Source organism: Equus przewalskii, chromosome 7 (assembly GCF_037783145.1).
Source record: "Equus przewalskii isolate Varuska chromosome 7, EquPr2, whole genome shotgun sequence".
NCBI classification, from domain to species: Eukaryota; Metazoa; Chordata; class Mammalia; order Perissodactyla; family Equidae; genus Equus; species Equus przewalskii.
Genome location: NC_091837.1, coordinates 68,287,463 through 68,418,962, shown reverse-complemented (window position 1 = coordinate 68,418,962; position 131,500 = coordinate 68,287,463). Strand labels below are relative to the sequence as shown.

The 131,500-nt window shown below is 39.5% G+C and overlaps 1 protein-coding gene and 1 long non-coding RNA gene across 13 annotated transcripts; one reads left to right on the top strand and one right to left on the bottom strand.

Annotated features, from left to right (window-relative positions):
- Positions 1 to 15,362: 15,362 nt before the first annotated feature.
- Positions 15,363 to 16,514, bottom strand: LOC139084866 (uncharacterized). The gene is made up of 2 exons (XR_011542712.1): positions 16,329 to 16,514; positions 15,363 to 15,671 (listed from the first exon to the last, which is right to left on the bottom strand). It is a non-coding gene; the product is annotated as an uncharacterized lncRNA (long non-coding RNA).
- A 2,099-nt stretch (positions 16,515 to 18,613) lies between these two features.
- SMAD2 (SMAD family member 2) lies at positions 18,614 to 105,853 on the top strand. Of its 12 annotated transcripts, none has more exons than XM_070630116.1 (12): positions 18,976 to 19,038; positions 19,306 to 19,389; positions 43,399 to 43,687; positions 71,693 to 71,782; positions 72,829 to 73,022; positions 74,115 to 74,249; positions 77,142 to 77,216; positions 89,304 to 89,357; positions 90,619 to 90,783; positions 92,958 to 93,095; positions 93,267 to 93,411; positions 97,404 to 105,853. In XM_070630116.1, exons 3-12 carry the CDS (start codon positions 43,452 to 43,454, stop codon positions 97,525 to 97,527), a joined length of 1,356 nt encoding a protein of 451 aa, XP_070486217.1. In that variant the 5' UTR covers positions 18,976 to 19,038; positions 19,306 to 19,389; positions 43,399 to 43,451; the 3' UTR covers positions 97,528 to 105,853. The 12 variants fall into 12 exon arrangements, with proteins under 12 accessions (XP_070486213.1, XP_070486216.1, XP_070486221.1 ...); XM_070630114.1 differs by having other exon boundaries at positions 18,980 to 19,038; positions 90,571 to 90,783; XM_070630112.1 differs by lacking the exon at positions 19,306 to 19,389 and having other exon boundaries at positions 18,614 to 18,983; positions 90,571 to 90,783.
- The last annotated feature ends 25,647 nt before the right edge of the window (positions 105,854 to 131,500 follow it).

The window sequence follows — 131,500 nt, the reverse complement described above, 5'->3', positions numbered from 1 at the left end:
CACAGCCGAGTTGGGCTAAGCCTCGAGAGAATTACCATATCCTGTTTTCTATCGGAGTCTCAGACTCTACCGGGTTCCAGTGAATCACCAAATCTCTGTCCCGCGCTGCTCTAGGCACAGCTCACTGCACAGATGGTGCTGGGAGCCAAGCAAGCCTCGTTAGGCGGTAAATCTCTTCTCCAGCACTAATCTCAGTAAGCATATGCTTAATTAGGCAAGGGTGTGTTGGCCTTCCACAAGACAGATGATTGAAAATCAGGGCAGGAGATGGCTCATTTTCATCTTAAAAAATAACCCCCCAAAACAAAATGAAAGAGACAAGTACGGGTAAGTTGTGACTAAATTAAGGAGGCCAATTTTGTTAATCTTTGAATTTTTATTGTATGCTTAATTTTACAGAAACTAATTTTAACTGAAACACTACCCTAGATTCTCTTTTGATCTTATTTAATATACAAATATATCTTTAAAGATTTTTGTTGTATTTTTTTATGTCAAAGGGAATGCATGCTTTTATAGAATGCTAATTTTATTTCAAAGGTAATACGTGATTTTTGCAGGAAAAATTTGGAAAATAAGAAATATATAACAGAAAAATAAAACTTGAGAAAGAAAAAAAAAAAGGTACCATGTTATCAGGGTGGCAAACTACTCAAGTTACATTTAGCTGTGTTAAGAAACTGTATGTAGTTTCATTGTGCTTTAAAAATGCTCTGGTATTCCTCATGAGCACCTCACCCCCAGATGGTGGGAGCCCTAAGACTTGCCAATGAATAGTATTCCCATGTCCTCTGGTTAAACGTATACTTTCAATTTACAAATTCAGACTTCTCAGAGACCAGTTCCCCATAAGGCGTCAGCTGCTTGGGCATTGGAGTGATCCGCCACCGGAACCTGCTACTGCCGAAGGGCTCCTGCCTGCACATGGCCTCTTGGGATTATGTGCTAGCATCCATTGGCAGGGTCTCTGAGCCCAGCAATTTAGCCCCATTTGCTTCTGTCGTCCCTGACCCTGTCAGCACTGTTGCATTCCCTACCAAGACACTTGGCTTCATGTGCATCCTTTGCTTGCCACAAGCAGGCCATGGAGAACCAGGAGCATGCCATTTGTCTAACTGCCCATCTCCTGTCCATCCTGCCTTCGCCTCTATCTGTGTTTGAAATAGCCACAGGTAGGGTTTCTCCTACATTGCGTTGGGAGAAGTGAGCTGTTAGCCCCAAAGTCGTTGGGCTTCCTCAGACTTATATGTTTAAGTGCCTGCTTGGCGTAAGTGGGGAGGAAAACAATGTCTTTCTCCCGCGATCTTCCCACTTGAGCGGGAAAGGTCTATCTTTGGACTTTCCGCTGTCTCTGTATTATACCCTCGTTGTCCTGAAGTCAGCTGACCTCGGAGTTTAGCCATCACAGACAGAAGTGGAAGTTCCTTCCACAGTGGGAGACGCTACATGCTCTGAGCCCTCCTGGATTCATCCCTAATCTGGTTAAACAGGAGCTACAGGAATTTAGAAATCCTGCTTCTCCTACAAAGACTGTCTTTCAAGACGTTTTCCATGGTATAAAACACTATTTTGGGGGCCGGCCTGGTAGCATAGTGATTAAGTTGGCATATTCTGCTTCAGAGGCCAGGGTTGGTGGGTTCAGATCCCAGGGGTCCAACGCACCACTCATCAAGCCATGCTGTGGTGGCGTCCCACGTACAGAATAGAGGAAGATTGCCACAGATGTTAGCTCAGCAAAGTCTTCCTCAAGCAAAAAGAGGAAGATTGGCGACAGATGTTAGCTCAGGGCCAGTCTTCCTCAAGCAGAAAGAGGAAGATTGGCGACAGATGTTAGCTCGGGGCCAGTCTTCCTCAAGCAGAAAGAGGAAGATTGGCGACAGATGTTAGCTCGGGGCCAGTCTTCCTCAAGCAGAAAGAGGAAGATTGGCGACAGATGTTAGCTCGGGGCCAGTCTTCCTCAAGCAAAAGAGGAAGATTGGCGACAGATGTTAGCTCGGGGCCAGTCTTCCTCAAGCAGAAAGAGGAAGATTGGCGACAGATGTTAGCTCGGGGCCAGTCTTCCTCAAGCAGAAAGAGGAAGATTGGCGACAGATGTTAGCTCGGGGCCAGTCTTCCTCAAGCAAAGAGGAAGATTGGCGACAGATGTTAGCTCGGGGCCAGTCTTCCTCAAGCAGAAAGAGGAAGATTGGCGACAGATGTTAGCTCAGGGCCAGTCTTCCTCAAGCAAAAAGAGGAAGAGGCAACAGATGTTAGCTCAGGGCTGGTCTTCCTCACCAAAAAAAATCAACTACTCTATTTTGGATATTAAAAGCAAATTGTTAGTTCTTCCTTTTTCTTACAGTAAGAACTCTATTGGCCCCTCCTGCCCCCTGTCCTCCCCAGCTCCTCTCCTTCCTTCTCATCCAACATAGATGGATTTCATAGGCTGATTAAGTCAAATGCATAGAACCATTAAGCAAAAAGACCATGTTAATACACTTAGAAATATTACTCCAGTTACAAAATTTTTAACGTGCAATTTTTTTTTGGTGAGTAGTAAGATTGAACATTTTAAAAAACATATCTCGTGATTATAAATATAAAATTTTTCTTATTGCTTTAGAATAGCTCTGTATATAGTAAGGGTATTAACTCTTTGCTTTATTTAATGTACTGTTTTTCTATAAAATGTTTTTTGGTCTTACAAGATGTTTTATATAGACAGATAAATCCTTCTTTCCTTTCTAGTTCTTTCATAATTTTACGCTTAGAAAATCTGTCTAAAGATTGTTTAAAATATTCACTTACATTTCTTTCACATTTTTTAAATCACTAAAATTTTTACGATTTTATTTTTTCCCTTTAATATATTGGGAATTTATTTTAGGATATAGTGTAAAGTGAAGATCTAACTTGACTACTTCTAAACTGCTACTTTTTCCAGAATCATTTGGTGGATATTCTACAAACATAAATATTTATATTGCTGTATTTGATGGCGATGCATTAGTTTCTGCTTTTCATTGCTTAACTTCTCATGAATGGCAAGTATATACAATCTCTTATATCCAAATACGCAGTTCCCCTCTGAGTAATCTCTTTAGAAGACTACATAATCATTTTATGGATGCTTCCATTGCTGGAAAGTTCTTTGTTGATTTCCTTTGGAAATTGCTTTTGGAAGCAGCTTTTGAGCCACACATAGAAAACCAGTCTTATAACTTAATGTAATACTTTTTTTCGGACCCAAAATTGCATACTGCAGCTTGATTACCCACCTTATTTGCCAGATAATGTGTTTTCATATGAGTTCTTATTTCCAAAGAAAAAATACAGTTTTGAAACACATTGAAGATGGGGAAAAGGATAGACTTCAGTTCTGCTAAGTTTGTTTTAAAATAGGTCTTATGACTCTATAGTTGCATTTGATCAGATCTGTGTGTGCATGTACACAAATAATGCTCAGTCTTCTTGGTCTACATATTTGGCTGTAAGTATAAATTAAAGTCCAATCTGACAAAGAGAAACATAAGAAAGAGTCAGGTGTTCTTGGGAGTAAGATGGCCTCCTAAAGATATTGGCCTCTAAACAAACTCAGTGGTCCTTCTCTCTCCCTCCAGAAACAGACTCATTGGATCCTTATCCTCCTAGAGTTGGATTCACCAATTGGGGATAGTGAGTGATTCTTAGAATGGGATGGGCTCTATCTGCCAGTAGTAAAGCCCATGTTTCCATTTAATTTTTTCTAGGACCCTATACGTTTCTAACAACAACATTGACTAGAGGAAAGAAATGCCAGAATTGATATCCCTCTGGATTTTTTTCATTTCCCAATTTTCTAATTGCTACAGCTACTGCCAACAGAACACACTGAAAGAATGCCCCATGAGGAGAGGTCTCAGAACACACCACAGGATAGGATTGCAAATTTCAGTGATTACAAACAATTAAAGCGGGCAGCCAACATGTAATTTTCTTTTTAGGCATGGACATAGAATGGGGAACTACTTACTGGGTTGGAATAGATAGAAACAGAGCTGTTTCCCTTTGTGTAAAAATCGTACTTGATCAAGTTGAGATTAAAGCTAATGTGCTCTCCCCCCATTTGCTTTTAAAATTGAGGGATGTGGAAATTAGTGAAATTAAATTCACAGCTGCATTAGTTGCAAGTAACAAAAAATTCTATTTGATCTTGCGTAAGCGAAAAAGAGGAATGTTTTGGCTTGTGGGAAAAAAAGAGAGTTGAACATCCAAACAATGGGAGAGGCAGAGATGCACTGGAGCGTCCGGGAACAAATGGAATCATGGCCCCAAATATGACTAGAGCCATCTCCCTCTGGCATGCATTTTGGCTTCTTTCCATACATTGACTTTATTCTGTCTCACTGCACGCCAGCCTTCTCCATATGTCAGAGTGGATGTCTCTCCTAAGCTCCCGAATGTTATTATCTCTGCTACTGGAGGGACACTGCCTGTCTTACTGTTTTTAGTCTGAAGCTCAAAAATCCTTGCTGTACTCCTTGCGTAAAACCCAGGGGCACTGTTCATACCATAAATGTTGTAGATTTCAACAATTTCCTCACAGAAGAGCATACATTGTTGTAAGGAAGGGGTATCTTTTCTAATGTCCACAAACGTGCCATATGGGCTGGTAGTGGCTCTGGGTAGGGTTCTGATTGGCACAGTTTGGGTCAGATGCCCACCCCTGGGCCAATCTACTATGGACATAAGTTTGAGGTCCTCTAAGAATATGGCAGCCTCTATGGGATCCTTATAAGTGGAAGAGAAGCAGTTTGTAGAGAAGGGAGGCACACTTCCCTAAAGAAAGAGATGTGCTGAGCAGGTAATATATTAATTATCCACTCTACCGCTATAGCAGTTTTGTGAACCTATTGTATATTTTCTCTCTCCTTTGAAAAGATTTCTTACTTCTATTCTCCTTCTTTGCTAAACTTAAACTCTGATAGGACAAGGACTGAGGCTCCCTATATTTCCAGAGCCAGGGCAAATACTATTTGTTAAACGAATACATCAATTCATTTGTTAAATCATTAGTCTGAGTAGGGAACATCTTCACTGAATTGATTGACCTGTGTTGTTTGGCTTCTATGCCATCCATATAAGATCTTTTGACCCATGTTGTTTCTCTTGGGAAGAGACTTAGTTTAATGGATTTGGGCAGGCAGTTGGATCCCAGTCCTAGCTCTACCACTAATTAGATAGCTACCTGAGGGTGGCTGCTTCAACTCTCTAGATCTGTCTACTCTTTCAAAAAATGGGGAAAATCATATGTGCCAGACCTATCTCAGAAAGATGTTGTAAAACCTGAAGAGCAAAATTAATTAATGTGAAAGTGTTGGTAACATAGAAAATGTAATCATCTGTGTTAGAAAATTAAGATTAATCTTCAGTCATTATTTGGTAACACAACTCCTTGCATCAGAAAATGACAGGTTCTCCCTATTGATTTTGCAATCCAAGTGAGATCCCTAATTATAGACTTTTCTGCTTCCATCAGTTGGCTCTTGTCAGAGAACTGTGATGCGGTCATCGTTATGGGGGAATTAAAAACCAGGAGCGGTTGAATTTGATAATCCTACATTACATCACAGAGGTTAGCTTAAGGGGAGAGAAATACTTTTCTAGTACCAAGTCACATTTTTCCTGCTATCATTCTGGAGTTGGATACATTGAGAGGCATTTTCCAGCCAAATTCTTTGGTCTTTTCTTCATCCTCATTTACCCTAACTCTGTATGATTTTCCACCATTTAATCTTTTTTTTTTTTTTCAGATTGGCACCTGAGCTAACAACTGTTGCCAATCTTCTTTTCCTTCTATTTTTCCGCTTTTTCTCCCCACGTCCCCTCAGTACATAGTTGCATATTTTAGTTGTAGGTCCTCCTAGTTGTGGCATGTGGGATGCCGCCTACAGCATGGCTTGATGAGCGATGCCATGTCTGTGACCAGGATCCGAACCGGTGAAACCCTGGGCCACCTAAGCGGAGAGCGCAAACTTAACCACTCGGCCACGGGGCCAGCCCCCTAATCTTATTAATATTATTAGTGACAATAGTTATCATTTACTGATCTTACAGATAACATTAGTAGCCACTTAATGAATATTTTTAATATATCCAACACTATGCTTAATGTATTATCTCAATTATTCCTCCCAACAACTTCATTTGATAAGCATTATTAGTATCTCAGTTTAACAAAGTAGAAAAAAGGCACATAGACAGAAAATGCTGGAGCTGGGATTGAAAACCATATGCGTCTGATTCCCAAGCCTATTCGTGTCTGGCTAAGAGATGAAGAAATCCCTGGTAGATTGTTGCTGGACCAAAGCTATCATTTAGCCGCTTAAAGGTAGGTTCTATGTCATTGTCTTTGTAATTTTTACACCTATCAGCAGGCATTCAATATGTGCCACGCACTCTGCTAAGGTCATTATAGGCATTAACTGACTACTTGATTCTCAAAACAAAACCCAGAGATGTATATCTTGTTATTATTTATATGTTGTAGAAGAAGAAACTGAAGTTTAGAAAGATCGAAGCTATTTGCCCAAAGTGGCCCAGTCAAGTCAGGAACCCATGTCTTGAGCTTTCCTCCATCTACTAAGTTCCTGTCCCATGATAAGCACCTCTGGGACCCCACCCTTGCATTCAGAATCTGTGATCCCTCAGCTTGCTTGCTCAGGATGCTCCCAAGTCCCAAAGCTCAAGCCTGTGAGTTTTTGCTCTAATCTTCTCCCAGAGAATCTGTTAACCAACTTCCCAAACAGCAGGGTTTTCTAAAGGATTTACTGGAGCATATTTCTTATCACTGTTATTAAAATCTATATCCTTTCTAATTTTTTATCTGCTTGATCAGGCGGTTTCTAAAAGAGGCAGGTTAATGTTTCACACTATGATGGTTGATTTGTCAATTTCTCCTTGTAAATGTATCAGTTTTTATCTTGTATATTTAAAGGCTGTGTGGTTAGATGAACATAAATTCATGCTTATTATATGTTCTAATTAGATTGTTACTTTTGTTATTATGTGGCGTACCCCTTATCCTTGTATGGGCTTTATGCCTTAAATTTTATTTTGTTTGATAGCGTTCCTGTTGTCCCCACTTTCTTTTGAATGGTATTTGCATAGCATATCTTTTCCATCCTTTTATTATCTTTTCTGTATGATTTTGTTTAGGTGTATCTTACAAGCAACATATAGATGGATTTTTAAATCGAATCTGATAATCTCTGTCTTTTAATATGTTAACAATATTTTTCTATATATTAAAATTGTTGATATATTTGAACTTGTTTCTAACATCTTATTTAGCGTTTTCTATTTACCATATTCTTCTTTGTCTCCGTTCCAGACTTCTGTGCATAGATAAAATTTTCTATACCCCCATTTTTAAACCCCCCTTTTGGGAAGCTATAGATACTATTTTTATTCTTTAAGTGGTTACTCTAAATGGTTAATTTCTACCTATTTAACTTTAAAATTTAAAACGAATTATTCAATATTTCTATCCTTCTTTAAAAATAAGAACATAGTACACTTTACCTATTGAACACTTTGCCCTCAAACTTCTCATTGTTTTTTAGAGTATGAAGTTACCCTCCCTTTTGTAAACATATATCATCAGTTATTTTTATTTTTGTTACCATCAATATTAATTAAATTTATGGAAACATTTTCTCATTCTGTGCTCACCATTTTCTTATCTTGTATTCCATGTCTTCCCTTCTCTTTCTTTCAGTTTTTTCTTTCTCTTCTTCATTTCTTACTTCCTTAAATTAAAACGTTTAAGTATTCTCTTTTTGTAAGGATTTGTGGGTGGTAAACTCTCTCAGGTTATGTGTCTATATTTTGCCATCTCTTAAATGACAGTTTAGCTGGGTGTAAAATTCTAGCTTTCAAATCTATTTTCTTACATTTTGAGGATAATATTCTATTTTTTTTGGCTTATATTGTTGCCAATAAGAAGCCAGCTATTAGTCTAATTGTCATTTTTTTAGATGACTTTTTCTCTAATTAGTCTTAAAGGTTTTTAATTTCATTTTGATATTCTGCAGTTTTACTATAAAATATCTAAGAGTGCATTTAGTTTTTTCTTGCTTTGTACTTGGTACTTCCAAACCTAGGACAGGATTATCCCCTAATTCTGGTAAATTTTCAGCTACTCCCTCTTCAATTGTTGTTTCTCCTTCATTCCCTCTATTCTTTTCTTTGGGAAGTGTTAATAGATGTATTGTGCAGTGTCTCAATTTATTCTCCATGTCTCTTCACTATTCTTTAAAACTCTATATGTGTTTTGTGCTGCATTCTGAGTAAATTTTGTGATACTGTCATCTAATTCACTAATTTGCTCTTTGAAAGTGCCTGATGGCTTATTAAGTTCTTAATTTCAAGAATCTTGGGGCCAGCCCCATGGCCGAGTGGTTACGTCCGTGCACTCAGCTTTGGCAGCCCAGGGTTTCACTGGTTCAGATTGTGGCCACAGACATGGCACCACTCATCAAGCCATGCTGAGGCAGTGTCCCATATAACACAGCCAGGGGCACTCACAACTAGAATACACAACTATGTACTGGGGGCTTTAGGGAGAAGAAGAAGAAGGAAAAAAAAAAAGAAGATTGGCAACAGATGTTAGCTCAGGTGCCAATCTTTAAAAAAAAAAAAATGTCCTTAATAAAAAAAAGAATCTATATTTTCCTTTAAAAATTTCTAATCAATTTCATTGTATAAAGCTGTTTTATTTGTTTTCTTTTTTATTTTTCTTTCTTTTTATGGATGTGATTTTAGTGTATAAATATACTCATGTTTGTCTTTTTTCAGAATAACCTCTGAAGTTTATTTCTAATGGAGCAAATTCGTATTTTAATTACTGAATTTGATTGTGGTCTTTCTTAGCCTTAGATTTCTTCAAATGCCTTGCAGTAATTTTAGTTTGTAAACTCATTTTGAGAGGGGGATTTATTTCTATCTCTCTTCTCTATTTAGCAGATTTGTGATTGCTTCTGATTAGTCCCCCCCACCCCACCCTAGTATCTCAGTCTAGAATCAGATCTTATATATATGGTTGGGGGTTCCTGCCTGATGATGATACTGAGGATGCTTCATATCCAGTCACCAGGCCAGTGGGCTGCTTACTCAAGTTTCTGGTTGTGCAACTGTGTTTCTATCTCCTACCTCCCTAGACTTTTCTCCTGGCTTTATAAACTCTGTGAGCTCATACAGTAGTCAACAACAGTTTTCCTTTTCAGCTTCCCTTCACGGTCAGGTAAGTGCTCCTGGCTGTAATACTCCACCTCATGTGGAGCACACTGGGTCCCCATTATTCTGCAGGAGCTGAACTCTTAGCCATGGCTGCTGCCTCTAGACCAGAAGCCCAGCAAGCCATGGCTTCAGCCCTATTTACTTCTTGATGTTTCTATTTTGTTTCTGGGTCATGGGGATTCATATCTTATTTTTGAAGCCAGTTGTGTTATTTCAATTTTGTTTTTCATAGCCATCTATTACTGCTATATTTTGGAGTTAAGGGGATGCTTCAGAATTTTCCCTGTCCACTGGAAATTTTAACTCCATCATTTTACAGTAAAGAGGTGAAAGACAGTTCTCCAGTTGAATACTAGTATGTGTACTTATTTATTTATACTTTGCTTTACTCCAGTAATGGTTAGAGGAACTTTTGTATGACACTTATAATGAAATAGTAAAATGTAAACAACGTTTAAGGAAAATATAAATTAGAATAGAATATTAAGATTAGGAGGAAAATATAAAATTCACATAGTCACATTTGCAGATTATAAAGTCCCTGATGTTGGGCTGCACTTTTGACTCTGAGCTTCCAGATAGTCAAAGTAAATAAATACAATTGATTATTTAGTTCTCTCTTTCCACAAAGAAAACTCTTGATAGTTCTTTAAGAGAAGTAAAGTTTTTCTGGTAACAAATTCTAGAATAAATTTCTCCTGTGTGCATCACAGAAAAGACACTGAGAGGTGAGGGAGAGGATGCAGTCAGCAGCTTTACAGCAACATAATTTAGCAAGGCTGCCTCTTAGAGTGTCTCCCAGCGAAACCTCAAGGCATAATGCTCACTCAGCTAGCAAATGGCAGAGCTGAGACAAACTCAGTATGAGTCTTAGTCATACCTTCTTTAAACCTCTCCATATATCCTCTTTCCTAGAGCTCAAAAAGATCTCCATGTACATCCCTTGCATTAGATCACTTTGGTCAGTATGAGGCAAGAGGTAAATTCCCTTATTAGTTACTTTTTTGTTTCTTTATTGTTTCAAATGATAGGAACTCCACTCAAACTAGCTTAAGCAAAACAAAATTAAAGTTTTTACAAACGTTGTATTGAACTCGAATACTAACTGTAGAGAAGGCAGAGTAGATCTGGCTGTAGAGATGACTGACTCTTGGGAATCCAGTACTGCCAGGATCCTCTCTCCATCTTCTCTCTGCTTCTGTCTTTGTGTTGCCCTAGCTCCTTCTTTCTCTCTGTGGGGCAGTGTAGGTAGCCATAGGCAGCTGCAGCCTTCCAGCCTCACAACCAAAGAGGAAAGAGAGCCCTTCTTCAGTGGATCAAGTTATAATAAGCCTCAGGATGAGTTGACTGGTGTGGTTTGGATCATGTGTCTGTCTGTGGACCTCTACTAACATTGATGAGGTACTTAATATGTACCAAGTTCTGTACTAGCAACTTTATGTGGATTATATAATTTAACCTGCAGAATAACCCTATGGGAGAGCTAGAAGGCAAATAAAAAATAATCATTCTTCATAGGTGATTTTGCCCTTGGCCTTGGCCTCTCAGTTCCCTGGTCCTTTACCTGTAATAATCTTATCCTCCAGGCAAACAAGTCATAAATTCCCATGGTCATACTATAAACTTCGTCTTCATCAATAACTGCATAATCCCAATTTCGTGTGTCCCACTCTCTAATCACTACTTCCAGTACCCTGACTCTAACATTCTTTGACCTCATTGGGTCCTCCAATCGATTGATCTGTCACCTTTCACTGTCTATCAACCCTCCCTTTCCCCCACCCCCATCATCATGTCCCTAATTTTCTCCTTACTGGCTTAAAAACTATGGTTCATCACTGTCCTAGTTTGGTTCCCTCAGAAGTTGACCCTGAGACAAGGATTTGAGTGCAAGTAGTTAATTTGGAAGGTGATTCCAGGGAGTGTTGGTAGGGGTGTGGGGAAGTCAGACAGGGAAGAGAAGGAAGTGGATAAAGGGCATTTATGGAGCAGGCGTGCAGAACACTCTTCAGGTTATTCACCCCTCAGAGGCAAGGAAACTGGGGTACCCATCCATCATTGGCTGAAGATTACTCCTGGGGGTACTGACTTCGCAGCACATCTGGCCTGCCCAGAACTATAGGCCAACAGGAAGCCCTCAGACGGAGAGCTGCAGGTACTTTGCTTAAAAGGCCAATATTTGCATACAGAAGTCAAAAACCGTCAGCTCCTTACTTTCCCAGCCCTGTCTGCAACTAGAGGAAGGAACACACGCTAAACTTAGTAAACCTGATGGATCTGCCCCAGGCTTCAAAGAGGGAGCTCTAGTAATGCAAAGTAAGTTTGACGGGGAATCCATTCTGGTGGCAATAACAGGCTCTGCAGTGACATCTGGTTTCCAGGAGCAACAGTACTGGTAGTGCTGGTGGTAGGTGGTACTAGTGTCCAGCATCACTGAACTGGGAGTGTAAGCTCAGGTATCGTGTGTTGAATGATTGTGGCAGCAATGGTCACCTCCCTCAACATGCTGTGCTGTGATCTTGGCTAAGATCCTAGCTGCTGCCCAGGCTTCCTTGTTCTTGCTTATCATCTGAGCCTATTTCTTCACCTTCCTGTCAATTGAGTTAGCCACCCAATATGCTTTCACAAATTCCCTTTCTTCTTAAGTCAGCAATGTCAGTTTCTTCTGTTGCCTGCAATTAAGAAAACTGAGTGTTATAATGAATACTGGATGGGTGGGTGGCTAGCTGGAAGGATCAGTGAATGAATGGGGCCACGTGGAAACACAGTTTCCAAGTATGAGTAGAGGTTCACCAGACACAAATACATTCTCAGCAGAACAGAATGCACAACACAGGCACTGAGGAATGAGAAAGCATGGTGCACTGGGAAAACTGTGAGGAATTTAGTCTGGCTGGGGTATAATGAGCAAGGTGAGGAGTGGTGAGGTGTTAAGCTAAACAGACTAGCCTGGGACAGATTTTGAAGGATGAAGGTTATGCTAAAGAGTCCTTATTCTATCCTGAAAAAGGAAGAAAAAGGAAAACTATCAATTTAATCAAGATAGTGATATTAGCGTATTTGCATTTAGAAAATATGCTAAAGAAAAAGAAAAGTCTGGGACTGGCCCTGCGGAGTAGCAGTTAAGTTCGGCATGCTTTGCTTTAGCGGCCTGGGTTTGCAGGTTTGGATCCCAGGCACAGACCCACACCACTTGTCAGCCATGCTGTGGCAGTAACCCACATACAAAAGAGAGGAAGATTGGCACAGACGTTAGCTCAGAGATAATCTCCGTCAAGCAAAAAAAAAAGAGGAAGACTGGCGACCAATGTTAGCTCAGGGCGAATCTTCCTTAGTGAAAAAAAAAAAAGGAAAAGAAAAAAAAAGGAAAATTCTGGCAGCAGGGAGAAGAATGGATTGGAGGGGAGCAAGACCAGAGACAGGAAGACCAGTTAAGGAGCTATAGCAATAATTCCAATGAAAGATGATGAAGGTCTGAATCAAGGCAGTGAGCTTGGAGAGGAGGCATTGGATCTGAGCTATATTAAGGAGGTAGAGCTAAGAGGAATTTCGTCTGAATTTTGATATATAGGCATCAAGGAAGATCACAGATGACTCCAAGGTTTCAGCTTAAATAAGTCAATAGATGATGATGCTATTTATGCACGCATTCACGCATTCAACAAAAGTTTAATTAGCACTTATTGTATGAGGTCCTGGGTACAATGCAGTGAGTAAACAAACCTGGTCCTACTGTTGTGGTGGTAACAATTACCCTTATCAGGCTCTGTTACGTGTCTTCTCAGATTTTCTGGGCCTCTTGCTCTGCATCAGCTGCCACCATGAGCAACTTAGTTAATTAAGTCCCTTATGGTTTGATTGTCCGAGGCTGACCAGCCACATACCCACAGTTTCCCCCCACCACTTCTCCAGGGCAGGGTACCTGGCTTCCGAATGGCTATTACAGAACATGGATAATACAACTGGGAAGTATGGGAAAGTTAGCTCCCTGTAGGATGAGCTTTGACCAACAGGAGACAGGAAACTTGAAGATAAAACTCCTCCCTCCCTCAGATTGTTCCAAGGCATGATTTCTCCATAATGTCTGTCTGGAGATGTCCTGTATGGCCAAATGTTCGCACCTGTCCAGAGACTGGCTGTCTCTCTTCAAGGTTATCCTGAAGTAGTGTTTAGCACAGAAATCCATCAGTATGCATTGCTCCCCATTCTTCCTTGCCTTTTCCCTCACTGTTGCTGTCCTGGGATAATACCTCCTAAATAAAGCATCAGCACTTAATCTTGTATCAGGCTCTGTTTTCTGGGGAACCGGGCTAAGACACATCCAGGTAAGAAAATAGAAAGAGATGATGAATTTGAGTGAACTTGAGTAAAACTTATCCATCCATTCAAAAATATTGAGTGCCTCATGTAGGTATGAACTAGGGATACCATGGTGAACAAAACAGACCTGTTTCCTGCCTTGTAGAACTTACATTCAGCGGGGAGAGGTGACAAATGGTAAATCAGTAAAGAAATAAATGGGCATGGTGATTCCATATAGTGCTAAGAGTTTTGAAGAAAAATTTTAAAAGGTGATATGATAGTGTGACTGGTGTGTGGGGGGCGGCTAATCTAGACTGAGTGGTCAAAAGAACAGAGAATAGGTACAAGAAAAAGCTTTCTCCCGAAGGAGGAGGAGATCTTTCCCAGGAAGAGGCTGGAAGGACAGATCTGGAGACAGACATGTTTGTGTAGTGTTGGGGGTTTAGGTGTTGATAGGAAATTTGCCCCATTTTCACTGTGAAATAGTTGGTCAGGACACATGCGTACAAAATAACAGAACAGGGAGATTGACGAGAGTACCAAAGGCAGGGGTGAGGGTGCAAACTAGGGACAGGTGGAAGAGCAGTGGGCAGTCAGAGCAGAAAAGGTAGACACTAGGTTTATAATCCCTGGCACTAAGTGGCCATAGGACTTTGGAGAAACCTGGGCCTCGGTTTCCTTAGCTACAAAATAAGAGCACTGATCAGGATCCAGGATTGTATGCAGGGAAGGAGGAGCAGATATGAAATTTCTACATAGCTATATAATTTATTTCTTGAAATCCACCATTAAGGGCTTTAGGACCCAATAGGAATTGGCTCTCACCCACCATTCATTACATTCTGGCCACTCGTCAGCTAACACAATTGACAGACTCCTTCAGCAAAATGTCTTTTTCATAGCTGAGGACTGTTTATGGTAAGGACAAACAATTGGGGCTCATTAATTCAATCATTAGGACACTGATTATGCATCTATTGTCTACTCTAGTCAGTTATGTTAAATAAGCTCTTCAGTCTTCATCAGAGCAATTATGCTAATACGCTTGAAATGTTCCCAGAGTATTATACCTTCATACACTTACCCTGCCTAGGAGCACCCTGGTCCAGTCAATATTGTCACACACAGACAATTACAATCAAGGCATAAGGCCCTATTGTTGACAGATGACTAACAAATTATCTCCCCTTACATGAGAACTTTAAACAACTTCTACGTTGTTCTTTCAGGGTTTAGACATTGGCCCCTGTTTAGTTCTTTTGCAAAATATGTAGATGTCAGATAATGTTTAAATGGCTTTATGGGAGTACTCTGAAATTGTCTTGCAATTTTCCAAGTAATATTTGAACAATCATTGGATTAGCTATCTAATAATCAATTGATCCACTGATTATTTATGTCTTTAAATGTATGGACAAGCAATATAATATTAATTATCAGATGCCTGGAGAATCATGAGAAATATAACTTGTTTTCACCAAATATTTTTCTCTCAACCACAGCCCACTTCTCTCTCAATCTCCTTCTCTCTTTAAATCTAAAAAACCCTACTTGTATGTCTTGTTTTCCTAAGTAATTTTGGCCATAAGAATTTTCCACCATGATCAACTAATGCTTTTATGACAGGCACATAACAGATACCTGATAAACACCTGGACACTTCTTTTTTCTTGTGCATACTTTATTCTTGTCTCCAGTATTTCCCATCAGATGTTAAATGATTTTTAATAAAAACCAGCCTGTGAATAAGGACTTTGTGCGTGTGTAGATGCAAGGTGTACACATCTTCAATGTAAAGTTCCTTTAAAACGTGAAATTTCATTGTAGTGAGATAAAAACCCAGCAGGTGTTGGATTTCTTCATTATCATTTACAACAAAAATAACCCCACACATTTGTTCTTTACAATTTTTACCTAGGTTATCTCATTTAAACAGTATCTTTTCAGTTGCAAATAACTGGATTTTTCAGATGTAGTAATGCTCACGGCAACTTAGTTCCACCAGGATGAGCAACTATAGAGACTGGATGTTGACAAGATGCTCCACAGCTGTACTGAGGGCAAACACAAACTGGAAGGATGGGGCAGAGCAGGGTAGAATGCTTGCAGACCTAAGATACACATATTTTTCTGCTATACAAATGCTCTATTTCACCTTTCTTCAATTACTTAGTATTTTTTATCTTAGGGTGTGGGGAGACGACTGAGAACAAGATGCTGTCCTTGTCCTTCAGGAATTTACAATCTCAATGAGGAGACAAAACATGTACACATGAAAAGTTAAAAAAAAAATGCTGAAGACTAAACTAACAGATCAAGACACTAATCAAAGTGAAGTCATGGTATGTAAATCACTCTGACCATGAGAGAAAATTCATAGGTGAGTGATATCCTTTGGGCTGGGGTAACTGGGAAGGGCTTTACAGATTTATCAGAAAGGAGAGGGAACATGAGTTGCAACTTTTGAAAAATTAATACATGGATATATTTTTAAAAAAAATTAAAACTACATAAGAATTAATGATGAAATTTAAGTTTTCCACTCATGACTCCAGGGTTCTTTGTCCAGAAGCAACCTCTGTTATCATCTTTCGTACGCTTTCCAGTACATTTCACTACTTTTAAATGGGTTCTGAATTGGCTTTGATTTAATTGATTTTGCAGTGTTACACGTAATGCAGGGTTAAACTTGGTGTCTCTCCACATAAAAATAAGACTCACTCAATATAATTTATACAATAGGGACTGACTGATAGGTCTTGAGGTACCTTAGTGGATTTCCAAGTTGATTGTTGCCACGGCAATCCATGCTCCATCTGCCGTCAGTTTCTGTCTTGACCCACTTTGGTTCAGATGCATTTCCACGGTAGGCACGCTCTGGTTCCTAAGCCCTTTGGGGACGGCACTGGGAGCCCTCCTCCCCTTTCCTCAATCCTACAGATCCCGGAAGGCTTCTAAATGGAAGGGTTAGGGACTCAAAGTCTGACACTTTGGAGAGATGGTCTAACTTAGACTTAAGCATATTATCCACCACATTAGTGTATCCCTCAAAGCACCTAACTCCCATACTGGGGAGCAGATTCTTCTGGAATTCCAGCTAGCTCTGCTTCAGTTTCTATTCCCACTCACCCACATGGACACCCAACTGCACACCCTGGTCACGTAGGAGAAAATATTTTTGTGACCCAGGGTAGTTTTTTATAGGCCATTTCATATTAAAACTGTTGACTTGTGTTAGCAGGAAGAAGGAGCAAAAACCAAAAACAGCCTTCCTACTTCTAAATCAAACAGCCTTTGCCTTAGACCATCCTCCTGGTGACTCTGGGAAGTGGAAACAGAAGCCTTGGGAGGTGTAACAGCTCCACCAATTGGCTTCCTGGGTCTCCTTCACAAGCTATTTTTAAAAAGCGGTGAGTGGAGCTGCCTCTAAGCTGACAATGGAAGAAATTACCTTGGAGGTCAACTCTTGAAGGAAGAATTTCTGCCCAGTAGGTTCATGTTAGCGTAAATGTACACAGGCAACAGAAGGCAAGAAAGGATCACGATTATTGATTTTAACTTCAAAGCCCTGTGCTATTCACTTATTTATTACTTAATCATCACACAACTGTATTTAAGCGGCTATCATTACAGGTGAGTTCCATTTGCCAATGCCCACAGATTCGGAACAGAGCTGCACTCAAAACTACACAATCTGCCTAACTGCAGGGTTCACGCTTCATCACCACCTTTCGATGAGAAACGTACTTCCATGTTTGAGAGACGGCTGGAAATGAGAGATGTTGAAAGGAAATCTGGAAAACCCGTAAGACTCAGAGGATGGCTAAATCCGTCTCTCTCCAGGTCCATCTGAAGGCACCGTTCTCGGGGAGGCCTTCCTTTCTGAAAAGAAAGAGGATATTTCAAGAACTCTTACTGTTCGAAATGGTCATTTGGTACTTCCTGCTCACTGGTTTGTATTGCTAGTGCAGCCTTCTCACTTGTTCATCTTGAGTCCCCAAATAAATCCATGCAGTAAGGAGTACACGAGAGTGAGTGCTGGCCAGGGAGCCAAGGAAACTGTGTTCTAGTCTTGCCTCTGCCACCAACTACCTGGGTGCGACCTAAGTTTCTTTTCCACTTCAGTTCTATGATGCTCCTTGAATAACATAGGAGGTGCTTAATAAATACGTGATGTGATCACTTGAGTTCAATATTTCAGCAGAGGCTTGGGTGCCGGTAAGGTAAAAGCGACAAGGTTACCCGAGTGTAATCACGCCCCCACCAACTTCGGGCAGCCAGCAGATTAGGGCCTTGGAGCGCAGACGTGGGACGCCGGGGCCTAAGAACACCGCCAGAACAGTGGAGAAATGAAGGGGAAGGGAAGATAACCCAGCAATCACGGGGCATCGTGCCAGGCGCTTATCTTTTAGACTTCGCAAGGACCATCAGAGCATGCATTATTAACACCATTTGATAGAACCAAGATTCCGCTTAAACAAAAATACCTGGCATCCCCTCCCCTGGCCCTAATACCCGTAAGAGATCCCCGCCCTGGGCTTATTTACTTCTCGGACCTCGCCCCCATTTACCACCACCAAGGCCCCGCCCACTCATTCGCAGACGGGCGCGCCCAGGGTGGGTCGGGTACCCCGGCTCGTCCAGTCCTCCGGGCGGCCCCCGGGCCTCCCCAGGGGATGAGCACGTGTTCACGCCGGGCTGGACTGCGGAAGGTGGACCAGGCGGCGGCCCCCAACAGGCCCCACCCAACGGCGCTGACCGGGGAGGGGGCCCGGGGCCGAGGCAACGAGGGACGGCCGGTCGCCAGCGCGGCAGGTTACGTGCCTTCCCCTCCCTTCCCAGAGCCTCTGGTGGAGCGCGCCGGAGACGAAGTCAACCGAAACCGCGGGCGTCCCACCCCGCCTCGTCTTCGGCCGCCGGGCCGCCCGCCCGGCAGCGCCTCGCCTCACGCTCTACGGGGGAGGCGGGACCAATCAGCGAGCGACGTCTCCCTTCCGATTCGAGGCCCTCGACGCGCGGCTCACACCCCGAGCACCCCGCGCGCTGATTGGCTGCGCGCGCCGCCGGTCCGGCGGGAGGGCGGGGCGGGCCGAAGGGAAAGGAGGTGGGGAGGTACTGGCCCGCCACTCTCCTAGCCTCGCTCGCGCCCTGGCCCTTCCCGGGCGCTCGGCCTCTTTCCTTCCCTCCTCCGCTCGCCCCGTCTTCCGTGAGTGCCGAGCGCTGCGCTCGGCCGGCGTGCCTCGCGCCCTAACGGGCGGCCGGGGGCGCCAATCAGCAGGCGGCAGGGTGCCAGCCCCGGGGCTGCGCCGGCGAATCGGCTGGGCTCGCGGCCCGGGGTGGGAGGCGGGTCTACCGCGCGGCCGCGGCGGCGGAGGAGCAGCTCCCAGCCAGCAGCCAGCGAGCGCCGAGCGAGGCGCCCGGAGGTGGGTGCGCCGCGCCGCTGTGGCGGGCGGCGGAGGGCGCAGGGCGGAAGCGGAGGTGGGCCGGCGGGCGCGGCGGGGGCGGCCCGGCGTCCGGGCGGCCCGGGAGGTGGGGGTGCGGGCGCGCGCCCGAGGGGAGGAGGGGCGGCGGCGGCGGGACGCGCGTCCCCACCCCCTCCTTCCCGCGGGCGGCGGCCGGGCCCGCGCCCCCTCCCCGCGCGCCGGGGCGGCCGGCCGGGCCCTGGCTGGGGGGCGGGGCGGCCGGGCGGCCGCGAGAGTGTTTTCAGTTCCGCCTCCCATCGCCCATTCCCCTGTCCCCTCCCAGCCCCTCATCCCATTCGGAAGAGGAAGGAACAAAAGGTCCCGGACCCCCGGCTCTGACGGGGCGGGCCCCGGAGCCGCGGTCCAGGTAAAGCCGGGCGCCCGGCGGGCCCCGGGGCGTGTTTGTGTTGGGCTCGGTCGCCGCGTCACATGGCCCCGGGCTGGGGGCTGGGGTGTGGCGAGGTCGGGGCAGCGGGAGCCCGGCCCCGGGGCGCGGAGCGGCGGGTCGGAGGAAGGGGTCGGCGGCCAGAGCTGCCCGGCCGGCCGGCCCGGGGCGGGGGCCCTTTCCCTCCGCGGCCGACGCGCTTGGTAGTTGGTGGTTGTGATTTCCAGAGCCGGAGGGACGGAGCTCTTGTTTCAGGAGTTGTTGGGGAGCCGTGTTAGCCCCGTGCGATACTTTGCTTCCACTTTTGTTTTTTTTTCCTGGTCGTGTAACCTTTGTTAACCGTGTAGTCTCGGGGTCCCGATTGCTCGTGTGTGCTCTGCACAGACACGCACAACGGCTGGTGCTCGGTCGGGAGTCTTCTCTGCTCACTTGTGAAAGTTGCTCCGTGAGTGGAGCCTATTAGTTTTTATCACACGCCTTTGGAAAGCACGCTAATGGATTTCACGTATCTCAGACTTGCTTTTCAAATTTGCAACTTTAATAGTTCTCTCCTGGGGGATGCTGTCCTGGGGTTGGGTATTTTTGTGTTTTACTTACTTAACCCGTATGCGGTTGTGGTTTCCTTTTGATCCTAAACAAAAGAAAAACATACCTAGGTTGGTTTGGTTATTCCTTCCTCTTGACCCTGTAAAAGCGAAATACTACCGGTTTGTTGTGAACCAAGCCTTTATTTAAGAAAACATCTTCAGGTGAAACGCATTTGGGAGTAGTGTTTTCTGTCAGCCGTGTCTTATTTGTTACAGTTTGGAGTATGCTAAATTTTGGTGTTGTAAACTTTTAAAACCACACATGTCAAGTAATTGTTAATGAATAAAGAAATGATCTCGCAAACTTATTTGGAGTGATTCCATCTTTCTAAAAATGGTCCCTGAAATTTGAATTAATTTCCAGAATTCTGAGTGGTTGTGTAATCTTAGTTCCTTTTCAGTTTCTCTCTTCTGATTTCATATGCGTTGAACCTGTACTACAGATTGTAAGGATATTTTTCTTGAGACTAAAAAGATGATAAATTTGCTGTTAGTACCCTGAAAGTACATTTGCTATTATTCTAGTTTTGACCCCCTTTTAAAAAAATTTTCTTTACGTAGAAGTTTAAGTCAAATAGTTGGATGAAATTTGAGGATTTTTAGCGGGAATAAATAAGTGAAGCAGATATAACAGAGCTGGGAGAAATAACGTAAAATAGATTTCATAAATGTATCGTAGTTTGAGGATTTTTTTCACTTGCTTTAAAAAAAAAAAACCATACAGGATATTGATAGAATTTTCTCCACCAAAAGGTCATTTAGCAGACATTTATATTAAACTCAGTAACGCTGATTTTATTTTTAAAGTTCTTTAATTTTTGCCATAAAGTTAGTTGTGGTGGTAAATAAGAATAGTTCAAGTCTGTGGGCATTTGTAAGGTAAGTGCCCCCTTATACTCTTAATGTCAAAATTAATTGAGTTTAAAGTAGGTCATTGACCAATGTTAATTAATGTAATATGATTGGAAACATCTATTTCTGGGCTTTAGTAAGGAATTGCTCTTAGAGCTTGGTTTTTATACTTTGTAGCTATGTCTTCCAAAGTGATTTCGGGTTATAGGTGTTAAACAAAAGTTTGGTTTTTCAGGGTTGTAACTTACCTGTACTTACTCTAAGTGGTTAAATCTCGACACAATCTGTAAGGTTCATGAAATAATAGTCTTGTAAGAAACTGTACAGGGCAATTTCCTGTTGTTTGTGGCTTGTCAGGCTTGGTATGTGTTTTAACTCTTAAGAATTTGGGGATGGTTTTGTATATTTCAGCAGAAATTCCCTTTAATAGGAACAAAGGTTGTTTCTGCTTCAAGATGGCAAAAGGTCCCCTTTTCATTTTCATATTGTAAATACTGGAATCGTGTTGCTATAATCTTGTTACTTCACAATGGGGAAAAACACATGAGTGAAGAACACTCTAGCTGCATAACCTGCTGATGAAAGACCTATTGAATTTTTACATTTTGCAAATATTTTCAGTTTTGGCTTTGTAAAGGTCTGAAAGCTCTCCTTATTCTTGTTTGGTTTTGATTCTGTTGGTTTTGTGCTTTGGGATTCCAAAGGCCTCATTTTGTAGCAGCTTTTTTATACAGGTGTTTTTGTAATGCATATAAAAGCTGTATTTAGTGCAGTCTGGCAGATGGAGGTTTATTCATATTCTTGGGACAAGAGTCATTTTTAGAGGATGGAGAAGGGCATGTCTTTTAGATTCCTTGTCTTTTGATGGGAGTAGAGGAGCCATTTTTAAGCTCTTAGTTTCTGTAAGAGGAAAGATGTTTTCCACTAAGTATTGCAAGGGTATGTTAGAAAATGTGAAATGTAAAGATTTCAAAACCAATTCAGGAGAGGGTATGCATTTAGTCAACAAATAACTTCTATTTATTGAATAAGTTGCATTTATTCATCCAAAAAGCCTTTGCTGTGAGAGGCCCTGGACTAGGCAATAAAATATGTGACAGGGAACAAGTATACCCCCGTTCCTTAATAGAATTAGAAAAGTGGAGACTCCTCGTTTCTCCTGCCCTGTCTTCCAATGTTTAGAGTAAGAAAATCATGTTAGTGTGTATCTTGAGGGAGCTGGTAATACATTACTGAGCCAGTTCCTAAAGTGTGCTTCCATTGCTTTCTGTCAGATGTAGAGGACAGTGTCACTGGGAACGATCACTGTATTTTGGGAGGGACCTTGTCACCATTTTTGCACACTCTCTACAGATTAAAGATGTGGCCAGTCTTTCAGAAATGCGTTTCTTGCCGAACAGATGAACACTTGTAGAGCTAAGCTTAATTTGGCCTTAGTTTGATTATTCATTGTCCTTTAACTAGAGAAACTGATTAGGGAAAGAAAGCAAATCTGAGTCAGGTTCCAATGAAAGAATCAGAAATAAAGTGTGAAAACAGTTAGCTAAACCGGGATTAAGAATTGGGCCGTAATCTCGTGTAGCGGAAAGGCCATGCGTTTTGGAGTCAGAGACTAGGTTAATAGTCGGTTTCTCAGTTACTGTATTGGGCAAATTACTGAACTCCTGAGCCTTGGTGTTCTAAGTGAAAATGGAGGTATTCGTACCTACCTCTTAAGGTTGTTGCAAGGATTAAGTGACCATAATTCAAGTACCTAGAACGTTGCCTCAGACATAAGGGTCCTCCCAGATGATCTCTTCTCTTCCTCTCTCCTAGTTTTGGCTTTCAGTTTTCTTTCTAATCTGGGTGATTTGCCTACACTCTTATCCTTGGCATATTATTAAATGCATTTGAGAACCAGACACTAAGCGCAAAAGGCTGAGGGTAGCCAAATTGTCCAAGTCCATACCTTAAAGCTCTCGTAGTCATGGGAGAGCCGTGGAGACTCTCAATCAGAAGCTGTTGGTGTTTATTTCAAATATTTCCAACAAGCAAAATTATCTGGCTTCTAAACCCAGAGTAGATTAGAAACAAGTAGATTGTGGGTAATGTGGGAGGTTAAGGGGAGTGTAGTGGGGGATGGGGTAAGAGGATGGGGAACTGTTAGCCTACTGTCTATTGTAAGAAAAAACAGATAACAGCCTGGTGAGGATAATAGAGATAATCTACAAGACACAAAAACAAATCAGAGCCCAGCTAGCATGTCTGGGACCATTCAGTGCAGGACCAGACCTGAAAGCATAGTAATGAATGTTCATCAATTAATTTAAATCGTGTTTGGGAAAAATCTTTTTAAGAGTGCTGTAATCTACGTAATATACTCTTAGTTTGTCATTCAGGATGATTAACAAGTGTTCTTAAAGGGGTAGAGCATTGTGCATATCAGATGACTTATTTCATGAAAGATCCACAGTACCTATTATGACCAAGATGTTTTTCATTGGTTTTGCCATTCAGAGAGCCACAATTCCAGACCGAAAAGCCTTTTGTGCTAGGCCAGTAGTAAAGAAAGGTGATCTAAATGGTGTGGCACCTCATACCACACCTTTCCTTCAGAGTAAGTCATTCTTTTTGTCACTCTCTGAGAGTGTCATGTAAAACTTCACTCAGGCTTTGACATAGAGTGTGCTAGAGATTTCTAGGACCGAACCAGTGTGGACAGCTAGTCTGTCTGTTAAGGGCTTCTTGCCTCTTATGTGTGACTTCTACCCAATATTAGCCTGAATGATTTTTGGGGGATCCTCTTTCTTCCTCCCTCAGAGTTACTTTCTCAACTGTCTACTCCATCAAATATTAATTGGTGACCCTGTAATATATAACCTTGGTTATTAAAAAAAAAAGGATTTTTTTTTTTCTTTTTACCAATAGTACAAAAGTAATCCTTTTTTGTTTAAAAATCCACAGAGACCTATCGCTTGTCTCTCGTCAATTTTGATCATTTCTCTGGATTGACGTAATTGTGATGTATTCAGTAAGGAGATATTTGAATGCTGATTCTAGATATACATCTCAGGGGTAGCTCTCAGCTTCAATTTCTGTAATTTCATGTAGGGAGAATGTAATTTTGCCAAGCCAGGCTTTGGTTTGTCCAGATAGCCAGAAATATTAGGGTAATTCTGTGACTTACATACTTGTGTATTCTAGAGTGCGTGGGTCTCCTTTAGTTCAGTGGGTTCCTCTTAGATGTAACTGAGCCACGCTGATAGGACAGGTGCCTGGTGATTTACATCTGTTTTTAGGTTTGTACTCTTAAAACAGAAATCCTAAAGTGATTCATTCTTACTGAAATTTGTGAGTTTACTATGCAATTGTCACTAATTCTTCCAAGTAGTTCTGTAATTTTTCAAAATCTGGAATTACTTTGGCCTCAAGACCTAGAGCAGTGGAAAGTGAGTGTAGACTTTAGTTGCAGTCTGTTCAGTACACATGTCCAGTTTGCATCTGAAAAGCTGTATTTCCTTGAATAATCTACACTGCCCTCTCTCTCCCTCCTTTTCCTTCTAGGGGGAAGGGCGTAGTTTCAGGTTTAATGTATTTAGTTAGTAAGGAAGAATAATCTTGGGGGAGCCGCTGGAAGTTCATCAAGTTCATTACCTTGAGTCTTTTAATTCAAAAAAGACTCTTGATCTGAGGAAGTAGCACCGTAAACGTGTGATTTTGTTATTTGCCTGTGTTTAAAGTATGTTTTCATACGCTGGTTCACCTTCTTCCAGAAATTCTATAAAGAGGTGATGGTTAAAGTCTTGTCAATATTAAGGAAATGTTCGCTCTTGGTCACATCTTTCATTGCAAGATGTGGAGTGGTGAATCTGATTTGCAAAGTTCGCAGAATAAACTTCTGTTAAATGGTGCAGTGCAAGCTGGGCCCATGAGCTTTCTCCCTTGATTTGAATAAACTATGGAAACTTTTTTGTAGGCTAGAGATGCTTTATCTGTGGCAGTGAATGCAAATTTGCCATGTTTAGACCAACCTTTTACTTCATAGACAGGTGGTTAGACTGTAGTTCATGTCAGCTGGCCAATTAAACTTTTCTTTATAAAATGTTTTAAGTATCAGAAGGGTCTAACTTTGTCCTTAGGTTTGTGTGTTGGCCGTTTCTACTCTAAACCAGTAGTTTTCAAACTTAAAGCATGCACACACACACCTGTGCACACAACAGCAACCAGAAGGCTCTCAGAAAAAAAAGACAACATCATGCAGAATCTCAAAATATAAGGGGAATGAGCAGTTGCTGAAGCCCTGCCTGCTCAGTTTTCCTCTCATTCTTACCTCCAGGAAGCCTTGGATGCTCCACACGGGAATAACAGATCTTAGAGAAAAATCTTTGCTGTAGACCTGTGCTCTTCAATATAGTAGATGCTAGCCACATATGGCCACTTAGCACTTAAAATATGGCCACTGTGACTGGGGAAATGAATGTTAAATTTAATTTTAATCTAATAGAAAGTTCTGTTGGACACTGCTACTCTAGACTTGGCTTTGATTGCCCTTCTACACTCTGATGACTCTGCTGTGTGGGTGTAAGTTGCTGCTTCAGCAGAGGGTCAGGGCAGACTCTAGGAATCTGAAGGGCAGTTGGAGTACTGAATATTTGTGCTGATTTGAGCCTGGGCCTGTGAAGTCTCCTGATAGATGGATGCTTTTTTATAATCTGGGAATCATAAGCCTCCAGTATGTAAGTTTATGTTTACAAGCTGATTATGGAACTGTAGATTCCACACAACTCGTTAAAGGTGAAAGGAATATAACTCAAGTAAGGAACAGATCATGTCAGGGCCAGCCAATGTGGTGTAGTGGCTAAGTTTGCGTGCTCTACTTCGGTGGCTGAGGGTTTGCCAGTCTGCATCCTGGGCACGGACCTACACACTGCTCCTCAAGCCATGCTGTGACAGCATCCCACATAGAGGAACTGGAAGGACTTAAAACGAGGATATACAACTATGTCCTGGGGCTTTGGGGAGAAAAAAAAAAAAGAGGAAGATTGGCAACAGATGTTAACTCTGAGCCGATCTTCCTGACAAAAAAAGAGCAGATAGTGTCTTTACACACCAGTCCCTATATAATGTGGACTTTCACTGAACTAATGACCTACTTTTAGGGTTAAATTCAAGCTCTAGCATTAGGTTTTAACGGTCCATAAAATTGAACACATGAATGTTTCGTATTTGCTTTTGTTTAAAAGGGATGTTACCCATCGTTCTCCATGGGGCTAACTTAGTTTCTAATTGGCAGTGTCTTTTACTAGCTTACAACTTTGGAAAAAAGCATGGTTACAGTGAGAATTGAGAAATCTGTTTTTTTAAAAAATGTTTTTGTGTATTTTTATTCTTTTTAATGTTTTCTATTGTCCTGATTTTTTTTTTTTTTACTTAAAACACTTGTAAAAATCCAGGTTATAAGTAATCTGCTTTTTTCTCTACCTTTTGTGATACTTGTTTGAACACAGATTGCCAAAAATCTAAGTGCTATAAAATCTAGTGATTTTATACTATTTCCAGTGAGACCCTAGGTGTTCTTATCAGGCAGCACCATCACATTTCAAGTATTTTATGTTGAAATATCTAACTTGATTTTATTGTGAAATAAAAATTCATATAAGTATTTGGGGAATATTTTGTACTTGCATTTTGAGGATATTGAAATCTACATTTGCTTTCTATATTTAATCACTTCCGTTGTTCTAGACATGAACATTGTGAAGTGTTATTTGCCACTCTTTTTCATATTCCCCTTCCCACTGTCCTCTCAGAAATCATAGGTGAATTCTGAACTGCCAAGTTCAGCAGTTTTTTCCCCCCTCACTTTATGTTACTACTTTATTCAGCATTTGCCATTATTGACTATGCTTTATATAGATTTCTCGAAATCACACAAACAGACCTGCTATTACAGACACAGATTAGGTCCATTCCTTCTGCTACAAATGTTTGATAAAATGTAAGACTTGTTTTTTCTTATGTATATTGTTGATTTAGAGAGGAAGGGAGAGAGGGAGAGAAAAGTCCCTGGGTGCCAGAAACAGAAAAATCAGTCACTGTTAAGGAAAAGCTAACCTTGGGGAATTTATTAGATAAGAATCTAGTAGCTGGGGATGGGGTTGTAAAGCCATTCAGGGTAGGGAGCTATAACTCTGGGGACTGTATGCTAAAAAAAATTTAATAATATGAAAACTTTCTTGATATCATTGAAACATCTGTGGCCTCTGGGAAAAACAAGCCTCAAACCTCTCTGTGGAGGAACTAGAAGAAGACTAGTCTTTACAGATGGACTTAAGTATCTCCTGAAGGCCAAGCAGGGTAAATGAAAAGCAGACACCAGCTAGATGTAGTTGGTGTTTTTTTTTTTTTAATGGGTAATGCATTATTGTAATTTTAAATTCAAAAGGTACAGGAGGATATGTGGTGAAAAGTCTCTTTGTCAGCTTCTACTTTGCCACCCAGTTGCCTTTCCAAAGGCAAGTAGCATTACTTAAGGTTTTTGTATATCATTCCAGAGATTTTACGCATATATGAGCAACTTTGTGCTTTTAGTGCAAATGATCACATATGTTACTTAATAATGCATCTTGTAGGTTATTCCACGTCAGTACATAATGAGTGCCTTTTTACTTTTTCTTTTGGTTGCACAATATTCTTTTCTTTGGATGTAAATAATGTAGTTCATCAGTCCTCTATTGATGGACATTTAGGTTGTTTCTAGTCTTGTGTTAACAGTGCTGTGACAGATAACTTTGTTCATACATCATTATACGCATGTGTAAGAGATTTCTAGAAGTAGGTCAAAGGATATCTACATTTGCTTATTTATTTTAGGGAATGTACTTTATTCATTTTTTTAACTAGGTAAATACATGGACATGGTACAAAATTCAAAAGGAACAAAGTGGTAAATAATGAAAAGTCTCCTGCAGATCTCCTGCCTCCTGCTATCCAGTTCGTCTTTCCAGAAATGTAACCACTGTCCGTAGCTTCTTGTGTCTTCTAGAGCTGTTCTGTACAATACATACATATGAGAATTCCTCTCAGACAGGTTTTTTTTTCTTCTGCATTGTAATCTGTAGGATCAGAAATCTCTTGCTAAGATGTTGGTTAAAAAGAGAGGTAGCAGGCTGTTCTTTATTATCTCATTCACTCTCAACCATGTACCACGTACGGTGATCATTGTGGGTCTCATCATTGAAAGTCTTGCTTCTGTTGACTTTTATGATGTTTGTTCACTTTGGAGAGAAGCCTTGGCTACGTGTTTTTGAACCTGCTCCAGTTTGCACTGGTTGCCCCTTCTCCTAATACACAGCAGTCATCCTGGCATCCCGTTTTACTATCAGCTTAGGAGGTTCCTTCATCTTTCTTGCTCTCCCTCCTTTTGATGAAACGTATCCTTTAGGACTTGAGAGAGAGCGTGTGGGATAAATATTTGGAGATGTTACCTTTATTCTGTCCTGGTTGGGTAATAGAATTCTAGGTTGGAAGTAATTTTCTTTTCAGAATTATGAAGGCATTGCTCTCTTGACTTCGTTTACAGTGTTACTGTTGAGAAAACCAAAGCCATTCTGATTCTTTCCTATATGATCTGTTTTTTTCTCCCTGGAGATTTCAGGCTCTTTCTTTGTCTTCCACATTCTCAAGTTTCACAGCTACAGGCCTTGATGTGTGTGTGTTTTCATCCATTGTCCTGGGATCTTGATGGGCCCTTTCAACCTGGAAACTCCCCATCTTTCTGTTCAGAGGATATTTCTTGATTTCTTTCATCACCCCCCCGGACATCAGACATCATCTGATGTCTTTCTGAAAGTCCTGTTTGGACGTTGGACTTCCTGAACTGGTCCTCCAATTTTCTTCACTTTTCTCTACTATTTTCCATCTTTCTTTTCTGTTTTCTGGAAGATTTCCTCTACTTTATCTTCCAGCTCTTCTATTGATTTTCTCTCCCCCATTTCTGCGATCAGGAGCTATCAAGCCGTCTAAGAGCCCTTCTTTTATTCTTTGAATGTTCGCTTTGTAAAGCATGCTGCTCTTGCTCCAGGGTTGCTAGATCTTCTCTTATTTCTCTGGCTATATTGATAATGTTTACAATGTTTCCTTTCTCGGTATAGTCACACATTTCTTGAAGTTGCATTTCTCTCTTTTTTGCTTGCCATTTTTCCTCAGATAATCAAAGTAATCTTTGGTTACGAAGGTTGGGGTCTAAAAAGCTGATCGGAAACGAAGCCTGTGGGTGAGCCTTGTCTCCTTTCAGTTTCACTGTAGAGTGATCTGAGTGGGCTATTTGTTGGTAAACTCTCAATATTAGTGTCTGTGGGTCTTTCCTCCTGGGTTGGTCAGGTACCCCAGAGAGGACTCTTGATCTGACTAACTGGGTAAAGGTCTGGCTGCTTGTGTATTGGGAGCCGCGACCCAAAGGAGGAAGGGGGTTGGGGAGTCTGTGTTTAGTGTGCAGCATGCTCGTGTTCATTTACTCCCTCTCGTCTCCTAGTGGTACTCAGGCCACCTCCTAGTCCAGGGAGACTGTTTTACTCTCTGCTGAGAAGAAACATTTAGTCTTCTGGAGGGAGAGAGGAGCAGTTACCAGTGCTACAGAGTCGGGGAGCGGATCTGGGGATTGACTGCTTTCAGATGGCTCTTCACTCAGTCCTGCCTGTTTGTCTCCTTTGCCCTCCTGGCCTTCAGTTCCAGGTGGGGGAAATGACTGGTGCTGTCTGTTACTTAACTTTTTGAGGACTCTGCTGTGTAAATCAGGACGTTTCCCCACAGCTAGCCTAGACTTAGTCTCTGATCTGTTCACAGTTACTCCTCATTCATCCGTTTTCCAGTTATCAAAATTTTCCTTGTTTTCTCCTGACTCTTCTCCCTATCCTCAAGAGATTGTCTTTTCTTTTTTAATTCCTTTATTATGGTTTTTAATAGGCTGTTCTCTTCACCTGCAACCCACTGATTAAAGTTTCCATTGAAACAATTTTAAGGATAACCCTCTGAAAGAATTGTAATAGAATGTGTAACTCCAGGTCAGTAGGGATGAGGAGGTGGAAATTGAGAAAATTTGCTTGGGGCTGGCCTGGTGGCATAGTGGTTAAATTCACCGTGCTCTGTTTCATGACCCGGCTTTGGTTCCCAGGCATGGACCTACACCACTTGTCATTGGCCATGCTGTGATAGCAACCCACATACAAAATAGAGGAAGATTGGCAAGAGGTATCTTCCTCAGCAAAAAAAAAAAAAAAAAAAAGATCATTCTAGTAGAAGTCAGGAAAAAAGAAGCAAAGAAAATGCATAGGAATTAGAAAACATGAAATAAGATGATAGAAAATAATCTTAAACATTTCCATAAATCCAATACATAATTTTACGTTAAGCTTGCTGGTTAAAGGAGAATGAAAACTTAAAAAAAAAAATCCAACTAAATGCTTTTTATTAGTAGACATATCTAAAAGTATGACGTCATGGTTTCAAAGTAAAGGATGAAAAAAGATATACTAGATATAATCTATGTTTTAGTCCATTCTGGCTGCTGTAACAATTCCATAGACTAGGTGGCTTGTAAACAGAAATTTATTTCTCACAGTTCTCTAGGCTGGCAGGGCCAGGTTCAAGGTGCCAGCAGATTTGGTGTCTGGTGAGGGCTTGCTTCCTACTTCATGGACAGCTGTCTTTTTGCTCTAACCTTACCTGGCAGAAGGGGTCAAGGGACTTCCCTGGGGTCTCTTTTATAAGGGCACTAATCCTGTTCATGAGGGCTTCACTCTCATGGCCTCATCACCTCCCAAAGGCCCCACCTCCACATACCATTACATTGGGGATTAGGTTTTGCCCTATGAATTTCAGTGGGCGGGAGGGGGCACATGTGGGGACACAAATATTCAGTCTATAGTAATCTGTATGGTAAAATTGGCAGAATTACAAGGATAAATAAAAAAATGTATAATCATAGGAGATTTTGATACACCTCAGTAATTTAAGAAAAGATAGATAAAAATATTATAAGGCTATACAGGATTGGGAAGGTGCAATTAGCAAGTGTGCAGCAATTACGGAGGATGTATTTTCAAGTGCCCATTGAATTTTGCAAAAATTGGTTATGTACTAGACCTCGAAGCAAGTGTTGACAAATTTCTAAGAATTTTTACCTTACAAATCACATCCTTGGACCCTAGTGCAATTAAGTTAGAAACATAACAAGAGGATAGCAACTCCCAAATCCATGGTTGTATACTGAAGAACATATTTGTAAATTCATGGGATGAAGAACAACTCATAAAAATTAGAAAATGTTTACAGAATAGTGAAAAAAACACTGCCTATCAAAACAGATAGAACAAAAGGTCATTTGTCTATCTGGGAAACTTAGAACCTTAGATGTTTATTAGTAAGGAACTGAAAATTAATGAGTTAACTATACAAGGTAATGAGTTAGAAAAAAATCAATGTAATGAGTTAGAAAAAGGAAGGAAATAAAGTTGAGAAACGTTAATTAAAAAAAAAAATAGAATGGATCAACTAAACCAAAGGTGCTAAGTTGAAAAGACTAAGTTTGCCAAGATTGATAGAGGAGAAGAAAAAAGGCACAAATGTTAGAAATGAAAAAGGGATACAACTGCAGACAAACTGAGGTTTTAAAACTAAGAACACTGTGACCAGCTTTTTGCCTTTAAATTTGAAAACAGGTAGAATGGACAATTTCTAGCAAAATTAATTGGTTCAAGGATAAGAAACTTGATTAGATTATAATTTAAAGATTTAAATTCATAGAAATCTACCTCACCAAAATCAAATTAAATAAAAATCCTAAAACAAAAAACCCCAAGTGAAAACCCCACATGGGCAAGTTCTACAAAACATATGAAGAATCAGTAATTCCAGTCTTATACAAGATATCATAGAAAACAGAAAAAATTATTTTGCTAGGCTGCTGTAATCTTGAGACCCCGGAAGTGTAGGATGAGAAGGGAAACACATAGGCCACCTCTCATTAATGAACATGGCAGTAAACATTTTTGGTAAAATGTTAGTATTTGCTCAAAACCAAAATATCATGACTAATTAGGGTTTGTCTCAGGAATGTAAAGATGATTAAACAGAAAACCCATGAATGAGATTCATCACATTAACACCGAAGGAGAAAGCCATATGATAATCTCGATGGGTAAAGGGAAAAAAGCATATGATAAAATTCAGTACTCATTCTTGACAAAAATTCTTAGAAAACTGGGAATATTAGAGAACTTAGTTAATTTGAATAAAGGGTGCTGTTAAAAAAACAGACACAGAAGTGTACTTAAGGCATGATTCCAATTATGTGAATTTCTAGAACAAGTAAAATTACTTTGATAGAAATGAGATTAGTAATTGCCTGGGGTGAAGAGGATAGATTGACTGAAAAAGACACAGGGAAACTTTCTGGGGTGATGGAAATGTTCTATATCTTGGTTGAGATGATGTTTACATGGACATACATTGGTGAGAACTCATTGAACTGTATGTTTGACATCTGTGCATTTTATTGTATGTAATCTATGCTCAGTAAAGTTGCTTTTAAAAAGTCAATATATAAAAACCAATGCATTTCTATGTACCAGCAGCAGACAAAATTTACGTTTAAAAAAGCCATCGTTTAAAACAGCCACTACAAAATACGTAGGAAAAAATAAAACAAAAACATGTGGGACCTTAATAGAGAAAATTATGAGACCTGTATAATTCAAATTAAAAGAAGATATGCTTGTGTTTATGAATGGAAGACAGTATCATAAATGTCAGGGTTTTTTCTTCACTTATTTATAAATTCAGTGTCATTCCAGTTAAAATCCCAGGAGGTAAAAGAGAATTCACTTTATCAGATACCAAGACATATTCTGTAGCTTTGATGGTTAAGGCATGATGGTATTTGCTTCAGATATAGACTAATGGAGGAAAAACAAAGCCCAGAAAGACAAGTAGCATTGTAGTCACTAAAGAGAAGATTCAATATATGGCACTGGTGTACTTGGTTATCTCTGTTGGGGAGGAGAAGGTACCTACCTCACACCATACACAGGAATAAATTACAAGTATGAAAAGCAAAACTTTATACTTTGACTTTTAAAAGATGACAGCGTATGGAAGGATTTTTAAGAAAGTACAAATGGGACCGGCCTGGTGGTGCAGCGGTTAAGTGCCCACATTCTGCTTTGACCGCCCGGGGTTTGCCCGTTCGGATCCTGGGTGCGGACATGGCACCGCTTGGCACACCATTCTGTGGTAGGTGTCCCACATATAAAGTGGAGGAAGATGGGCACAGATGTTAGCTCAGGGCCAGTCTTCCTTGGAAAAAAGAGGAGGGTTGGCAGGAGTTAGCTCAGGGCTAATCTTCCTCAAAAAAAAAGAGGACAAGTGTATGTATTATATAAGCATAATATAAGATTTAAAATATTGATAAATTTCAGCACATTAAAGTGACATACTTAAGTATAAAAAGGGCCATCAGAAGTCAGTTGCTGGGTGAAGATATTTGTGGCATATGTAATTAACAAAAGATTATTATCCAGACTATATAAATAATTCCTGTGAATTAAGAAGAAGATGGTGAATGTGAACGAATGATTCAGAGAAATAGAATCCTGAAAGTCAATAAGCATGAAAATATTCTCAAACTGCTTAGAGGTCAGGCAAGTGCAGACCATCACCGACCCTCTGTGTTGCACCCATCCTTTCGGCAAAAGTTCGAGGGACCAAAAAAGTCAAGTGTTGGTGATATTTGGTGAAATAGGAACTCATACTTCGCTGGTGGGAGTGACAGTTGGTACATCGATGTTGACAGTACTTGGTAAAGTTGTATATGTGCGTGTCCTACGCAGCATTTCCATTCCTTGCTGTATGTCCTCAGGAGGTGACTTTCATGTGTTTTTAACAGACCCATGGTGGGAAATATATTTTACGTGTGACAAACACTGACTTAAAATTTTTGAAATAATTAAATGTACACTGTTTTCTACTATAATTTGTTTATTTTTCTCTATTAGTTTTATTATCTATTAATTTTTTGTCGCTCCTTTTTTTTTTTTTTAAAGATATTTCTCACTGTCAGCTACATTGATTTCATGTTCACTAATGATTCATGAGCCTCAATTTAGAGAAATAGAGAGTAACATGGTAAAATGTCTTAGTTAGTGTGTGTATTGTATTACGTTGCAGTGTAAAATGTGTTTCTCGTTTCGGGGCTTCCTTTTTGATCAAGAAGTTTGAAAGTTTCTCCCCTTGAAGAACTCTCACATACATATAAGAAGATAGGCACCAGACTACTCCTGGCAGTTTGTGAGAGTGGAAGATTGGAAACAACCTAGATAGTCATGAAAAGGAGAATGTGAACTGTGATAGAGTCACATGCTGGAATGCTATATGACAGCTAAAATGAATGAGCTAGAGTTGAGGATTATATATGTATCAGCATGGATAGTTATAATACGAAGTGAAAAAAGCAAAGTGACAAGAACAGTATTAAAGTTTCATATAAATTTTGGGTTTTTTTGAGGAAGATTATCCCTGAGCTAATATCTGCTGCCAATCCTCCTCTTTTTGCTGAGGAAGACTGGCCCTGAGCTAACATCCATGCCCATCTTCCTCTACTTTGTATGTAGGATGCCTGCCACAGCATGGCTTGACAAGCCGTGCATAGGTCTGCACCCAGGGTCCGAACCAGCGAACCCTGGGCTGCTGAAGCAGAACTTGCACACTTAACCATTGCACCACCAGGCTGGCCCCCATATAAATTTTTTAAATGTGTGAAACTTTATTGTGTGGATACAACATATAGCAAAATCGTTAAATGACCATGGGGGAAAGTCTTCATCGTGGTTATCTCCGAGAAGCAAGAGGGAGGGGAATGGGGGATTAGAAAGGTGAGGTATACATGGGGAATTCAGCTGTATCCATCTGTCATGTCTTAAATCTTGTCAAATACTGCAGAATGCTAAGAGTTGGCAGAGCTGGATGGGGGGGCCCAAGGGTGTTTTAATATATTTTTTGTATGACTGAAATACTTAATTTTTTAAAACATCTCATTCACAATAAAACCCAGTATAGCTGGAGGAATGAGTAAGTTTAGCAAACTGTGAGACCTTTATGGAGAAAATTATGTAACTTATTGATGGTTAAAAGTCTAAAGTGAAACAACTCCTTTTCATAAACAGGAATACTCAGTGTTATAAATATGTCAGTTCTTCACAAATTAATATAAATTCATTGCATTTCCAATCAAAATTCTACAGGGTTTTGGTGGAACGTGACAAACTACACTTAAAATAACTGACATAAATTGGAAAAATAAGGAGGGAGTCTCACTGTGCAGATATCAAGACTTACTAGAAAACAGTAATTAAAATTCTGTGATATTGGTGTAGGTAGGAATAAGTACCTTTTGATGAACAGCTGCTGTGTGCGGGTGTGAGAGCTGGACCGGGAAGAAAGTGGGCAGGAAGGAACTTGGTTAGTTTGAAATATGGTGTTGGAGGACAGCTCTGCAGATCCTCTGGACCGCCAGAGAGATGAGGTGGGTCCCAGAGCAAATTAAGCCTGAACTGTCGCTGGAGGCACAAATGGTAAAACTGGGGCCTTCTTCCTTTGAGCACGTCATGAGACGGCAGGATTTTTGAGAAAAGATGATAATGCTGGGAAAAGGAGAAGGCAACAGGAAGAAGGAAGACCAAGTATGAGATGAGTTGACTAAAAAGGAAGCCATGGACATGAGTCTACGGAAGCCCGGTAGGGCTGTTGAGGACAGGACGCTGTGCATCGCTCTCTGGGGTCGCCGGGAGGCAGAGCCGACTTGACAGCATGTAACAATGAGCAAGTACACCAATGAACAGAATGTCAAACCCACAGTCAGACGTTTATTTATAAGGACTTGTATGTGATGGGAGTGGCATTATGAATTATTAAAAGAATAAACAAATGGTACTGATAAAATAGGCTATCCTTACATGAGATGTTTAGATCACTCTCACTGCTTAAAAACAAATTCCTAATGTATTAGGTACATAAATGTGAAAAGCAAAAAAACTAAAATGTCTACAGGAATATTTAGGGGGAATATCTTTCACATCAGAGTATTCGTGCCTCAGATTCCTCATTTGTGAATAGTGGTACCTGCCCCTCTTGATTAAATGAGTGAGTGCTTACCTGACTCTTGGACAGGTGTGTTGTGTCATAGAGTAAGCACTGGATAAAATGTTTCCTCCTGTATTTTGGGGCAGAGAGGGATTCTTTTAAAAAGAGCAAAGTTATGTCGTAAAAGACTTTAAGTATAAATTTGTATATTCTAAAGGATAACATAAGAAAAGCATTCTAAGGATTTGGAGATTTTTTGTAATATTCAGTGATAAGGTTTATATCAGAATAAAAACAGTAAGAAAAGAACAGCACAGTGGAAGACTGCACAAAGAATATGAACTGTAGTTTAATCAAACATGCAGAGAATGCTATTTGTAAAACTGTGTTATACAGTTATTAATAACTTGAAGGCTTTATTTGCTAGTTCAGGGTAATCAGACTCTTACTGAAACTTTCCAGTGAGTAATCTTAGAATCCCAGTTTTACTGAGGGCTCACTTGATAAGCTTTCTTATGAGCTGTAAACATAAAGCCTTCCTATTCTGTTGAAACCTGCATTATGTAAGTTGTGCTTATTGCTGGAATTAGGAACAGAATTAGTATCTGAACTTATTTTTCAATTCTTGAAGATGTTGAAAAAAGTTCTAACTTCAGCACAGAGCCTGCTGCTACACTGTTGAAAGAAATCTGTATATTCTGTAAATGACTCATTCACATTTTGATAACAACTTGATCATAAATCTATGATTTACTTATTCCATTTTGTGTTCAACTTGGGACGTATTGACTGATTCCTGTAAAAAGCTAAATTCAGTCTGTTTACATTTCAAAACTATTGGCTAAATACTGTATTTTTAAAAAGTTCTCAACTGGTTGAAATGTGTTCTCAGCATTACTGAAAAATATTTTGTTGCATAATTTAAAAATTCTCCAGAGATAATTGGACAGATGTCAGCCAGCTGTGGTTACTAAGACCATGACAAGTTAAAGCCAGTAACTTTAAGTGATTACGTAGTTCTGGAGTAGTCATGATTGCTGTTCTAAGACTTGGGACACTGAAATCATGTGACAGGACTAGGTCATGAGGTCATTCAGATGACCCGGAATAGGCTTACACTTTTCATGTTTTCATTTCAATGAAGGAAAAAAGGGTTTTATAGAAAACGTTTAGATCCTCAAGAATGCTTCTCAACTCATAAGAAACGTTTCTTCTAACAAAGGTGTTAACAGAGAAGCTGTTTACTCACATTCTTCCTAACGCTAGAAATCCCTTTCATTTTTGCTGATTATACAAAAGTTTAATTTTTATTCCTTTTCTTAGGCTGAATTCTAATGAATGGATTAATTGAACCAAATATAGAGAGACACTTTTAGATAGGTTCTTGTTATATTTTTCTGTCAGTTTTTCACAGGGAACAGGGATCACTCCTGTAACTCACAGAAGTGTTTTATTCTAAGGATTAAATTTGTGTGGGGCGGAAACAAGACCAGGGGAGCCCTCAGACCCCAAGCCTGAGGGTCCGCTGCTCTGCTTTTCTGCAGAACTGTGTCTGCCTGGCTTGAGCACACTCTTTGTGTGCTGCCTGCCTTCCCTCCTGAGCCTCTGCTCTGTTCTCTCCTGACTCCTGATCTTGTGATGAACACAGTTGCTTATTAAAGGCACATGTAATTGTGACCCTGTAACCTTAGCCTTCAGATTTCCTTCTGTTTCTGTGTTCCAGATAGTGATTAGTGTGTCGTTACATGCTGCTCAGTTACGTTAGCAGCAGGTATCTTTGAATCCTCCTCTCCCCGAAACTGTCCACATCCAGTTGGTCAATAACATGTGAGTTGTCTCTAAAATAACTGAAGTAATACTCCTATCATTAGCAGTAACTTCTGTCAGCAGCTTTCTAATCTGAGCTGGCCTTAAGACTCCATATTCTAGAAATACCTACATGTTTTTGTAACTCCAAAAATGTTTCCTGTCTCTGGAAATCATGCTGAACTTTCTGCCTGGTGTACTCTGTCTCTGTCTCTTCAGACTTTTGCTCTGATGTGGTTTTTGTGATACCTCTCCCTTCCAAAGGTTGAATTAATAAGCATGTTCTCTGTGCTCGGATCAGACTGTGTCACATGGTGTTGAGCTTTATATAGCTGGCTCCCCTATGGCATGCTTTGTGGCACAGAGTATGAATTCAGCAGAAGCCAAAAGTAGCCAGCTGGGTATACGTTTTGCTGTCTGGCAGTCCCAAGCTTCTACTTTGGTAGATTATCACGTGTGTTTGATGGAGTTTTGGTGTTTGCTTTATTTTCTCAAGTTCTAGTTTTATGTACTACAGTGCTCATTTATGTGTATTATTATAGAGTCTGCCACTGTAGGTAGTTTTAACAGTGCTGCTGTCAAGTTCTCGTTGTTGTTTTTTACTTACCTTAGAGTTCCCTAAGTGAGCAAATGCTCCTTTCCCACCTTTTCTGCTGTATTGCTAAAGAAAGTCACATGGTCCTGCTTATTGGCACCTTTTGAATTTTTAGTGTCTAAACCACAGCTGGGCTATCAAGGATGCTATGGCAGTATTTTTAAGTGGAGTTCCGTGAGATGTCCCTGAAAAGGGGTTTCCATGGCCAAATAAATTTATGAAATTTGGCAGACTATATTGCCTTTTCTTGGGACAGTCTCCTGAATTGAAGTTGGGGACCCATTGTTTTTTCTCTTTTGAGGGAAGTGAGTATGATTGTTAATTAGGTTGTGACCATTATTTTCTAGCAAACTCTACCAAGGCCTAAGTATCTTCAGTTGGAAGACCATTTTTGAGAATGGTCTCTTTGGATTTCAAAGTCCTTTCTTGAGAATTATACTTAGATTCCTTCCTTCCTTTTTTTTTTTTTTTTTTTTTGGTGAGGAAGATTGGCCCTGAGCTAACATCTGTTGCTAATCTTCCCCTTTTTGCTTGAGGAGGATTGTCCCTCAGCTAACGTCTGTGCCAGTCCTCCTCTATTTTTGTATGTGAGATGCCACTGCAGCATGGCTTGATTAGCAGTGTGTAGATCTATGCCGGGCATCCAAACCTGTGAACCCTGGGCCACTGAAGTGGAGCATGCAAACCCAACCACTGCACCATTGAGCCAGCCCCTTACATTTCTTTTTTTTAGCGAATGTATAGCTTTAGTACAGCAACCTTACTGTTAGTACCCCCAAATAAGTTTGTGATAGTTTGTCATTGGGTTCTCACTTTTTGTTCTCAAAACAATAAGAAAAATTTTCCAACCCCCCTCCCCGCCCCCCGCCCTCTTCCCCAGCATTTGCCCAGAAGTGCTTGCCAAGGCTACCTGCAGGTTGTGGACGGACACTGTTAGACTTATGTCTTTGGTCAATTACAACCTTTCCCCGCTTCTAAAATTCACAGTGTGCTTTGGCATATTGAGGGGTTGAGAAGCTCTTAAAGAACTTCATTTAACTTTATTTATCTAGGAAGTTCTTAATGTATTTATCCAGATACCTTTTTAATTGTTTTTGAATTGTAATTTACATTTGATAAATGCTGTGAGTTTTGATAACTATGTACTCATGTGTAACTACTTCTCAAAACAAGATAGAAAATAATTATATCACCTCAAAAAAGTGCTTTGTGCATCTGACCAACTGTTTCTCTGTGTGTCGCCTCCCCTTTTCTGAAAGTCATTTTGACTTCTATCACTTGATTAGTTTCACTTGTTATTAGAAGTCATAAATGAAATCAGTATATCTTTTTGTGTATCTTTTGCCCCATGTGATATTTTTGAGATTCACCCATATTGTGAAGTATATAAGTGGCTCACTCATTTTTGTTCCTGAGCAGTATTCTTTGTATGAATATACCATATTTTGTCTTGTTTTGCTTTTCTTCCAGGTTTCTCTTGATATTTGGGCTATTATGAATATGGCTGTTATGAACTTTCTTGTACAAATATCTTTCTGTAGACACTATGTTTTCATTTTTCTTGAATATATATCTAGGAGTGGAATTATTGTGATATAGGGTAGATGTAGTTTCAACTTTTTATGAACTTGCCAGTTTTCCAAAGGTGCTATACCATTTTACACTCACATTAGTGTGTGTGTTCCAGTTACTCCACGTGGTAGGCTGAATAATGATCCCCAAAGACATCCAAGTCTTAATCCCCAGAACCAGTGAAAGTTATTTTATATGGCAAAAGGAACTTTCGAGATGTGATTAAGGGTCTTGAGATGGAGAGATTCTTGTGGATTATCTGGGCAGGCACTAAGTGTAATTACAAGTGTCCTTATAAGAGGAGGGTAGAGGGAGATTTGGCTATAGAATGAGAAGGCAGTGTGACAACCCAGTTTTTCCTCTACTCTTCCCCAAGAGACAGGAGATCAGGCCCTAGGTGTGGGAAACTTACCCCTTCCCTTGGAAAGCTTTTGCTTCATATGAGGTACCACCAAGTGGAGGAACTCTCTCCCGTCTCTTACCCCATGCCAGTCTTTTTCAAGCGCACTCAGTTGAGGCCCTTGGAGAAGAGCTTGTGAATGAGTGCAGATTCCCCTTCTACTGAGTCTTCCAGGGATTCTTAACTGTCGTCCCAGCTAACACTCAGCCTTTACCTTTACTTTTATCTTTAATATTCAGGAGGTTGACTATGGACTGTGTTTCCTTTGCATCTGTGGGTTGATGTCTGCCATCACTTCTGAAAAGTTCTTGGCCATTATCTCTTTGTGTTTTTCCTGTCCCCGTTCTCTTTTTCAACTTTTTCTGGTGCTCCAATTAAACTTTAGTTAAACCCAGTTGATGTTTGGTTTTGGATGTTCTGGGGTTTTTTACACACTGTTTTTTCCTCATTTTGTGTTTTAATTTGAGTATTTTAATTTGGCCTGTCTTCAAGTTCAGTACTCATTTCTGTCTGTTATTAAGTCCATCTAAAGAAAAAAAACCTTTAATTTCAGATACTGTATTTTTCTGATACTCTGTTTCTGAAATTTCCCTCTGATCCTTTTATAGCTTCACTGTCTTTGGTGAAGTTCTCCATTTCATTATGCACATTGTCTTTTCCTTCAGTGTTTTTTTAAATCATAGTTATTTTTAAATCTGTGTCTGATAATTCCAGCATCTCGGCCCTTTCTGATCTGATTAGATTAATAATTTCATCTTTTGATTATAGTTTGCTACTCCCTGTGTTTTGTAATTTTTAATTGAATGCTGAACGTTTGTTTAATAACAGTACAGTTTGAAGTAGTATTTACCTCCTTGTGTTAGTCTGTTGGATAGTGGGGCTAAGCCAGTAAGATGTGTAGTTGAGCTCGTTCTGGGCTTTGAACTTTAGTTTGATTAAAGTTCAGTTGTTTTGAGAGCAAGATTAAGACTTTACTTTCTGCAAGATTTGTTGTCTGAGTGTAATTTCAGTTATCTCTTTGCACTTCATATCTGAGCCATCAGCTTTCTGATCTGTGGGCCGGTTCTCTCTACTTTACAACCAGCTGTTGATTTCCTTGCCTTGTGGCGTTCTTTTTACTCTCCCATCCTGCCCCAGGCTTTTGTGCCTAGTGAGATATCACTCTACTAGTAGTACCTTCCAGGGATTTCTCCTAGCACTCTTTCCCTACCCTAGCCTTGGTAGTTCAATGTCCAGAGTATCTGGGAGGAAGTTTTTCTCTCAACTCTCCTGTCCTACCTCATTCTTACCACTGCTGAATGTCTAGAGTCTATTGGATTGATTTCTCTCACTTCTCCTGCTCATCCCTCCCTGCCCCCATCAGAGGATAGATTTTTTGCATTTGAGGGAGACCGTAAGCTTCTTGGGGTATCTCAGCTTTCTAGCCCTGTCCTCCAGCCTTTGGCATATTTTCGCAAGCTCTTGGTGAAGACCTGTGGAAATGAGTGGTTGGGTAGTGCAGGTTTGCTCTGTGAAATCCTTGGAATTCTAATAGGTCTTGTCGGCGTACGTGTTTCTGTTAAAATATATTAAAGTTTAGGCTGGTTCCCCTTACCCTCATCTATGGTAGAATTATTCCTCCTTAGCCACTCCACCAGGAAAGAGACCATCTGTGGGCCTCTCTTCTATCAAGGGTCAATACTTGCTGGAATTTAGCTCTTCTTAGGTTACTTTGCATCCTTTAACTCTAATAGATTCAGAAAACCAGGATTTTGTAGCTGATCTGGCTTGTTCTGATTGTAAGGATGAAAGGGATGGTCTCTTGTGACTTTCTACATCCCAGTTAGAAGTGCAGCTCTTCTCTTGGAATACTTTTTAATGTATAGTTTGGCAAATACGTGATAAAATTTATTTCACTCTAGTTGATTTTCTTTAGTATTTTTCAGAGCTAGTTTTCTAAATCTTTTCCATTCTTCTCAAATATAACTCTCCAGTTCTGTCCTCAGGTGGTAAATGAACTTGTCTCTTATTTTGAGATTAAAGTCATCAAACTAAAAAATTTAATTGATGGGCTTGTGGAGAGTATGAGAAGAATATGTGGTAGGAGCATAGAAAACTAAGCAAATGAAGAACTGAGATAATTAACTCTGGGGAAAAAGAAAGAGTTGTACAAAAAGGGAAACGTGATTATATAGATGCTTACTACTAATCTTATCAGGTACAAAATTATATATGTGATTATTTAACTACAATTGGGAGATAGTTATTTTTAAGGTTGGAGGAAAGTGAGTGATTATGGTGTAAATCCTCATTTTCCATAGAAAAATTAATACATAATATCTTCGTATTTCAAAGGTTACCGTTATAAGCCTATTACTGAAGTATAAATAGCAAGAATCAAAGTTAAAAGGATTTTAAAGAATTGTACCTCAGTGTGGGAAGAGGACCTATATTTGACTTTACTCACTATGCACATTATTACTTAGATAAAAATGAAAATATATTTTTAAAAAGAGGCTTAATTAAAAGTCTTCTCAAGGGATGGTAAAAAGGAACCAAACCTTTTCTTCACAGACTGTGTTTACCGTTATTTCTTTATTCTTGTTTACTTCACACATGATGCCTTTTCCCTTCTTAGAACTTTAGATTTTACTGTATGATACTTAGTCAGTTAGTTATGAAAGTTTAAAACTTTGGTGAGAATGGGCTTGTAAATTTTTTTTTTTTTAAGTTTTGAAAACAGATTGAAGTTCTAAAAAGTGAGAAAAACTTTCTTTTGGTGAGAATATTTTAATTACTGACACTATTAAAAGTTAAAAATAAAGTAGTATTGATAGGAATAAACTTGTCCAGTGTTGATAAAGATTTTACTTGCAGAATTATTGTATTTGTGCACTTATAACATCGTCTTATTTTTATAAGGGTTTGTTTCCACAATGGGCCAAGAAGAGAACTTCTGAAAGTCTGTTGTGAGAATAATCATTTGAATTTCTATCTCATTCTACAGTTTGCTTTCATTATTATGTTGAAATTATTACTTGACTTTAAAGTTAGCCTCTAAATTATCCTTTCCATATCTTTTTTAGGTTAGGTAAAGGAGGATATTTTCTTAGCGTGGATTGCTGCCATTGGTAAGAACATGTCGTCCATCTTGCCGTTCACTCCGCCAGTTGTAAAGAGACTGCTGGGATGGAAGAAATCAGCTGGTGGGTCTGGAGGAGCAGGTGGAGGAGAGCAGAATGGACAGGAAGAGAAGTGGTGTGAGAAAGCAGTTAAAAGTTTGGTGAAGAAGCTAAAGAAAACAGGACGATTAGATGAGCTTGAGAAAGCCATCACCACTCAAAATTGTAATACTAAATGTGTTACCATACCAAGGTAAGTGGTGGTAGATCAGAAATTTGGTGGTCATACTGTTGAAAATTGCTTAGAGGAATCTGAAGGAAAGTCACTGAAATTTTGTTACTTTCACCTGTAAATAGTGATTATTAAAATATGACAGTTATTTTTAACCTGTCTTACTAATTTTGTTTCACTAGTTAAGACTTGTTCATTTTACAGATCATTTTCGTGAACAGTGAGAAGGTTTAATCAAGCAAAATAAAATACTTTGTATTAAGTTTTATCTTCACTGTCTTCATTTACCTTCATTGCCTAAATGCTTCATTTTATGTTATCCTAATTTCTGTGATTGAATGACATTTGAATCGATTCAAAGCTTTTTCTGTCACTAGTGCAGTAGTGACAGTTTTCTCCCCCTCTGTCAAAACTTCAGTCACTAAGGAGTTAAACATTGTCATGAATTTTACATAGTTTTTGTTTGAATTGTATCGTTACTTCCAAGAAAGAACAGTATATGAGGCGCCTTTGTAGATGTCATCGGTAGTTAGAACCTGTCTTGAAGACCTACCTCTTGTATTGGAAGATCTGTTTATTACTTAAGAGGTTGACGTTTTATTAGTGTAAATTTAATCATTTACAGATAAATACCACTGTCAGAAAGACTGTTTTTTTTTTTAAATAAAGTAGCAAGAGATTTTTAAGTGTTTCACTACTTTTTGTGTGCATTACAGGGTTTTTGGGAGTGTCAGCATATAGAATTTTCTAAAATGACTGTTTGCAGTGTCATACACATAGGCCAGCACATAGCACGCGAAAGCATTTTACTTCATCCTGACCTTTTTCCCGTGAGCTTTGGGAAAACACTCTGGATGCTTATTGATTATAGATCCCAGAATCACCAGCCTGTCTGCTTGCAAATACTAATAGTAGAATGTTTCCTGCCTTGTTTGGTAGATTAATTATGCATTTCTTTCATCTTGTTTCATGTGTGTCTTAAATAAGAGTTGCTTTTCTTGCTTTATTCTTTTGTTTTACAAATGCCTAGTGAGTGCCTGCTATGTGCAAGGGCACTGTTTCTAGGCACATGGGTCTACAGTGGTGAACAAAACGCAAAATTCCTGGCCTCCTGAGGGATAAATGTACACAAAAACAAGTGGGCAAGTTAATATAATTTGAGATGGTAATAAGTACAAAGAAGATAATAATTGAGGGATAAAAAAGCTGCTTTGGATTGGATTGTGTCACGCATTCTGAGCTTTGAGAAGTAGCAGCTAGCTGAGGGAAGAGTCTTCTAGCAGAGGAAGGAGCCATCGTAAAGACACTGAGGTGGGAAATAGCTTAGTGTATTGGAGGATTTAAAAGGAGCCCGGTAGAGATGGAGTCACACAGAATGAGTGCAAAACTTGGAAGGAGTCAGATCATGTAGGGCATCATAGGGCACCATGAGAGTTTGAATTTTAGTCTAAATATAATAGAAAGCAAATAAGGATTTTTTTTTTCTTTTTTTTTTTGAGGAAGGTTAGCCCTGAACTAACATCTGCCGCCAATCTTCCTCTTTTTGCTGAGGAAGACTAGCCCTGAGCTAACATCCGTGCCCATCTTCCTCTGCTTTATATGTGGGACGCCTACCACAGCATGGTTTGCCAAGCAGTGCCCTGTCTGCATCCGGGATCCAAACTGGCCAACCCCGGGCCACCGAAGCAGAATGTGCGCACTTAACCGCTGCGCCACCGGGCCGGCCCCCATTTTAATGAATTTTTTTATTTAAATCTATTTTTAAAGGTTTTTTACATTTTACAGAGATCACTTTGGCTGTTGGAGACAAGTGGTGAGAGGGATAGTGGGAGTGTGTGTGTCTTTGTGTGTCTTTGTGTGTGTGTATGTTAGACTGGATGGTGGATCTGGAAGCAGGGAAATCAGGAGGCTATTAAAGTAGTCTAAATGAGAGACGCTGGCAGCTGGACTGGGCTGCCGGCTGTGCTAAACGTGAAGTGGACGGTTTTGGATGGAAGTAGAACTGACAGGACTTGCTGACGAATTGGCTAAGAATAAGTCAAGCTATGTTTTTTAATTTTTCGTTGTTTTATGCCCTGTATTTGAGTTCAGTAAACTTGATTAAATACCCACTACCTGTATGATACGCTCTTCCTCACTGGCATTAAATACAGTCTTTGTTCTTGAGTTGTTTACTCAAGGGATTTAAACTTTAAAAAATAAAAAAGGTAATTTCGTAAGGTGCAGTAGGTGTTATGAAATATGTGTGCTCAGGGAGCTGTGTCCAGAGGACGGGAACTTTGCCTACTCGGTGGCTTCTGGAAAGTTTCTTTCTGGAGAAGGATTGTTCCCTTTGTTGAATCTTGATGGATGTAAAGGAGGAATTTAGTCAAGAGAAGTCCGATTCATCCAGAGTGTCACTGTAGTGTTGAGGGTGCGATGGTAGGGGAGGACTGGTGAGGGGGTCTAGTGTCCTGGGAGTGTGAAGTGGGAGATGGAACACGCCAGGAGTGAGTCTGTGTAGTAGTAAGGAGCCGCAGCCTGCCGAGCTGGGGAGTTCACGCTGAACCCACGTGGCTGGGTGAGGGTGGAGTCATCGAAGAGTCTTAGGTGAAGGAGACTCTCAGGTCAGATTAATTTAAGTCCGACATCTGGCTGCAGTGAGGAGGATGGGGGTGAGACTCCCAGGTGTGCGGGCAGGGAGATCAGTTGGTGTGTTTGTCTCTCTCGTCAAGGGGAGCTCTGTGGTCCAGTAAGACCTGGAGGCACTTTTTTGCCCAGCTTCATCTAAGGCTCACACTGCCGCTGCAGTAAGCTTACTGACGGAGCAGAGCCCGAGAGTAGAGCTGTGCAGCCCTGTCCTTCAGGTCGCAACCGGATGATTACAATTTACAGATGTGGGTATTTAAACTGTGGAGGTCACTTTAGTCAAATTTCTTTTCCTTATTTTCCGTGCTTCCTTTTACAGCCTATTTTAGAGATTTTTCATCTTCTAGGGCTTTTTATCAAAATTTTTTTCTACCCTTTCACCTGACTAATGAAGTGAAGTGATGGTTGTCCATTACCTTGTTTTTCACTAGAAACTTGCTTGTCTAACTTGGTGTTTTTCTATATTGCAAGAAATGTAGATTTGTTAATATTGTTACCAAAAATTTAAGCTCCTCACGCTGTAGTTTGTGTCATATATTTTATAAAGTTTGCTTTGCTTGTAGTGGTAGAACAGTTATATTGTGTCAGATTATTACTCATTTCTTTACTGCTAAATATCCTTAAACATTCAGTCAGCTCTTTTTATGGAGACTGTAAAGGGTCGGGGAATGGGAGTGAAAAAGGTCCATTATGGATAAACCAGTCCATAGTTTAAACAAAATTATTTAAAATCGGATGCAAAATGGATTTAATGTGAGCTTATTTACTTAAAATTGCAAGTACGTTGTTAATAAAATACCTTAAGGTTTTATAAACCTAAAAATACAAATAACTTCAATTGATGGAGAACTTGAAACATAAATTACTTAATTTTTTAAAGTGGTACGTGTTTTCTGTTAAAATACCTGTTTAATTAACTCTTAACAGAGTTTCCTCCCCTCCACCCTCCACCCCCTAATGTTAGAGTGGGACTTAGACTTAGAGTGGGACTAAACCCGGCTTTCTGTCCCGGCTGCCCCCTCACGTAACTGCTCTGCCTTCATTGCTTTGTCTTTGAAGGTTAGAAGCTGTAGTTACACACATACGTCACTGCTCCCTTCCCAGTGTTGTACGTCGTGACGCAAAGGGATTCATGAGTGGAACTTACCCTGTGAAGCTGCACTAAGCTGAGTAGTATAAATACAGTTTCACAAAGGTTTTCCACCTCAAGCATTTTTGAGACTGAGGACTGGAAGACAACTCCGTCGTAAAATCAGAATGACAATTGATATTTAGGTAATGAACCAATCACAAGAAGAAGAAACTGGCTTTCAGGTCATATTATCTGCAATAAACCAAAATCGAAACTGCAGTGGGCATGGAGACTCTGTAAAGTTAAAAAGGCAAGTGGCTGGGGGTCTAAAATGGCAATTTTATATCTCTTATATATAAATATGTAGAAATACAGAATTTATTTTCACAAACATAAATTATAAGGGCTTTACTAAGGTGGCTCTTTGACCAAGTAATCACATTTTTCATCTTTCATCCTAAGGAAACAGTCAAGAATATAGTCAAAGATTTCTGTTCATTTTGGTGTAGTATATAATAGCAAAGAATTAGACAAAACACCGTTCTAACCCGTGGTTTCCTTACCTCTGATAATAAGGGAAATCTACCAACTCATTTTATTCCAGAATTGAACAAGAATAGTAACAAAAGTTTATACCAATCTTACTTATAAAAATAGATGCAAAAATTATAAATAAAATATCAGAAACTAGAAATATTAAAAATAAAACCACAAAATCATGACTATGTAAGGTGTATTGCAGGAATGCAAGTATGTTTCAACTACAGGAAATCTATTAGTATGAGATACTTCATATTCATATTTAAGAAGGAATCTGATCTTGATGGATCTAGCAAGAGCTTTCTATAAAATTCGAGTTTTATTCACGTTAACAGATTAGAAATAGGGTTTTCTTAACTTGATGAAACGTACTTCTAAAAATGTTAACACTTAATCATGAAACTTGGGAGAGAAATATACCAAATTGTTAATAGTGGTTATTAGTGGATGACCTAAAGGAAGAGATGTCCTATGATTTTTTCCTAATATTTATATATAAAAGTATGTTTTACTTTTATAGTCAGCACAATTAAATGTTTCAGTAGGATTTTTGGACTATTTTTGTCTTTTTTTATCCTTTCAAGTCAATTTTTCTGTTAAAGGGCAATTATATTTTCTTAATTTTTTTTAAAAGTGTATATATATTCATATTCATATCCGCTTTTGTCTTCAAAAAGTATGTTCCTTAAAAACAAAGTAGTATGTGTATATGATTCAAAAATCAGCCACAGATTATACAGTGGAAAAATGTCTCCGTCCCACCTCTATTGTCACCCATCTCGTCACCCAGTTTTCCTCTTCAGAGATAATTGTATTACTAGTGTCTTAGGTATCCTTTCAGGATAATATGTTTCTTTTTAATGCTGTCACTAACATTTGGGTTTTGTTTTCCATTGTCTGTGTTTTTAAACAGAGTAATTAAGTAAACTTTATGCAGATTGTCAACTTTTATTTCGGACTCCGTATTCCTACCCTTTAACTTCTCTGGGTGACTTAAGAAGAACTAAAGAGAAGTCTTTTTAAACCCAAACCATAGTATCCTTCAATTCTTCTTAAATTACTGCTTTTTTCATTATTTCAAAAGAGAATAAGGATAATTCTCTCTCTCTCCTCTTTACGTAGATACAGATGATGTGTCTGTATATCCGTGTGTGTTTCATAATATGTATGCAGTACTCTAATAGAACTTTGAATTTGAAGTTTGACCTGTTTTTGAGTCAGCTTCTTCACTGCTGTTGAGTGTGGATCTTGGAGCATGTGACTGTACTTTTTACTGTTTCCTCATTTGTGAAAGGGCATTGTGGTATTATCTGAGTACTTTCAAAGTACTATTTTTGGGTTGTTTGAAATAATGTAATTGAAGTTTGTAAGCTATGAAGCGCTATAACCATGAATATGGTTTATTTGAAATATTCACATGTACTCCGTGTCTTCATTTTCTTCCAGTTTTTCTAAGAGAACTCACATTAAATTGTAGGTATTAAATTCTATTGTCTGTCTTTGCTCAGTGAGAGTTTTTGCCAGGCTGCATTGTGTTATGCATAATATAGTTTATTCAAATGTATAACATTTATTCATAAAATCAATCAGAACAATGAATATTTTTATAAATGCAAATTAGAACTTTGAGATTATGGGTGATAGCTACCTTTTATCAGCCTCAGCATCCCATTTGTCGTTTTCTTTATGTTCTGTGTATAATTTGTGAAAGCTCTTCTGATGAGGTTTAGGGTCTTGTGAAACACAGTTTGAAAGACACTTGGTGAGACCCTTAACCTTTATCTGGTGCCAGCATTTATAGTTGTATTTTTTGAGAGAGCTCCTGGTATTCAAAGCCCTTTTGTGTATTCTTACATAGGACATTTTTATCACTTAGCTTTTCAGAGGAAACGTTCACCTGCTCCAGGACCTTTGTCCCTTTATAAAGTTAGTGAATTATACCCAGATTAATCAGTCTCTAATTTTAACATTTAACACCTCATGCAGTAAGCAACATCCCCACTTTTCTTGTCCCATTAATGTAATGTTTAGGTTCTTTTTTTTTTAAAGATTGGCACCTGAGCTAACATCTGTTGCCAATCTTTCTTTTTTTATCCTGCTTCTTCTCCCCAAAGTCCCCCAGTATGTAGTTATATATTCTAGTTGTAGGTCCTTCTGGTTGTGCTATGTGGGATGCCGCCTTAGCATGGCTTGATGAGCAGTGCCATGTCTGCGCCCAGGATCCGAACCGGCAAAACCCTGGGCAGCTGAAGCGGAGTGCATGCTTGAACTTCACTACTCGGTTACAGGGCTGGCCCCTGTATTGGCTTTAAAGAATAAGTTTATCAAGCTAACTAAAATAATAGGTATTTAAAAAATTGCAACCGTCTTTTGTTTTCTTGGCATCCTTGGTCTGTTTCTAATCTTATCTGGAACCGTTCCAGCTTGCCCAGATATTCCTGTGGGACTAACCCCATTCTGGGAAGATCATTATTACTGAGGGCAACGTTTAACCATACTGTTTACTCCTTCTTTCTGTCTTGTGGTAGGGTGTTTCAGGCCTATGTGGTCCCCACGGGTGATAGAAGTAAATGTACTACTATCTAAGGAACCTGAAATAAACAATACCACACATGAAATGTGCAGATGGAAAATAATAGTAAAACACTAGTTTAGGATATCCTGCAATGTTATACTAAAATGACTGGATCCCACGTGTCTCTTATGCTCTGTTGTTTTCAGTTCTTTTCTTCTTTCACTTAGAATATTTTCTATTGGCCTAACTTTGAGTGTCCTGATTCTGTTTTGTGCTGTATCCCAGTCTACTGTTACACACATCCAGTAAATTCTTAATTTCAAATATTATATTTTTCAGTTTTAGTATGTTCCTTTTAGTATGGAGAATATATATTGAAATCATCCATTTTTTAAAAATTTTCTTGAATATATTTATAATAGTTATTTTAAAGTCCGTGTCTGCCAACTCTAATATCTCAGTCGTCTGTTGGCCTGCTTCTATTATTGTCTGTTCATTCTTTCAGTTATCACTCACGTTTTCCCTGCCTCTTCATATACTATGTAATTTTTATTGTATGCCATATATTGTATCTAAGAGAATTGTGGATGCTGCGAATGATGCCTTCCCCAAAGAGTATTTGACTTTTCCTGTGTCAGGTAGATAGAGAGGCTGATCACCTTAATCTAATCAGGGATTGACCTGGGTTGGGGCTTCGTTGCCATTTTAATTTGATGTAGTCTATTGCTGGCTCAGTCCTTTTCCGTGATTAGGGCTCTCCTGGAATTTTGATTGAAAGCCTGGCGGCATCTACTCCCTCAAAAACTGGAGTTGAGGGCGGCGTTCACTTCTGCCCTTCTTTCCATAGTTTGAGTTTGGCTCTTGAGCCTCCTCTTGTTTGCAGCTTTAAAATCTCGCAAACATCTTTAAGGGAGGTGACTCTTGTGGTTGTCAAAAGTTCTATTTTGTTTTCTTCAGTAGAGTTTCTCTTCCCAGGCCAAGCCGGATTCCCAGCATGTACCTAGAATCTGCAAATGACCCCAGGGTTGGAAGTGGCAGGCAGTTGTCAGTTCACCTGGAAGGTGTTCTTTCTTCCTACAATTTTAGTTTATCTGGATCTCATTACTTTAATAGCTGTCTGTTGTTTTTGAACAAGTTTAGTTTATCTTTTTCTCCCTAGTTTTTACAACAGGAACATTGGCCTGCTATGACCTGCTTATATCTTACCTGGAAGTAGAACTGTAACAGAATGCTTGAATGGGAACTCTTCTGGTATTTATTCAGAGACCCCAAATCTGAGAACAATAGATTGCAAGTAACCTACATTCAAAATTGAAGTGCTATACCGTTTATGCAGGAGTTGCAGAAACGATATCCAGTTAACACATCACTCAACTCTAGGCTATATGAATAAAATATAAGAGTTCGTGAGAGGAGCCTCAAACGAGAACTTCCTTGGAGAGAGTAGTGTACACTGTGGCATTTCCCCTTTCTTCATCCAAATTGAGGAGCTTCAGGAGAACTTCTTTGACATGCTTGTGCTGCTGAGGTTTGGGAGATAAATGGACTGGTCCCTGACTTCAACCTGAAAAAGGCTAAAAAGCGAGACCAGCTGGAGCTGCTTTTGCATCAGTAGAATGAAGAAAGGGCACAGTGGGAATGGCCTGCACGTTCAGGGTTTGATGGGTCAAAGATAGAAGAATTTTCTCATAGGCCGGGTATACTTTACTAAGGTAGTTGAAGTTAACTTGTCTTGAAAGGATCAAGAGGCCTGCTTTGGAGAGTCAAAATGACCCAAGCAGACCACCTAGAGAAGTTTTGCATCAGGAACTAACTGTGGGTAAGAGAGGCAGTGTTTGGGCTTCTGACCTTCAAAGGACCTCACCGCCACATTACTGTCACATCAGATTTCAGATTTCAATCAAATCAGCCCTATAAGGCTGTTTGTTCCCTTTTCCTCTAAAACCCCCTCTTCCTACTGTTCCAGAACCTACAGGGCCCTTAAAAGTAACAGCTGGAGAGTCTTGGAGGAGATGAACTTAGCAAAATTGAATGAGAAAATAAAGTTTTTACTTAGATCAGGGTAAAATTTTTAATTTCTGACAAGAGATTTATTGTTAATATATGTATCTGGGAATGACTAGAACAACCATGGGATCTTGTTGAGATTTTAGCAGAAAGGAGGGAGGCAGTTTGACAAGGGCTTGTTTGAGGGTAAAGATAGAGGAGACAGAGGAGCTCACCAAGTCCAGCTTGTTGAATAAGCTGTCTGTATTATACTTTTGAAAACTTGGGAATCCAAATTTAGTGGTGCTGGGACAGGTAGACTATATGGAGAGAATGGAAGGATGTTACATGCTGTGCATGAAATACATACCATTTTTTAGCAAAACAGAATATTTTTTCTAAACACAAAATATTTGACCATGATACCTATTAAATTATCCAATGATGCTTTGTTTTCAAAGAGACTATTTTATTACAACTAGGGTTTTCTTCTATTACCTTAATATTTTTTCCCTTGAACTGTTAGATCAGTCTTTATTCTCAAAATCCAGCGTTACTTTAGCTCTGCTTTTGGGTTATTATGGGAAGTACTGTGAAATGATAGTCTTGAGGCTCTTAGGAAACTATGTTCATGAACAGTACTTAAATTAAAACTGAAATATATAAGATTTTCTAAGTCCTTCATCTCAGACCTTTTCTTTTATGAACTTTGATTATCTTTATGGCTTTGTATGTATGTAAGAGGATATAATTTCTCCCTAACTTGGTTTGCTCCAAGTTTGGTAGGCCAGTGGGGATGAGGGGGAGAAGGGAGGCTGTGTTTGTGTTAAGGACGATGTGAAAGTTCAGAGTTAGATACTTGAACAAAAATTGATAATGAAAAGTAAGTAACTTAAAAGAATTGTTTCCCCATAGTTTTTATGTGATGACTTATATAATTGGCATTAACAGGTATAAATAATGCATTAGTCTATGTACATTACCTAGACATTTTAACCTCTACTTGTAAAAGCACACTGTCAACTTCAAAGTGTCATAGTTGATTTTTATTTTGTAGGATGCTAATGTTTTAAATTGTCAAATTAAAAAAACCTTTCTTTACAACCAAATACAGGCATCACAAAAATGTGTGACTTAAAAAGTTTTGAGTTTTTACAGAACTCTGTTCTGTATTGCAATCCTTGTTTTATGTTTTATGCATTTAATTTAAAAGATTGGAATGACATGTATTTATAGTTTGTGTTAGGATTTCTTTTGTCATTTGGGATATTTTTTTAATTTTTAAAAACAGAATGTATGTTAAAATAAAGTTAGAAAATTCAAAAATTATTAACATTATTAAACATTTGAACATTATTAAAATAAATATTTCTGAGCCCATTTTAATGTTAACTTTTTTTAAAGTAAAAAGTTTCTACTTTGGGAAGGACTTGGAATATTTTGAGTAACTATTTTTAAAATTGATACTTAAATCTTTTCAATGATCTAGACTATTTTATTTATGTGGGAGATATTTTGTTTTTTTTCAAAGACAGTAGAACCATCTAGCAAGATCTCAAAGTAGTGTTTTCAACGTAACATTTAGAGGTAAAGATGAAAAATTTTTTTCAGTCATTATCCAGTCCTTCCTTCTGCTTCTAAGAAGAGCTGTACCAAACCAAAGAAGAATAAGAGTGTCAGTTTTATTCTCATAGGACTCTTAACCATGGAAATTCTGTTGTCTCCCCCATTTTAATTTGGAAGTGGCTCTCCCAATTTACTTGCCCAGAGAATGTTTTTTTCTTGAGAAAAATGACTCTTATAGTAAAATATCCAGAGTTTATAATTAAGCACATTTTATAAGTGTTTTACTTACCAGGGATACTATTCTAAAGTTACTGTTTTAGTTTTGTTTTGCTATGTTTTTATTACTTGTTTCTTTTTTTACTTTATTTCCTGTTTCTCATAACTATATAAGAGGCAGAATAGTGTTGGTAATTAAGAATGCAGCCTCTTTCCCTGCCACCTGCTGACTCTATGACCTTAGGTATGTTACTCTATCTTTGTGCTTTTGTTACCTCATTTGTCAAATGGGAATAATACTGCTTATTTCATGAGATGTTGGAGGATTAAGTGGTTTAATATGTATAAGGCTTAGTGTTATGTCTGCTACGCAGTAAGTGTTTAATCAGTGTGAACTATATGTGGGATGGATCCCTCCCCAAGTTTGATTTTGATATGAGACTGATGAAGCCAAACATGTACCAAGAGAGCATGAAAAAGATTATTGCTCGTATAATTAGGCTTTTTGGGGAAAGCAGGGCAGGCTCCCAAGCTGGTCCATAGATGATTTGAGAGATTAGTGATAGGAGATATGGGGCTAGGGTGACAGTTTTCTGCACTCGTGTGTGTGCCCAAGCTTGCCTCATTTACAATTCCCACCAGCACCAAAGGAGGGAGCACCTGGGATTCCTCATCAACTTGCTGAGATTTGAGACAGGAGATGAGGGCATGGTGGGGCTTGAAACTGTCAGCAGTCAAATAATCAAAAGTGGAGTCAAATTCCTCATTAAACTCAAGCAGGATAAATGAAAAGAAAACCACACCTAGATGCGTCATAGTCAAACCCATGAAAGAGAAAATCTTGAAAGGAGCCAGTGAAAGACGACGGTACAAACAATTGGAATGATATGAATGACATGTGACTTTTCGTCAGAAGCAAGGGGGTCAGAAGATTATAAAATGACATCTCTGAAGTGCTGACGTCAAGAAGCCTTAACCATAAATGGGTATCTGCTTAATAAAAAAGCTTCAAAATACATGTAGTAAAACTTGGTAGAATTAATGCGTCAAAATTACAAAGCCACAATTCTAGTTGGAGAGTTCAGTTAGACCAAAAAGATCATTAAGACATAGAAGATCTGAATTACGCTATTAACCACCTACTTGATATTTATAGAATACTAAATTCAACATCAGTATAATACATAGTCTTTTTTCAAGTGCTATGGTAACCTCACCAGGAAAGACCAAGGCACAAGTCTCAATAAATTTTAAAAGATTGAAATCAACAGACTATGTTCTTTGTCAACAATAGAATAAAATTAGAAATCAATACCAATAAGACAGCTATTAAAAAATGGAAAGTAAACAACACAATTCTTTGACCCATGGGTTATTTAGGAAAAAAACATGAGAGAAATTAGAATATATTTTAAACTAAATGATAATGAAATTACAACATATCAAATATGTGGGATGCAGCTAAAATAGTGCTTAAAGGGAAATTTATAGCTTTAAATAAACTAGAAAAACTGCCTAAGACTTCACCCAAGAAACTAGGAAAAAAGATAAAAGAAAATGGAAAATAAATAGGAGAAATAATAAAAAGAACAAAAATCAATGACCAGAAAGGAGACAACAGAGATAATTAACAGCCAAAAGCTGGTTCTTTAGATCAATAAAATTGATAAACTCCTGTTAGACTAATGGAGAAAAAGAGAGAGAGAGAGCCTATAACCATAAGTTACCTATGTCAGAAATGAAAGGGGAAGTATCATGCTAGATTCTACAGACATGAAAAGTATAATATGCATCTATTTTAAACAGCTTTATGCCATTAAATTTGTAATGGTCAAATTTCTTAAAAAATATTACCCCAGCTGCTGCAAGAAGAAATGGAAAATTTGGATAGACCTGTATCAGTTAAAGAAATTTAATTTATAATCAGAATCTTTGCCACAAAGAAAACTCCAGGTCCAGGTGGTTTTACTGGTAAATTCAAATATTTGAGCAAGAAGTAATGTCAGTGCTACAGAAACTCAGGAAAAAAAAAGATAGAAATTTTATAAGCCTAACATAACACTGATACCAAAACCTGACAAAGATGGCAAGAAAAGAAGAAAATATACAGATTAATATTTGTCATGAATACAGCTGAAAAAAATTGTTAAAATATACTCCAGCAATATACAAAAATAAGAATACATCATGAATGAATGAGATTTATCCTAACAATGCAAGGTTAGTTTATAATGTTCAAAAATTAATCAATGTAGGGGCCTGCCTGGTGGCATAGTGGTGGTTAGGTTTGCATGCTCCACTTCGGCAGCCCAGGGTTCACAGGTTCGGATCCCAGGCACGGACCTACATACTACTCATCAGGCCATGCTGTGGCTACATGCCACACACAAAATGGAAGAAGATTGGCACAGATGTTAGGTCAGCCACAGTCTTCCTCAAGCAAAAAGAGGAAGATTGGCAACAGATGTTAGCTCAGGGCCAGTCTTCCTCACCAGAAACAAAAGAAAAGAAAACAAAAAGCAAAACACGTAATTCACTGAACCAACAAAGGAGAAAAACTGTAAGATCACCTCACTTGGTTAAAAACATTTGACAAAATTCATCATCCATTCATGATAAGCATTCCCAGCAAACTAGAAATGTAAAGAGATTTACATAGTCTGATAAAGGGTGTTTAAGAAAAACCAACAACTAAGAATATACTTAATCATAAAATATTATGTTTTCCTTTAGGTCGGAAACAGGTCAAGGAGGTGCATCTTGTGTCTTCAGTTTGTTATTTTAGTGGAGGACCTAGCTAGTGCAGTGAGTCAGGAAAATTAAATACAAAAGGCAGAAAGATCTGGAAGCATGGATCAAAACTTTTGCTTTTTGTAGACAACATGATTATGTAAGAAACCTTAAGGAATCTACAAAAACAGCCAGTAAAGCACATGAGTAAATTTAGCAAGGCTGCTCTTTACAGGTTCAATGTATAAAAATGAGTTGTATTTTCATAAATATTAACAGAAAACAAGTGGAAGTGATATTAAGAAAACAATTCTAGGACCAGCCCCGGTGGCCTAATAGTTCAGCGCACTCTGCTTTGATGGCCTGGGTCCGGTTCCTGGTATGGACCTATGTCACTGTTAGTGGCTGTGCTGTGCTGGTGGCCCACAGACTATAAAAGAGAGGAAGATTGGCACTGATGTTAGCTCAGGGCAAATCTTCCTCAGAAAAAAATCAAAACAAAACAATTGTATGAATAGTAGCATCAGTAAAATTCAAATACTTAGGAATACATTTTTTTTAAAGACACTCAAGGTCTCTGCACTGAAATTTGAAAACCTTGATGAGAGAAATTATAGAAGACTAAGCCAGTTAGAGAATTCTCCTTCTCCTATAGCCAGATATGCTTTTACCAGACTCACATTCCCTCAGATAACTATTATAAACTCTGCATAAAATTAAAAACATAGAGCGCTAGAGAGTAAACAAAAATAGACATATTTTGGAGGGGATTTGACACTTGGAAGAGGGGAATGGTGTGGGATGAATTTTCTGTTTTTGTATAGATTTTGTCTGTGTAAAATATGCAGGGTAGCTAAAATTTGAACACAAAATCCACTGTTGTTCTGTTCTAAAGAACCAGAGGTCGGAGTTTGGGACAACCACAGCTGCTGAAGAGAGGGGAGAGTTCTAGCAGGGAGAGAGCTACAGAAGGGAAGCCCCAGATTCTGCATAAAAACTTCACCAAAATCAGTAGGCTGACCCCTAAACCCACACAGTGTTGGGGAGCCCTAGTGCAGACTGGCTAAAAGTAAACTGATTTGAATTGCATGCCAAGATAAAACAGTTAACACTTACTGGAGGAATGTAACAGAATCTAGCATCTCCATCACATAACATTCACACTGTCCAGCGTACAGTCCTAAATTACTCAACAGTTGAAGAACAAATGTGACCCTTTCTCAAGGGGAGACCAGTGGAGACCAACCCTGAGATGACCTACATGTTAGAACCTAGTGTGCAATAAATTGACAGATATATCATGTTTGTGAATTGAAACACTCAGTAATATTAAGTCAGTTCTCTCTCAGTTTAATCTGATTCAAGTCAATCCCCATCAAACCCTAAAATAATTTTTTTCTAGAAATATACAAACTGATCCTAAAATGTACATGGAAATGTGTAGGACCTGGAATATCCAAAGCAATCTAGAAAAAGAACAACCAAGTTAGAGAACTTAAATTATCTGACTTCAAGACTTTCCATGAAGCCGTAGTAATCAGTACAGTGTGATTCTGGCATAAAAATAAATAGGAAAGTGGGTTAAAATAGAGAACCCCAAAACAGATACTTTACATGATTATTTGATTTCCGACAGAGATGCCAAAGTAATCCATGAGGAAAGTCTTTTCAACAAATAATGCTGGAAGAACTGGACATCCATGAGGAAGAATGAACCTTGACTCCACCTTATATTAGTCAAAAAAATTAATTCCTCTTGGATCATAGTTCTCATCTAAAAGTTAAAACTATAAAGATTGTATAGGAGAATATATTTGTAACTAGGGGGTAAGCAAAGGTTTTTTTTTAAGGATATAGAAAGCAATAAGAGGAAGCTGATAAGATAGACTTCGTCAGTACTAAAAGCATCTCAGAAGAAAACAGTGTTAAGAAACGGCTAAGAGTCGCAGAGTAGAAAAGAATATTTGCAAAATGTGTTTATTTTTTTTTTGAGTAAGATTAGCCCTGAGCTAACATCTGTTGCTAATCTTTCTCTTTTTGCTGAGGAAAACTGGCCCTGTGCTAGCATCTGTGCCCATCTTCCTCTAGTTTATATGTGGGACTCCTGCCACAGCATGGCTTGACAAGTGATGTGTAGGTCCACACCCAGGATCTGAACCAGCGAACCCTTGGCCACCGAAGTGGAATGTACGAACTTAACTGCTGTGCCACCAGGCCGGCCCCTGCAAAACATACTTCCGTCAAGAGGATTGTATCTAGAATTTGTAAAGCATTTCTATAACTCAATAGTAAAAAGACCAATAGCTCAATTTAAAAAATGCACAAGAGATTTGATACTTCACAAAGGAACATATAGAAAAGGCCAGTATGCAAATGGAAAAGTGTGCAATATTGTCATTAGGAAAGTACACGTTGAAACCACAATGAAATACTACTGTACAACCACCAGAATGGCTATAGTTAAATAAACTGACCACACCAAATGTTGAGGAGGCTGCGGAACAACCAGGAACTCATAGACCGAGGGAGAAAATGTAAATGGTACTTCCCACTCTGGAAAAAAGGTCTGGCAAGTTTCTTATAAAACTAAACTCACATCTACCCAGTGACCCAATCATTTCACTCCTAGATGTTTACTCAAAAGAAATGAAAGCATGTGTCCACAAAAAGACATGTACTTACTTGAATGTTCATAGCAGCGTTATTCATAACACCCCAAATCTGGCAACAGGTGAGGTGTCTATCAGTAAAAGAAGGGCTAAACAAACTGTAGTCTGTTTATGTAAAGGAAAACTCAGCATTAAAAAGAGTGGACTACTGTCATATACGTTAGCTTCAGTGAATTTCAAAATGATTATGCTGAGTCAAAAAAGCCAGACCTGAAAGAGTGTATATTGTATAATTCAATTTATGTGAAGTTCTAGACAAGATTAAACCTATTGTGAAAAAACAATGATTACTTCTGGGGGTAGGGGAGGGAGTTGACTGAGAAAGGGGCGTGAGGGATTTTGTGGATGGATGATCTTGACAGGATTGAGGGTTGCACAATTTATGCATTTGGTAAAACTCACAAAATGGTCCCATTAAGATTTGTTCCACACTGTGTTGATTTTACCTTGAAAAGATGAGTGAACAATGAACTCTAGTTAATGATATATGGGTGCTAAGTGTCTAGATTTGCAGTACCTGCAACTTAATTTTTAATATATAAAAAAATAAGATGGATTTGTAGAAAGATAGAAGGGCGAGGACAGCACGTATCACAGAGCCTTCGTTGGAGTTTTCCGGGAAGGGAGTGGGCAGTGCTGGGTAGATAGGCTGAGTAAGTCTGAGTGACTTCATCAGGCTGTAGAGGTGGTTCCTAGTTGTCCAGTACCCAGCACTAGGGTGATTGAGGGCAAGAGGAACACTGGCTTGTCGTTGGAGAGTTTGATAAAATAGGGGTGTGAGCTCTGGATTGGTTGGTTTGTGTGTCAAAGGCGCACTCTCAAGGGAGTCTCTTGCTGTCTAGGAATTAGTTAGCCCTGGGAGGGGCAGTCTCTCCAGCATCAAGGCCTCAAATGCCAAGAGTGTCAAGGATAGAGAAAATAGGAAAATATAGTCAATACATGCTCCTATAAAAGTTTGAAACTACTGATTTAAACCATTCTGTAGAAGTGTACCTTAAAAAATTTAGGTTCATAAGCCAGCCAGAAGTGGATGTAAGTCCTGGCTCTTATCTCAGGAGCTCTGTGACCTTTTGAATTATTGAATGGTTCACATTTATTTCCTTTTTTTTAAAGTAGTCATAATATTAATTCACTTTATAGAGTTTATATCAGTATAAATCAGATAATGTGTGTAAAGCACTTTAAATAGTGCCAGTCACATAACAAATGGTAAAAATAAATATCGGCAATTTTTTGGTTAAGTTTTCTGTAGCCAGTGAAAATTTCCTGATTGTTCACTTGTATCCTTTGCTAATTTGTTAAGGACAGGGTTGTTCCTGAAGCTGCTTTCTTGGTGATGGAGGGAAGATAAAAAGCTATCTGGAAGTAGGCGTTTTTTTGTTTTCCATTCCCCATTCCTCAGCTATTTAGTGGTGATGAAGTACACCGACAGGGATAGTACGTGTAATTATAGACTTTTTTTTTGTTACGATCAGCTCTTGATTCCCGAGCTGTTTAAAATACAAACTTTTGGTCTTGCTAGTCATATATAAAATGAAAGGACTGTTCTGTTTAAGTAGAAATAATTATGAATGGGTAGTTACATATTACTCCATAGAAGTCCACATGTCATGAGTACATACGTAATCAAGAGCTGGAGCCTCATGTGAAGTTTCTTTTGTTGATAACATTCTAATTTGTTAACCTCTTTAATTTCACTCAGTGTTCATCATGCTTTGTGGCAACCTAGATTCTTACTCCTTTTGATTAGAAGAAGAAATATATTCTTCAGGCAAGAAGGTCATGAAAAATAATAAATTAGTAAAACATAGGTTTATTACTTTTTACAGTGGTAGTTTAACTGCTGCAGTAAATCATGCAAATAGGGCAGGAACAGTAAAACTCATTTAATGGTTTATGTGATTCTGTGGTATGAGCCTTCAGAGTCAGTGTTAGTTTCTTGAATGTAGTTCCTATTGCTTCTCCATTTTCTTCTGATAACAGATACATGAATAAATAGACGTGTCCTTAATCCAAAAAGAATTAACAAATATAATGTCTGTTTGAGCTAAAGTACAAAATCTTGATGTGTGTCAAAAAATTCTTATGCATTTATATAGTTGGTAAATTATACAGTAGATTTTAAATTTTAACTTCAGTTTTCAAAGGTCCGTTTATTCTTAGATGAAGAAAAGCCTTACTGTGTTAGTTTTACTGATAACTCACTTGTGAAAGTGGTTACTAGGTAAGCTCTATAAGGGCTTCTGTCAGGTTTATTACTAAGTCATTGGGTTAGTCCAGTGACCAGCTAGCAGGCTGTATGCCGTACAGACTCTTCTGGCACTTCAGTGTCCTGATAATTTTAACACCTCTTCCAACCTCTGTTCCCCAGATTTTTTATATTCAATCTGTGTAAGCAAGAAAGTTACACAGTTGATAGGGGATAATCTGCTTTTAAAAAACTGCGTTTCATATGAAGAACTGCAGGACTTTGCATGAGGTTCTAACGTGGACGTGCTTGCTCGTGTGTGTTGATGGAGGGACGGCGTTGCAGACTTCATGGTCTGTTACATCTTATTTCAATATATGTTTATAATAGTCTGTGTTAAGTGCATTAATGAACAATATCAAATTTGATCAGGCAGAATTTTTCTGAGACCAGTTTTTGGTTTTAACAGATTAACATGATGCTGAAGAGTTTTTAGAATATCTTGAACTCAGATGGTCAGATAAATTTAGGAAATGTTGAGCTAATGTGTTTGGGATAGTGCTATCATCATCATAGTAATAAAATTTAATATTCTTTGTGATACATTGTTGATTTCACCCTGTAAGTGTTTTTATTAGTTTAACATTTTCAGACATTAAACTGTTAAACTATCCTTCTCATCCTGCCTGTTGTAAACAGCTCAATGTTGTGCATGTTGATGCTTTTCACATTTGAGAAACGTACAGACATCTCTTTTGTCTTATTCCCTTAATATTGTTTAAATGTACAGAAACAGAACTTAGTGTAAACTTACACTTATCAAAAGGCAAATTTACACTGAGCTCTATAACCAAGAAAATTCTAACTATCCTCAATTTAATGAATGATGCTGTTTTTATTAATATTGATTTTCTGTTTCCGTTGTGCTTGTAGTGCTGAATGCTACCCATGACTAAGGTTCCTTTTGAGGTCAGCGTACTGCTATGTGCCTTGTGTTGTTAAATTCTCCCACCTCTTTTCTCTAAAACTACTATGAGACATAATTTACATAGCACGCCCTGATATCATTTGGCCTTTTGGGTATGATGTCCTCATTTACATGTTAAGTCAATCTCTCTACTTACCCCTGGTGCTAAGGCGACTGTAACAGATCCAAACGCACTGAGATGATGAAGCGGTACAGGAGTGGTGCTTACCCAAATGATCCAGGATATGTGTTTAGGAGATTTATGTAAGTTACTATTTACTGAGAATAAAAATGTAACTTAAGAAATTATTGTAGGAACCAAACAGACCCTTGACAGTACTGCATTTGAGGTTCCCAGGGGTCCCCAGGCTTTAGTCATAGAAACGCTGATGTAGGTGTTGTAAGCTCAGAAAGCTCTGGGTAGGGTAGAAGGCGTTGTTCAACGCTGTTGCTAGAATCCTGGCCCTGCCACTTGTTAGGTGTATGACCTTGGTGAGGTGGTTTTATTACGCCTCTGAGGCCCAGTTTCCTCAAATTTAAAATGAGATAATGATACATAGCTTGCAGGTTATTATAAGGTCCATAATATATTTAAAGTTTTACACCGTACCTGACATGTCATAGGTTACTTATGAAGCTAATTGTTATTATTTATTGCATTGATTCTAAGATGCACATTTTTTCACTTTGGGATGCATCTTGTAAATAAAATTGGAAGTTTTCCCCTTTAAGTGTAACACAAAATAAAGTAGATGACGTTTTAGATTTATTGAAATAGGGAATGTGTAAAAGACCTTTTATGTAGTTATAATATTCAGTGCCATTTCTCCAAATTTTTCCTGTGTTCGTTTCTTTTAGTATTTTTTACACACTATCCATACTTGGAGTTATAACTCGCCATTCTTTGTTAATAAACTGAAAACCTGAGAGGTCCATTTTTCCCCACTTCTTTTTTTAACCATTTTTTTTTTTTTTTTTTTTTTTTTAAGATTTTATTTTTTCCTTTTTCTCCCGAAAGCCCCCCGGTACATAGTTGTGTATTATTCGTTGTGGGTTCTTCTAGTTGTGGCATGTGGGATGCTGCCTCAGCGTGGTCTGATGAGCAGTGCCATGTCCGCGCCCAGGATTCGAACTAACGAAACACTGGGCCGCCTGCAGCGGAGCGCGCGAACTTAACCACTCGGCCACGGGGCCAGCCCCTTTTTTTAACCATTTTTATTTTTATCCTTTTTCTCCCCAAAGCCCCCCAGTACATAGTTGTATATTCTTAGTTGTGGGTCCTTCTAGTTGTGGCATGTGGGATGCTACCTCAGCATGGCTTGATGAGTGGTGCCATGTCCGCACCCAGGATTTAAACCGACGAAACACTGGGCTGCCACAGCAGAGCGCAAACTTAACCACTCGGCCACGGGGCTGACCCCTCCCCACTTTTATTTAAAATGTTATGATTTAGTGTGACTAAGAATATTGGGGTCCTATTTTTACTAATTTAGTCACCAAATACCTTGTTTGCTAGGTGGTAGTATACACAGACCTTTGGGAGTTCAGGGTCTTATGGGGAAAATAAAATGTAGTTAGAAAGGATCCGTCTTTAAGGAAGAGTGGGTGATTAAAACTGCCTGATTTAAATCCCTGCGACTACTAGGTCTTAAAAAATTGACCTAGCTTGCTAAGCATACCTACAGAAATAGTAAAGTCAGAAGGTGGCTCGGAAGGGGCTGTTGACATAAATGCATGTGGAAGAAAATGGGTACCAAAGACCCATGTTACATAGCGAGGCCATTGTATCAGAAGGGAATGAACAGGGCTGAGGCTGGTGTTTCGTTGTCTCCTGTAGTGATGCCCAAAGTGAACTGAAATGACGCAAAATAGGAAATAATCTGTACTTCTTATGCTTAGTTATCTAAGGTTAGGAGCTTATCTTTTTACAGAAATGTCAAGATGACTTGACATTTAATTCTTTGGCAATATTTTCTTTTGTTTCATTTGTTTAACTTTGGTAAATGCAGTACATTCACACGGTTTAAAAATCTTTGTGTATATTTATGTATACACATACATGCATGCACACATACGTACAAACAGAACAAACATGCCTTGAAAAGTCTCCCTTCCCTCCCTCTCCCTACTTCAAGTAACCACTGCTGTTCCTAGTGTGTGTCTGTATCTTTCCTGTATGCATACATGCATACACAAATACTTAGAGGTTTTTACTTGTCTTTTTTTTTTTTTTTTTTTTTTACAAAGAGAGTAGCTTACTATACGTAGTGTACTTGCTTTTTTCACTTACTATGATATTTTAGAGATCTTTCCATGTCAATTCTTAGGGAACTTTCTTTGCCATATACTAAATTACCTTATGAATATTTTTTTGCAGCTACTTTCCATTCTGATTTCTTGTTTCATTGTCTGAATTCTTGTTTTTTCTTATTTGATTTTTTTTAGGTGAAATTTTCAAAAGGTGAAATACACAAATTATAAGTGCTCGATAGGAATGAATTTGACAAATGCATGTACAGTGTATCAAGAGTATTTCAATTACCCAGAAAGTTCTTTCATACTCTTTCCTGGTGGTTCCTCTAGAGGCAACAACTGTTTAAATTTTTTTCGCTTTCAGTTTATTTTGCCCCGTATGGAACCTTATGTGAATGGAATCATTCAGTATCTAGTCTTTTATGTTCAGCTTCTCTCAGCCAACTAAATATTTCTGAGATTCGTCCATGTTGTGTATATCTGTAATTCTTTTTCAAGATGGTTTTGCAATTCAGGATCTTTTGCATTTCTGTATACGTTTTAGATCAGCTTGTCAATTGTTATAAAGATGTCTTGCTGAAGTCATGATTGCAGTGGATTTGAAAAAAATGACCAAATACTATCAGGGAATTAGGGAAAATAGACATCTTAATATTGGGTTGTTTAATCTTTGACTATAGTATATCTCTTACATACTTAGGTTTATTTAATATCTTTCAGCAAGGTTTTTAGTTGTTATTGTATAGGTCTTACACATCTTGTGTTAAACATTTTGTCTAAGTATTTTATGTTTTTGACAGTATTGTAAATGGAATTCAGAATTTTAATTTTCAGATTGTACATTAGATCCCTAGAATTCATTCATCTTATAGCTGGAATTTTGTGTCCTTTGACCAGCATCTCCCCCACATCCCAGCCCCTGGCAACCACCATTCTGCTCCCTATGTCTTTGAGTTTGGCTAACAAAAAGCAGTTTTATTTCTTCCCTTTCCAACATTTTTGTCTTTACTTTTTCTTACCATATTGCACTAGCTAGGACCTCCAGTACAATGTTAATCAGAGTTATATTTTATATTATTGTTGATTAAAGTAAATCATTAGTTTAAAATCTTTCTTCCTTCTAACACAAACATTTGAGCAATAATTTCCCTTTAAGCACTACTTTAGCTTTAGCCCCCCCACCCAATGTTTTATATTGTGGATTCAATTTGATGTAGTTTAAAGTATTTTCTAACTTATTTTGTGATTTCTTCTTTGACTCTTGGGTTATTTAGAAGTTTGTTGTTAGTTTCCAAATATTTGGGACTTTAAAAGTATCTTTCAGTCATTTGTATTCTAAGTTAGTTCTCTTGTAACCAAAGAACATAATTTATAAGATTTCAAAGTTTTTAAAATTAACTGACCTTTTTTCATGGCCCCAGCATGTGGTCTTCTTTTAAATGTTCCATGTACACTCGAAGAGGATTGTATAAATGTCGGTCAGATCAAGGCGGTTGATAGTATTGTGCAGCGCTTCTATGATATATAGATTTTTTTTGTAGTCTAATTGTTCAAGGAGTTACTAAGATTGCTCTGATTGCTGATTTGTTCATTTCTTCTTTTAGATTTGTCAGTTTTTGCTTTATGTATTTTAAAACTATGTTTTTAGATGCATATAGAATTGTTAATGTCTTCTAATGAATTTATCCTCTTATGAAATGTCTCTTTATCTCTGGTAATATTCTTAGTCTTATTATTTCTGATAGTATGTTGGATTAAGCTTACTGCCTGCATGAACTGTGTATTTCCATTCTTATGTTTTCACCTTAGCTATGTGTTATATTTAAAGTACATCTTTTTTGTGGATGTTTTGCATCTTGTGTTCATTCTGACAAGTCTCTGCCTCTTACTGGAGTATGTGCTGTATTTATGTATAATGTTATCATTGATGTGGTTGGGTTTACTCTTTGTTTTACTCCTTACACTTTACTCTTTGTTTTCTGTTATCATCTGGGTTTTTTTGTTCTTCTTTTCTCCTTTCCTTCCTTTGGGGTTAATTATGTTTTAGAATTTTGTTTTAATTTTCTATATGCTTTTTAGCTATATCTCTTTGCCTTTTGGGTGGGAGGTGCTTTCCAAATGACAATATGCGTCCTTAGATTTGCAGCAGTGCGGTTGTTTTAAACACTTCTTGTTCCTTCTGCTGCTGTTAGTATATAAATTACATCCACATACTTTTAGAATTATAATTTTTGCTGCAATTGATCATCTCCTTTTAGGAGAAGTTAGGAGGAGAAAAGAGTATCATCTTTTACATTTACCTACATACTTACACTTTCTGATTCTCTTACTTTTTTCCTATAGAGTTTCTTTCTGTTGTCATTTCTCTTTATCCTGAAGAACTTTCCTTTAGCATTTCTTTGTGCAAAGTCTGCTAGAATTAATTCTCCAAATTTTTATCTGAACATGTTTTTGTTTTGACTTTTATAAAAGAAATTTTTGTTGGCTCTAGATTTTAGGGTTTTATTATTTTCCCCTTTCAGCTCTTTAAAGATGTTATTCCATTGTCTTCTGACTTCCATTGTTTCTCATGAGAAAATTATTATTCATGTGTTTATGCTTCTATATATGGATTCTTCTGCTCTTGCTGCTGTCAGAGTTGAACAAAGGTGGACGTTGGTTAAAGTGGTAAAAACAGATTTTATTCAGTAACCATTGCAGTAGGGGAAAGAGCTAAGCTCAATTCCGGTTTACACAGAGGTGACTGGGAGACTGAGGGAGTAAGGGGAGGGGAACAGTTCGGGGCTCAAGCAGTCAAAGAAATGAAAAATTGCCCAAAAAGTGGGTAAGAGGGTTCGTCATTGTCAATGTGATTGGCCATCTGTGTCTGCTAAGTGGCATTTATTGAAGTTAGGCTTCTACCCTACCTCAGAGGGTAGACTGAGAGACAGAGGACCTGTCCTTCCTGGTGATTGATTACATTTCAAAGGAGTGGTTTTCAGGTCCTTGAGAAGGACACTCCCCAGTTATAGGAAACATATACATCTCAAAGAGACAGAGGAAGGATTTACAATTGTAAGCTTGTTCAGTCTCTAATAAAAGGAGGTCAGAGGCCTATTGACAAGTGTTGGCTGGTGCAAATAGTAAATTCTTCTGTCAGCCTTTAGCTTTTCCAGACAGGAACTCAGAAGCATCTGGGTCATACCAGGGACACAGCCTTAGGCTGCTAGAAGCCATGCTAGAGTTTAGTTGAGCGTCTCAGTGCCGGGGTCTGGATGGAGTTGTATATGCCAAGAGTTTTTATAGTTCTCACAACTTTAGATTTTCTTTTCATTCTGTGTTTTTAGGAATTTGATGGTTATGTGCCCAAGTGTGGTTTTCTTTGTATTTAAACTGCTGGGTAGTCACTGAGTTTCTTGGAAGTGTAAGTTTAGTTTTTCACTAAAGTTGAAAATGTTTCAGCCATTATTATTTCAAATATTTTTTTCCAATCTATAAAATTTCTGCTGCTCCATCGTCAGATTCACTGACTGTTCTGTCTTCTCCAACCATCAGGTTAATTTTTTCTGATTCTGTAATTTTCAGTTCTAGAATTCCCATTTGATTCACTTTTATAGTTTCCATTGCTCAGCTGAGAGTCCCATCAGTTCATTAAGTCCATGAACATATTCATAATAGTTACTTTAAAATCCTTGTGTTTTAATTCATCTTGGGGGTCTGTTTCTACTGGCTATTTTTTCTTTTGACTAGGGGATAGAATTTTCTTATTTCTTCACATGTTTGGTAATTTGTGGTTTTATATTGGATATTTGGGACAAAACATTATAGAGACTCTGAATTCTGTTATTGTCCTCTGAAGAGTGTTGATTTTTGTTCTGTCAGATGGTTTTGGATCTCAAAGTCCAAATTTTCTGCCTCTAGTCTAAGCAATAGCTGAAATCTCGGCTTAGTTCTCTCAGACTTCCGAGTGCTGGTTCTCACCAGGCTCAACAATAGTCACCCACGTGTATAGGGTAGGGGTCAGTCAAGGATTTGGGCAAAGCTCACACTCACATTGTGAGGTTTTCCCCTCCTGTGGCTCCCTTCTTTACAGGATTTCCCCCGTTTTCCAGCCTCTCTGGCAGCCCCAAATCCATCCTCTGATTTTGCAGGTCAGTAAAACTGCAGTTTTCTACATAAGGTCCAGTTGCCCTGCCTAACTTAGACTGCAAGGGTGCCCTTGGGTACAAAGCTGCATAAACTCAGCTCTCGTCCAGTGTACTTGCCCTCTTAGGAAAGTTGACTTTGCTTCAATTTTTGTCTGTTTTTGGTCTCTCTCCACTATTTTCAGATAATTGACTTTATAATATTTTGTTCAGAGGCTGTCGGGCTGTCATTTTTACCTGAAGGAAAGTTTGCCTGATTGAGGCTGCTCTACAGGCAGAACCTCTGTTCTGTTTCATGTATTGTTTTACTAATTCCTTACTGTTTCCATTATTGAGGATTTACAATGTGTTTCAGAATCTGGTAGGGCCAGTCTCTACTCTTCTTGTCTGAGTTTTCTTGGTCATTCTTGTTTATTTTGGTATGTTATATTTGGAACAGTTTTGTTTGGGTCTTAAAATTTTTTTTTTTTAATTTTTGTTGAGATTGCATCAAATATCTAAATTTGGCAGAATTGATATCGTTATGTTGTCTTCCTTTCTAGGAAGATATATGTTTCTCTCTTTGCTCACTTTACTTTTGTGTTCTTTAGTAATAATTAAAATGTTTCTTTGTGTAGTTTTGACACATTTATTCTAGGTGCTTGGTATATTTTGTTATAAATTGATTCTTTTTAAAAATATTTTTTCGTATATAAACAAGCAAAAATTTTACTAGCTAGAAGCAAATTTACTATTTTTAAGTAAATCTTCCAATTCTGTGACTGATGGAACTGAGGCTTAAATATACCGTATGATGGCAAGTGGAAAGTAGCTGAGTTGGAGTTGGGATCTGGGTCTCTCTGCCTCTAGATTGATTCCATGTTTTTAACAACTACTGTTTATTATTCTCTAGTTTATTTCAAGGCTTGAATAAAACTCAGCTTAAGCACCTCATGCCCTTTGAGATTCTGGTTCTTGTGCCAGTCCCAGAGTTGCTTGAGTGAAATGTTCATTCTAGTCTCATAGGAGCAGAATAGCTTCTTGATCTACTCTTTTGTTGATCATTTTCCTCAAATTATTTTCGAAGAAAGAAGAGTAAGTTGTATACTATTCCTTCTGAGGCTTAAATTCATATTCATAACTATAATTTAGTTGATTCAATTGTAGTTTAAACTACGTGGTGCTGTATGTTTTCAGTAGATAAATATCCTGAAGAGCCATTTTATGTCATGGGTTTTGGGGGGAAAAAGATAAGGTCTAAATTATCCTCCAGTTTTTTGGCTTTTTCTGGCTTTTGTTGTCTGGGAAATGAAAGATGGACTTCCACAGCCAAAAAAGCAAGAAAATCTGTACAATATCTCAAAAAGGTGCTGGAAAGTATCTTGAGGTGCAGTTTTTTTGCCTGTCTAGTATTATAGTTAGAAAGCATGGCTTGAAATGTTTTTGCAGCCCAGTGGCTGTGCAGGAGGCCCTGTGGCACTGAAGCCCAGCACCTCAGGTGCTGCATGTTGCGGGAAGATGGCACTTTTCACCACTGCCCTTTGAAATGTTGATTGACAGCTCGTTAGCAATGTGTACATCTAGAATTTAGTCAGTTGTTTGATTTTATTTTCAAAAGTTGTTTTGAAATGTTTCTTCCTCCTCCTTGAAATTTTGATGATTGTGTAATATGTAAGAAATGGAATTGTTTCAGAAATTACCTTTTGACTCTAATTTTAAAAGTGCAACTTATGACCTGAGACACCTTGGTAGTCAGAAGTTCCACCCCCGGTTGCCTTTTCAGCTCTTCTCCCACAGATGAGAATTACTGTGAAATGGAGTAGAGGCAGGGAAAACAGAAGTATCTCTGGGTTGCACATGTTCTGAAAAGAAATGTGGAAGAAAAATTTTGAGGTCTTTCTGGTCTATGTCTTTCGGTTCAGGTGTATTGATTAAAAAAACTAGATATAGCAAATTTTTCATACTTATAATGTGTTTTAAGAATTTGGTGCTTTTATATATCGTTAGTCCTCACAGCAGTTTCTTAAAACTTTTAAGGTAGCGTGCTGTGTTAGGATGACTTCAAAATCCACGTCCTTGTCCTTTGTAGTAATAAGAGAGAAATAATTTTCAGTGACACTGAATATATAAGTATCGAAAATAACCCGGAAATCTTAACTGTGGATGTGTGTTTAATTGGAATTTTTCGTATATTAAAAATATCAGTTGACATCTGTTTTTAAATAAGTTTTTATAAAAACTGGATTATAAAATGAAGCACTGTTAGTAAGGCTAGTACATAGGTATTAGATCTTTTGTTGTGAGTAGAGGAAATTGGAAAGGGCATTATAGGTGTGATTTCATTAAGCTAGAGAACATTGATGTTCACATTTTAAAAACATAATCATAACTTATCTGAAGTCACATGTTCCATTTTATTGGCTTCCTTCATATAGAAAATATAGAAACCAGCACTAAATGCGTGTGAAAAAGCAATGTATATTTTCTGGGTGAAGGAAGTATTCTGTACATTTTCCATGTTTTACATCATGGTATTTTGAATAACCATGCTTCCATGTTCACATCAATTTTTTGTTTTTCAATTTATGCACAGCACTTGCTCTGAAATTTGGGGACTGAGTACACCAAATACGATAGATCAGTGGGATACAACAGGCCTTTACAGCTTCTCTGAACAAACCAGGTGAATATTCTGCCCTCTATCGAATCCTAGAGATCTTGTGGGAGGGGGGGTGTTTTGGAAGACCTATAGTGGGTTGCTTAGTGTAATTTTGCCTACGATGTTTCCTTTATTGTAAAATAAGGCATGGCATTTAAAATACCTGCTTGCCAGTATTAAAAACATACTAAATGTTTCAGCTGATGTTTTGATCAATGAAATTCTAGTTTTGAATTTTGAAATTATTGCATCCCCTAAAGAATAGGAACTTTGTTAACTGTATTCTCATTTTAGTTTGAGATTAGATTATAATCTGTTCTTGGCCTAATTTTTAAGTAGATACATAACCAATTTTTGCTAAATTTCTTGCTATCATCTAAGTCTCATCTTCTTTATACTAATAAATACATAGCTATTTACTGAACTCTTTATATCACAATTAACGCTAGGCTAACTTGTTCTTATGTTATTTTTTTGGTCACCTTATTCTCTTTTGTTGAGCATATTGGTATTTGTCCATTTCATCTCATCATATTCATTACCATCTGCGTTTATGTGTGAGTTATAGAAATATATCTCAGTGCTCAAAACAATCACAGCTGGGTAATGAGTTACATTAGTTTGAATAAGTTACTTTTACTTCATTGTTGGTATTTACCATTCTTCACACTAGTTCCTTTGTTTGATAATTCAATCACCTACAGAATTAATGCCCTTAAAAGCCTGCCTATATAAGAATTTGATTTACTAAAGATAGAAGATGACAAAGTTTTTCAAGTATAACTATGTGATACTCTTTAAAAACCAGTTTTTTCCCAAATGGTTAGCCATTCATTGACATTTGAGTCATTTATGTAGCATGTTTATAAGAAACATCTGCTATTGCTGCTGCTTACTTTTATATGAGATCCATTAAATAGTACGTTTTTCTTCCTTGTACCCACTAAAACTAACTAAATGTCTGTCATTCCTTTCTTTATGCTCCTACTGTGCTAATTTAGCTCAATTGACTACACCTATTTTTTTTTTTTTAAAGTTCCTACCTTTCTCTTCCCCTTGCTTCCCAATAGGTCTCTTGATGGTCGTCTTCAGGTATCTCATCGAAAAGGACTGCCACATGTTATATATTGCCGATTGTGGCGCTGGCCTGATCTTCACAGTCATCATGAACTCAAAGCAATTGAAAACTGCGAATATGCTTTTAATCTTAAAAAGGATGAAGTATGTGTAAACCCTTACCACTACCAGAGAGTTGAGACACCAGGTAGGAAAATTAGATTTTTTCCTTGTTTTAAATTAAATGCTGGAACTTAGGTTTATGAGGTACTCTTATACCTAATTGACCCAGGGAAATTTTGATGTAAAATTCTTATAAATTACCTTAAATTCAATATATTATTGGTGGTAATTAAAAATACTTCTTTATTTTTTAATTAATTAATTAGTTTTTTGGTGAGGTAGATTGGCCCTGAGCTAACATCCATTGGCGTTGGCAGTCTTCCTCCTTTTTTGCTTGAGGAAGGTTAACCCTGAGTTATCATCTGTGCCAGTCTTCCTCTGTTTTCTATGTGGGATGCCTCCACAGTGTGGCTGACAAATGGAGTAGGTCTGCGCCTGGGATCCAAACCCGTGAACCTGGGCTGCCAAAGCAGAGTACACAGAACTTTAACCACATGGTTATGGAGCCAGCCCCAAAAATACTTTTTTATTTTTTAAATATTTTATGGAAAAATATATGTAAGGGGGAAAGATATGTCAGTTTCTTGGGATAGCATTCTATTTCACATCAAAGTACGTATCCAGGAAATTCTAATCCCACAGATTCAGTCTGCTTAGAACTAAACTGCTGTATCTCTGCCTGTCTGCTGCATTAACTATTTCCAATCATTTTGCTCTTAGAGTCTGTTTTTGAAGTGCATTAATGACATCATTTGTATCTAAGCAGTTTAGTAAAACTCATAGCAAGACTTTGTAGTTTTCTTGGTCAGCTGTGTATTTGAAACTTTTTAAAAGAGTAAAGCTATATTTTTAGAAGATACCCTACTTCTGATTTTACAAATCTTTCCACCACTTTTCCCTTGGAGATTTATGAACTTTTATGGTAATGTGATATTGCCAGGATCACCTTGTTCCCAAAAGTACAAGATAAATTGGGACTTGGAAATTTAGATTGTGGTTTATATGGTAAGTTAAAATTGTAATCAGATTTGTCACTTTCTCAATAGCTCTCAATACCAAATAGGTTGACTCTAAATTTAAAGAATTAAGCACACTACTTTTTTTGTGAAAATGTTTAGTAAAGGTCCCCCTCCCTCTTTGCTCCTTGCTGTTAACTTGGAGTCTTTTCCTCTTTCAGTTCTGCCTCCCGTGTTAGTGCCGCGGCACACTGAAATCCTGACAGAACTCCCGCCTCTGGATGACTATACCCACTCCATCCCAGAGAACACTAACTTCCCAGCGGGGATCGAGCCACAGAGTAATTATATCCCAGGTAGTTTTGCCTGTTGAGTCTCCTAAACATTGGGATAGATACGAATTTTGTTCACAAACGTTCAAGTATGAGTAATCTGTGGTTTGTGTTTTAAAAAAATGCTTCTGGATTTTGAATAGAAAAATGTGATTTGTTGGGTGATTATTTTGTGAAATGTGTAAGCCTAGTACTTTAAGCATTTTTGTCTGGAGAAAAGTTTTACTTTATATTTCATTTTCTTTTGCAGTGGCTTTAATCAAAGTACTGTGAGAAGCAGAAAAGAAAAGATCTTAGTAAGTTTGTCTTAGTTGTTGAAGCTGAGAGATGCAGAATGTAAGCAAAATAAATGGTACAGGAAAAAAGTATTCCTGGAACAAATGTAACTAAAAATCACCCAAATAATCACTTTCATAGATAGTTTGATAATGTTTAAAAGAAATGTAAGATTTCTATAGAAGATATTTTAATTTTACAGACGTAACAACACATATGTTGTACTGAAAATCAGAAATCCTCTATTTTAGTTCTTTTTCATCTGGGCCTCAGTAATGCCTACTGAAAAATAAATGAATTCAACTACCTGGTTCGCAAATTCTGCTCTAATTATTGTATTATGTGACCCAGTAATTCATGATACGGTAACTGCCCTTTTAGTTTTCACTATTTTTTAGGAGAACAACTTACATTTTCTTATTTTTGTTTCTCTTTTTTTGTCTTTTGGGTTTTTTTTCCTAGCAGAAACTAAAGGTGTAATGTTACGATGAGGATTAAACTATGCATTGGATCTTTTAGTGTCAGTTTTTTCTCCTTTTGTAGTATTACTGTATTCTCTCATTTTTATTTTACACAACTGAAAATATGTCAGGAACTTAGAATTTCAAGTACATTAAAAAATATTTCTTTAATGTGTCTCATCATGGAAATGCTTATTCATTGAAGACAATTTTAAAAACAAAAAGGATTTTTTTTAAATAGCTAATTTTAAAGTTAGAAAGTGTTTTCTGATAGTTCTAATGTGCATTTTTTGATTACTATTTTATTCCAAAAGAGTACTTAAGACTGCCTTTTGTGTTGCTAGGAAACAAAGTTTCATAAGTTGGGAGGAAAGGGCATGAAGTGGGGTGGACTCTGAGGGCTAGGATGAGGGGGAAAGCAGGACCGAAACAGGACAGTTCTTAGGGAGAAGGATTTGGCAGGAAAAAGAGTTATGTGTGTGTGGTGTGAGGAGGAGGAGGCATTTTAAGTCTTTGATGTGGGAATTACTGTTATTCAACAATACTAGGAAACTGAGCTGTAAGCATACGGTCTTGGAAGGCATCTACCCAATAATTATTTGGAAGGATGTTGATGAAAATGTTTAGTGGCATTCACTTGTGGAGGTGTTTGGGCTTATTTTTGCTTTCATCTTTATTCATTTAGATTTGAGTATTTTACAAAGTAGAAAATCAAAAGTGGATTACACCTGTTTGCTTTATTTATTTATTTTGTGAGAAAGATTGGCCCTGAGCTAATACCTGTTACCACTCCTCCACCTTTTGCTTGAGGAGGATTGTCCCTTAGCTAACGTCTGTGCCTCTTCCTCTGTCTTGTATGTGGGATGCTGGCACAGCATGGCTTGATGAATGATGTAGGTCTGCTCCCGGGATCCAAACCCATGAACCCTGGGCTGTCAAAGTGAAGCGTGCTGAACTTAACCACTGTGCCACTGGGCCAGCCCCATTTCTTCCTGTTGAGACCTTTGAGACAAGGGTGGTTAACCTGGCAAAGCTTAGCTCTGCTAATTTTATTAGCTTCCAAATAGTGTGTGATGATGTGTATCATTCTTATTTTTGTGTTCTTTGAGTATATGAAGGTATTTTATTTTAGTCTTAGAATTTCGTTATTAAAAATTTAGGGTATCAACACTTAAGTGTTTGATACTTAAGTTAGCTTATTGAAGGGAGATTGTGAAGGAGCCCTTTAACCCTTTAATCTTTTCTCTCTCCCTTTTGGTAATTACAAAATTCCTTTTAGATATGTGTCTGCATTATCTTGAACTGCTTAAAACTGCCCTGCAATATAATTGTTAAACTGTTGGTGATCATTTAAGCTTATTTTTCCTCCTTTAAATGGTAAAATTGTATGAATGTTTTTATTTTACATGGAGCTTATTCAGCTATTCAGATGCCTCCTGAATATAAACATTTTGCTCATAAGATATTTTGGAAATGGCACATTAGAGTCTTATTTATTTTCAGGGTGTATTTTGCTTCAGTTTTGTGCAGTATCTGTATTTGAATTTAGTTTTCTGCTTCAAACACTCGGAATTTACTGGTTCAAAATCCCTGGAGAAATATACTTTTTATGTAGAATTCAAGCTAGACCGAGTCCTGAACCATATTACCATATTTTGCACTGCAGAACCTAGTATAAGGTGTAAGCCTGTATTACTTTGTAACCCAAAATCTAGTGTGTGTGTGTGTGTGTGTGTGTGTGTGTGTGTGTCTGTCTGTTGTGTACTCTTTAATCATCTCCTAGGTATACCCATCCATGATGGCCATTAGTTTAGAAAAAAATTATAGGTACATGTCTTTGAAGCATACTGATTCAGAACTGAGGCATCTTTGAATTATATTTTTGGCTCTTGCCCCAGAAAATATACATAGGGGAATGAGCCAGATATGTAAATAACAGCTAAGAAAATATGCCCGGAGAGCTTGATTGTATTACAAGTAGGCTTTAAGGATTCACCTCTAAGATTTGGATCAGAACCTGAATCATAAGCCCTCAATATTCAATATTGCTTTTTATAATAATGTTATATAACTTTCGTGTTTGTTATTCGGAGTGATTCTTTGGTTATCTTTAGTAGCTAGGAGGGAAGGTGGTGAGATTAAATTGCAACTGCACTTGATTTTTTCTAAACTTTTGTAGAAACGCCACCTCCTGGATATATCAGTGAAGATGGAGAAACAAGTGATCAACAGTTGAACCAAAGTATGGATACAGGTAAAAATTAAGTTTCAGAACTCCTCGATAATTAGATATATGATTTTTGCCTTGTTTGAAACTCACAAGAGTTATTCATAACTCTTAAATTTAGAGAAGTTGGGACTATTTCAAAAAAAGAATGTTTTGTCTTGATTTAATCATACTTGAACCATCCAAGGGAGGGCCCTATTGTCAGCAAAAAATTAATATGTTATTCTAAAGAAAATTGTTAGAATTTTCTCTTGTGAGAATAAATGAAAATTTAAGAACATTCAGATACTTTTGAAGTATTCTGTGTATCTGTTTAAAGTTTTAGTTACCCTTTGAATAAATGTCTGGTAAAAGACCGTAATTAGCTCAATAAGACGTTTTCAGAGGAATTTGGAGTGAGGGATGAGGATCAGCTTTTCAGTGCTCCTTTAACTTAGTAGTGAGCTCTGAACTGTAGTAGATTGTTTACACAAAATACCTTATACCTGACCTAATTCAATGAATTTCTAATACTTAGCTGTCAACTCCAGACACAATGGAGAACAGGTCTTAACGTAAAATAAATGTTACACACATCAAAGCTTTAAAACAGTTATGTAATAAAATATATAACTCACCCAAACTAATAGGTGACCAGTGAAATAGCTGTGATATCATTGTAATTGTCTGTTTTGACCTATTCCACCTTGTCTGTCTCTTAAGGGTAGGACACCTTAATATCACAAACTGACAGATACCGTCAGCTTTTCTACACAGTTTATATACTAAAGCATTCTGCAGTTATGATAGTCTAAACTATTTTTAAATGAATTAACATTGGCAGGGGTGAGGGACCAGCTTTTACAGTAATTCTGTTTAAATTTGTCCATTATTTGGACTCCCAGGTAAAGCAGCTTCTACTATAGCTAATCACACTTAGAGCTGTTCAGAGTAGTAGATTACCAAGAAAGATAGACACTCTAATGGTCGTTGGAAGTAACATATTGTACATCTTGATACAAATGTCTTACTCAAATGATATTTGGCTTTCTAAATATGTCTTCCTAACACACCTGTATGTCAAAGAACTGTATTCCTGAACCAGCCATGTTCCTTTTTGCCCCATGATGGACAACTGCTACTGTGATCTTTAAAAGTGGATGCCATGAAAAGATACTCAGCATCATGACTGATCAGGGAAATGCAAATCAAAACCACAATGACATACCACTTCATACCCGCTAGAATGGCTATAATCAAAAAAGAAGGTAACAAGTGTTGATGAGGGATGTGGAGAAGTTGGAGTCTTCATATGTTGTTGGTAGGAATGTAAAATGGTTCGGTTATTTTGGAAAGTTTGCTGTTCCTCAAAAAGTTAAATATAGAATAACAGTATGACCCAGCAATTTCACTCCTAGGTATATACCCAAGAAAATTGAAAATATGTTCACATTAAACTTGTATGCAAATGTTCACATAGGCATTATTCTTAATAGTGCAAAAGTGGAAACAACCCAATTGTCCATCAAATGATGGATGGATAAATTAAACGACTTGTATCCATACATTGTAGTAGTATTCAACTTTGTAAAGGAATGAAGTACTAATACATGCTGCAACATGGATGAACCTCAAAAGCATTATATTAAGTGAGAGAAGCCAGATACAAGAGGCCAGAAGAATTCTAATTAGTGTACAATTGCCCATTCAATCACAGAGCTGGAACATAGGAGCAATAAGATAAATATAATGACTGGTTATGAAAATGGGTCATAATTGGAAAGGGGAGAATAAGGTGAATCAACTAAAATGAAAATGTTTTGGGGTTAGCTTTGAACCTAACCCAATATTTCCAATTTTGTTTCAGTGAGGAAATGTCTCTGACTTTTTCAAAATGATACATTTAAAATTATTTTCTGTAATGGCAATGTGTGTATTTGATTCATGAGTGTTAGAAGTTGGTTTAACTACCAGTCTTCACCCGCTGTCAGTTCCTGTCTCAGTGCTGTGGCTGGGACACCGCAGATGAGGTGCATCCGACTGACGCAGGGCCCCGATTTAGAACAAAATTGACCTCTCTTTAAACTCTGGTCCATACCTTCCCTGAGGGCAAGGACATAGTTAAATTAATCTTTCAAGCTCTGCTGGGATAGGAGTTAATATTTTTTTAAAGAGTAACCAGAGGACAAATTAAGCAGAATAAAGAATTGTATGAAAAGTACCTGTTATTTTTTGCTTTTCTTTTTTTTTAATTAATTTTTCTGGTCAAGCCTCCATTCCTCCTTTAAAGTCTTATGGACATTAGCGGTCAACCTGGAACATCACAAGAAATCTAAAAGTTTGATTTAAGTTCTAATTTTTTCTTCTTGTAAGCAATCATTTTGTGCCCCCCTGGACAATATTCACATACCCCACTTAGGAGACAGCTTCTCTAACCAAATGCATATAGTCAAGGCCGCATGGTCACACTCTGAGCTAAACACCTGAGTTTGAATTGTTTCTCTACCTTGTCCTAGCTAGGTGACCTAGGCACACAATTTCCTTATCTGTAAATTAGGGATAATAATAGTACCTAACTTATGCGGTTATTAACAGAGTTAATATTTTTACAGCAATAAAAATGTTCCTAACTCGTAGTAAGTACTATATAAGTGTATTTAAAGAAAATATAAAAGGAGGAATTAACTGTTAAGAAAACGGAAGAGGGGCCGGCCCGGTGGCATAGCAGTTAAGTCTGCGTGCTCTGCTTTGGCGGCTGGGGTTCGTTGGTTTGGATCCTGGGCGTGGACCTACGCACCGCTTATCAAACCATGCTGTGGCAGGTATCCCATATATAAAATAGAAGAAGATGGGCACAGATGTTAGCTCAGGGCCAGTCTTCCTCAGCAAAAAGAGGAGGATTAGTGGCAGATGTTAGCTCAGGGCTAATCTTCAAAAAAAAAAAGAAAAAGGAAGAAAGTTGATTGCACAAAAGTTAGGAGGAAAATGAGGTATTGAGATTCAAAACAGAAGCAATTTACCTTCGTGATTAGGATATTCTCAATAAAATAGGAAAGTAAGTTTATTTGTCAAGAATGGACAGTCAGGTTTGACAACTTTAGGATAGTCGTCTTATTGGCTATGCCATCTCTCTGCCATGTCTTATAATTTTTAGTGTAGGCATATAGCATGTCTGTCATTAGATTGTTCTTCACTATTTTAACCTTTTTAGTGCTATTATGAATGTTATTTTTCAATTTTACTTTTTAGTTTTTTGTTCCTAGGATATACAATAAAACTTGATTTTTGTGTATTCATCTTTTTTCTGCAACTTTACTAAATCACTTTTTGGTTCTAGTGTTCTGTAGATTCCTGAGATTTTCTAGATACATAACCTTGTTGTTTGTTAAATAAAGACGCTTTTCCTTTTTCCCAATCTTGATGCCTTTTTCACTTTTTCTGTCCTGACTAAAACCTGCGGTAAAATGTTGAATAGAAATAGTAAGGATGTACATTTTTGCATTGTTGCTGATCATAGAGGGAATGCTTTTAATAATTCCCCCGATAAGTAGGATGTTAACTATGGATTTTTTATAGATTTTTCTTTATCAGATTGAGGATGTTCTTTTCTGTTCCTAGTGTTGTCAGTGTTTTTAATGAATGACTGTGGAATTTTGTCAGGTGCTTTTTCTGCATCTGTTGAAAGGATCATATAGTTTTACTCCTTTATGGGGTGAATTTCACTAAGTGATTTTTCTAATGACAAACCTTGACCTTATTTGGTTGTGATAAATTAACCTTTTAAAATATTTATGACTTGATTTGCTAATCTTTTTTTTAAGGATTTTTACATCTATGTTTACAAGGGATGTTGGTCTTCAGTTTTCTTTTTATAATGTTTTTCTGTAGTTTCGATATCAGAGTAATACTGGACTCTTAAGTATATTGGAAAGGGTTCTCCTGTTTTCTGAAACACTTTGCATAAGGTTGGTATTAATTCTTCCTTAAATACTTGATAGCTTCTACCAGAGAAACCATCTCTTACAGGGAAGAGTTTTTAAAATTGAACAGTATTTAGATTTTCAATTTTCTGTGTTGGTTTGGTAACTTGTGTCTTACAAGAAATTTGTTCATTTCACATAAGTGATAGGTTTTATTGCTATAAATTTATTTCTAATATTTTGTTATCCTCTTAATGTCTGCAAGATCTGTAATGTCCCACTTTTTAAATAATGTTGGTAATTTGAATTTTCCCTCTTTTATTCTTGATAAGTCTTGCAAGGTTTTTGTTATTTTCAAAGAACCAATTTTTGGCTTTTCTATTTGTCTCTTTACTATTTCGTTTATTTCTGTTTATTATTATTTAAATATCTTCTCATTCCTCTTGCAATTTCTTCGATCCATGATTATTTAGAAGTTTGGTTTTTAAGAAGTGTGGAGATTTTCTAGATACTTTATTGATTTCTAACTTAATTTCATTGTTGTCCAAAATATTCTTTGTATGATTTCAGTCCTTTGAATTACTAAAAGTTATTTTATGCCACAACTTTGCTTATTTTGATTCGAGTCCCATGTATAGTTGAAAAGAATGCATCTTCTGCAGTAGTAGTGTTCTCTCAGTATCATTTAGGTCAGGGTAGTTGATGGTGGTGTTCAAATCTCCTTAATCCTTTCTGATTTTCCCTTTAGTCCTATTAGTTTTTGCTTCATGTATTTTGAATTTCTGTTTTTAAGTGGCACACATTTGAAATTATATCCTTCCAATGAATTGATCCCTATTATAAAATGTCTCATATAACATCACCATATCGTCTTATTTCAGTGGTTGCGTGGTTTATTTTTTATTCTTTTACTTTCAAGCTATCTGCATCTTTATGTTTAAAATGTATCTTTCATGGACAGCATTTGGTGTCTTACTTAATCTTAATTTGGTGTCTTTTACTTGGAAAATTTAATCCATTTATATTTAATGAAATTATTGGTATCATTGGGTTTGGGTTACCATTTTGCTTTTTCTTTTCTGTCTGTCTCATCTGGTTTTTGTTCCTCTGTTCCTGATTTCCTGCTTTCTTTTAGATTAGTCAAATCTATTTATATTTGAATCCATTCTGTTTATTCTCTTGACGTTTTAGCACTATCACTTGGTATTGTTTTCTTGGTAAATTATAGTATTTTACAACTTGATGTGAGATGTAAGAACTTTACAACACTATAATTCCATTCACCTACCTCTGTTGTTTGTGCTACTGTTATCATATATTTTACTTATAAGTATATACAAACCCCAAAGTACAGTGTTATTTGCCCTAGACTTTAGATTGTTTTTTAAAAAAATTTTAAAGATTAAAAAGTAATCTTTTGTTATTTACCATCTCTGCTGTTTGTTCTTTTCCTGTAGACATTTGTCTAGTTTTTTTTAGCACCATTTGTTGAAGAAACTTTTCTTTCTCCATTGATTTACCTCAGCTCCTTTGTTGAAAATCAAGTGATAATATATATTTGGGTCCAACTTTTGGTCTGCTAAGCCAATATGATAAGTTCATTTCAAATAATCTATTTTGCAGTTTTAAAATTTTCATTTTAAAGTATTTGTCTGATAATTCCAGTCTGGTTCATAGATAGATCTACTTCTTTTGACTTGTATCTCTTGATTATGGGTCAGTTTTCCTGCTTTTTTGCATGTCTCATGGTTTTTTAATTGGATGCTGGGTGTTGTGTATAAAGTAATAGTAGAGAGTATACAGATAATATTTTCTTTTGGAAAGACTCACCCTTTTTTCTCTCTGGTTGCTGAGTTCAGTAGCTGATCTCTTCCATATAATTAGGAGTTGAGTTGGATGGGTGGTCTTTTGATCCTTTAGTTAATATCAGATAACCTCTGGTTTGAAGGAGGGACAGCTCCCTACCTTTCAGGTATGACTATGACAAGGCTGCAGGATCTCTCACTGCTTTCCAGCTTTGCCCCAAACCTCCTGTGCTGCCATGTACTCAACTAAAGACGTGTGGGTTAGAATTGACTGATGAAGAGGACTGCCTCTGTGCTTGGGCTTCTCAGACTTCAGTTGCCTGTGTGTGGCCACTGGAAGTTTTGTTGCTTTCTCCTTTGGTGAGCCCAATCCTACGTGCGTCTGTGTCCTAACTTGACATGCTCCCAACAAGGAAAGTGGTTACCACTTTCTGCTTACATAGGGAGAGCTCATCCCTCTCTGTAAACTAGTTCACTTAGACTTAAATAGGCCTGCAGCTTTTTGGTAACTTTAAAGAAAACCATGATTTTTTTAGTGTTTCTGATATTTATTGTTATTTTAGGAGCAAGGGTTTTTCCCAGTCTTCTACATGCTAACCATAACAGGAACCCTGTAGAAGTTATTAGTAAAAACAAAAGTAACTTTATTCTTATTATGAACAGAATTCATGCTCATAGGAAATTTGGAAATGCATAGAACATAATAAAGAAACACAGGGAAAAATGTGTATTTTTTTAAGGTGGAATTGACATAATATATCCTTTTTTTTTGCTTCTTCTTAGATTTATCATTAGTCTGTGTCAAATAAAAAATAAAACAGTATTTTACAAATAAAATTGGGATGCACTTTGAATTATGTAACAAATGGATCTTCATTATAAAAAAATTAAAAAGTATTTAGGTAAAACAAGAAAATTTAAACATTACATGTAATTACGTCATCTAGCAATGACTACACTTTTAATTTTTAAAAGTTTCGCATTTACAAAAGAAATAAAAACACAACCCTATAATGAACAGCATAGAAAAATAGCTAGAAAGTGACAGAGGAATTTGCACCTAGGATATCAGATTCTAGAACTCCTGTTCTGGACTAGACTTCCTCTGGCTGGTTTCAGATGACATGGGGAGAAATGCATGCTTTTGAGATAAACACTGTTGAGGGAGGACCTGATTGGTGATTAGGTCGGGATAAGATTGAAGGAGTAACCCAGGATGATTCCCAGTTTTCTGAAAAGTTTGTGAAAGTGATTGGTGTGTATTCAGTAAATTAGGTTTTGGTTTCGTTTTTCTTTTTTCTTTTTGGTGAGGAAGATTGGCCCTGAACTAACATCTGTTGCCAGTCGTCTTCTATTTTATATGTGGGCCACTGCACGGTGTGTAGGTCCATGCCTGGGATCCAAACCCACAAACCCCGGGCCGCTGAAGCAGAGCGTGCAGACTTAACCGCGCTGCCACAGGGCTTGCCCCAAATTACATTTTTTAAAGGATATGTTTCAGGCCTTTTTTGATATAAGAACAAAATAGTAGATAATATTAGTTCTTCAGGATTTTTCTCTGTATTATGAAAGCAAAAAAAAATAAAGTGAAGGAATTTTAGAGCCTGTAACTTTCTTGTCCTTTTGTATATGCATTTTGAAAGAATGTCTTTTTTTTTTACTTGAATGATATTAATTTATGGTTGGTTAATACACTGAAACTTATAAAGTAATATATTCCTTTCTGTTAATTTTGCTCAAGAAATTCAAACTGGGGCCAACCGCATGGCCGAGTGGTTAAGTTTGCGTGCTCTGCTTCGGTGGCCCAGTGTTTCGTTAGTGTTTGCATCCTGGGCATGGACATGGCACCACTCATCGAGCCAGACTGAGGCGGCATCCCATATGCCACAACTAGAAGAACCCACAACTAAAAATATACAACTATGTACTGGGGGGCTTTGGGGAGAAAAAGGGAAAATTAAAAAAATAAAAATCTTAAAAAAATAATTTCATAAAAAAAGGAATTCAAACTAATTTTAATACCCCTCAAAAAAATTATAAATACTAAACAAGTAACTGATCTTATACCAAAATGGATCCCATTTGGAGCAAACATTTAAATGTAAAAAATGAAACCCTACAATTTCTAGTATGTGACATTGAAGAATTTTTAAAATAATCTCAGCAAGAAATATGTAAGATATAAAACCTTAGGAGAAAAGGTTCATAAATTTGAATAAATAAAGTTTAAAATGTTACCACTACACACCTGTTAGAACGGCCAAAATCTAAACACTGGCAACAGCAGTTGCTGGCGAGGGTGTGGAGCAACAGGACCTCTCTCATTCATTGCTGGAGGGAACGCAAAATGCCGTGGCCGCTTTGGAAGGCAAACTGACAGCTGCTTACAAAACTATTCGTACTCTTACCATATGATCCAGCAGTCACACTCCTTGGTGTTTGCCCAGAAGAGTTGAAAACTTTTGTCCACACAGAAACCTGCACTTTATTCAGTTGCCAAAACTTGGAAGCAACTAAGAAGTCCTTCAGTACATGAATGAGCAAACAAACTGTGGTACATCCAGACAATAGAATGTTATTCAGTGCTATAAAGAAATGAGCCCCCAAGTCATGACAATACATGGAGGAACCTTCAATGCATATTGCAAGTGAAAGAAGCCATTCTGAAAAGGCTGTATACTTTATGATTCCAACTATGTGACGTGCTGGAACTGGAGACACTAAAGAGCCTAGTGGTTGCTGGGGGTTAGAAGGGAGGGAGGGATGAAATAGGCAGAGCATAGGGGATTTTTAGGGTGGTGGAACTATTCTGTATGATACTACAACCGTGGAAACGTCATTGTACATTTGTTGAAACCCATAGAATGTATAACACCGAGTGATCCCTTGTGTAAACTCTGAGCTTTGGGTGATGATGATGTATCAGTGTAGGTTCCTCGACTGCAGGGAATGTACCACTGTGGCACAGGATGCTGATGGCAGGGGAGCTTGCACATGTGCATGGGTAGTGTACTTGGGTATGTGGGAACTCTTTGTACTTGCTGTTCAATTTTGCTGTGAACCTAAAAATGCTCTTAAAAAGTATGTCTATTTTAAAAGTTTTTTTTTTTTTTTTTTTGAGGAAGATTAGCCCTCAGCTAACGTCCACTGCCAATCATCCTCTTTTTGCTGAGGAAGGCTGGTCCTGAGCTAACATCCATGCCCATCTTCCTCCATTTTATATGTGGGACGCCTGCCCCAGCATGGCTTGATAAGCGGTCCATAGATCTGCACCTGGGATCCGAACCAGTGAACCTCAGGTCACTGAAGTGGAGTGTATAAACTTAACTGCTGCGCCACTGGGCTGGCCCTTGAAAAGATTTTTTAAGGTCACCTTGAAAGATACACCAAAAGAAACCAAAAAACTTGGGGAAATATTTGCAAGTGTATGACAAGTTTGAGAAGTGATTTGTAAATTTAAAACAACTTACTACAAATCAAGAAGAAAAAGACAGTAGTTAATAGGAAAATGGATACAAAGAACATGAAAACGCTATTTACAATAAAAACAAAAATTTTTAAAGAAGAATTGCCCCTTTAAACCTATCAGATTGGCGAGTGTCAAAAGGTAGTGCCACCGTCTGAAGAAACACTTACTCATAAATTGTTGGTAGTACTAAACATTTTGGGAAGTTACTTTGGCACTTAGAAAAACTTAACACTCATTCCCTTTGATCTAACATTTCCTTGGTGAAAACTGTATCCTACAGATATATGTGAGCTTGTATGCGAAGATACATGCACAGGGATTTCTCTAGACGTTTTAGCTGCAAGTAATAGAAACCACGGGATTCGAACCAGTTTAAATAGTGAAGATGTTTATTCTCATAACTGAAAGTCCCAGACTTTAGTAACAGGGTGTATATATGAGTAACTAATTGGTTAGTTATCAGTTAATCTGCCTCTGTTTTAAAAAATGTTTCTAAAACTTCTCTTAGCTAATAAATTGTTAGCTTAATTTAACTTTTAAAATTATATATGATTATAGGGGCCGGCCCGGTGGCACAGCACTTAAGTTCACATGTTCAGCTTTGGCATCCTGGGGTTCGCCAGTTCAGATCCCGGGTGCAGACATGGCACCGCTTGGCAAGCCATGCTGTGGTAGGCGTCCCACATATAAAGTAGAGGAAGATGGGCATGGATGTTAGCGCAGGGCCAGTCTTCCTCAGCAAAAAGAGGAGGATTGGCAGCAGATGTTAATTCAGGGCTAAGCTTCCTCAAAAAATAAAAAAATAAATAATATATGATTATAATGAACCTTTGTTTTTGTAATCTATAATTCTAACTTTTATCACATCTGACTGAACTCCTGATAGTCTAAATCAATGAACTGTGACTCTATTGGTCACTTCTGATAAGTATTAATGGAGGAATAAACAGTTGAGAGAGCTGAAAAATTGGGCAGTTTCCTCCATTTCTAATGGTGGCTTTGTTTATTTTATATCAGCTTCAGGAAACAGCAGTGAGTTTTAGTTCATTGTTCTAAATATATTTTGACCTTTCTTAGTTGTACCTGTTGTGACTTTCCAACAGATTTTTTCAAACTGAGAACCAAAAAAAGAACATAAGAACTTAATTTAGTTATGGAAGACTGTTCCATCTTGTAAAATATAATTATCACCTGCTCTCTATTTTTGATTCATCTTTTTATCTGAGGGTTGCCATTTCACCTGTGTTGCCTGGTATTTTATGTCTTGGTTATAACGGTGTGGGGAGGAAAGAGGCGCCCTACCACTTATCTTCTCAATTAGATTTAGCCTCCTTACCTAAAACTGGAAGAAATGAATAATTTTCTAAGAAAATATGATTTACTGAAACTGACTTCAGAAAATAGAGCTATCTTAACAGTCAACTTTCATAGAAGAAATAGAGAAATGTCTTAGAGTAAACCCTGTAACATAATTAACTGCAAACAATTTCACACAGGAATTCTAACAAAGTTTTAAAGAATGTGTTATAGGGCTACTAAACTGTTACAAAGCATAGAAAAGACATAAAGCTTCTAGATTGTCTTTATGAGGCAGCATAACATTGCACTCACGACACAAATCTACAGACCAGTATTACCTAGATTATTGATGCAAAAATGCTAAATAAGGAATTTTATCGCTTATCCTCAAAGCCAAGCCTCATACTCAATGGGAAAACACTAGAAGTATTCCCTTAAAGTTAAGAGTAAGACAAGAATATCCACTGTCACCACTGTTTTATCAAAGTGTGACACACCAGAATGATTGATAAATTAAATCAAAGTTTTTCTTTAAAAAAACAAAGTTTTTTTAATATTGCTTAATAAAATTAGGATGAAGAATCATAAGACAGATGATCAAATATTTGTAACCCATGCCATGAAAGGACTGATATCCCTAATACTTAAAGAGCCTTCTGTACACCAGTGAGAAAAATGATCAACACCACAGTAGAAAAATGAGCAAAAGGACAAACTATTTACGGAAAGGAAATATAGACAAGTATAATACTGCTCAATGTCATTTATAAGAGAAATACAAGTTAAAACAAAACTTTGTTAAGACCATATTCTCACCTATGAACAAAAATGTGAACATCCCCTCACCATTATGTTTTTACTGGGAATGTAAACTGGTACAACCTCTATAGATGACAGTTGTGGCAAAATCTATCAAAATTACAGATGCACAGCCCTTTGGCCTGGCAGTTTCTCTTTTCAGAGTCTATCCTTTCAGATATGATTGAAAGTATGCAAAATTTGCAAGATTAGTCATTGCAATCTTGGTTCTTAAAGCAAAAGATTGAAAATAGTCTGAGTATCCATCAATATTGGCTCATAATAGAGTCATCACTCAGTATCCGGGTAGGGATTGGTTCCAGGACCCCCTGCAGATGCTCAAGTCCCTTATATAAAGAGGCATTATGTGATGAATACAGTCAGCCCTCCATAGGATATATACCATAATGTAACGATACACAGCTACTAGTAAATAATAAGGAAACAGCATCTCTGATAGGATAAGAAATAGAAAAGCAAAGTTCAGAATTATGTTACCGTTTATAAAAAGCAGGGGGCACAGAAGAGAATATATTTGCTTGTATGGTTTGTAGGATATTTCCAGAAAGGTACAGAAAGAACTAGCAACATTGAGTGACTTTGGAAAGGGGAACCGGGTGGCTGGAAGCCAGGACTGCTTATACTCTTTGTACCTTTTATATACTGAAGCCTCCAAAATTAAACCTACATTAAGGCAGTTGTATATTTTGAATTCTTGGGATGTAAATTATCTGTGTATTGTTTGTGATGATTACAACCAGATAGAACCAATTTTATTATTATTTGTTTAGAAGTTCTGGAAATACTTCTACATCTATTTTAAAATTGAATCCTTTTGTTTCAGGATCTCCAGCAGAACTATCTCCTACTACTCTTTCCCCTGTTAATCATAGTTTGGGTAAGTTACGAATACTTTTACCCCACCGTTTTTATACTGTATAACTTAATTAAATGTCCTCTCTGGTCATTATTTTTCATAGAGATGAGGAAGGGATCCCAATGCGTAATTGAATGATAGTTCGAATTAGTGCTTTTTAAAAATGATATTGATTACGTGCCTCAGTATTACTAACACACTTTTCCACTGGCCCATGAGTGTACAAAACTAATAAATCTTCCCATTTGTGGAAACCATAGTCTTTACTCATGGAAATTTTTATGACCTATTATGGCTAGATTTTTATGGGTATATCTATTTTATATTTTGTAGTAGCAATTATTAATATAAGAAGTGTGTATATAAAAGTATATATACACACATATATCACAAACATGTGCACGTGGTATAGGGAATATATATGTGTGTGTGAGAGCTAATGTGTGTATGTGTACGTATACATATGTTGTGTATCTATACATTTATTCTTGGCCTTCATTTTACCTCGATATTTCATAATTTCTCTTCAGTTTCTACACATTCAAACTTTATTCTATAAAATTGTCAATTTTTTAAATGATATTTCTTCTGATGAATTTTAATCAAAATCGTACAAGTCAAATACATGTGATGCTGGTTTTCCCATGAAATACATAGATTCTTTTGATTCCACATTCTGTTTCCACTTGCATATTCTTTGTGTTTTATTACTTTGTTTCTTGTGTATGTGTGGGTTTTCTATTTTTGTAACTAGGGTAACTCACTGAGAATCTCATGTTAAAGTAGACAAATGTCAGAGATATGTCATATTTTGTATTCTGTTATGACAGTTTTTCTTCTTGTGGCTTTTGACTGATTAATCTTTGCTCCAGCTTTCCTCCACTTCTTCCTACCAAAAACTAGCTTTATTATGCAACTTGATTTACTTTGCTTGTGGTGGTTTTATATCTGAACAGGAATTAAGATAAAATTAGTAGAACAAATGATCCACCATAAAGTCTGAAAAGGATGTTTGAAGACTGGATGACTTAACGAGATAGGGGAGATCTGAAGCATTGAAGATCTGGTGTGATCTCTGGAAGCTGGAGCTCGTGATGTAGATGTTAAGTCTACTTCCTGAGCTGTTGCCAGTGTAGGCTGGCATAGAGCATGTGAAGATGATATTCAGTCTATTCTTGGCTTGAATTGTTCACATAACATTTCTTGCTTTTATGGGTTTGGTTTTTTCCCCCAGATTTGCAGCCAGTTACTTACTCAGAACCTGCATTTTGGTGTTCAATAGCATATTATGAATTAAACCAGAGGGTCGGAGAGACCTTCCATGCATCACAGCCCTCACTCACTGTAGACGGCTTCACAGATCCATCAAATTCAGAGAGGTTCTGCTTAGGTTTACTCTCCAACGTCAACCGAAATGCTACGGTAGAAATGACAAGAAGACATATAGGTATGTTGTTTTTCCTTGTGTGAAAAACCCGTGCCACATACTCATAATGTGAGCACTGTGTGGTTTACCACATCAAGAGACGGTGTGCAAAACGCCTGTCTTCTCTCCGTCAGTTTAAGTGCACAACTTCACTCCTTTTGCTAGATCCTGGTCATCCTTCATCTGCAAATTCTTATCTTCAGCTTCTCTTTAGTTGGCACCCTTGGTACTGGCAAGTCCTTCAGTAGATATATGTTAAAGTTACTTTACTTTGCTGGGTCTCTACCAGTCATAAAATTGTCGTGTTCAGATTGTAAGATTATAATTTTAACAAGTCATGAATTTTTTTCAGTTTGTTTATATCTCCTAGTCCCCCCACCTTCAGTGAGTTCATATATTAAGTCAAATCTACTCACTATTAATCGGAAGCAAGATATCTAAAACAAGAACTAACATTTAATATAGTTCAAAAAATAATTCAGGGGATCTGAAAATTTAGTGGTCCCAGACACCCTTTTGGCAAATTTGTGAGGTCAAAACCATTTTAATAGTGGTACTAAGAGGCTGTTTGCCTTTTTCACTCTTGTTCTGTCGTGAGTATACTGTGAAGTATTCCCCAGGCTACGTGGCATATGATTTTGCAAGAGATTAAATGTAGAATCTGATGAGAATCCAGCTCTCTTTTGTTAAGCCAGATGTTAAAGAGATTTTTTTAAAAGAGACAGGTTTTTATTTTATTTATTTTTTATTTTTTTATTATTATTATTATTATTATTTTTTTGAGGGAGATTAGCCCTGAGCTAACATTTGGCGTCAATCCTCCTCTTTTTGCTGAGGGAGACTGGCCCTGAGCTAACATCCGTGCCCATCTTCCTCTACTTTTTTTTTTTAGATTTTTCTTATTTTTTCCTTTTTCTCCCCAAAGCACCCTGGTACATAGTTGTATATTCTTAGTTGTGGGTCCTTCTAGTTGTGGCATGTGGGACCTGCCTCAGCCTGGTTTGATGAGCAGTGTCATGTCCGCGCCCAGGATTTGAACCAACGAAACACTGGGCCGCCTGCAGTGGAGCGCTCGAACTTAACCACTGAGCCATGGGGCCAGCCCCCATCTTCCTCTACTTTAAATGTAGGATGCCTACCACAGCATGGGTTAACAAGCCATGTGTAGGTCCACACCTGGGATCCGAACTGGCGAACCCTGGGCCACCGAAGTGGAATGTGTGAACTTAACTGCTGTGCCACTGGGCCTGCCCCAAAGAGATTTTTTTTTTTTTTTTTACAGCACCTGGAGGCCTCCTGCATTTCTTGCCACCTGGCCCCCTCCATCTTCACAGTCAGCAGTGGAGAATCTCTTGTGTTGAATCCCTCACACTCACACTTTGACACCAGGGACAGCCCATCCCTGTTAAGGGATATCACCTGATTAAGTCAGGCACACCAAAGATAATCTCCTTTCTTGAGGTCAGCTGATTTGAGACCTTAACTACACCTGAAAAATCCTTTAGCAGCACCTAGATTAGTGTTTGAATAATAGAGAAAATGTGTGTATACCACAGGTGAGAATCTTAGGTGCTATCTCAGAACTCTACCTTTCACAGTTTTTTATTTTTTAAATGCTTCTATCTAATATTTTGTGGGTATTTGATCTGTCAAATTCTGGAAGCAGTTTATTAAAATCTCCCAAAATAGTTATTTCTTACTTAATTCTGTTTATATATCTAGGAATTTGGTTGCCACCATAACATATAGTTTAAAAGGGGAAAAATGACTCTAACATGTTGATAATTTTTATTACCTTTTTTCTTAACCTTAGTGGGATCTTTAAGGAAATACTGTTTATTATAATGAAGGCGTATTTATCCAAACATTAGTTAATTTCTTCAAAATAATTCAATTTCTTACTTTAAAATAGGATATAATTTGTATGAAATTCTTTACTATGCACATCCTTTTCTACATTGAATACTTTTGATAAACATGTATTATTTTTACAAATCAATAAAATCATTGTTAAAAAAAATACTTGGAAAAATCTATAGTAGTCTGTCTCAGAATTATACTTGAGAAAAGAATAGCTATGAAAAAGGTCATCAAAATACCTTATGTCATTTTAGTATTCCTCTAAGAAGACTCTTCCAAAGTCATACTGAAATAGTAAATGTTATAAAACTAATCCCGTATGTGTTTTGTTTTAGGGAGAGGAGTGCGCTTATATTACATCGGTGGGGAAGTGTTTGCTGAGTGCCTAAGTGATAGTGCAATCTTTGTGCAGAGCCCCAACTGTAATCAGAGATATGGTTGGCACCCGGCAACCGTGTGTAAAATCCCACCAGGTATGTAAGTAAACCTATCAGCTTGCTGAGTCCTTCTAGTTGCTGTTAATTTTAGGAATTAAGAGATGATTTACGTGCTCATATTCTAATATCTGTAACCCTTTTGGAATTATTTTCTTTTAATGTTACTCTTTTTACACAATTTTTTTTTTTTTACTTTTTCAATCTTAGGCTGTAATCTGAAGATCTTCAACAACCAGGAATTTGCTGCTCTTCTGGCTCAGTCTGTTAATCAGGGTTTTGAAGCCGTGTACCAGCTAACTAGAATGTGCACCATAAGAATGAGTTTTGTGAAAGGGTGGGGAGCAGAATACCGGTATGAAATACACATTCAGTTCTTCAATTTCCACACTGTAATTCTTTTCTCTTCCATTCTTTGCATCTTCTGGAGTTCACGTGTCTGTTTTCATTGAGGTTATGGAGTCAGCAGATCTTTATGTAAAATAACAAAAGAAAGTTGGAGGCCTCTAGATTCAAAGCTTGCAAATTCCTGTGCTGGTGTTATAGAAGATAGAATTAAAACATGTACAGAGCGTTAAATACTATAAAAAGGGTATATTTAAAGAGCTCTGTCAGTTCATGGAAAGAGAGACATTTCCACTGAGGCTTGGAGAAGGTTTCTGGTCGAGGTGGCATGTGATCTATGTTCTAAAAGATGCATAGGATTTTGGTAGTCATAGGTACAAGGAGTTGGAAAATTATGATCCTGGCAATAGAATATAGTTCAGTTTAACTGGAGTAGAGAAAGTAAAGAAGAGTAAGGCTGGACAAATAAGTTGAGACCACTTGAGGATAGGATTAAGAGGTGGAACTTTATTCAATATTAAAAGGGGAAGGGAGGTGCCAGGCACTGTGCTGTGTCTTAAATGCAGTATCTCATGCCTTTCAACATGGCTAAGAATTACTGTTTCTGTTATTATCCTTCCTTTATAAGGTTGCAATCTCTGTAGGTAAAAAGAAAAAAAAAATGGTTCAAACTAATACTTATTTGGAAATAAGCTTAGAAAAGATTTGATAATTTGCCCAAGGACACGCTTTGAGTGGTGGAGACAGGACTTGAGAAAGCTCTCCTTGACTGTTAACCTCTTCTCTAAGAATAGTGTAATCATTACGTAATTGAGTTTTGCAAAAGCTAATTTGTTGTCAGGGGATAAGACAGATTAGGCTATTGCTAAATTAAACGGTAGATTGGATTCCACATCAAAGAAAGGGAAGACTTCTTCAGCATATTAAAGGATAGAGCTGTAAGTAAAATACTTAGTCTTTCTCTTTCTTACTCTTATTGCTTACTCTCTGAATGCTTCCTTAAGGAGATACTCATATAGTATAGTAATAGCACTTCTGTTTTATCTAGCAATTTGGCCCTTCTTCAGAATTTATTTCATTTCATTTGGACTTGATTCCTTATCTTAAACAAGTTTTGTGAGGTATATGACTTTTGAGATGGTGAGATTTGAGGTGTACTGGTTGAATACTTTTGTAAAACTATATTGTGTGTGAGGGGCCAGCCCCATGGCCGAGTGGTTAAGTTTGTGTGCTCTGCTTTGGCGGCCCATGGTTTCACCAGTTCAGATCCTGGGCGCAGACATGGCACCGCTCATCAAGCCGTGCTGAGGCGGCGTCCCACATGCCACAACTAGAAAGACCCACAACTAAAAATACACAACTATGTACTGGGGGGCTTTGGGAGAAAAAGGAAAAATTTTATAAAATCTTAAAAAAAAAATGTGTATATATATATATATATATATATGTATGTATATAAAATGTGTGATGTATTTATATCCTAGAATGAAGATTTGTCACTATTTTGTCTAAGTTTTAATAGTAGAATAATTTATTTTCTGACTTTGCTGTAGTTCTTTTGTTTTAATCTTTTCCCTTTTGAGATGTGATATCTTTAAAGAATGCTGGGTTCCTTTTTTTCCTTTGAACTTGAACTGACCTGAGTTGATACTAAAGTTAGATTCCAGTGATACTATCTGATACCGAGTTTTTAGGTCAGACATTTTTTTTTTTTCTTCAAAAGATTAGAATGTTGCAGAACATGTTAGAAATTCAGTGGAATTAAATATGAACTGCACGGGACAGGGAGAATTCCAGTGTAGGTCTCCTGCTAAGAACAGTTTTAATTGGCAGAGAGATGCTGCCCTTCGTTCATTGTGGCCTCTGCCGTTCTTTAACCCAGACATAATTTAAAATCTATAATTGTGAGACGCAGTAATATACAGTGTGTTTTTATAGGTATGGAGTCATGTACATTACTTTGGGTAACAAAATAGTTTCCTTTAATATTGACAGATCAGAATAGCGTCAGATACCCATATACTTGGGAACTGTGGGTAGTTACCAAGAACCTTTTATTCTAATGACACTGGAGCTGAGGAGGTAGAGCTAATGGTTGGATTTCTAAAACTGTTTTCCAGTTTCTGTAATGCCAGCTTGATTACCAGAATAAAAATCAGGGAATGTAAGCAGGAAATATAAGTTATAAAGAATTCATATTTAATTGAGAAATGTCTGAGTTAAGTGAATCAGTACTAGAGTGACGAAAAAGGTAGGGAGGTGGCCTCACGTATGTTTCGGTGCCCAAATAAGTGTAGTAACAGCCTTCTTAAACCCATATCTCTTCAGTGACCTGGAGTAGGAATGATTCCTGAAGGTTAAACTAATCTAGTAATAAATGATCTGATGGAAAACAAACTGGGAAATAACCAGAATTCAGCACACGGGAAGATCAAAATTAAAAGAGGTCTTGGCAAAATTACTGCAGAAGGCTTGATCTCAAGGGGAGAGAGAAGGTGGGCGAAACTTTATGTGAAGAACAGAACAACAAAAAGGACAGGGAAAGATGAGAAGGGGTCAGTCTTGCCTATCCCTCACGGATAGTGTGAGTCAGTTGTGAAGAGTGCTGGTGCAATTTTAAGCTGCATAAACCAAAATATAGTATCTAAATCAACATAAGGCAGTGAGTCTGTACAGATCAGATTGGGGACTGATGTGTTCTGTTCCATGTGTCATGTTGTTGGAATGATCACATAGCAAAATGTCTTCTTGTGTGTCCCTGACCCTAAGACAAGGATTCAAGAGTAAGGAATTTATTCAGGAAATGGAGGAAACACTGCTAAGGAAGGAGGAAGTAGGAAAGTGAGGTAGGGGAGGGAAGGCAGCCAATGCCATTATTCAGCCATCTACTATAGTGGGTGGGTCACCAGACCTTATTCCCTTAGGAAAACTTTGGGAAATAGTAAAGAACATACAGAATTAGCCCACCCAGAGGGAAAGGAAACTGGGCATTTAAATGCCAATTGCTGTGTCATTGGTTGAGGGCTGCTCCTAGGGATGTTAATTTCCTGGCACTGCTAATCTACTCTACATGTGGACAGAGGAGAGAGGATCTCAGGCACAGGAATGTGGATACATGCCATTGGAAATTTGCTAGAGAACACTGAAAAATCTGAAGGGCACAGACACCGTCTGCTCCAGAAAAGCACAACCTTTGAAATACGGTTGTAAATTGTATCGAGCTTGTGTCTTTTGGAGGTGAAGAGTTGATAATGGCCTTTTCTCCTCTTTGAAGGGCTGTCACATTAAAGAAGCAAGCCAGCTTACTGACTTATATAGTAAATAAGACAGAGCTAAAAATCAGTACGTGGAAGTGACAGGATGTCACTGAAGAATTTGTAATGCCCAGACGGTAGCCCATTTTGTTGAAGTACTGGAGGTGTTTCCTATTAAAAGCCTGCATGATGCTGTTTCTTATTAAAAGTCATTCATTGGCTTTGTCAGGGAACAGTTGAACTCCAGCTCTTAACATCTGTGTTAAGCTTGGGTCAGAATTCTGTTTTGTTTTGGTATACTTTAAATTTGAACCCTATTCCATTTGGGCTTCATTTAGTATTTGAGTATCTTCTGTGGTTTTTTAGTAATTAGGGTGACTGTATATTCCGGTTTACTTGGGCTAGTCCTGATTTATCTCTCTTGCCCTGGAATGATTAATAATACCTTCTCTTAAAGGTGTCCCATTTTGGATGGTAAATAATAAAGTCACCCTACTGATTTTGAGGGGGAAAGAATGTTTTTATAAATCTCTTTAAAAGAAAAAAAAGTTATCAGAAGTACTTTGTTAGACTTTTGAGGATTAAACAGTTTTCAGAATAATAAATATCCAAACTTAATACTTGTTTAGAACAATTTAGGTTTTAGTACATACAACCTTTTAATTTATCTAAATTCTTATTTTATGTAGCTAAACGTAGATATTGTTCTTTTACTTTCATAATTATTTTCTCGTATTCTTTTAAACAGAAGGCAGACGGTAACAAGCACTCCTTGCTGGATTGAACTGCATCTGAATGGACCCCTACAGTGGTTGGACAAAGTATTAACTCAGATGGGATCCCCATCAGTGCGTTGCTCAAGCATGTCATAAAGCTTCGTCACCAATGAAGTCCCATCAAAAGACTTAATGTAACAACTCTTCTGTCATAGTATTTGTGTGTGGTCCCCATGGACTTTTGACTATCGGAAAATTCAAGAGAGAAAACAGCACTTGAGGTCTCATCAATTAAAGCACCTTGTGGAGTCGGTTTCCTATATTCGAATATTAGATGGGAAAATTAGTGTCTAGAAATACCCTCCCATAAAGGAGGAAGAGAAGATTTTAAAGACTTACTGATGTCTTGTTGGGCATAAAACTGAGTGTCCCAAAGGTTTATTAATAACAGTAGTAGTTACGTGTACAGGTAATGTATCATGATCCAGTATCACAGTATTGTGCTGTTTATATACACTTTTAGTTTGCATCAATTAGGTGTGTGTGTGCTGCTTCTTGATTTAGGCAAGCCTTTATAAAGTTACAGTACCTAATCTGTTATTCCCACTTCTCCGTTATTTTTGTGTGTCTTTTTTAATATATAATATATATCAAGATTTTCAAATTATCATTTAGAAGCAGATTTCCCTTGTAGAAAAACTAATTTTTCTGCCTTTCACCAAAAATAAACTCTTGGGGGAAGAAAAGTGGATTAACTTTTGAAATCCTTGACCTTAATGTGTTCAGTAGGTCTTAAACATTCATTCTTTTTGTGTTTGTTTATTTACTGCTAAATCTCATTATAAGGAAACCTTGCCAAAAGAAAATCTTTCCAAACAACTTCATTCCCACTTTTGTCCTGATACCACAACAGCATAGCATGGCAGCCATCACCGCAGTGGTTGCACTGATACTGCCAGCACCAGTTAATTCTGGGTACAGTAAGAATTCATAGGGAGTATGCCCCTTTGTCTTACACCAACTTTCAACGGATAATAATTGACTTGTGTGACGTAGCAGTCTATTGATTTATCCTTACACCTCATAAAAAAAAATCCACAGGTGGCACTATAATTATTTTCAGGGATATGCTACAATTGTTGCAGTGTATTTATCCTTTTTTAAACCCCAGTCTATAGATATAAACACTCTTTTTTAAAAGGTATTTTAAGATATTGCAGTGGCAGACCTTGTGCTCTTTGATTTGAGTAGTTTCATTTGATTTAGTTACCAGATTGTATTATGAAATGGACCTTTTATAAATGTAATTGCTTCTGCAAAATACCTAGAAAAGTGATGCTGAGGTATGATCAGCAAATAACGACCATCTGTTTTTAAAGTATGTTGTATTCAATTTATAAAATCTGTGATTTTACATGATTACAAATTCAGAATTTTAAAAATTGGGGGAGAAGCAGTTGCAAGTTTTTTAGCTTATAGTTACCTACATTCTGAGCTCTTCTTAACTAATCCTGAATATGCAATTGACCATTATAACCAGCCGTATTTTATGCTCTGCAGTGAAAACGGATTCCAGAAGCTCTGTTGATAGTCCATTCTGCAGCAAATAATCCTTATGTCTAATGTTGACTCATTGCAGTTTAAACATTTCTTATTTGCATCTCAGTAGAAGTTGAAAATAACCACTCCTGGTCCCCTTCTAGTAAAAATTTTCATATTTTTGAAGATCGATATCTTTAGTACTTGTTCTTTGAAACCATATTCACCTGTCTCTACAAATGTCATTTTTAGTACTTTTAGCATTTGGTTGTTTGCTATTAGCTGTTCCCCAGTTTTCAATATTTACGTGTACATGTATGTGTTCATGTAACTTGGTATAGTAGTTTTTATTCATCCAACAAATATTTATTGTTCACCTGTTACGTGTGCCAGGAACTTTCTTAGCCTTTGGGTAAAGGTGAACAAGGCAGATATGGTCCCTGCCTTTGCTGAGACAGCAGTTACTCTATCCCGTAATCAACTTATTTTTCTGTGAAGGAGATAAACAGTGTACTGTGATAGAACATAACAGAGGGACGGCTTCTCTAAGGAAGTGATGCTTGAGCTAACGCTTGATGGGAGGAAGGAGCAAGCTTTGTGGAAAGCCAGGAAAGAGAGGCATTCCTGTCAAAAATGACATCAAATGCGAAGACATTTTAAAGGAAACTTGTTCGGTATGAATGCTTTATATAAACACCTCTCCACAGATCCACGCTGGAGGGTCGGCATGGTTCTGCAGATTCTAACAGTGGAAGGTGGCCTTATTCTGTGATAGACTGCGTTGTCTGTCATTCTCACTAATATTTCTTCCTCCTTGAGCCCTTGCTGTACAGTTTGTCATTTGCACCACATCAATACCATTTAATTTAACAACCCCTTCTTTAGATCTGCCTTGGGCAGATTTTTGCCATTGTCCTGGCTGCTTGCTTCCAGACGTCCTGCTGCCCGCTAATTACTGCTTCTACAGCCCATCTTGTGATTCAAGTATGTGTCCCACTGCCAGACCTACTGGAGATAACCCGTGGAACCTCTGCCTTTTGGAGGTGTTCACTTAAAACCTGTAGTGATGTTAGGGAACAGTCCTAGGGGCATAGAACAACTTTGAAAGTGGTAGAAGGTCCTGGCAGTTACTCCTGTATTGCTATGTGAAGTGAAGCAGTGCCGCCCACAGATTTCCATAGTGGACCACGGCTCTGCCATCATGGTGGGTTCTTCTTGACAGTGTGAAACTGGGACTCAGCTCTTTGGAAGCAGCTATCGTATTGAGCAGTTTATATCTGTCGAGCAGTTGACTTCATGGTAGTGATTACATTTATGTGAATATGTTTAATCGTATTTGCTTTTTAATGAGATGTTAATTTTTGCATTCTGTTTTGTCTGCTGTGGCCTAATTCTTGTTCATTGTTTTTTTACTTTATAGCGGCTGTTTTCATTCTTCTAAGTGATAAGAGGTCTTGAGTTTTGTCTTTCTTTAAATTAGCGACATTATTTAGAATTTCTCCTTCATAGTGCTGGTAATTTCCTCAGTTTAACAACATGAGAACTGAATGACCATGCTTTCCATCACATTTCTAAGATGAGTGGTGGTGTTCACAGATTGCATAGAGACACCTTAGGCTGGCTTAAGGCATTAGAGGCTGGTGACATTCCCTCTGACTTTGATCTAACCAGTGGCAGCTTCATTTTTATTCTGTATTGGAGTTCTACATAGATTTCTTTTTAAAAAAGAGTTTCGTTTCTTTAAAAAAAGAAGTTTGAAAAGTCTTGGTACCCACTGGTTAAGATTTGAGAACATAACTGATGTTGGAATAGCCCTGCTTGTGTTCTTTTCTCATCCTGCTTTAAGAAACTTTCCTGGTTAGGTTTGAACTACACCAGTGTACTGATTATACATTATGATAGACATTCGTTCAGTAAGCTTTGATGGCTGTTCTTTACCCAGCCACTGTGATAGATATTGAGTAATAAAAAAGATGACAATCAAGCTGTGCTTAGTCTTGTGGGGGCTACTTTCTCTCTTGGGACCTATCACTTTTCTAGAAGGAAATCTGCCTAATTTTTCTTGAAAGCTAAATTTTCTTATTCTGTACTCTTTTTCTGTATTCCAAATATATGTTTTCAGATTGTTTAATATCTAGTTTTTTGTTTGTTTTTTACCTTAAACCATATCTAGTTTTGCTTGGTTCAGACGTTGTCAGATTTTCTTCCTTGTTAAAATTACTTAATTTTACTTTATTTGTGCCTTTATTGTCAGTTTCATCAAGACTAAGACTTTGAAGGTGAAAAGCAATCAGTCTAGTCTCTTGCTCGTTGAAATCAAATAAGAGAGTATATACCCAGTTGCTTTCTCTACCTCTTCCAAAAATTGTCCAAATATACCTTTTAAGATCTTATTTTTTTTAAATAACTAAATACTTTGAGCATTTAGTCAGTAATAGGTACCCTCCAGGTCTGGTTGATGGTGGAATATAAAGTAACACAAGACAGTCTTCACTGTACTTAAAATTTGTCTTTATGTACAGTCTTTGCTTTCATAGTGGAACATCCCAGTTTCATAGTTGGCTTCCCCCAGCTCCATGCCGTCCCTCTAGTATCTCGCTAGATAACTAAGTAGTCTGTGGACGTAAGCAACACACGAGCTTTTCTTTTGCTCTGACCTAATGCATTGATGTTCAGACATAACAGGCAGGTTATTGTTCATTTTCTTTCCTTCATGAGCTTTAGTTTGTTAACTCTTTTATGTTCATCAACTGAATTTTATTCTTCCTCCCTTTCTCTTGACAACATGTATCCCTGGTGGTTTTGCTGGTTGCCCTTTTCCTTGCCAACCATGTTTTATCTGTGTACATCAGAATGTTTCTCTCCTTTTAACATTACTAAAGACCAAAAAAGATGGTGCTCTTCATTCCCAAAGTCCTAATTGCTTCACCATTCAAGGTATGTTGTTCAAATTGGTCAATCACTTAAGTCTTAGAAATGGCTCAGAAATTCTCTCCAGTTAAATGTCATTGTGACTAGAAAATAGCATAAATCATCAGATTCTATTTTAAATTCTGTTTAGGATTATGAACTTTTCTGGCAGTTGCAGCCAATGATTTCCCTCCAACCCTATTTTCAACTTGGAGCTGATTGGATTGTTGTGTTTAGTACAATCAAGAGTAATAATGATAGTATGTGGTCTCTAGAGGTAGTCAGAATCTTACTGTTGAGTTCCTTTTGTATCTTCCTTTTCAAGTTTTCATAAATGTTTTGTCTGTTCATACTGCCTTTTATATGTGGGGATTGAGGGACAAATTATCTCTTGGGGTAAAATTCCTGTGTTTTGAGCCTCAATCAGGAAATGTGAACTGTACTAGATATAGATAGCCTCATGACAGCCTTTATGATAAGAACGTATCTAACATGTTCACATAATTTCTTGAGTAGGAACTGTTTCATCTTGGGTATTACAGCTAACTTTATATATAGCATAACTGCCTTAAATCTTTTTAGTAGGAAATAAATTTATAATTTGTGTGTATGGATTTATATATATACACATAATACACTCAGAAGAACCTTAACAGTAGGGAGTCATTCATCTGCATACATTTTAACAACGTTGAATGATTCTGTTTAGATCTCACATGTCAGTAAAAAAGTTCTTAATTTGCTTGCAGACATTTTCCTTTGATGGGCAGACCATCAGAGTAATTTTTTTATTCTGCCAGAGTCCTAACTGGTGGTTTGGTTAGTATGCCGCTTTTAGGCAACTTGACAATTAAGAATCGTAACTGGAATTCGTTGACATCAAATAAGGCTCTCCCATATAGCCCTGCATTAAATTACATTCAGTGGTCTTTGGAAGGTACAAGCTTAGGGTTAACTGTTTTTCTTTTTTTTTTGATAATATTAGATTGCAGATCTCCCCCCCCCCAACACACACCCCCTTAATTCTCTTCCACCTGGTGAAAGATTGCTGCTTAAGATACCCGGAAAGTACCACTACCGAAAGTCAAGTTCCTCCTGTGTTTAAGGGTAGCCTGACAGTGCTTCAGACCTGCCTGCCTTAGCCTTGCTCAGCAGGAATGGATTTCCAAAGTTCTTTGGGTCGTCTTTGACTCACGGAGGATCTGACCAGAGTACAGCCTAAGTGAACTTCAGTGTCGGTTGGTTGGCTGCCATGAGATCCATAATAAACCCAAAATTTCACCATTGATTGAAATGTAAGGGGCCCTTGGAAGAATAATGCATCTGCGATGGGAGTAAGAAGGATTCATTATCTCCACCCAAAGGACTTTTAGATTTTTTCCAAGAATTTCTTAAAAAATGATATTCTCTTACTCGCCAAAAAAACCCTCTTAATTTCTCCAAAATTTCCAGTTTGCTTTGTTGGGTGGAGGGTAGGGATTTACTTCCTATTTCTAACTAAAGATGATAATTTCTTGAAGCATGAAATCCATAATATATTGATTTAAAGACAAAAGTAAAGTTTTAGAATTATAAGAAAACTATTCCATTTCACACTCTTAACGTTGTTCTTTCTCCTTGTGGCTTTAAAGCTTTTGGCTGTTGTACAATGTTAGTCACTAGATAACTTGCCATATTTCTGGTTCTATATTAAGTTCTACCCTTTACAATGCTGTAGCATAAAGTTGGTGCTCAGCATTTGTCTGTAGGAATAGAAGTCTCACTAAAGTCTCTTCTTCCAAGGAGATTTTCTTTTTCTCAGTAAGTCACTAAGAAAATATCTGTTTGTCACTCTCATTATTCAAACACTTGAATTGCTCAAGCAAAAAAAAAATGGTGAGGAAGAAGAGGGTCCTTTTCTGGTGAATGTATGTACCTGCTTTAAGAATGTAGTCATTTGTTGGTTCGTGTAACTAATAGAACGGATTAATTTAAATTGGAAGAGATAATTATCACATATGTAGCAGATAGGTAACATGAATGGTTTTTAAATTTTTTTTTAAAAACCCTATTTCTTGACAAAATGCAGAACCCAAATAGGTCATTTCTTAGACCAACTTTACCTCAGGCTTCTTTTTTGCTTTTTTGACCCTGACTTTAAAGCATAAATATTTGTATCTTTCTATTAGTGATAGTGAAGCTGTGACACTAACCATTTTTATACAAGAGGGCAAAACAAGAAAAACTGTAGAGATTAAGATGAAAGTAGTTCCGCAGTTGTTGAACTAGATCCCAGCATTGCAGGCAAAACACGTTCAGATCTGAGGATGTTGTTTTGCCGTCTTTTCCCAAGGCCAGGCCTTCTGGCGGAGCACACTTAAAAGTAGCATAATTTGGGGCCTTTGTAATCCACGGGAAATATCTCCAGTTGGCAGCCGTCTTTTCAGTATATGAAGCAAGAATGTGGGAAAAGGTTGGCAGAGAGTGTTTTCACCTAAAAAAAAGAATATGAAAAGATGTATAAAACTGGATTATTCATTTAGCTCTGGGAATCTCAAAAAAGATACAGTAAAATGCTATTTAACCGGACAAACCCAGAAGAACCTTTAGAGGATTTGTCTGAAAACAGGTTTCAAGCATGAACTTTTCTACACTACTCACAAATTTGCTTAAGTGATACCAACTGTTCTTAAAATTGACACCGTTAAATAAGATATTTATGGACTCCTAGGAACTAGCTGTTAGCAAATGTCCTAAAAATATTTTTGAGCTGATGCCCTCATAGATAGCCTTGTGCTTGTGAAAATTCTTAGCCTTTTTCTAGTGATACTAAGGAAGGAGTGAGTGGTGTTCTTGACCAACTGCCCTAGTGTGCCTGGGACTGAGGGGTCTCCTGGATGCAGGACTTTCAGTGCTAAACCCAGGAAAGTCCCAGGCACCCCAGGAGGTGCCGATCACCCCAGGTATTCTTGTGATTACCGTCATTCCCTAAACGTGATAGTTACAATTCAATTCAGCTGCCCTGTGGTTGTCAACATTTCTGATACTTGGTTATGCACTGTCCAATCACTTAGTCCTGTGGATGGAACATGAGATTTGTAACAAATAATAGCTAATGGCACCTATGTGGTGGTGAGACTAAGTAATCCAGGGAAGGAAACCAGTGATTTAATGAAATAGAGAAGAGGCAGCTAGATAGCTAAGTTCTTCAGAATCTGTGTGTCTATGTAAGTACAAGTCACGTCTTTATGGCGATAAATTGAATCCGAATTTCAAATTTTTCACAGTTAAAGAAAACAGTGGTGGTGTGGATTTCTTCTCTCTTGAGGGAAAATATGGCCTTGGATGCTCTATCCTCCACTACATTCCCCAGACTATCCTGCTCAAGACTAGAATGTGGTATTATATTTATTCTCAGTGGATGTTGTATTGAGATTACTAAATGCATCAGCCAGTGGCAGGTGATGGAACTGGCTGTCCTGAACCAGACTGAGCAGTGCCCCTCACTTCTTTTCCGATAGCCTCCTACTGTCAGGTGCTTACCCAGCCAGAACCCCAACCACAGGAGGTGAGATTTCCTAATACGGCATTAATTTTGTAATGCAATACGATGGATGCAGTCTGCTCTCGTTTCCCTGTGGTAGTCCTCGGAGACTGCATCCTCTGTGCACTGTGATGTAGATGGTAGATGTGTTCTTTGTAAGCTTTAATCCTATGATTGTCAAAGTGCGATGTGGTTCCATTTTTTTAATTAAACAATGAGCTGAGGCTTTATTACAGCTGGTTTTCAAGTTAAAATTGTGAAATACTGATTTCCTTCCCCCACCCACACCAAATATTTTAGTCTATTTAAAGTACAAGAAAAATAGTTCTACTTAAGAAAACATTGCTTCAATGTCCTGTGATTTCTGGTCAATTTTTATATATATCTGTGTGTGTCTGTCTGTGCTCTCACTTTTTACCTTGTTGCCTCTTTACCTGTGTCAACAGTACTTTCACCATTGAAAGGTGAACATTTTTTCCTAGCATTAAAAAAAGCCATTTGAGTTGTTTACCATGTTATTATGGGACTAATTTTTAATTGTTTTAATTGATTTTGATTTAAACTGGTCTTTTTTTTAGAAGGGATTATATTTTACTGTCCACACCCTAAATTATATGGAAACAAAAAAAAATGTGTTGTGTGTATTTCGCATAATGGAAGTATGATATGAAGAGTGCATCTTTTTATTGTTGAGGTTTGGTGTTACATAAGTTTATTCCACTCCTCCGGGAGACACATATGCAGTACTTAATGTACGCCGCATGCATACAGCACACACCCTGCAGTGCTAGTAAGTCATGCATTTTAGTTTATTTCACAGCTTGCCTATGCCAAATTAATGATCTAATACACATGATCTATGCTGTAAACAAAACAGAGTAGTAGATGAAATTCACGTTCCCTCTGAAAATGTACTCTTAGCAAAAAAAAAGCAAATGCTATTTTTAAAAAAGACTCCATTGAAAAATACTAGGTAAGACATAGTCTACTCATAATTATATCGTCATCATGAAATAATTGAAAAACTGTTTAGATCAACCAGACTTCCTTTGTGCCTTGCAAGAGTTCAGTTTCTGTGATGAGTCAGTATTTAGTATTTCTCTGGTTAGACTGCTGTCCTCAAACTTCTAAAACGCATGCTTTAGGATGCAACAAAAGGGCCTCAAATGCTAAAAAAACCACTACCCTACTTGACATTGAGTAGCCAGGGATTAGCATATTTTCATCAACAATTTTGTGTTGGTAGAAGACATTTCAACAAATCTTACTTAAATTGCTACACCATACCACTCTATAAACCGTCTCAAAGGAGCCTTCCAGCATTGAACTACAGCATCGTTCAGTTGATACGTGACCAGAGGAGCTCCTTTTCCCTCGTCACCTCGCCCTGGGACTATTCCTGCTGGCCAGCCTGCTGTTAGTGAGACTGGTTTTCTGCACCAGGAGATTTTTATAACAATCCTAGAGTACATAATTGCACATGTCCGTGAAGGGCTGAAGAGTAGGGGGGGAGTATCGTGTATGTGGGCTTTCTCCCCACTTGACAAATCTCTTTTTTCCCCCTTCGAAAAGATTGAAAGCACCTTAGTGTGGGAAGCAGACATACTAGTATGCGCTTGTACCAGCGCAGTCATTTTAAGCACTGGGTGTGTCCAGGAGCTAGGATGTTCATTTGTTCCTCAAGAAGATATTTGCACCAGGTGGGTCGTCCAGCTTCCTTTTGAACAGACACTCATCCTTTTCATCAAAATATGTAAGATGAGCCCAACCTAAAAATTAGAAAGTTCACAAATGCAGCAATCCAAAAGAAACAAAAAGTCAAAGGCATACGTAAAAACTATTTTCTGCTACAATGAATAGGTATGGAAATACTTGTAGAATTGATTTAACTGGTGGTGATTTTGTGAAAAAGCAAATGTCATGCTAGTTTGCCCATAGGAAGACATAATTACATTCTTAAAATCACATCAGGAGAAGGCAAGAACATTGAATCAGACTTAGGGGAACAAGTTCAGTGATAAGCCAACAGCAGACTACATGCTCTGTGAAGCTCCAGGAGAATAGAATGTTAACGTGCTCCAGTCCAAGCTGCCTGGCATTATTAGTTACAGAATAAATGGAGTTTGAGATACGGATTTGCCAGTTTTCATAATCTCCTCAATAGTTTTGTTGGCTGCCCTTGCTGCACCTACCTTAAGGCTATGTGTTAATAAACTTGCTTTAAAAGTTTTTAAAGTGGGCCTGGCCCTGTGGCTGAGTGGCTGAAAGTTCCGTGCTGTGCTTCGGTGGCCTGGGTTTACAGGTTCGGATCCCGGGTACGGACCTACTCCACTCATCAGGCAGCAGTGGAGGCGTCCCACATACAAAAAATAGATTGGCCCAGGGATTAGCTCAGGGCAAATCTCACACGCACACGTTTTTAAAGTAGTTTAGGAAAGAGATGATACCAGAGGAAGGAAAAGGTGCTTCTGAACAACATGGTCTGGGGAGAGGACGGACAAAATACCACTTCAGCACAGTGTTCAAGGATGCATTGAATTTGGATAGGTGGAGAGGACTTTTAAAGCTTGTCAAAATGAGGTCTTGGAACAGAATTCTTGTTTGTGGGTCTGAATGTGCATGAAAACTGGACAACACTACAGAGCTGCTGTGTATGGCGTGCAGAAAACTGACAGCCACAGGCTGGGCAGATGCTACTGTGAAGCCCACATCTAGTAGAAGAGTGTAAGGAACTGGGACGTGAAGGCCTGTAGACAGCCGTACAGCTTGGGTTTCATAATCTACAGTGAGGTTGTGCTTGCTTCTGAGCTGTCAGTCTGGGGCAAAGGACATGAGAGCACCAGCCGTAGCCCCATCAAGGATGGGCTGCTTGGGGGCTGAGGGAGTTGAAACATACATATACATATACTGTGTGTATCAAGTGAAACTTAACTTTTTGCTCACAGCTGAAGATTATTAATCTAGAGCACCCTCTGGAATTCTTTGCAGAATTTTGCCTGTATGTAGATTTTTCTGATAGGAATCATCAGAGGCCTTACTCACTGCCCAGCAGTCATCTTCACTGAGATCACCTATCTTGAACTTAAGCTGGAATTAACTCTGCTTTTAAATCTTAAGGTTTTTTTCATGAGATCTTATCTCTAAACTATATTGACTTGTTATTAGCAGTGTGTCATCACACTTTTAAATATAAATGCCATGTAAATAAGATTTTAATACAAATGATGACCCACTTTTAAACGGTTGCTTGCAGTTTTTAAGTGTGTTTAGGCTGCAGTGGGAAAAATGAAGATTTATACAAGCCTAGCTTAACATCTGGAATAAAAGAATTCTAGGTTGCCTTTTTGTATTGAAAGTATTTTTATATTGAAAAAAACAGATTAGTATCTTTGTTTTACCCAAGAACCACAAGCTACTTTGTTCCAACTTTTAAATCAAGATCTTGAATAATAGCATGTGGTATCACTACATTTTAAAAATACACTTAGTCAATCACACACATTTTCTAAGGAATTGAATTTTATGGAGATAATTGAATGCTTTCATCTGTAACAGAATTAGTGGCCTGCAAACCACTGTGGTTTCTTGCTGTGCTCTGAAGTTGTTAAAGGGGGAATTTTCTGCTACAAGTTACATGCATAAAGGAAGTATGAGGCAAAGGAAAATTCACTTTTTAAATTCTAAAATGACAACCACTGACAAAATGTTATACCCTAAAAGTTAAACTACTTTTTCACTAAGCCACTGTTTTCCTGTCTCTTATCATTCCAGTATCCAGGTGCTTAAATTTAATGGGCGTAGAAAATCAAATATGTTAATAAAGTCAAGCTAGATTTGGTAAACTAGATTTGGAGTTCAAAGTTCCTAGCGAAGTCTATATAACGTTTCATATGGTGCACTTTTCGTTTACCAAGATGTGAACTTCATTCTCTCCTCTGTGTCCTGATTCCCACTTTTTCCAGTCTGCTCCTAGAATCCACTGCAATTAAAGAAACCTTAGAAAACTGCCTTAGAATATTTGATTGATTTGTTTTTATATTTTTTAAGAACCGAAATCACAAAAGGGAGAGATGTCTAAGAATCTGGCTTGTTATTACATTCTTTAAAAGACCACCTTTGAAAGTGGGTGCATAGTTTGTGTATCCACTATTCCCTAATTTATATTTGTGTGAGTGTACTTTTTTCTAATCAGTATTACCACCAAGGAGCAACTAATCTTCAAATTTGCAATTTACATGATTAGTGATTGGCCCAAGAGGAGTATTGAACATAAAATCCTTTAAGATAAAACTGGGAAATGGTGGAGGATCTATATGATTTAGTCTGGTTGTCTGGGTATTTCTCAATGGGGAATAGCAGCATCTTAAAGACTGTTTAAGCAAGAATGCTAAGGATGGAATGGTTGAAGAGAATTGCCCTGTAATGGTCAAATTCCTCAGTTATCTTGGATGATGAAATAAAAACTCAATTGCCTTCTTTAAACAAACTTTTTCTGTCTTTAGTGACTTGGACAGAATAACATTCTGCCAGTTTTAAGCCTTCCTTATTATTTCTGATGTAATGGAATATGCAACTAGAGTCAGAGGTCTTGAGTTTGGGCCCTGATGCTGCCAATTTATGGTGACTTTAGACAAATCATTTCATCACGCTGCCTCAAGTTCCTCATTTCTTTAGATTACCCAAAATGAGGAAGTTACTTTTCAGGGTGGATTTGAGGATAAAATGAGAACACTTGAGAGAGCGTGTAGCACAAAGTTAGGTGCTCAGCATTAGGTGACTGGATCTGCGCAATCTACAGAATCTCAGGAGGTGGCAACAATGAATGTCTTTACTGCCAAAGCTTCCTCTTAGAAAATTCGCAAGAGGGATGTCACACTCAGGGATGTGAAATAAATGAAAACCTATTGTAGCAATTCTCTGTTACCACAAAAGTAGTACATGACAACCACAAAAACTCAGTGGTGTGCAACAATAAACGTTCACATAATTTATGAGTTAGATCAATGACTTAGGCTGGGCGTCTCTGGGCAGTGCTTCTGGTCTTGCCTGGCTCATTGGGGAGTTGGCCTTGACGGGAGCGGCTCAGCCCTTTTCCAGGAGTCTCATCCTGCATCAGCTAGCCCAGGCATGTTTTCGTGGAGGGCAGAGGGCAACAGCAGCCAAGCCCATTCCCACAAGACCCTTTCAAATCTGCTTGCTTCATGCTGACCAGCATTCCCCAGAAGCGAGCCACAGGGCTAAGTGCAGGGTGGAAAGGCAAAGTTACAAGGAGGGCTGAAGGATTGGGGCCCCAAATGCAATCAGGCCACCACGCCCATGCTTCATGTTGTCTGACAGTTGTTCCTGCTCGCCAGCGAAGAGTGGAAAATGTGGAGATGCTGAAGAGATCCCAAGCTGGGGTCTATTTGGTTTGAGTGTTTTTAAGCCACAGAGCGTTAGGTAGAAGCCTATTCTGACACACACCGTGCAGGCGAGTTAAAACCAAAGGAATGTGTTTTCCATCTACTCTTTAGCTTCGTCATTGTGGTTGCCTTTGGCCGTTATCACATGACCAGAATTAACACCCTCGAAACTCTGAGCCCGGCTTGTATAGAACCAGAAGAGTCCACCTCATAAATGAGGTAAGAGGAAGCACTTAATTCAGAGAAAACTTTTCTCTTAAAGATGAACATTCACATTCATTGATACCACTTCCAAAACCTTTCTGGGGCTTCTTCAAGGCCAAGATGCTGCATACCTACTGTGCTTCGTGCCATTTTTAGAAGCCTGGAGAGCTAGAGGGGAGCTTCACCAATAATAATGTGTTAGCAATAATCTGCTCGACTGATGGTGGTACGTTCTAACTCTGACACAAATTTTTAAGAAGGAAACACCACAATCATCTGTGTCCTGTCTCTGTATTATAAGTATCAGAAGTTGTCTGGAGGCTGAAGTGTCTGCCATTGAGGAAGTTAGGAAGGGAGCCGCTTTTTTGGTGATTCGGCTGGTAGCCCTCAAGAGTGGGGTGGTCCTTAGCGTTCGACTTCTGTGTGCCCCAAATTTCTCTATCACAGTTTTTAGAGAACTAAATGTATTTCTCCTTGAAAATATGTTTAAGTGGGCTCCCCTTCCTCACATTCGTATTTAATGGTCACACGACTCCTTTTGATTATCACGTTCATGTAGATACACAAAAATATTTTGTGGTCTCTAGTGGCAGCCCGGTGAATGGGACTTTTTTTTTTTAACTGTGTAATATACCCATCACTTTTATACACCACAAAAACACCAACAAAATATCGCCCAGATTATAACCACCAGAGAAAACCACTGTTTGGTGTATATTTTTTTGCACTCCTTACTTTGGATGTAGAGGTCGTTGCAACAGGAAATGTCTGAAGCTTCACTAACAGCACATTCAGTTAGAGAAAGCCATGACAAATCATAAGAAAAATCTCTAAAAATGCATTAAGCCTTTCATCCAGCCGTTATGGACATACAATTTTTCTTTACTTCCTTTGAGTAACGCAAAAGGTCTGTGTTGGTCTACTTAAAATTTGGCGTTTGAAATTAGACATAAAGACTTTAGACATCCTTTTTGTGCATGATTTTTTTATGTACCCTAAATTCAGTATATACTTTGATTATTGTATTTTGGAACCAAACATTTCTTTATCTTGTCTGTTGCGAGTGTCCTGTAATAAAAGTGTGCAGTGGAACCAAAGAATTTTATTGATGAGCTAACGTGAAGTGTTCATGTATAATGAGCATAGAAGGTATATTGGACATAGATAGTATTAAACGTGCCGAGTTAATCAATTAGTAGTATTACATGAAAACATTTGTGACTACGTCCTTGTTAATGTTTTGGTAAATTGTTTAGGCAGTTATTAGGTCAAGATCTATCTTTTCTTACTTTCCAACTTACAAATGTATTATTATACATTTTACATATCCAAAAATGTCATAATATACTTTTGGTATTTTTTAAAACTATGTGGTTATATAAGAACTTTTTTGTAAAAAACAAAACTTCCCAACAATATATAGGTACGGTAAAAAAATGAAATTCCCTTCCATTCCAACCCATTTCCACTGCCCTCCCTGAAGAAAGCCTTTGGGTATTTTTGTCCTTACTAAATGTGGAATGGGAGCTAAAATTTGCAAGGGAAGCTGATCTTATCTCCAGGTTCTGAGAGGCCCCACGGTGAGCTGTGTCTTTACCATCCCTCCTGTGACTCATCTGCTATTCTCACAGGGACTCTGAAACTCCTTCTCCTCCCCAGCAGTGCCTCCTCACCTCCTTAGCCCAGTGGCAGAGGAAAAGTTGTCTTATGTCGGGGCTAAGCCACGTGCTCTGAGCCCTAGCTGGTTTGCAAGGCATCTTTAGGAGGCTCCCATCAATTACTCCGCAGATGTTCAACTCTCACCACTTGCCCCTTCCTCCAGCCTACACCTGCTCAGTAACTCCGCTTTAAAAGACAACAGGACAATTAAGACAAAGTTCCTTGCAAACAGCATAACTACTTCCTATCTCTGCTGTTCACAGCCAAGTGTGTTGAGACCAGTTTGTGCCAGCTGTCTGGATGATCTGTCCCACCTTCTGACTCACTGTGGTCACCTCTCCAATCGCTGCTGTTGCCCTTGGGCACCGCGCTTGTCTTTTCCCTCAGCCTCCAAGGAAGTGATGTGTCTCCAAGGCTAATTCTTGTACCTGTGCTTCGTGCTTCGATGTGACTTCCAAATTGGCGTCTCAAGGAGAGCTTTGAAAATGCAGCTTCCTGGATACTTCGAGGGATTCTGATTTAGCAGGTCTGGAATGGGAGCACCAGGCTCTGCATTTTTAGAAAGCCCAAAGGGATTGGGAGCCAGCAAACCGCCGCTCTAGACCACGTTCCCTGTGGGCTTTCAGACCTGACCCCTTCAATGTTCTTCCCTTTTCCCACCTCCCACACATTGAAACTCAGACCATGCAAAAGAAAGTTGCAGTTGCTTCATCTCATATTGTGAATTTAAAATCCCTCATGAGCCCTGCCTGGCTTTCTTTAGGGCAGTAGGGAAGAGGTGGATGGTTATGAACCTGCCAATCAAAAAGAACTCATTCTCTTGTTCCAAAAGTCTGCCTCGGGCTTCAGACTGCTGCTTTGGAATTGATGCTCAGCTTTTCAAAGCCTCTTCCTATTTTCCTCCCCAAGATGGCATCTAGTGGATGGGGGAATAGAGGACATCTCTGGGTGACAGGGGAAGTGGGTCTCCCATGCATGCGCTCAGGTCCTTGGACAGTCCTGCTGCTGGTGTTCCATGTTGCTGTCTCTGTTCATTGGCCGCTGTCCTCGCTGAACCTGCTGGTTGACGTAGGGGCTCCTTGGCTTTGGTTCACATGGTGCCATGTCCTGCTGCTGACCACAACTCTGCCGTTGCCTTTGGTCTCATGGTCTCCATTTTCAACAGCCTCCATTTTCCAACTTTAGGACTGTTTATCTGCTTGGCTTTGGGTGGGTGTGGGAGGGAGGGTTGCAAGGAAGATTGTTGGGACCTCCTCCCTTGGGATGGCCTGAACATCTTGTCAAGCTTTGGGAAGCCAGCAGTACTTTTTCAGACCAGCTGGATAGCTCCGTCTACCAGTGCTGAGCTGCTGCCTCCGGGCTGTATTGGGTTTGCCTCTGAGTGGCTTGCAGCCTTCCCCAGACTATGCCTAGGAAAATGGTCCACTAACCCATCGTGCAGTTTCTCTCACCCTCCATCCAAATCCCCCACCCACCCCCGAGTTTGACCCTGAGAGGAAGCAAGGTGCTGTCACAGGTGTTCTTACTTCTTCGCAACCTACTCTTCCTTTCCAAACCTCTGTCTCTCCCTGCCCTGCAAGTCATTCCACTTCTTCCCTGATGAAGGGACCTACTTACATCACATCCCAAGTTCCCTCTGCTATGGCTCAGAGTAAAACTCCAAGTCCAATTGTCTAAGCTTTGCTTTTGATACATGAGTGGAGCTCTTAGAATTGGGAACTCCCTTTTCGTTCTCAATAAAACCTGACTTTGAAGCCTCCATATCATCTCCCTAGAGATGCCAAAGAATAATAAAATAAAATACTAAAATGCTCTGGAGGGCACTGCTGAGTGGTACCTGTGTCGTTACTCTGGCACACATCCTTTCTTTCCCTGCCATTATGAAGCTTCATGGCCTAGCTTTATGGGGGAGATTGCCAGGGGAGCATGGACAAGGAGAACGGACTCTTCAATATTATCAAAGTATTAGCCCAACATAGACATTCTTGCCCTGGACTTGCTCTCTCTGGCCTGGACGTTTGCCTCTTCTGGTCCTAGAAGCCTGAATGTCCTCTTGACAGCTGGGTATAATGCTAGTCATTCCTCAAAGCCCAGTTCAGATACCCTCCCTGGCATGGATCTTTCTTTATTCTCCCCAGACTTCATTGACCTGCCCCAGAACTCCCTTCGTAACTCGTTTATACTGGTGAGAAAGCCTTCATCACATTATAATTAGGCCTATGTACGCCTAGCTTTCTTGCTAAATCGTGAGCTCCTTTCTGCCTTGGAAAGCTCTCCGGCCTTAGCTCTGCGCTTCCAAATTTATCCACTCTTCAAGACCCAGTTTAAATTCGATCTCCTCTGCCAAGTCTTCCCTAACGACTGCTATTGAAAATTACCTTCCCCCAAAGCAATAACTGGCAGCAGCACATGGAGGTCCTGAGATACACGCATAAAACCTTGGGGCCACGGGGAGACAGTGACATGGCCCTCGTGGAGGAAAGCTTGACAGTGAGGTGTGAGTCTAGGGGGCCTTCAGGAAGAGTGGTTTCCATTTGATTAGCACCACTTAGGTTATAAGCTCCTTGAGGTCAGAGGCTAAAATCAGTTTTTCCCGAAGATTTCTTTTTTATATATGCTACGTCTTCACGTGCCTGTCCAGCGGTGCCTTATGCACAGCAGGCATGCGATAAATGTTTCTTGGTCAACTGACAGGTGCTCAGAAAAGCCAGCCTGATTGATTCTCTTGTGATGCCTTCCTTTCCTGAGAGCTCATGAATTTTTAAGTTCTTTTCCTTGAAATGCTTGGTATGCTTCTCCCCCTGGCCCACCTACCCTCCCTCCCCCCCTTTTTTTTTACCTTCTACAGGGTCCTATCTTGATCAGCTGCTCTCATTCCTCTTTTGCGATCACAGGTTTGGGCAAACCTTGAAATGTGTGTGTTTGGGGTGGGAGCAGAGGAAGAGTTAGGATTAGGGACCAACCCAATCCAGCTCATAGAAGTAGAGTGGTCCCTTTAGGCCATGGAAGCACTTCTGTGAATTTCAGAGGTAGCTTCTTCCATAGCGAGTAGGCCTTCCAATGTGGGAGGCCACAGCTCTGTGGGTCTCACCCTGTTGCTGGAAGCCAAGTAGACAGCAGCTAGTTCTTACCTTCGTTACTGCACATTCAGAGCTGGGGGCTAGAGGTTAGACTGGTCTCAGTTGAATCTGGGGACACAGCAGTGTGGTCCTAGGGAACTCCCCATGACACTGCAGTCCTTGGGGGGTCACAGTGCTCATTGCAATAGGAAATCCTCTAAGTCAACAGTGACTGTCTTTAGAGAACAAAGCAGGCACAGAAGTTGTATTGGCATGAGAAAACCATGATTTGCGTCCTCCAAATCATGTGCAAGGAAGATAATACCAAATCGAGAAGATGGTGCAAGAGTGAGAAGTGTCAGCTGTGGCTGCTCTTGCTGACGCATGCGGCTGTTTTACTTTCATTTCTAAATCAAATATGTTGGTTGATCAACCAGTCTTTCTTTCTTTTCTTTTCTTTTTTTTTGTGAGGAGGATTGGCCCTGAGCTAACATTTGTTGCCAATCTTCCTCTTTTTTTTTGCTTGAGGAAGATTGTTGCAGAGCTAACATCAGTGCCAATCTTCCTCTATTTTATGTGGGACACCACCATAGCATGGCTTGAGGAGCAGTGCTAGGGCTGCACCCAGGATCCGAACCTGTGAACCCCGGGCCACAGAAGCAGAGCAGACGAACTTAACCACTACGCCACCGGGCTGGCCCCAACCAATGTTTTTAAATACTGATTTGGTGCCTAGCACTGTGGGTACCGTGGGAGAGACACTACCTATTTGGGAGGACCTTGATATGCTGTCATGATGTAACCAATTCATATTACTGAGCGGTGTGGAAGCAGAAGATGGAAAGCACAGTCTGTGGCAAGGGTCCCAGCGGGAGCATTTGGGTGGGCCAAGGTGGACGGGGTGGGTAGATAGCATTTGACTTTGAGATCACAACTTGAGCAGAGGCACAGTGGGAATGGTGAGGCTGGAGGACGGGGGATGCAGAGGCAAGTGATAGACAAGAGGGAGCAGTGATCGAGAAAAAAGCCCAGGAGGTTCTGGAATAGAGAAACGACTTGATCCTTACCCACTTAGTTTATTTGCATATGTGCACCATTTGGAATTTGCTTGGTTCTTAGCATTCCTGGGTCAGGTAACTGCTTTCTAGGACGAGAAGCCATTCCACAGGCCCTGTTTGCCTGGCTGTGGTATTTTCCAGTGGCTCCCTTGTGACTGTGCTCGGATGAACGGGTCTAGGCAGCCAAGATGGTGGGAGCCCTCTGACCTCCTGTCTGCAGTGGTACGTGTTTGCACTATACAGTGACCAGCATTTAACAGGTGATTTCAGCCCTCTTTAGGATAGCTTTTGGCAAATGGGGTAGAAATCTATTATGCATTTAAATTATACTCAGCCTTCTCTTTAAAACGTCTCTGCAACAAGTCCACGCCACTCCATATTCAAGAGTGTCTCAGACCATGAGTCAAAAGGAAGTAAACAGTTTGTTCTTTTGAGTTGGGGAATTAAGAAGAGATCTCCACCCAAATAACAGGTACATGGTGGGAAAAAATGTCATCTCTCTAAATGCTTAATCATTGGGCAAGGAGAGGGGCAAGGGAGTACTCAGTGTGGGGAAACCTCAGAAGATTGAAAGAGAATTACAGACAGACAGGCTGAACACTGGACGCCATCCAAGAAAGCTCTTAAAAGATTGGAGTCACTGCCCTGTTCTCTGGCTCTGACCTGGAGGGAAGAGGAGTCTGGGAGACCTGGCACAGACTCAGGAGCGCTTAATTGTCTTTCTGGTTCTGGGTCCTCTTCAGTGCCCTGGAATGGGGGGCCAGGGGTGGGCTGCTCTTCATGAGCACACATTTCTAGACCGGCTAGTCTACTTGACAATCCCCTGTGGGTTTCCTCAACCTCTTCCTGATTCAGTTTCCAGATTGAGGAATCTGCAATGTCACCCACCCCTCACACTGACCCTGTCTGCCTCTGGCCTGGAAAACTGTGACATCCTTTACCACCATCTGCCATCTGCCATACGCTTTAGGGAACTAATAAAAAGGAAGAGGGGCTGGCCCAGTGGAGGAGTGGTTACGTTCCTATGCTCCGCTATGGCGGCCTGGGGTTCACAGGTTTGGATCCTGGGCACATACCCAGCACCACTTGTCAAGCCATGCTGTGGCGGCACACCCCACACAAAATAGAGGAAGATTGGCACTGATGTTAGTTCAGTGACAATCTTCCTCAAGCAAAAAGAGGAAGATTGGCTACAGATGTCGGCTCAGGGCCAATCTTCATCACCAAAAAAAAAGAGGAAGAGTTGGGGTGGAGAGGGGGACTAGAGAAACAAGAGTGCTTAAGGTCTGAAGTATAGAGACTACCTGTTCCCATAATAGTGCAGAGTTTCTCCCGCCCAATGACCACGATCTCTCACAAAGATGCCAGACAGTGCATGTTGCCGTGATGCTATTGTTGAGGACGTTACTGAGAATCATTCCCTGGGCTCTGCCTCCCACACCTTTAGTAGTTCTTTACTATCAGCTAGGTCAGTGGGGAGATTGTTGGAAACAGCCACATAGTACTCAGTTGATTTCCGTATAAGCTGCCATTCGGTGTTAGCAATAAAGGTGGAACTGAAGCAAAAAGACTGCTTTTCTTTGTGGTTAAACTAACTCTGATATCAATTCTTTTTTTTTTTTCTGAGGAAGATTCACCCTGTGCTAACACCTGTTGCCAATCTTCCTCTTTTCACTTGAGGAAGATTGGCCCTGAGCTAACATCTGTGCCAATCTTCCTCTATTTTGTATGTGGGTCACTGCCACAGCATGGCTGACAAGTGGTGTAGGTCCATGCCTGGGATCCAAACCCTTGAACCCCGGCCACTGAAGTGGACTGTGCCGAACTTAACCATTATGTCATGGGGCCGGCTCCTGATAGCAGTTCTTAAAGAGAAGTCTAGAAATATTTTGTGCAAAGCACGGCTCACTGAGGTGCATGGGCAGGCTTAGGTGTAGCCAATGTGCCAGGCACAACACTAAGGGCTTTACATACATTATCTCCCTTAATTCTTATAACTCTCCCAGTAATATCCCCATTTCACAGATGGGGAAACTGAAGCACACACAGATTAAGTGTCTTGCTGGGGTCACTCAGCTGGTGAGTGGTGGATTGGGGATTTGAACCTAGGCCTCTTTGGGGGCAGAGCTTGAGCTCTTAACCCCGACACCACATTGCCTCTCTCCACTTTGAAGGGCATCTCTCCTTGGAATATAATAGATCCTCTGATTTAAGCACATTTGCGTTATTTTATAGTCACACTTCCTACGCGCCACAAGGGCAGGGGCCCTGTGTTCTAATCTGCATCTCTGCAGAGCTGTGCGCTCCAATGCAAAGGGTGACTGAAGCACCTATCTTTGTCCTTGTTCTCCTGTGAGGAAACAACCTCAGCCAGATTGAGTCACTTGCCCAAGGTCACCTGATTTTAAGCGACAGACCTGGGATTTGAACCGGAAGCTGCCTGGCTCTGCTTGGTCCCTTCACCACCATCTTGGTGGTTTGGTTCCTGTTTACCATGGGAAAGAAGTAGAATGAGAAGCTGAGATTTTCTGGCTGTCCTCCTGGAGCAACCCCTTCCCCCATCCCCTCAGCCTCGCCCACTGCTCCACTGAGCCTTCTCCTCTCTGCGGTTTCATCTCTCTTGGGGAGGTCAGGCTAGGTGGTGATCAGAATGGCCTCCAGGTTCACGGTGGACGGTGGCCATGGTTTTGAGCAGAGGAAGAAGAAGCAGTGGTTTCTAGTCTTTTTGGACAGAGAAGCCCTTGGAGCTGATGTCTCCAGGACACTCTCTTTGGAGAATCTTGGATTCTCTTCCTGGGCTGTAGCTGGTGGAAGAGAAACACCAGGAGTAACAAAATGATTGCAAAAATGCTTCACAAACTAGAGGGGGACCATAAAGTTTGAAAATGTAGATACTGTTGTTTATTCATTCATTCATTTGTTCATTCATTCATTTGCTTTTCCAGATTGAGCCCTCTTGAGAGTACCTCTTCTGGGGTATGCTATAGACATACCTTCACTGAATAAATCAGTGAAGGTCAGAGGTACAAATCATCAGGGGCGAATATCACAGACGCACGTGAGGGATGGATGGGAATGTTGCATTAGTGCACTGTGTTGGTGGTGATTTTGCACAGCACATTGAACTATGCATTGCTAATGAAGGACAGCACATTAAATGTGTCATGGAATATCATTGAACATCTCATGTGTTGAATTATCAATAAAGCATTCATGATGTCTAGTTGCCTGTATTAAGTTTTTGGACACCCCATATAAACTATTGACCAAGGCAAGTGGCATTAGGGCCCAGAGCACACACCCCTGTGACCACACGGGGAGTTATTTCCACCTTGAGGTGTGTGGCTTCTTTTTTGCCTACCCTGAAGCCTGTCCACCCTACTTTTCTTCATAGTTGTGTGCACTGTCATGGAGTCAAATTGTTGTCCCTGTGTGAGCAAGATAGAATCCAGGAAGGCCCTCGCGGACAAAATCTTACCTTAAGCGACAGGACCCCTCCAGTGCAGCAAAGTTCCAGGAAAAGAATGGAAAGATGTTCAATATCCTTGGAATTTGGTGAAGGCCTGTCCCAGAAAAAAACTCCAGTCTTCCTGCCAAGTGACTGTCATTCCCCAAATTAGTTATTCTCATTAGTGGCTTCCAAAGTCTCTGGTTCACATGGAGATATTTATGGGCCAGGGCAGAATTAATCCACTGACTTCTTAGTTTGAATGTTAGAGCAAGAATGAGTAGAATGGAGAGCATAGAGCTAGCATAGCGTTTGGAGACATGGGTCCCATTCTGGGCGTCTAGAGGGGCAGTGGTGGTTGGTAGGGAGCACCCTAGCACCTACGCTCAGTGGATCTGAAAGGAAACAGCTTGAAATGCCTGGACCTTATGCTTCTCACCCAGGGCAGTGATGAAACAAACACCCCGGTACCAGTGGAAGGTAGAATTGTTACTAATTAGGTCAGTTAACAAAAAAGATGCAGGGGGATGGGGACATAGGATGGTCAAGTTTTGAGCCTGATGGGTGGAAGAGGATGTTGGTAGGTGTATGAGAGAAAGGCTAGAGGTCTCAAGAGTCACCCTGGGAGGTCATTTGGATGGAGACATGTGGGGCGTGTGTGTGTGCACGTGTGTGTGCATGTGTGTGTGGGGATCTCAGGGAGAGTAGAAAGGATGGGATAACTGAGTTCCAAGGCAGGGGTGGGCAGCAGACAAGAAGGAAGGCTAAAGAGAGAATGCCCCAGAGGCCACAGAGCCGGTGCTGCCTGTGGGTGGACAGGTAGGGCCGGTGGAAAACGTGGAGGCCTGGGGAGTGGGACAGGAGGCCGGAGAGATTTGGTTTCAAGACTATGATAATTAGAAATGAATCAGCACAGGATTGGGACTTAGGAGACCTAAGATCTCATGCCCGCTGATGGCCAGCTAGCTATGTGGTCTTGGCAAGGCCCTTCTCCTCTCTGGGCCTGACCAGGGCATTTTACTGGGATGATTTCTTCTTCAGAAACACGCTGTGAGAGACAGGAACATACAGAGGTTCTGGAGCAGAAAGGGCTCAAATGGCCGTGGAGGATGTACCACCTCTCCCACCGGCCCCTGGGGCTCAGACACCAACGGCTCTCTGTGCGTGATCACACGGGTCCCCCAACTGGTATCTCAGTTTCTGCTTTTTCCACACAGAAGCCAGAGTGGTCTTTTTATTTTCATTTTATTTTTCAATAGGAAATAGATTGATATGCTATAAAATGGAAAAAGTCTAAGAGGGTGGACATTGAAGTCTCTCTCTTCCTCCTCAGAGGCAATCCATGTTACCAGTTTTTTTTTTCATCCAAGTTACCATTTATGACTATATAAGCAATTCAATATATAATTATCCCACTTTAAATGGAAATATATTAGAGCCACTGTTCCATAGCTTAATCATGTCACTTATTATTTCTTGGAAATCATTCCATATCAGTAAGTAAAGAGTACTCATTTCTTTTTTTCAGCTGCATAATATTCCACTGTATGGATACTCTGTGATATATTTAATTAGTCCCCTGCTGGTGGGCATTTAGATTTTTGCCAGTGTTTTACTATTATAACAATGTTGCAGTGAGTAACATTGTACTTATGTCATTTTGCACATGTGAAGTACACCTATAGGATAAATGCTCAGTAGTAGAATTGCTAGATCAAATTATATTTGCAGTTTGGAGTTCTTACAGTTTCCTTCCATAAAATTTTTATCACTATATACAACCACTAGTTGTAGATAATAGAATAATAACAAATAACCATATACCCTTCACTCAGCTGCAACAATTATTATTTCATGGCTGATCTTGTTTCATTTATACTTCTACCTACTTTCCCATATCATTTTATTTTTAGGCAAATCTCAGATGTATCATTTCATTCTTGATATGTGTTTAAGAATTTGCTGATGGATTGGATGTGAAATGTGAGGAAAAAGGAGGAGCCAAAGATGTCTCCAAAATTTGCTGTGGATGATGGAGGTACCATTTTTTGAGATGGGGAAGACTGCAGGTGGAGTAATTTTAGAGGGAAATGATCAAGGGATTACTTCTGTTCATGTATAGCTTGAAATGCCTATTTGACATTCCAGAAGCTGTTGGATATACAGGTCTGGATTAGAGATTAAAGCTGTAGATATAAATTTGGAAGTTGTCAGATTATAGAGTATCTAAAGCCAAGATTGAACCTCCAGCCTCTGGTAATTACAGACTAGCTTGTATCAGACTAGCTCTTGTGCTGATAATAATCATAAACTCTGGAGACATGGGAGAGTGACCTAAAGCAGACAGATGCTGGGGAAGCTTCAACCATTGAGAAAAGGGAACCACATTGGATAAGATCCACATTTTTCCCTGAGGGTACTCAGTAGACCATGCAACATACAGTGAAAAGAACCCAACCAGAAAGTAGCAGTCTTGCTGGGCTGATGTTTCTAGAGAAGCTGGAAATTAAGGAGGAAAGAAGGTGTCCTAAAGGAGGGATCTCCTCCTCTGTCTATAAATTCTGCTCGAATCCTTGCCTGACTCCTTAACTATGCATGTGGGGGCCAAAACCCCAAGGTACCTTGAAGAAAGCAACAGCTGGGAGGTGGAAGAACTGAGCAGAGATTTCAGCTGCCCACTGCAGTTCAAGCTCCTTCCAAGAGAGGGACTTGGTCTCAGACTTTCTATTGAAACTCCAGAAAGCCCACACTTTAGGAGAAAAGAAACATCCTAAAGGACTAAGGGATTCACCTTACAACTAAGGACAAAATTGAAACAGACCAACCACAACAGAACCTAAAATTGGGCCATCTCAAGATTAAGGTGATCTGCCAGTAATTTATCAGCTCATTAGAACAACACACACTACTCTTCAGAAGATGATAGAATCTAGAGTCTCTACAGTAAATCATTCATAATGTCCAACAAATACAATCCAAAATTACAAGAAATTCAAAGAAACAGGAAGATGTGATCAATAATCAAAGAAAAATCGGTCAGAAGCAGCTGCACAGATAACACAGATGTTGGAATCAGCAGTCAAGGACTCTAAAATAAATTTGATAAGTCTTCTGAAGAATTAGTAGGAATAATAGATTAATTGGTAAAGAGATAGGAAATTTCAAGAGAAATACGAAAATTATAAAAAAGGACCAAATGGAAACCCTAGAACTGGACTATAAAATGTATGCAATAACAAATTCAGAAGATTGGATACAACCGAAGAATGGATCAGTGAACTTGAAGTCAAGTCATCATCTGTATGAAGCACCCAGAGAAAAGGATATTGAAAAAAATGAATAGAGCCTCAATGACCTGTATCAAAAAGTGTGACTTCCATGTAGTTGGAATTTCAGGAGAGGAGAAAGAATAGGATAGAAAAATATTTGAAGAAATATTAGCGAACGTTTTTCAAGTTTCCCCAAAAAGAGCAACCCAAAGATCCAGGAATATCAGTGAATCCTAAGTGTGATAAATAAAAAAAAAAAACAGTACTAAGTGCACATACTTAAATTGCTAAACCAGCATGCCAAAGACAAAGAAAAAAAATGTTAAAAATATCAAGAGAAAAAAGACACATTACATACAGGGGCACAACAGTGGGACTGATGACTGACTCCTTATTAGAAAAATAAAAGTTACTAGACATTGAACAAATCTTTGAAGTGCTGAAAGAAAAAAAAACCCTGTCAACATAGAGTTCTGTATCCTGCACACATAGGTCTCAAAAATAAATGTGAAATAGGACCATTTTAAGATACACAAAAGCTGGGGCTGGCCCCGTGGCTGAGTGGTTAAGTTTGCGTGCTCCGCTGCAGGCAGCCCAGTGTTTCGTTGGTTCGAATCCTGGGCGCGGACATGGCACTGCTCATCAGACCACGCTGAGGCAGCATCCCACATGCCACAACTAGAAGGACCCACAACGAAGAATATATAACTATGTACCGGGGGGCTTTGGGGAGAAAAAGGAAAAAATAAAATCTTTAAAAAAAAAAAAAAAAAAAAAAAAAAAAGATACACAAAAGCTGAGAGAATTTGTTGCCAGCAGACCCACACAATCAAAGATGCTCAAGGAAGTTCTTCAGGCTGAAATGAGATAAAACCAGAATGGAAATGATACCAGGTAGAAAGGGGTGAAGGACACAGGAATTCTAAGTACGTGAGTGTGTTAGCCAGCTTGGGCTGCTATAATGCCATACACACACACACACACACACACGTGCACACACACATATATATGTGCATATACATATACACCATAGTCTTGGTGGCTTACACAACAGAAATTTATTTCTCATAGTTTTGGAGGCTAGAGGTCCAACGTCAAGGTGTGAGCATTGTTGGATTCTGGTGAGGGCCCTCTTCCTGGCTTGCTGATGGTCAACTTCTTTCTGTATCCTCACATGGTAGAGAGAGACAGAGGACTCTGGTCTTCTCCCTCTCTTATAAGGGCACTAATTCCATCGTGGGGGCTTCACCCTCTTAACCTAGTTACTTCCCAAAGGCCCCACCTCCAAATACCATCACACCAGGATTAGGGCTTCACCTTGTGAATTTTGGGGGACACAGACATGCGGTCCATGGCAGTGGGCAAACACAAAGTCTTGGGATGGATGACATCTCCAAGAAAGTGGTTATGGACAGAGAGAGAATAGGTACAAGGACTGAGATTCTGGGTACTCCTATATCAAGAGGCTGGGAAAGTGAGGAGGAACCAGCAAAGGAGACTGAAGGGGAGCTGTCAGAGAAGAAGGAGGAGAATCAGACGAGTGTGGTGTTTTGGGGAATGGTCAACTTGTCAATCTGCTGATGCTGATCGGTCAACTTAGATGAGGACTGAGAAGTCATCCCTGGGTTTAGCATCCTGGAGGTCATTGATGACTGTGACAGGAACTTATTTGGTGGGGTGATGGAGGTGAAAGCCTGAGCAGAGTGAGTTTAAGAGAAGGTTAAGAATGGGAAGAAAGGGATAGACGTGAGGAGATAACCTGCACTCTTTGCAGACCCCTTCTAGGTGAGGATGAAATGGTAAAATTCATTGGCTCATAGCAATGGCCTGCTGTTACCTGGTTCTTTCTCCATCTCTCTCCAGAGGGAGGCCAGCCCTGACCTATCCCTGCGATAGAATGGGCCAGGGCTGAGGCGGCCGTTCTTAGGGATTCTGGGGGAAAGTACCAGAGTTCTACTGTGATCTTTTCCCCCTCTCCAAGCTCCTCATCCAGGGATCCAGAGCCTTGGGTGGAGTTTTGTGGTACACTGTTAGCCGGGTGGCAGATTCTGAGGCACTGTCTCGCCACAGTCGATGTGAAGCTGGAGGAAAGGCCCGGAAAGGCATGTCAGAAGTAACAGCTCCCTGACTCCTCACTGCCACAGATGAACTTCTCCTCAGCTTGGCTGCTGGCAGCACTCTCCAGCCTGGGGCCTGTGCGCTCTTGCTCCCTGCCCAGGGGCCTAAATGGCAGCAATTCAGTTAGGATGCTGTTGGCTGAGAAAGAACAAAAACCCAATTTAAAATAGCCTAAGTAGTGAAGAAGCTTAATGTCTCGCAAAATAGAATTCTCAAAATCGCCTAGGCCCTGTGTTGCAAGGGAGCAAGTGACTTCCTGTCTCTGTGCTCTGCTATCTCCCCCGTTAATTCATTCACACCTTCATTCATTCAAGAAATATTTATTGGGTGCCTACTTCATGCCAGGCGCTGCTCTAGGGGCAGGCGCTACATCAATGAACAAAACGAATAAAATCGCTTCTTTAGGCATTTACATCCTATTTTGGGGAAAGAGACAAATAAAAAAAAGGCACATGGTGATAAATGTTATGAAAATAAATCAAGCTGGGCAAGAGAGTACAAAGTGGCAGACATTGTGAGGAGTCTATCTTATGTGGAATGGTCGGGGAAAACCTCTCTGATAAAGTGACGTTGGAGCAGAGACTTGGGGAAGCAAGCCATGTGGATATCTGGGAGAAGGAGATTCCAGGCTGAGGGGAGAGCAAGTACAAAGGCCTGACATGGACGTTGCTGAGTGCATTTGGGGACATGTCCAAATGTCCCCAGTTGGCTGAGATGCAGACGTGGTGGGAGATGAGGACAGAGAGGTAGCTGTAATCAGCCAGACCACATAGGCCATGATAAGGCCACTGGATTCTACTTTGCAGTGGAAACCCTTGGAGGATGTTGAGAAGGTGAGTGCCTTGATGTAACTTAGTCTTAAAGAATCACCCATCGTGGAGGAGGGCACGGGCAGAAGCAGGGACCCCAGTCAAAGGGCTCTTGCGATAACTAACAGTCCAGGGAAGAGACGATGGTCGTCTTGGACCAGGGTGGTAGCAGACGTGGTGAGAAGTAGGCAGGGTCTGGACATAGCTTGAAGGTGGGGCAGACAGAATTTGCTGGTGAGTTGGATGTGGAGTCAGGGAATGTTCATGTTGGACCTGAATGACTTGAAGGATGGAGTTGCCAATAACTGAGACAGAAGACCAGGTGGGGGTAACAGGTTTGGGAGTCAAAATCAAGAGTTTAGTTTTGGACATGTTTAATTTGTCCAAACAAATGTGGGAAAATTTGGAGCTGTTGGTTTGTCAGCTGGATACACAAATCTGAAGTTTAGGGGAGATGATGGCGCTAGAGATGCAAGTGTGGAGACATCAGGATGCAGGTGGTACTCAGTGCGTGTGACTCACGAGCCCACGTAAGAAGTGAGTATAGATAAAAAGGAAGGATAAGGATTAAGCCCTGGATTCTCCAAAGTTTGAGTTGAAAGATGAGTTGAAACTAACAAGGAGATTGATCAGGAGTGACCAGTGAACTAGGAGGAGGACAGAGGGATAGTGCTGTCCCTGAGACCAAGTTTCAGGGAGGATGGAGTGACTGTGTGTGTCAAATGCTGCTGGTGGGGAAGAAAGAGGAGAACCACTGACCAGTGGATTAATAATGTGGATGCCAGGTGCCTAACAGACCAGGTTCTGTGGGAGGTGGAGAAAAATCCCAAGTAGAGTGGGCCAAGAGAGAAGGGGGGGTCAAGGAACTGGAGACAGAGCAGACAGACAACATTTGTGGAGGAGTTTTGCGTAAACAGGAGCAGGGAAATGGGGTGTGAGCTGGAGAGAGAGATGGGATCAAGCGAGTATTTTTAAAGATGGGAGATGAAGCAGCCTGTTTGACTCCAAGGAGAATGATCCAGCAGAGAAGGGAAAATGGAGGATGTCGGGGAGACAGAGGTGATGTCGAGGAGTGGATGAAGGAGATGAAATCGAGGGCACAATGGAAGGGTCTTTGGATAGGAGCATGGAGAGCTCAGAGACGATGAGAGGAGAGAATGTGGGCTCAGGTGCAGCTGAGTTGGTCCCTTTGGTGGTGAAAGCATTAGAAAGTTTCTTCTGGTTGCCTCTATTTCTTCCGTGAAACAAGGACCATCATTCACTGCTAGAGTGGAATGTGGGAGGAGGTGTTGGACATTTGAGAAGATTGGGAAAGGCATAAACTAGTGATCTAGGAGTAGAGGGAATTGAATGGACGAGGCAGACGGAGACAGGCTGGAGGTGTCGAGAGCCTAGAGGTCAGTGGCATGCATTTAAGGGGGACTATAAGCCGTTTGGTGGACTGTAATATTTTGCAAAAACATTCACAAGCCCTCCCTGAGGGAGAACTCTATTTTCCTACCCTAATGACATCAGTCTTGGCCATAAGACTTGCACTGATCAGCAAAATATGAAGGGAAATGACGTATGCGACTGGGAAGCAGACGCTTTAAGAGACAAGGTGTGCACCATGTTTTCTTTCCTCTCTGGCCCCAAACGAGCCGTATCCCAGACAGAGGCTGCTCCGTCAACCTGCGCGCTGGAGTGAAGACAATGGGAGGAGCCACACCGACCTGCAGCGGACCTGTCCTCTGTGAGTGACACATGAGCCTCTGAAGTGCGAAGCCCCTGAGAGCCGGGGTCGTTTGTTACTGTAGCTTGCCCCGTGCTGACGGATACAGCCTGGCTGCCTGCTCTTCTCCAGCTGTACTCCTTTCCTACGCGCATGGACTGTTGATTTAACCAGCATTGGGGTTTTGCTGGAGAGGCGTGACAGAGGGAGCGAGGGACGAGGAGACTGAGGGTGTACCTCATGAGGTCTGAGCTGGCTGAGAAGGACAGGCAGGCAGCTGCAAGCTTCATCCTGCGCTTCCTCCCTGTACTTATAGTCACAAGAGGGCTGCCAGAGACGTCAGGACGAGGTGTTTCCTGCTCACGGTGGCCCTGAGGAGAATTGTCCCTGTGTCCAGCTGGAACTTCTGGCAACACTGAGAGTCACCAAGCTTTCTTTTTGCAAGGGCTCATTTCAATTTTTCTTTCCAGCAGAGCCTCTGCTGCAGCCATCCCTGGTACCTGCTTTTGTTTCGTCCTTTTCGGATTGAAGACTGGACAGAGAGAGAGAGAGAGAGAGAGAGAGAGAACGGGCCCATGCTCCCTCCCCATTGGCCCCATTGTGTCCTCTACCCGCCACTAAGCTGGTAGGGATTTCTGCTTTTTACAGACTTCATGTGCTTGGCTGAAGACGGTCCTGTGTGGTCCGCCCACACCCTCCAAGTCCTGATCATGGCTGTCCACTACAGACAGGGACAGGGTCCAAACCACACATTTCGGCAGCTGGGCAGGTCTGTCCAACTTGAAGCCCATTCTTTCCCTGCACCTAGCAGCAAGGGGCTAGGAGGCTCCACGTCCTCACGACGTCTTCCGTGGGCCTGCATAGCCACGGGCTCTGCCCCCAGAGAGGATCTCAAGTTCTGGCACCAGCCTTCAGGCCCGCTGCCCAGCCCAGCTCAGGGAACAAGTGACAGTCTCGTCTGGATGCCTCTCCCAGCCACCCACCCCTCCAGCCAAAGACACTGAACAAGAGCCCACACGCTCCTTGCTCCTCCTTGGCCTCCACTTGGGCACTTACATGACGAAGAGTGGGAGCGTCCAGACAGGCCCCATTTCCCAAGATCACAGGCTACGTGCCTCAGCTAGGTTGAGCCTGCCCCCGGGGGTTGCTGTTCCACGGAATCTGGTCTCACTCCAGGCTGGCTCTGTGGGCCTTCCTGGCACCCTTATCCACCCCTGGCAAAATTCCCACTAACAGCAGGGGCATGGATGGGATGACCCCACGGTCAGGGAGTCTGGAGGACCAGGCGTGAAGAGCAAGGATGTGCTTTATAGAGGGGAAGCTGGCACTCAGAGAGGGGAACACGGCCCAAGGACATGTGACTGGTTGGTGGCAAACCAACCCCTGATCTCATGACCCCAAGTCCAGTGCCCTTTCACTGTCTCTCACTCCAGGGAGAAGACCACTATGCATTCAGGCTTTTCCCTGTTATCCCTGCCCTGGCTCACTGGTAAACCTCAGCAAGGGCTTCAGGTTGGGCTTGCTCAGGGAGTACTGGGACATCTTTGGTAGGCAGGGCCCTGGAACCTAGACGGAGGCTGTTGGGGAGAGCAGGCAAGTGATGGAGGCAGTGGGGGTTGGGGGGGTGAGGCTGGCCCTGCCAGACTTCTGTGGGGTTTCCCAAGCTCTTCTAAAGGAGGCCCTGCTTTTGTATTTTCTAGAAGGCAAGTGCGTTATTTGCTCAAAGATCCAAAATTTAACCTCAGGTCCCTTTGAACAAACTCTGGGCTCTGGCATGAATCACTTCTCTCTGCCTCAGTTTCCCCATGGGTTTTGCATTCAGCAGTCGACTGCAACGATTCTGAGAGGACAAAACAGCTGGCCTGGTTCACAGGCGCCCCATTCACAAGGGAGGAGCACAGGTGGGGTGTCTGGCTGGGTGGGAAGTGTCAGTGGTCAGAGCTGGCAACAGTACCTACCAGAGGCACTGACTCACCGCCTTGGGGCTCTGGGCAAGTTGGGCAAGCCAGCCTCAGTTTTCCCAGGTGTAAAATGGGTGTCAGGCCATTTATTTCTGTGGGAGGCCCTGGAGGGCTGTAATTATGGAAGGGCTTATAAAGCCCTGGGAGCCCACAGATGGGCGTCCAGAGGAAGCAGGCATGGGTTTTAACTGGTTGGGGAATTAGGAAATTCCTTTAAAAGAAAGGACTATGGGGGAGGGACGGAGGGTGAAATGGCGAGCCAGGGAGAAAGTGTCTGGTGCCCTTGGGAAGCCATCTTAGCACCCCCCTAAAGCCCCTCTCACAATGCAATCAAGTTGTTGCTTCTGTTCATACCAAAAGGCCCTTTTTAAAACACAATTAGGCTCTGTTTTATTATGTGTGACAGACGAGGCCATTAACCATTCCGACTATTAAATCAGACTTCATTAAAAAAAAATGGAAGTAACTGTAAATTGCCTTGGGTCACGATCGTTTAGAGCCGAGACATTGCAAAGGAAAACATTAGGGAGCTCACTACCATGATGAAGTTAATCAATTTGACATCCCTCCGTGGGGTGTGTGCGCCCAGAGCGCAGCACACTCGCCTCTCCCCAGAGGCGGCTCCGGGGGTGCAGGCGGGGGTGCTGGTGGGGTGGGGGTGGGGCTCGCTCTCCGGAGGACAGCCAGGAAGGCACTGAAAACAACTTGAAAATTTGGGGGAAAGGGAATTTCGTTTTCCCAGAGAGGTTTGTTAGTTTTCTTTTTCTGAAAAATTATCTAAATATATCCAATGTGATACCAAGTCATACATAATACATTTTTTATGTTTTTGCACCAAAAAGTGACTTTAGAGCTATAAGGGACAAAGCTATTTATAAGCATAATGTGTCTCCCCTACCCACAAAAGTAGGGTGGGTGGCATCTACGGACTTGCTACTTTTCGGAGTGTGTGCCCTCCACAAGGCCTCCAGAGCCTGGGGTCGGCTTGCAGGTGGGTCCTGAGGGGGAGGCCCCTGTGTTGCATGCATCTTGCCCTCCTCTCCTGTGTGAGGGTGCAAAGAAGGGGATGGAGAGGAAACACAGCCAAGGGGGCTACCAAAGACCAGAGCAGACCCAGCCCCTGGGCCCCCTCTCCTGCAGGCCCTGCTTAACCCAGAGAGACCCAAACCACAAGTCCCCTCTGAGCCGGGGGAGCAGGGCCTGACCTGGAGATGGAGCCAAGGAGGGTCCCGGAGCCCAGTGAGGGGGTGAGTTGTATCTGGGGTGAGTCAGTGGCCTTGAGATGGTTCCAGGCGAGTGGAGTGGGCAGAGAACACTCAAGGCCGCCCCAGGCTGTGGGGCAGAGGGGGTGGGGGTGGGAGGGGTGTTGGGAGCCACTGGGAGATGGGCCCTGTCTACACAGGGGTTTCCTGGCTGGGGGATTGGCCTGAGCCCGTCTTGGTGGTGCAGGGCGCGTGCT

Bases quoted from the DNA above. Each gene is read 5' to 3' on its own strand.
- SMAD2 (XM_070630112.1), top strand. From the start codon at position 43,452: ATGTCGTCCATCTTGCCGTTCACTCCGCCAGTTGTAAAGAGACTGCTG. The intron at 43,688-71,692 runs GTAAGTGGTGGT...ATTTATGCACAG, and splicing joins AAATGTGTTACCATACCAAG to CACTTGCTCTGAAATTTGGG. The intron at 77,217-89,303 runs GTAAAAATTAAG...CTTTTGTTTCAG, and splicing joins GAACCAAAGTATGGATACAG to GATCTCCAGCAGAACTATCT.